Genomic DNA, 143,915 nt, shown 5'->3' on the forward strand with positions numbered 1-143,915 from the left:
GGTCAGGACTGGAAACTGAATATAACAGGTTATAAGGTCTATAGGAAGGAGAGGGAAACTGGTAGAGGGGGAGGAGTAGCCTTAGTGATTAAGGATGAAATTACTTCAATGATAAGAGAGGATATAACGAGAGGTAAGCAGGCAGTGGACACACTCAAGAAATTCGCTACCTTTCTGACATGAGCTCGTCTGCTTAGCCCAATCTATATGAAAGTTAAAATCCCCCATTAAAACCACTCTGCCTTTGCTACATGCTTGTCTGATCTCTGCAGGCAGTGGAGACTTTATGGGTATAATTAAGAAATAGAAAAGGATTTAAGGCTATAGTGAGATTGTGTATAGGCCCAAGCAGCTTTGAAGTGGCAGAATGTATAAATGCAGAGATTAGACAAGCATGTAGCAAAGGCAGAGTGGTTTTAATGGGGGATTTTAACTTTCATATAGATTGGGCTAAGCAGATGAGCTCATGTCAGAAAGGTAGCGAATTTCTTGAGTGTGTTCAGGTCAGCTTTCTGCAACAATAGGTCCTGGAACCAACAAGGGGGCAGGCCATATTAGATTTAATAATGAGTAATGAGCCAGATTTAGTTAACAGCCTAGCGGTGTGTGAACATTTATCTAATAGCGATCATAATATGATCGAGTTCAATGTTGTGTTTGAAAGGGAGAAACCCATAACAGCTACTATGATTCTAAATTTAGACAAGGCCGACTTCAACGGGATGAGACAGAGACTGTCCACAGTAACCTGGGCAAATCTGTTAATGAGTAAAAAGACAGGTCAGTGGGAGGTGTTCAAAGAAGAATTTAACGTGATACAGAATCAGTTTCTACGTCTAAGGGGCAAGCACTCTACTTGCCAAAAAAACAGCCATGGTTGATAAAAGAGGTAAGGGAAAACAAAAAACTAAAAGAAAAAGCGTACAAAAATGCAAAAAATAGCACAGATCCTGGTGACTGGGACAGATACAAAGAACAGCAAAGGGTGACAAAACAGACAGTAAGAGCTACAAAAAGGGAGTATGAAAAGAAACGTGCAAGGCATATCAAAATCAACACTTTTTTTTTACAATTATATTAGGAAAAAGAGGGCAATGTGGGCCCCTTAAAAACTGATAATTGTGATATTGTAAATGAAAATAAGGAAATGGCGGACATGTTAAATAATTACTTTGCATCAGTATTTACAGTAGAGGAAGAGGATAGCATGCCGGACACCCCAAGGAAACATAATTTTGAATCAGGGATGGGGACTCACCATAATTAACCTAAGCAAATTAACAGTAATGAAGAAAATAATGGCACTAAAGAGTGATAAATCCCCAGGACCAGATGGGCTTTAAAGGATGTAGGTGAGAACATTGCAAATGCCCTAACTATAATCTTCCAAAGTTCTCTCGATTCAGGAACCATTCCTTTAAATTGGAAAATTGCACATGTTACTCCGCTATTTAAGAAAGCTAAGAGAGGGAAACCAGAGAATTATAGACCAGTTAGCCTAACGTCTGTTGTCAGGAAATTACTAGAGTCTTTAATTAAGGATAGAGTGACTGAACACCCTGAAAATTTCCAGCTGATCAGAGAGCCAGCATGGATTTGTAAAGGGTAGGTCATGCCTGACGAATCTGATTGAATTTTTTTGAAGAGATGACTGAAGTAGTGGACAGGGGAATGTCTATGGATATTGTTTATATGGACTGCCAAAAGACATTTGATAAAGTCCCTCATAAGAGACTGTTAGCTAAAGTTGAAGCTCATGGAATTGAGGGCAAATTGTTGACCTGGTTAGGAAATTGGCTGAATGGCAGGAGACAGAATAGGGAGAATGGGCATGTACTCAAATTGGCAGGATGTGATTAGTGGTATCCCACAAGGATCTGTGTTGGAGCCTCAACTATTCACTGTATTTATTAATGACTTAGATGATAGGATAGAGAGCCACATATCCAAATTTGCTGATGACACAAAGCATTGTAAGCAGTGTAGATGGAAGCATAAAATTACAGAGAGCTATAAATAGATAAAGTGAATGGGCAAAACTGTGGCAAATAGATTTCAATGTAGGCAAGTATGAGGTCATCCACCTTGGACCTAAAAAAGGATAGATCAGAGTACTTTCTAAATGGTGAAAAGCTCGAAACAGTGGAGGTCCAAAGTGACTTATGGATCCATGCACATAAATCATTAAAATGTCAAGGACAGGTGCAAAAAATAATCAAAAAGGCTAATGGAATGCTGGCCTTTATATCTAGAGGACTAGAATACAAGAGGGTAGAAGTTATGCTACAGCTATACAAAGCCCAGGTTAGACTACACCTGGAGTAGTGTGTTCAGTTATGGGCACTGCACCTTAGGAAGGAGATATTGGCCTTGGAGGGAAGGCAGTGTAGATTTACTAGGATGATACCTTACAAGGAGAGATTACACAAACTAGGGTTGTATTCCCTGGAATTTAGAAGATTAAGGGATGATTTGATCGAAGGTTTCAAGGTATTAAGGGGAACTGATAGGGTAGATAGAAACTATTTCCGCTGGTTGGGGAGTCTAGGGCTAGGGGACATAGTCTAAAAGTTAGAACCAGGACTTTCAGGATTGAAGTTAGGAAACACTTCTATATGCAAAGGGTGGTAGAAGTTTGGAACTCTCTTCCGCAAACAGCAGTTGATGCTAGCTCAATTGTTAATTTTCAATCTGAGATTGATAGATTTTTGTTAACCAAAGGTATTAAGGGATATGGGGCTAGGTCACAGATCAGCCATGATCTCATTGAATGGCAGAACAGGCTCGAGGAGCTAAACGGCCTACTCCTGTTCCTATGTTCTTGGGCCAATTCCCACCAACATAACGGTCAGCCTTTTGTGTCCCTCTAACTAAGGATATTGGTACTGCTAAGTCTGCAACAAAGTCTCTTTCTCTCTCTCCCCTGCTTTCACTTTCTTTCAACTCTAGCTTTACGTTTTCATGTCTTAGTGGATCAGGAAGATGATAAACAGTTAGGCAAGCCAGGGAGCAGTTGGGTTGAGTGGGCATGTGGGCCAAGAAACATTCAGGCAGAGTGGGCAGGTGAACCCAGGGAAGCCTGAGAGTGGATGGCCCAGGAAGTGCTTGGGCTAGATGAGTGAGCAAGTGGATCAGTAATACTTGGGACAGGGAAGAGAACAGCAGGCGAAGGACCATTCATGCATTCATGGTGGATAGGCAAGCGAGCCAGCTAGTGCTTGAAGCAGGGAACAGAAGACCTTCATAGCCTGGTTAAATCCGATCGAATCTGAGTCGTTTGTGATCCTCTCCTCGGTTGTATCAGGACTATGTAGCCTCATAGTTCTTTTCTCCAGTAAAATGGTATAGGGGATGGGAACAAAGTGACAATCTGTTCAATTCATGATCAGGTTTAGTAAAAATGCAGGGCAGCACAGGCCTGCACCTAAACCCAGACTTGCACATTGAGTAAAAACCAAACATGTTACATTCCTGGACGAGAATAAGGAGAGGGACTAGGTGAGTGGGAGGAATTGGTCTTGAACAGTAAATACATTGGCTGTTATAATAAACATAAATTGTACAAATTAACACAAACCCTTTTATATAACAGTTTACATCAATTTTCTCAGGTGAAGTCCAAAATTTGATGGCTTATGTTCCATCAATGTTTTTATACAAAATAAATTGCAGTTACCTCACTGGAATCCATCACTGGACAGGGGAGGGAACGAGGGGGTAGAGCTTATAAACAAGCCCAGGCATATGTTAATGACAAGACTATCCAATCATAAGAAAAACAATCCTAGTCTGTGACATAATGCCACCCTACTCCTCCAATATTTGGTGTTCATTAGACTCAGAATGGTGGTAACCGTAATATGCATTCAAGGGTCAAAATGAAGAGGGAAGAATCTTGCCACGATTACAATGGACTTCGGACAACTAAGAGTAACCATGGTATTTGCAGCGGAAAAAAATGGTTAGAAAAACTCAATACAATAATCCAACCTCCAGTTAAGAACTGCAAGTTGAGCCTCAGGTTGCCCACACAGTAGGTTTCTCTGAGAAAAACCATTATTTACAAGAACATACAGGGAACTCTGAGCAATAAGTATTTTATTCAGAATTGGATTTTTTTTTATGGGCTTAAAAGTGTTACTTTTACTAGTAAATTATCAGAGCCAAAAATATTCCAGATGGAATGTAGGAACACGAGTAGACCATTCAACCCCTCGAGCCTGTTCCGCCATTCAACTAGATCATGGCTGATCTGTACCTCAACTCCACTTACCTGCTTTTGTTCCATATCACTTGATACCCTTACCCAACAAAAATCTATCGCTCTTAGTCTTGAAAATCTCAATTGACCTAGCATCCACAGCCTTTTGGAGGAGTTTTCCAGATTTCCACTACCCTTTGTGTGAGAAAATGCTGCTTGATTTCATTCCTAAATGACCTAGCTCTAATTTTAAGATTATGCCCTCTTGTTCTGGAATCCCCCACCAGAGGAAATAGTTTCCCTGTATCTACCCTCTCAAATCCCTTTAGTATTTGATGGAAGCTCAAACCAGCTTCACAAAATTTACAAAGTGACGTAATCTGCTGGTCTCTAGGAACTTTTTTTAAAAAAGTGAACAATTTTCTGTTCCTTACTTGTTCCTCATTGGTATTTTTGCTGCTCATTTTTCTTGCTTTTGATTTGTACATTTCCTAGTTCTGATTTGTTGATGCATTATGATTATGAAATTTGATCCAGGCACCCGAAAGAAATTGGTGTACACAAAGGGATAATGGCAAAGTGTGATTGAACAAACTATGTGCTAGACACAGCATATATACATATTAAAAACACATGTAAACACATATGAATAACACATTAGATTACAAAGTTTAAAGTTTTGAGAGCATGTCACACTTCGTATAAAACATCAATAAATCACAACTGAATAATCTTAAAGTACAAAAAGAAAGTTATTTCCTGTTGTATTTTTGTGACTTTGAGATAACCAGGAGGGGATACAGTTGCCAATCTAGAGAAACTTCCAACAATAATCAGCCTCCAATTGATCTCAGGATCTACTTAGAAAGCTTCTCTGTAGAGAGTACCCGAACAGCAGCCTTAAACGAACAAGGCTAAATATTAAAACTGTGTTCTAAACCCAAAACTATCCCTGAACAGTGGGTAACTGTAATAAATAGACTTCCATTATACTGACTTTACTGCACTATTATAGATTAAGGCCTGGTTAAAATGTGACCTAACTCAGCTAGAGTATACTACATAACAATATGCAGTGCAACTAAGGTAATCTAATCTGCTACTCCCCTTCCCCATTCCCACAAAAAGTATTGCCTCAACTATTACATTTACACCACTGGCATAAAAGACTAACTAACCAAATCAGACTTTGCAAACAGCTGTAAATACTACCCAAACATAACCTAATGACTGGGATGAACTTCACCACTGAAAATTACCTCCAGGTGGAAATTCACCCTATCAAGCTTCACCAGAATATTATTTTGGTAGCTCCACCAAGAATACTGGATGATTTACACTTCATTTTCCTGTTATCATGCTTGGATGGAATGAATTGATTGGGCGTAATGCATAGATGAAAATCAGGAGTTGGGGGGGGGGGGGCGCGGGGAGGGTGGAATTGCACACCTGTAATGCAATCTGCCCACATTTTCATCTATTAATGATCGTGATCCTTGTTGTCAGATCTTCCTCTGTGAACTGCATCCAAGCAATGTAATACACCCAGGCATAACAGCAGGAACATCTGCCCCATAGTTTGACAACATTAAATAGGTTTATTTGTAACATTTTTTTTTAAAAACTTCTTTCTGGACTCCTGGCCCATCCCCTTCAAATTCATTTACTTCCTGTTTGGCATGTACGTCATCCCCTTTAAGGCAACTCAGATGTTCTTTTACATGAGGAGTGCTATATACGAGTGCAAATTGTTAGTCAGATTATAATAATTTAGGAATGGATTATTAATAACAGCTACACATTAAGCTAAGAGCCATTAATAAACCACTTATTTGGGAATTAAATAATCAAGCATTAAAGAGTCAAGAGTTAAATATTGTCAGATAAAATTAATAGCTGGTACATATTGTTCATGGATAGCAATTTGAAGTTTAGGTTGAAAAATTAGGCTTAGAGACAGATTCTCTTATGAAATAGAACCTGTGCCCTTCTATTTGCCATGAGTAGGATAGCGAACCACGGGACTAAAAATTACCCCTTTAACTACTGTGTATTGCATCAATAACCACATAGAATGCTCACCATGTTCTCCTTCTACTCTGAAAAGTGGTAAATATTACAGTCAGACCACTATATTTAGGCTAAAACTAAGATTTATTTATAAGATGATACACAGAAGCAATAATACACAAGTTACCGATGGCACAAATGTTTAGGAAACAACAAAGATAAAATCAGTCCATAAAAGATTAATATTCCTTTACTAGAATGTATTTTTTACACAATTTTATGGGTGAAACAAAGACCTTCATGATGTGATAAAAACTTCTGCCAACACAGAGCCCTGCAGTCCATAGACCAAATTAACACCAGTAACAAGAGAAATCTCCAGCATTTATTCCAGTTCAGAAGCTTCTGAATAAAGAATTTCCAATCAATTAAATTCAAAAACAAAATGCCTAGAATTATTGACAGGCAGATATTCACACCTTGAACAGGTCTCACATATCTATTAATGTTTTGACCATGTATAATTTGATTAGCATGGAAGTCACGTTTCTGATTTGCCAAATAGCCAGGATGCAATCAACCTGGCTTGTTGAAAAAACCATAGCAAATTCATCTCCATACATGGAAGTCCGGAAAGGGATGTCAGTTTAGTTTTCTGCATTTTCTATTCCCGTGGCAGAGAAAAAGGGACTCTGTTTCAGCCCAGGCTAGCTAGAAACAATTTTAACTCACATTTATCTAGTTTATATAAAATCATTAATAACAGAAATTTTCTTTATGTGTTATAAGGAAAGTGCTACCAACTGATCAAAGTGTCAGTTTGGTTCAGGTGATAGCACTCTCGCCTCTGAGTTAGAAGGTTGTGGGCTCAACCCAAGCTCCAACAGTTAGACATATGATCTAGGCCGACACCTCAGTGCAGTATTGAGTAAGTACTGCATTATCGAAGAGTGCTGCCTTTCGGATGAGATGTTAAACCTGTCTGTGTGTTTCGATAGATGTTTAAAATAAGTTCCCACAGCAGTATTCAAAGAGCAGAGAGGGTTTCCTGACCAACATTTTCCCCTCAACCAACATTACCAAAGACAGATTAATTTAATTTGATGTTTGAGATCTTGCTACGTGCAACTTGGCTGTGGCATTTGCCTACATTGCAACAGTGACTTTACTTCAAAAATAATTAATTGAAGGACTTTAGGATATCCTGAGGATGTAATAAGCTGCTAAATAAATGCAAGTTCTTTCTTATTTGACAAGACCAATGCTCTGCTTTCATCACAATGGGAATTCCCCATTATTTGCCCACATTAACATCCAAAGTCATTAACTCAAAATTAATAAAATTGTTTTTTTTTTTAAAAAAGATCAATTTGATTATACTGCTCCATGTCATCAAATGTTTTGAGTAACTATGTTCTTCTCAAGAGGTTTGGTGGATGTCATTGATATAATATATGCATATAATGACTTTTTAAATGAAGAATTTGTTTATTATAGTCTTGTAAAACACAATATTTTGCAAAAATCCAGACTGACCAAATTGCTAGTCATTTTGTAAGTTTTCATAATTTCCATGCTTTGAAACATTAAAAGTATAATCCAGTAATTACCCATATGTATTAACATTACAATTCTAAATTTCTTTTTTTAAAAGATGAAGAACTGTAAAGTGAAACAAACTATTTCAAATGTACATTTGTTTCTCCAGTTTCCGTAATCCTGTCCTCCTCCTTTCGATGTGGTACTTGTTTCCATGCAATTTCCTTAGGTCACGAAAGTGAAATGGTTGAGGCTACCAATAGATCTGGTTTCCAGAGGTAAGATTCAAAGAGAGCAGGTCATATAATAAAATTTGCTGATACGAAGTAGAGCAAGTCATTGTCTGGCATTTCAGACTGGTCATTGTGTGATACATCACTATCACATGGCATTCCATTCAACAGCCTAAATGAGAACACACAACACTCAATTTGATTTAAACACAAGCATCTGTGTAGCATGTTGCCCTCACTTTTAAACTTACCAACTTCTGGTTGATAGTCATGTACTTGACTACTTGAGCTACCCAATTGTTCTGCAAAATCGTTTTGCAATGCTACATTTTTTTGCTTTGTTCCAGATGTGTCTGCACAAGTTACATCACAAAGCTTATGACTCAAGGGGTTTTGCCAGAATTTAAGATTAAAATCAACAATAATGATAAATGGTCTCAACAGATAAAAAAGAAAACCATACAATTAGCTGGGACTATATTTTTTCTTAAGGTGAACATAAAGTTTTTTTTATTTAAACAAGCAATTAAGTTTTACATCAGTTCTTGCTTCAGTGTAAGACTGGTAATACAGGTCCTGCAGTTTCTTATGAATGCCCATTTATTTTAATTCCATAAAATGTCTTTATGCCTTTAAGGTCTTTGCTATTCAAAAATTAGGTTAGACCCCAGTCAGGTCAACTTTATCAAATAATTTGAGAAATTATTTTAATTTATTAAATATTGCATGCAATTAAACAGACCAGAGACAAAAAAAATGAAATATGAATCCCATAAGCACAGGATCTACAAATTAACAACACTGGCAGTCAAAACTAACAATTCCAAGTATCAAGAGCAAAACAAACAGGTAACTAGGTAGGATTGGGTCTTTTTAATCAATATCACAAAAGGTCTTCTAACTGGCTTCTGTGAGCCACTGAAGATCTATTCCACAGTATTGAAACCCAGGACTCCCTATGTCATCCCTTTAAAAAGAGAAAAATAAAATTACAATTTTAATACAAGTCAGTGAACTCGTTCATTTATTTTTTTACAATTTTTCTAGCATCTGGATACCAAAGTTTTATTCAAAGTAGAATAACTGCAATCTTACTGATAAACAATTGGTTTATTAAGCAATTAAGATTGAGTAGTCAATGAAGCATGTTATCTTGTGCATGTGCACTTTCAGCTGAAAATCAGAGACTCTATACACCCATTAGTCAGAACTTGCAGTTTTTAAAACTTCATGTAATCTCTGAATCTCCAATGAAATATGGTAACTGTTCTCTTACGCTAATTGAACCACACATCCCTTGATTGTATGGGAGAGTAAGCCAGTAATGACAATCAGCTCACTATGATGCACAATGAAAGTTGTCAGGGGAAGGGATGTAACTATTAATTAAAATAGATTACGGGGATGAACTACAGACTAGTATTAAAATCCTCATTAGGTTGAGGCTTGCATGTGTATTTTTAGCTTCACCAAATATGCTCACAGTGGTCCACAGCCAACTTGGATTGAGTTTATTTGGAAATTGATATGAAATAGAGCAAAGTATGAATTCATTATTACTTTACTCATTTCTTTTATTAATTCATGAATATTTGTTGCCTGAAGAACAAGTACAAATTTGTACCAACGTACTTTTACCAAACCAATAGGCATGTACCACTGTATATGTACAAAAGAAATTGTACTTCTTTGCTCTCATCATAGCGAAGCTTGCAGGTACTGGTTCTGTATTACTACAGTTAAAGTTTGTTCATAAACAAGATCCTCTTTCAAATGTTCTGAATCACGCACTCACTTTTTGTGGAAATTCAGCAGTATAATATTGCATTTATTTACCACAGAAAGGATATAATAGAATTGCACTTATATGAAGTATTGTAGCCTTGTAGATGTTATTCAAGAAAGAGAACAAAGATAGAAAAATAGGCGACCTTGAGCATCTTGGATCCACCAAAAACTCTAATGGTAATGTTGAGTTTCCACTCCAAAGGGTTATGAGATTAATCCCAACCTCAAATTATCTTAGTTCACAAGATAGATGAAGTTGGCTCTTCAGCCCATTTGATCGCATCCTTTCAAAGTACCAACCCAATTGTTTTCCCATTACAGAATCTAGCCACTTAAATTCATCCAGTGTCCTGGCCTCAAGCACTCTTCCCAGCAAGTTGTTGCAGCTGTTGATCAGCCTCTGTGTAAATACTTCCTGGCGCTTGTCATAAACGTGTACTTCGTAACCCTGAACCTATCCTCTCTCAGGCTGCTGCCATGGCATATTTTAAACTATTCTGACACATGGATTAAGGCATCATTCCTTAAAAGTTTCAGATCAAATTTCTCAAAGACAATTTTTTCTACAAAAATTGGAATGATTTTAAGCAAACTTCTGTACCTTGAATCTAAATATCATTTAAGGACTTCATCACTCCAACTTCAGCAGCTCTACATCAAAGATAAGGGTAGCATTGCCTGGGATGACTCCGGGATGGCCTGTTGCACCGTATGCCATGTCAGGGGTACAAGTCAGTTTTGCCCTTTGCCCCAAACTCATCTGTTATTGAAAAACAATTCATATTATTGATTATAGTTTTGCTTGGTAGTATTGTATTCATTAGTTTCCATTCATTTAAGAAGTGTTTTCCTTCTACTCATTATATTAATGAGAAAACATAGTAACATATTGCTGACACACAAATTGAAAAACTGATTCTGCCATTTCACCGTACTGTTCGACTCACAAAGTTAGTCATATACACATTTAATTTCTCAGTTGGTTATTCCCTGCTGTCCACACTCCATTGCCCCACAGCAAACTGCATCAATCATTTCATCGTGCTTTCATCATCCTCTTTGAAAATATTAAATCAGACTGCACTTTTAACTGTGTTGGCCTCTCACAGAAAGGCCCTTTGATTAGTGAGCTTTCTGCCCACACAGTCATTGTAACCAACCAAACCTTTTATCCAAACTTTGCACTTGGTCCTACTGTTCCTTTAAATTGGAAACTGGGTGTCAATGTTTAAGGCTATTGTTTAATGTGCTAGAAATATACATCATAGCTGATAGCATCTAAGTTGGATTCTTAGCATACACATCCCATAAAAAACATATTTTTATTACTGTGCAGCTAATGGAGAGGTATATTAAAGTTATAAGCTGTAACTACCATAACACAGCATAATGTGTATTTTTTTTCAAATAAAAGTTATATTTGGTGGAATATAAATCTTTAAATACAGAACCAAGCAATAAATACCTGTGCCACACCTTCTTCCCAGCCTTTAATTACTTCCTGTCTGCCAATCTTGAACTTGAAAGGCTTGTTCCTGTCTCTGGAAGAATCAAACTTCTTTCCATTCTGCAGCATTCCTGCAAATACCACAAAATCCTCCTTGAAGCAATGATGGACTGATCAAAAAAAAAATAGTTCAAGACTGCTTTTTCTAAAAAGATTACAGACCTAGATGTCATAAAAGGCTCTACAATTGCTGATGCCAAAATACTTTTGGAAAAAAGGTATTTCCTTATATCAGCTTGCTTTACACAAACAAGTTGATACCCCAAACCACCGATATGGAGTGATAGTATAAAATTTAAAAAAATACCCATAAACAAACTATCACATAACCTTAGGGTCACATGATTTTCTTTTTCAATTAATCTTTGCTGAAAACTATTATTCTATACTTCTGGTTCAAAGCTTTCGTCCAAGAAAATAATAATTTTGAAACAGTATATGTATGAGAGTTTGAAGAGAATCAAGCTTTTGTACAAGGGTGGCCTTTTATTTGCGATAATGTGTATACAAATTATTAAGTGGTGCAGATAAGGTGGACCCAAAATATTGTTTTAAGGTAAGTTAGCGGAGTAGGACAAGATGACATAAATTTAATTAATGAAAAGTAAAACAAATATTAGAAAAAAAATGTTTACTCAAATGTCATAAATGTTTGGAACAATTTATCGGTAAGGTAAGAGAGTCAAAGACACTGAGGACATTTAAAATACAGTTGGATGCTAGGCTGGGTGACTTGGGAGTAAGAGAGAGACCAGATTAGATAGGTTGAATTGCTATTCTCATCTTTGACTTAATTTTCCTTTTTAAAAAAAAATCTAATTGAGGTTACGTCAAAATAAGTCTGTTACTCTCAATGGTCCTAACATTATGCTGTGAGTTACTAGTGTATGAATGCTTAATACATTTGTTTGAAATTCCTTGCTCCACTACTTTAGCGAAAACATTAACCCAATTAATTTAAACAGGTTAATTGCCTCACCAGAATAGCAGAAAGAGTAGCTTCAGACAAACGGTTAAGCATTCACTTAGAATACCATTGCATAATACCAGTCCCAATTGTTGTCTTTTACAAATATGAGTCAAATTATAACATTTCTACATTTTGATGACATAAGCACAGAACTATTGTTACAATTTGATAGCAATTTACAGTATGGAAAAGGCTCATTCCTATACGACATATATTTAGAATGACAACACTGTTGAAATAAAATTCAGCATGAAGCATTCACATTTTTAAAAGTGTAATCATACAAAAATGTAGCTTTGCCGTTAGTCATTATGTTAATAAAATTCAAATATTTTCAAAGCTCATTTTATTGAAATGTGATTTATTCCCCCCCCACCCCACTCACAGATAAGGTACTTTTCATCAGCTCTATGTACACAGAATGTAATTACAGAACATTGAAACTTCACCAGAACAGAGCACCGACTACAGTCACAAACAAATCTCAACTGCCAGAACATTCTGGCAGCAAGTTGTTTTTGTATCGTTCAGTACTCCCATCATCATTTATGTGCCAAAAAGAATCTTTAAAATATTAATTTAATCAGATTATATGACTACCCAAATTACAGTAACAGAATTTGTGCACAAGTAATAGATTTAGCATGCTATTCAACACATTTCTCAGATATCGTACAAAAATAGCACAGTGTCAAGGAGTTGCAAAATGCTGACCTATTTCTGCAGAGCTGGCTATAAAATCTAGGTCATAGTTTTGCCTTTGGTTGTCTGACAGTCTGCATTAGACACCATTCACAAGCAATACAGTGGCTCCATAAATTCACAGAAAATAAACGTCACCGTGAATCCTGTATTAAAAAAAAACCCTATGGCAGTGTAGTCTGCATATCCTATAGGAACAATATCTTTCAAGTGTTTTCTATAAATATCCATTTTACATTGCAAGTCATTTAGATCAAATGAGGGAAAGCAAAAAAGTTTGCACAGATTACATGAATGGAAACAACAAAATGCATTATTTTACCAATAGAAATACATTCACTTAGTAACTGGCACTGCCATTTAATTTTATAGACTTAATTTTTTGGCAATGATATTAAATTAGCTTGTTCTTAACACATTTCACTGAACTATTAACACTCAGGGGAAAAAATGTCAAAATATCTTCTGCAATGCAAAATATTTACAACCTGAAATTAATTAGCTTACAGTATATCATTTGAGCAGTAAGAAACTAGTTAATGAATCAGTTAGATGTGTGTAACTAGAGAAGTATGTTGATAAATATTGGATTATGTGCATAAAAGATTCCTTCCCAACTCTCGATTAGACTAAAACTTTATCCAAATATTCCGAAAAATCCCTAGAAAATTTATACATCATTTTTTAAAAAAATGAATTTTCTTTTTTAAAAAAATTCTGCCTCATCATATACAACTTCCCTGGGATATATTGCTTTGTAACTGGCTCCTAAGAGCTGGGTAAGAGCTCACGAACCACCTTTTTTTCAAATCTTCATCTCTCCTCCTCATGAGAACTAATGTTGCCACCACAATCTGGCCAAAACTGAGAACCCGTCATGTGGTGAATTTCCAGCACAGACCTTCATATGCTGGTACTCTGTGGCACGACATTTGCCACTTCAAATTGTGTGTGACTACATCACAATTAATGAATCTGCCATTTTGTGAATTTATTTCCACAGATACAAAATAGACAAGGAAAATCGGGTAAAACAATTGTTATGGCATGATTACTTGCAGCAAGCTAACACTGCTGCAATGACATTAGTATTGCTGACACAATAATAAACATTTAGAGTCATAGAGTCATAGAGTTATACAGCACGGATAGAGGCCCTTCGGCCCATCGTGTCCGCGCCGGCCATCAAGCCCTGTCTACTCTAATCCCATATTCCAGCATTTGGTCCGTAGCCTTGTATGCTATGGCATTTCAAGTGCTCATCCAAATGCTTCTTGAATGTTGTGAGGGTTCCTGCCTCCACAACCCTTTCAGGCAGTGAGTTCCAGACTCCAACCACCCTCTGGGTGAAAAAGTTCTTTCTCAAATCCCCTCTAAACCTCCAGCCTTTTACCTTGAATCTATGTCCCCTTGTTATAGAACCATCAACGAAGGGAAAAAGCTCCTTAGTATCCATCCTATCTGTGCCCCTCATAATTTTGTACACCTCAATCATGTCCCCCCTCAGCCTCCTCTGCTCCAAGGAAAACAAACCCAATCTTCCCAGTCTCTCTTCATAGCTGAAGCGCTCCAGCCCTGTTAACATCCTGGTGAATCTCCTCTGCACCGTCTCCAAAGCGATCACATCCTTCCTGTAGTTTGGAAACCAGAACTGCACACAGTACTCCAGCTGTGGCCTAACCAGTGTTCTATACAGCTCCATCATAACCCCCTTGCTCTTATATTCTATGCCTCGGCTAATAAAGGCAAGTATCCCATATGCCTTCTTTACCACCTTATCTCCCTGTTCCGCCGCCTTCAGGGATCTGTGAACTTGCACACCAAGATCCCTCTGACCCTCTGTCTTGCCTAGGGTCCTCCCATTCATTGTGTATTCCCTTGCCTTGTTAGTCCCTCCAAAGTGCATCACCTCGCACTTTTCCGGGTTAAATTACATTTGCCACTGTTCCGCCCATCTGACCAACCCATCTATATCGTCCTGCAGACGGAGGCTATCCTCCTCGCTATTTACCACCCTACCAATTTTTGTATCATCAGCGAACTTACTGATCATACCTTTTACATTCATATCCAAGTCATTAATGTAGACCACAAACAGCAAGGGACCCAGCACCGATCCCTGTGGTACCCCACTGGCCACAGGCTTCCAGTCACAAAAACAACCTTCGACCATCACCCTCTGCCTTCTGCCACTAAGCCAGTTTTGTATCCAAAGTGCCAAGGCACCCTGGATTCCATGGGCTCGTACCTTCTTGACCAGTCTCCTGTGGGGGCAAATATTTTACTAAAAATGTATTAATTTCACTTTAAGCATGCCACTGCTGAATAACGTTCTATATTTCTTTCCAAACTACTAATAGCAATCTTCGCCTCTGTTTTTCCCTTATTTAGCAAAGAGTCAGGTGCAAACAACCTGGTCAATCTATCAGCAATAATGCACTTTTCAATTTGCGCATTTCAGAAACAAAGATGAATAAATTGCATGGTTATGGCCAAGAGAATGGGAAGAACAATTCCTGTAGTTCCATTGCAGGGCAGTTACTATTCCTCACATTTATAAATGTTTTTTTATTTCAAACACACCAGCCCAACTTTTCTAGGATTTTATACTGATGTGGACAGGAGTCACTTCTTTGAAAAATAATATAAATACCTACATTTGCCTAGAGGATGTTTGTGCCTGGTACCCATAAACAGAAATGGTTCTGTAAACAGTCTGTTTTCAGCTCAAACTGCCATGAGCAGTTTTTATTTAAGTAGAAATTCTGTATACAGTAAGTACTAAGAGAAAAGTGAAAGTGTGTTTATACAAGAAATATTGTTTAAACATTATCCTGGGTGTGCATGAAGAACTTCCTTCTTTTCACTGTGGAAAAAATGGTGTCACTTGGGATTAAAATTATTCTTGGGAAATGTTTCTACAGGAAACTCGTGTACTGATGGATGGAAAGAACAAAATCCCATGCGTCTGTGTGAGAGGCAAACTGATGTCAGCAACTCAAAATGACCTCAACAAGATCAGTGCAAATTAACTAAATCAAATCCCGTTTCTTCTGTTATGGTATCATCTCTTCAAGATGAAATCTCCAATCCAATCATTGGCTTAATGGGGAGAAGGGTATTCATTACTTATACATTACACAAACTAGAGAGAGCTGGATATGGAATAGACGGTGTTTGACCAGTGAATAACATGGGCAGGTGTCCTGACCTGAAGTTGCTGTCTATTCCAGAAAGGAAATTAAAATGCAATGAAAATATCTTGTAAAATTTCTGTACTCAAATCAAAAGTATATAGAGAACATTTTAGTTACTTTTACATCTGTAATTTGAACTGCAAATTAAAATTGCAGCCTTAAAATTACTCCACCCCAGATCTCTCATGGTGTTGTTCATGGTCAAAGGGTATCATGACAGGGTTGTTACGCCTGGTAATGTAAAATGTTTTTATGAGTGGCAGTGACTTTGATTGACTAAGTCAAATTGCATTTTTATTAAATGGTATGGGATTTTTAATTGATGTAAAATTTAAATTTGACCTCCAAAACATGAAAATTTAAATCAGTAGCTTTGATTATTATATGTTGTTTTAGTTATTTACATTTTTAAAAAAAATCACATACCTTTTTGAATAATAAAAAGGAAGATGATAGGGAAATGTACCAAGTTGCAGATAGGTACGTGGCATAAAGTAGCACTGGAGGGGTGGAGGGTGGTGCAGTGGGGTTTAGCAGCACTGGGATAAGAGGAAAGTCCTAGGTTTAGGTAGCACTAATGGGTGCATGTGGGCTTGTTAAAATTGAGGCAGGGTGCTGGAACTTGAAAATACTTGGAGATTTTTGCAGACTGGGGAGTCAGAGTCGAGGTTCCTGCAGCGTGGTAGTCATAGGATCTGGAAAGATCAGGGGGTGGGGGCGGGCAGGGGGAAAGGGTAAGAGCTTCCTGCATGTGGAAGAACTGAGAGGGAGTTCCCAGCATCAGAGCACTGGAGAAGAGGGTTCTACATTTCGTGAGCAGCTGCACTTTTTGGATCTGAGAGTACTGGGGTGGTAGGGCAGATGGGAAGGCATTTCTGGTCTATGGGAACATTGATGGAGGTGAGGGATCTCAGTATCATGTTGTGATCTTTGAAATTCTCTACCCCAGAGGGTAGAACCTTTGGAATTCTCTACCCCAGAGGGCTGTGGTTGTTGAGTCGTTGAACATATTCAAGGCTGAGATAGACAGATTTCTGGACTCTAGGGGAATCAAGGGATATGGGGATTGGGCAGGAAAGTGGAGTTGAGGTCAAAGATCAGCCATGATCTGAGTGAATGGCGGAGCAGGCTCGAGGGGCCATGTGGCCTACTCCTGCTCCTGTTTTTTATGTTCTTAAATTGGCAATTCAGATCTCATAACCTAATCTGTTCCACATAAATAGCAGTAATAGATAAAAAATAAAAACAGAAAATGCTAGAAAACACTCAGGTCAGGCAGTATTTGTGGAAAGAGAAACAGAGTTAACATTTCAGGTCTATGACCTTTCATTTTAGCCTGATGAATCAAGATTGCTTTCTTCAGTGGCTGCTCTGCATCTGTCAACTCATCATTCTCCTCAGCGTAATAAGCCACATCTCCAAGCGTCAATATGTCATCACCCTGGAGTAAGGAGGGAACCCATGATTCTCTTTGGATATAATTACCATGGGCATTCCCTGGAAATTTTTCATTGACACACAGAATTATTTGGCAGTGACTGCAGATTATTTGAACATATAATCGAGAGGTGTGCTTTGCTTTTGATGAATGCCATGGAGTTTGCACAGGTGTTTGAATTGATGGTGTCATGTACTCTGTGAGGTTGAGGTAGCTCTGCCGGCTTCAGTATAGGCATGCCAACTTGAGTAATAGTGGATCCTGGTTGTCCTCCTACTATGGCCTTGGACTTTCCTGAGCTTCCTCTAGGGCTGCATCTATTCTCTCCTTGCCCAACAGGTCTACCATAGCGAGACTTACTGATAGACCCATACTGTTGTGTGGACTGAAACAGTCAAGTTTCTCCTCTCAATATCTCTGGTGCTGCTCCATACTGCACCTGTGCTAACTCGCTCATCTAACTAAACACCTTTACAGCAGGTGTTATTAAATTGATGTGAGCTGGAAAGCAAGCATGAGCAGATTTGCAGGTGTACTTTTAATTGGTGCTCAACAAGCCAAAAAGAGTGAACACTGGGCCTGTTTGTTAAGGTGCATCAAACCAGATTACTCCCCAGAGGAATTTTAAGAACATGAACAAAAAGCCATTAATGTTAACTCACCAAATTACTACAATAACACACATTTAATGTCCACTAGCTCGAACACAGAAGAATTTCACCCTCCAGAAGTTATGTCTGCATCCAAAACTTCAGAATTTAGAGTTCTGCTTATTTTTGTCCAACCATACTCCGAAACTTGCCTAGGAGCCTTAGTTATGGCCGATGCTAAATGATCCTTATCTGTATGCGACAGTTTAAACCTGATAAATGTATTTAGTTTGCCAAGAAATGAATATTTGTGACCAGAATTCTATATACTCGTTTATAATTCTAATTTGTAATATTGCACTTATGCCACAACCCGGTTAATCAAGTTATGATCCAATAAAATTTAAATTCAAAAGAGCTTGTTCAAAAACCTATATAAAATATTCCAAGCAGGCAAAAAATAACTAATATCCTCAATTACCCAACACACTTAGCACTGGGGAAAAAAGATTAACTTCAATATCATTCCTAATCAGGTACTTATCCTGTTGTAAGTCACCTGAAGTTAGTGTCCCAGGACCAGAAAAGCACAGTTTTACGTTCTAATTAACAGATGCCAATAAGACATCTATCGAGCACAATTTTTTTGCTGAAAAGATGAGTCTAGCTGATTCAACTGACAAATGTTTAGAAACTTTTAGTCTGTCTCTACAAAGATATTTCTGTGGCGTTGAGTAGAAGCCAAGATAAAGGGAAAAGAACCAACGGCTTTAAGTGCCCAAGGGCGTGAATTATATACAATGCATGGAGGACGGGGTGGTCATATGTCATCGATCATACCATGAAAATCTCTTAAAAGGAAAAGTCCCTATGATTTTCTCCTGCTTTAGCTTTTCTCTGGTACGTGTGCAAAGGATAAGAACGAATTAGAACACGTCGTACCTTTACACTCTTTAGCCCATATCGATTTTCTGTTTCTTTATTGTCCAGAGATAGGCAATGTTATTAAAATAAGACACTTTTACCATGATAAATATACTTTGTTTGCCAATAAATTGAATGCTTGTATCATAAATTTTATAAGCTCACTTACGTAAAAAATACTAATTTGCAATATAGTATTTGTACCTCAACCCAGTTATTCAGCAATAATAAAATTTAAATTCAATACAGACTAGAAAAAAAATATTTTAAGCATGTAAAACACACTAATGCAGGTTCCTCCATTATCCAGTGCACTTAGTAATAAAAAATAGAAATACTTTTTAATCAGGAATTATATATACATGCACACATACATAAAACATGACACAATCTCCATATTGGGAGCCAATGGGAAACATTTTCACTTTAGAATTCTATTTGGATCAGACATGCATTTAACCGGTTAGGGATACACAGTCACAAATGAGATATTACCAAGCATTTCTAGTCAGGATATTACAGATTGTAGATGTTAAAACATAGTAACAGTAATGATTTGGCAGGTAAAGTCCATTTAGTCTACTCTTCCAAACTTTCTTTCAGTTTCGTTACTATAATTCTGGAACTAATATCCCTAATTTTGTTTGACTCCCTTAACTTTGAACAGTGCGCTGTCTAGTCCTTGAATCCTGGCCCCCAACAGAACAATAATTTTGGATCCAAATAATCAGTACCTTTAACAATCTTAAAGACCTCTACAAAGTTGCCACCAATCTTCCTCTTCTCCATGGAGTAAAGTCCCAAGATAGACAAACTTTCCTCATGACTTAACCTTCCAAGTTCAGGGATCAGCTTCTTGGACTTCCTTTGATCTCTTTACAATAATTCTACATCCATCGTGTAATAAAGAGACCAAAACTAAACAAAAAAAATTCCAGATGCAGTCTCACCAAGGCCAGATACAACTTCCAACATTATCTCTTTAGACATAAAAGTTACCATCAGCTACGCATCCCAACATTTTATTTACTTTCTTCATTGCCTATAAACTGAATTGACGGTTTTAACAACCTACCCACCAAAACCACCAGATCGCTTTCCTGCTCTGTTACCTCAAGCACATCATAACTTAATATATATTCCACATTCTCACTTTTTCTACCTAATCTCATTACTTTATGCTTGTCTTCATATGCAAACATGAGGGGGAATTTCAACTCCCAAGAACAGGTGGGTTGGGGGTGGGTGTGAGGTCAAAATGATAAAAGTTTGAAGTGGGACCTCATCCCGGGTTCAACGTGCCGACTTCCGGGTTTAACCTAGGAGCGTTTGGATGCGCGCGCAACCGAAACCCGGAAGTCCCGTCCCCAATTAAAGCCGGCGGGGCAATGTAGGTGATTGAAACACTTGAGGTAATTAATTTTTTGTGGATACTGCAGCTGAAACGGATGTAACTTCTCTTGCACGTGCTTCCCATGGCTTCTGAAAGACTTCATTGAAATGGAGGCAGCAGACCTTTTAAACCTGTGATTGAGACATCTCAATAAAAGATCAGGTATTGCAGCTGGTCACTCAGTTCTCTAAAGTAATTCTTTGGCTGAGACTTCTTTGTGTTTAGACTGAGATTTCGTGTGTTCAGACATATTTACCAACATTTTGGAGTCTCTCAAACTGACAAGATCAGGTTGGGGGTTGGGGGCGGTGGAAATGGATCTATTCTACAGTACATCTGAGGAGCAGGAACAGCACCATCCAGGGCAGGCACCTCGTGGAGTTCTGGGATTCACAAGTGCACAAGACAGAGGTGCGCAACAAGGATCTGAAGAACAGCAGAGAGGGGACCAACGGAGGAGCCGACGTCACAGAAGGCACTACACGCACGTGAGCAGGTCTAAAGGCAGAAGCTGAAATTCCTGGATCTCTCTGAGGAGCCGTGCCTACACAGGCTCAGGTTGAGTCGGCAGGTGGTCGCAGACATCTGCAGCCTCCTTCAGGAAGAGTTGTTCCCAGCTGGATCTGCATTGCTCGTTGCACTGGAAGTAACCACAGCCCCGAATTTCTTTGCCTCTGGTTCCTTCCAGGGTTCCAACGGTGACATTTGTAGGGTCCAAGTGTATAAGGCAGGTGACTGATGGATTGTTTGCCAGGGTATCCGATTATGTGAAGCTCCCCTGCGACGACAACAGCCAGAATGAGCGGGCACTGTGTTTTTCCTCGCTGGCTGGCTTCCCACAGGTGTAGGGCGCAATCGATTGCGCACACACAATAATCTGAGGACCATCACATGAACCAGCAGTATTCATTAAACGAAAGAGCCATCACTCCATCAATGCGCAGCTGGTATGTGACCACAACAGGAGATTTCTGCAGGTGTGTGCCAGATTCCCTTATGATCCGTTCATTTTGCAGCAGTCAAACATTTCAGAGCTCTTCCAGGATAGAGACAGACTTAAGGTGGCTAATTGGGGTCAAGGGCTACCCCCTACAAACATGGATCATAACACCTGTGAGGAACCCCACCAACACGGCACAAGAGCGATAAAACCAGAGCCACATGACCACCAGGTCCATCAATGAACAAGCCATAGGAATGTTGAAGATGCACTTCAGGTGCTTGGATAGATCTGGGGGAGCCCTTCAGTATTCACCAGCGAGGGTGCGGATTTAATCATCGTTTGCTGCGTCCTGCACAACACTGCGCTGCTGAGGGGTTTAGAGGTGGTCGAGGACGAAGGCACTCCTCAATCGTCCTCTGTCGGCGGTAACATTGAGGAAGAAGATGAGGACGACGATTAGGAGCATGAAGAGGACAAGGAGGCGGAATATGGCAATGGTGCACGCATCGCTAGACCAGCTGCGCACATTGCTGCCCGGGATGCCGTCGTCTCTGAGGTTTTCATTATGACATTCCAAAAATTAAGATCTTTGACATACTCATGCCACCTGGCAAAATCATCACCACAACCACCAAAACCCCCCCTCCTCCTTTTGCACAAAACAGTCCTTCAGCCACGAATATACCCATTGCACAGCTGCCCAATGGTCTTGCTTTGTATTGGCATTGATCGTGAAACAAACAAAAGGTCCACTTGAAAGTCTGGAAACAATAATGTAGAAGACTTGGAAGTGGTGATAATTAAAAATTTTTATGTGCCAACATAAAAAGAAATATAAATTACAACATAACATTTCTTCAAACATCCTTGTGCATGCCCTTGGTGAACTACAATTGCTTAAACTTACGCTTCCTACCACTTCGACGTGGTGCATCCCCTGTGGCTTCAGCAGAGGTAGAGGCAGGCTGCCCAGATCCCTGCCCTGACTGCTGAGATGCTTTTGGCTTACGACCTCTGGGTTTTGGAGCCTGTCAAAAACTCAACCATTGGGAGAGGAGGTAACATTTATGGTACTGGTTGGGGGCAGTGGTGGGGGGGGGCAATGTGGGAGCGCTTTGAGTGGAGTTCCCACTTCCATGTCCCCTTTCGCTATCATCCCTCTCCTAGGACTGCGCCACATCACTCCCACCACTCTGCTGAAGAGCAGCTTGGTACAGATCAGTGACGCATTGTAAGGCCACAGATAGGGTATCTGATATCCAATTTAAGGCGGCAGACATGTTGGCATCCAAAGTCTGCACCGCCATGGTCATGGCCTGCATAGACTCATTTGAGAGTTCTGCTTGAAACTCAATGGAGGCGGCCACTCTCTCCACGGTAGACATTCCCACACTTAACTGTGACAGCACTCCACTAATGCTGGAATTGGAATCCTCCATCCTCTCTGCTATTGTGGAGAATGTGCATGGCACATTTTCCAGTACCTCGCAAAGTTGCAGCTGTATCTCAATCATTCTCCTTCTCATCAATGGCCCCTGGGATTCAGCACCTGTGTCCAGCTGAGCAGAGCTTGGAGAGGAATGGGCCCTTCGATGCAGACTCTCCACAGCTGTCCCTGCCAACAGTGTCTGCTCGTGCTCACTTGTGACTTGTGATTCACCAAGTGACAACCCAATTGTCTGTCTTACAGGACCCACCGAAGTGCGAGTATCTGCGCTGGTGCATGGATGTATGTCCTATGATGGTGCACCCTCAGAAGGAATGATGTCTTCAGAGGAATTGACATCATCCAGATTAGTAGAATCCTTTTGTAGGTGTGAAGGGCCTGGATGACAAAAGAAAGCGAAACGACTTAGTCTTGGACACATTAACAATCTTGCCAATCTCCATACTCGGACTTCTCAAACTTCAGGCATCGATTAAATAAAGTCAGCACCTTTGTGAAATACGTGTTATATTCTGTCACCAACCATACGTGAGCTACTAGTCTCTCCATCTCCGATTGAGAGGACCACAGATGTACCACTTATCTCCATTGACTCCTCCTCTGCTTCAGTTAATTCCACAATCTGTGGAGGTCCACCGCCAGTACTCGGCCTCTCTTGCGTTTTTGCGCTCTCTTCTCCTACAAAGGGCAACAGGACATAGCTGGGACTGAGGGTGACGTATTCACTCGATGGATGCAGTACATTGGATGAGGATGACTATCATACTAGATGCATCAGAGGGTAACTGTCACACAGATGCATCACATTGCATAAGGATTAGGGTGAGTGACAGTGTTGGGTTCATAAATGTGGAGGTGAACAAATGCATAGAAAGTGACACTTAAGTGGGTGTGAGGAGTCTTGTGATGGAGTAGGCTTGCAAAAACAGAGCAATGAAAGGGGGGTGGTGTTGTACACAACAGGATGTGGGTCAATGTGCAAATGTACTCACTTTTCCAGACCTGCTCAGGTCATTGAATTGCTTCCTGCAGCCAAGACTTGGGCACCATGCTCCTGCTCGTTACCTCTTGTGCTACCTCCAGTCAAGTCTTTTTGGTGACAGAGCCAGGTTTCTTCCTGCCATTCCGTGGAAAAATAACCTCCCTCCTGGCTCTCACTGCAGCCAATAGCACATCTAGAGAGGCATCACTAAATCTGGGCGCTGCCTTTGTTTTCCTCAACTCCATTTCTCCTTCAAAATCCATTGTTGAACTGGCCCTTTAAATAACATAGTTCAGATCATGTCATCCAGGTGTGCAGTACCTTCGCTGCGCAGCTTGGAGACACGAAACCCGGGAGCAATGATAATTGACTGCAATCAAGATACGATCGCAGATCTAAACACGTTCGCTTTGCTTCCGGGTTCCCCACGCGCATATCCACCGTCTCGATGCTAAAATCCAGGCCATGGTCTCCAGTGCATGCATGTGTCCTGCATCAAACACCTAGGAATTTCAGTAACACTGAGGTCTCAAAATGAACAATGTGCCCTAATTTAATGAAGACTTCTGCACTTCCTATTTTAGGCAGGGCATTTGTAACTTGTGTTACATTTTGAATTTGCCCACTGCATTTGATTTAACCTATTGACTATATTTTCCTCATTTTAGGTTCAATGCTTTTGGTTTCTGAGCAGGACCGGTCTATCAAACTGTCGGGTGCATCCGGGTTTCCCAACCAATCAGCACGTCCCTCCATTGATGCTCATTTTATAGTGTACTTCTCAAACAGTTAATGTGCTGTTTAATCACCAGAACTTTTGAATAGACTATTAATAAGATGTATAGTGAGGAAAACAGAATGCACAGACAATGCTGCTCACGACATCTGGAAACCCTGGTTTTCAGGCCAAGATCTATCCTTCTTTACTACATGCATGACAGTTAAGAATATCTTTTCAGTAAGGTGGCTTGCTAGCCAAGTTCAAATCAAGGCTACCTTGATTGCTGAACGTATCACTATCAGCTCAGAAACCCATAGAGCATGGAAGGAGAAGACCACAACGTAAGGATAGCTCCAAATTCATGCAGAAATGGAACCACAAATGTGGTGGCATTTCCTGGTACAAAGCCTCACTAGAAGGAAGTGCTAGTAGCTCAGATTTCCATGCTCCTGTTTCAGTGAGGCCTCAAGCCAGCAGGGTATCTCGCTGAATTTGCCCTTATATTCACATTTTAAAATTTGATTGCTTAAAATATTGCAATGATAGTCTTCCGAAGTTATACCTAGCCCTGCCCTGACATTACAATGAAACATGTTTTTCTTTGAAAAGGGGTAGCCTCCTATTTGCAATGTTCACCATCTGTTCTCCACTATGTCATAGTCTACAATTAATCGTACACTGATTCTGCTGCTGATGAATATGTGCAGGAAACAGAAATGTCAGAATATGATGCACAAAATCCTCAACTTCAACTGATAAAGTATTGTTCTTGATGATCAAAAGAAGTGAACCAAGTTGCTCCATGAGGTAAATGTGGCTATGGTGCCCAAATGAGGGAGAGAGCAACTGTAACTTACAAAGAACTTGAGTATGAAGCAAATAGCCACAGATTAAAGCTTCAGTTATTTAAATGTGCAATTACTTGATTTACAAATGTGGTCTTCATAGTTCAACTATCCGCTCTTCATTTGAGCAGCAAACGTATTTCACAAATAAAGCCTTGGAAGGAGTAAAGCACAGATTCACTAGAATGATACCTGGACTCCAAGGGTTAAATTACGAGGCGAGATTACACAAACTAGGGTTGTATTCCCTGGAATTTAGAAGATTAAGGGGTGATTCGATTGGAGTTTTCAAGATATTAAGGGGAACTGATAGGGTAGATAGAGAGAAACTATTTCCGCTGATTGGGGAGTCTAGGACGAGGGGACATAGCCTAAAAATTAGAGCCAAGACTTTCAGGAGTGAAGTTAGGAAACACTTCTACACGCAAAGGGTGGTGGAAGTTTGGAACTCTTCCGCAAACGGCAGTTGATGCTAGCTCAATTGCTAATTTTAAATTTGAGATTGATAGATTTTTGTTAACCAAAGGTATTAAGGGATATGGGGCTAAGGGATATGGAGTTAGGTTACAGATCAGCCATGATCTCATGGAACAGGCTCGAGGGGCTAAAAAGCCTACTCCTGTTCCTATGTTCCTGAGCAACTTGGTGCATTTCTTTTTGCAGAAAAGCTAATCATTCAGCAGAAATGGGATGCAAGTAACAACACAGTTGAGGCTTGAAGTGCGATTACATGACATTACTTGTTAAAGTGTACAAGTATGAGTCAGTGCCTTTGTACAACATATTGCAGAAAAGATCAATGACTATTTATGTATTCAGTGGGGCAATATATATGTGCACTCCTAGAAGTTTGCATTACTGTACGGAGAATACAAGTTTGTACAGCAAAGAAAATACACTGGCATTTTGTATTTCATATAGAGCTGCAGTTCCACGCAGCAGGTTTGATCCTAGAGGCTATGGCCTAGAAATTGGTGGCCGCGCCCGTATTACAGGCATAAAATGCATACCAAAGCATCCAACATTCCACGGTGTCCTACCCGCCATGTTGGTAAAGGCAGAAAAGAGGTGTGCATGGCCCACGCATGAAACAGACATTCAGAGTCCGCACCTGAAGCAGGTGTTAGGTTGTTTACATATGCAAATAAGGAACCTAGTGCTCGCTTGAGCCTCCCTTTGCAAAACTGATCTTCCCTGAACGCAGCTGGCACTGGGCCAGCTGAAGGCAGCCACCAAAAAGATAAGTTTGTTAAATATTTACCTAAGGAATCTTACAACACCAGTTTATAGTCCAACAAATTTATTTTAAAATCACAAGCTTTCGGAGATTATCCCCTTCGTCAGATGAATAAATTTGTTGGACTATAACCTGGTGTTGTAAGATTCCTTACATTTGTCCACCCCAGTCCATCACCGGCATCTCCGCATCATAAATATTTACCTGACTGTGGAGTAGAGGGTCCCGGCTCCACTGCAGTGCCAAAGACTGTTGCCGACTCTTTCTCGGCCCCTTCCCGATCGCTCTTCTCCCCACTCCTCCTGATCACTCCCCTCTCTCATAGGAACCACCGGAGGACCGCTGCAGCTGGCGAGCTGCCTGGGGGATATGCAGTGTGCATCCGCATTAAATGAGCCTCCAAGGCCCAATATCGGGTGTAACTTGGGCCTACCTGTTCTGGCACAGAGATCAATCCCTGTGTCCAATTTCTAGTCCTATGACTGTCAGCAGGGACAATGTATGAATATTGAGATTGGGTGGGAAATGGCAGCATGATGGTCATCCACTTCTCTCTGAAAGCATGCACCCTGTTTTCCAGATAGCGTTATCCAAAGAAACTGGGGAATTTGGGGGGAGGGGTGGTTGAGGGGGGAGAGGAGAAAATGGTTTTTTTTTCCCCCCGCGGGTGTATTTTTGAAGATAAGTTGTTCAACTAAATGCTCATTGAAAAGAAAAAAAAATGTTTTTTAAAACTATTAGTGGTTGATAAAGATGCTTCAGCAAATTGATTTTTTTTCTCAGCCTTACTCAGAGGGGGAAAATACCTCTGATAGATGAACCTCTTTGAAAATTGGTGTCGGGTCTGACAAGACTTGAATTATTTGCAAGACTCATTTGTGAAAAATACTATGCAAAATAGTTCAATACATTCTGACATTAACAAACTCTTCACAATCTTTTTTTTTGCTTCTGCTTCTATATCTATTACTTATCATCAGCATTTAATGACTAGGAAGAAATCACTTTCAGATGATCCCACAGGTATAAGGGAACTTATGAAAGTAAATAGATTTAGTTTACACAGTGAGGAAAATATGGGCCTATGTTAGTCCAGGTTAAAACGCAACATATGGTACAGTATTTGGTTCTCACATTGCACCAAATGTACAATTAGTGATACAGTAAGACTTTAATTTTGTCTAGCTTCTGTAGGCAAACTGGCTTGCCTCACCTCACAATAGCGGAGCTGAATAATCCGATATATATCAAAAACTTGCAATGCAGTACACATCTTGAAGGCCACCTCCACACAAGCATTCCATGTCTACAATTAATCCCTAATTATTCAAATACAAGATAAATGGTACTCTTACTTACAGTAAACTGAGAAATCACTGTCTTCATAATTCAGTAAATGTATTTAGGAAGAATTAAAAAAAACTATACATGTAAGAAATACCAAGAACAATCCTTGTATTGTGAATTGAAAAACTAAGATAAAATGCTTCACTGTACAGCAGTATTAACATACCTTTACAGTATAATTCCTTGAATGTTCTCAATGAACTGCCATAACAGTAATTGGTTTTACTTTGCTTGGAATAAATCTATATGCCTTGTAGTAAAACAGTGGGTGAGCTGCAAAAAAAAAATGCAAATCCAGGTGGCCCAATGAGAGTAATTTTCTTCTACCGGCTAAGAGTCTTAGGGTTAATAGCGTGCAGTTCCCCTTTAACATCATTTTCAAAAGGCAACTCAGGATGAATGAGCCGAAGTCACTAAATCTGATAATGGGTTCATTTTTAACCCAATGATGTGACTGTTGGATTTAGTTCTTTTGGTAGCTGACTGTAACATGTTCTCATAATATTCCTCTGGGCATGATTTTAGCCATTTATTTTATATGGGTTAATGACTTCATTTAAATAGTGCACAAGGGAATATTTTATAAACGCATTAACCAGTATGCTATCAAAGGACGACATTTACAAACAAGTTTCCATTCTACCCATTTTTGAAATAAGCTCAAGATCAGCTTGTGCAATACTGTGAAAAACTGCTACTATTGAAAATTAGGGGTAGGTCTCTATTGCTTGTAGATGAAGGGATTAATTCAAGAGTTTCTATTATAGCCATTTTTGCTGGCAACTGAAAGCCTTACAAAACAATATAATTAAGTGTGTTAACTACCATAAGAACAGGAATAGGCCATTCAGCCCCCCTAAGCCTGTTCCACCATTCAATTAGATCATGGCTGATCGATATCTTAATTCCATCTATCCTCCTTGGTTCCATAACCCTTAATACCCTCGCCTAACAAAAATCTATCAATCTCAGTTTTGAAATTTTCAAACTGACCTAGCCTCAACAACTTTTTGGTGGAGAGAGTTGCAGATTTCCACAACCCTTTGTGTGAAGAACTGCTTTCTGACATCATGCCTGAACGGCCTAGCTCTAATTTTAAGGTTATTTTCAAAAGGCATTTGATAAGGTGTACACGAAAGGTTGTTACACAAGATTAGGGCTCATGGGATTGGGGGTAATATATTAGCATGGATAGAGGATTGGTTAACGGACAGAAAACAGCAAGTAGGAATAAACAGGTCATTTTCAGGTTGGTAGGTTGTAACTAGTGGAGTGCCTCAAGGATCAGTGCTGGGGCCTCACTAGATTGATTCCTGGGATGAGAGGGTTGCCCTATGAGGAGAGATTGAGTAGAATGGGCCTATACTCTCTGGAGTTTAGAAGAATGAGAGGTGATCTCATTGAAACATATAAGATTTGGAGAGGGCTTGACAGGGTAGATGCTGAAAGGCTGTTTCCCTTGACTGGAGAGTCTAGAACTAGGGGCCAGTCTCAGGATAAGGGGTTGGCCATTTAGGACTGAGATCAGGAGGAATTTCTTCACTCAGAGGGTTGTTAATCTTTGGAATTCTCTACCCCAGTGAATGTTCAGTGGTTGAGTATATTCGATAGATTTTTGGACACTAAAGGAATCAAGGGATATGGGGATCGGGCGGGAGAGTAGAGTTGAGGTTGAAGATCAGCCATGATCTTATTGAATGGCAGAGCAGGCTCGAGGGGCCGTATGACCTACTTCTATTTCTTAGGTTCTTATGTTATGCCCCCTTGTTCCAGACTCCCCCACCAGAGGAAATAGTTACTCCCAATCAAATCCTTTAATCATCTTAAACACCTCAATATATCACCCCTTAATCTTCTGTATTCAAGGGAATACAAGCCTAGTCTATTCAATCTGTCCTCATAATTTAACCCTTAGCCCAGATATCATTCTGATGAATCTGAACTGCATCCACTCCAAGGCAAATACATCCTTCCTGAGGAGTGGTGCCCAGAACTGAATGCAGGGGTCTAACCAGAGCTCAGTACAGCTGTAACATAACTTCCAAGCCCTTGTATTCCAGCCCCCTTGAGATAAAGGCCAACATTCCATTAGCCTTTTTAATTATTTTTTGTACTGGTCTGCTAGCTTTATGATTTCTGTACTTGGACCACTAAATCTCTCTGTTCCTCCACAGTTCTCAGGTTATCACTACTTAGAAAATACTGATCTATCTTTCTTAGGTCCAAAGTGGATAACCTCACACTTTCTCACATTGAACTCCATCTGCCACAGTTTTGCCCACTCACTTAATCTATCAATGTCCCTTTGCAACTTTCTGCTCCCATCTACACTATTTACTGTGCCACCTAACTTAGTGTCATCAGCAAACTTAGATACACGGCTCCTATTCCTTCATCGAAGTCATTTATAAATATAGTGAAAAGCTGATACCCCAGTGCAGATCCCTGGGGGACACCACTAGTCACATCCTGCCAATTTAAGCATATACCATTATCCCTACTCTCTGTCTCCTACCTCCTAACCAATTCCCTACACAAGCCAATAGGTTTCCTCCAAAGCCACGCACTCTCATTTTTGTTAACAGTCTCTTATCCAATAAAGTGTTACTAAGTCACACAGTAAGAATCATTATTTATGGAGATGAGATAACAACTGAAAGCAAGTTACCAAATCAGATGACTAACTGTTTAAGTTATTGGTTAGAAACGTTACTGATCATTGACCAAGGCATGAGTAGGTACATATAGAGTTTCCAACATCACAGTTTCAAAAGGAAGTCAGAGTCTGATGACAGAAAGTCAATGATCAAGCTTGGTGAAAATTCAATAAGTGATTGACATCACAGCTAGGAAACAAACAGAGGTCAGGCGCATATTTAAATAATTTCCACAGCTATAAAACAGAGGTCAGATGTATATTTGAATGACTATCAGAGATTATATTTTATGAATTGCATACTGCATGACAAAGCCTGATAGGTATTAAAATATCTCAGTAGGGAAAGATTAGTCTTTACTATTTTTGATATATAGAGTCAGGCTGAGAACAAAAGCAAATATTTGAATCCAGCAAAGGAAGAAAACAAAAATTTATGTTGAAAATAGAGAAGCATATTAAAATGTACATTAAGTAGCTCCCCTGATGGCCTTGTGGGTAAAGGCACTGTCCAATGTAGCATTAGGTCACGCAGAGTAGAAAGTCCCAAGTTTGATCCCAAGTCTGTCATGAGTAAGCTATCTTGACCAGAGCAGTAGTTAGGATGCTACAATAGGCCCCAAGAGAGAGGGGGGGGGGGCGGAATCATTAGATTTCCCAATCCTGATTGCTATCCAATGAATCCTGCTGAAAGTCACTCATCCAAAAGCCTTCTGAGGCTCACACATGAAGAATATCCATTTTGATGAGGCACCAGAGTGCAACTAACAATTTTGGTACCAGAATCAGAGCCTCCAAGATGGGAAAGAAAGTTGGACAAAAGTACATTAAAAATATAGTGAACAGTGATAGTTACAAAAATGTGCATATGTGCTTTTGATTCTTTGCCAATAGTTTCATGGAAATTCAATAGAAACTGTCTTACAAGTTGAAATTACACTAAAGTAGCAAATAACTATCTTATAAATAGTCCAATAGTTACAAGTATTCTTCATGTTAAATCCATTTTTGTTCAAAGCGAGCCATTACTTATAAAGCTCCGAGTAAGATTAGAAAATGCCTAGTAACATTATTTCCCACAACAGACGTCTCAGAATGTTACTGTATATGGGCAAGAGATTAAGGATGGGGTTATTGCTTCTGCTACTTTCTTTACTGCAGTGTATCTACAGTGCTATATATGACTCCCGAATGTGAGTAAGTATGAAGGATAAAGGGTTAGGGGGTAGCATTAAATAATTGTGTAAATATCCTGTATTTGATTCAAGGTCATTGCTATTTGAATCTGAACAGGTTCTGGAGCCCCATGCATTGTGTTGTGCTATATAGTGTTGATTCAGATTCTCCATAAAATTCAACACATGATGAGTTTCTAGTCTCAGATGGACTTCTGGAACGAGGGAGCAGGGCAGGAGGAGGAAATGTTTCCTTAAAAAGGATGGGAAAATTTAAGACTACATCTGCTTGATCTCATTGCTGCTCCTAGTTTATTAGTGCTTGGGAAAATTTTGACCATTACTTCAAAATCAAACTAATGTTATTAAAAAAAACCCTGAATAAGTAAATGAATATAGAGTGCCCTAAAATATGCACGACATAAAGCTTGGAATTCACAATAGAGATTCATCGGTGGATATTTTTCAATATTAATGTCTGACCCCAATAATCGCCTGCTATCTGAGTGAATGAATTAAACTAAAAAATGCAAGAGAAAAAGAGCATTAGGCATCAGAGACAAAACATAGCTTTAGGAAAAAAACGAGAGCACCTAAATTAAAGACAACAGAAAAAAATGAAGCACAAATGGCAGGAAGTACATAAAAAAGGGAGTAGAAAACAAATGAAGAAGAAAAGTTTAAAAAAACACCATGGACTTGGCATAAAATAAACTCATATGAAAAACATACGGTAAACATAGGAATGAGAATAAAATAAAAATGAAACAAAAAAGAGAATAGGTATTGAAAAATGTAGAAAGGGCAGAATAATTAAAAGGTCATTTTTAATTTAGGACAACATTTTGGACTACCTTTTGGCCCATGCTAACTTTCAAAAATCCTAATTCAAAACAAAGCATGTTCTAAATTTTGCTCTTGCACCTCCCCCAATGGTGAGTGCAGCTCAGGCAATTCCCTTTACAGACAAGACTTGGACCCTTCATGGCAAGTGGCTCAGGAATAGCATTGGCAAAAGTCTGAGAGCAGGTCACCCGTCTATCCTCTTGATTAAATATATATTAGCATTAGGCCTTCATGACTTAAAAGATCAAAACAATTATTCATATAATGCTGTTGTTGGAATGGTCCACGAACTTCTGTTACATTTACACCAAGGTATTCAAGCTAACTCAACCCCGAGTCAAGTGTTACTGGGTAATGTTTAAGCATGCCACAATTTTCAAGTGAAGATTTCTGGTCAATGTGAAGTTGTTTTTTCCTCACCTCCTGAAGGGGTGATTCATGATAGGATACCATTCCACAATTATCAACAGCCCTTCACAAGCTCACCAAAATGACCATTCCACATGAGTAATCCTTGATATGCTATTCAACTGTGGCGAAAAATCACAGCCGAGCATCATCCTATGTACAATGCCCATGTACACACACTTTCTAGCAGGTGTCAATAAACAGACAAAAAGAATGGAAACCCTGGTTGAACTTTCCTCTCCCTCCCAGGGCACTGAGGCTAAAAAAACTTATATGTTAAAAACCTGGTTTTCAGAGCGCAATGCCAAATAATCCTCTATGTACTGCACTGCTGGCATGTGCCTCTGTAGGCTGGGTGTACACTGATTTACGAAGCAGGTCCAGTCTTCCGTGTATGACAAAAGACCAGGTTTCCGTTTTCTGAATTCTCCAACGGCACAGGACAATACAAGATTTTTTAGAATTGGATCCTGATGGGCCTATGTGCAAAATTTGGATTCAGGAAGCCTGAAAATTCATGCTGAGCCCATCCTGTGCATCAGGATGGCCTGGTTATGATGCTATTTTGTATCCTAATGCAAGTAAGGTTACATACTGCACTGGCTCAGTGCATTTAGCACGCTGGAGGAGGAGGAGGTGGTGGTGGTTGTTCTGATGAAAAATTAGGAGATCCAAGAAAGTGGGTCTTTGCTGCCGTTGTCTCAGCAGAATTTTGTCAGTTTACTTTGCGGAGCGCAATCAACTGCAGGAGAACTGCGTCAGTAGTGGACAATGTTCCAATCAATTAAAAACAGCTATAGTGCTTCCACTGCTGTTCTGGCCAAGACCCACTACCTCAACAGAGCCCAGGATTAAAATATGGGAACCTTCTAATCTTTTTTACAGGTCACTACTACACCATTTTTCCACTGAACTATCAAGATAGCCAAGGAATATGAAGTTTCGAAGGACTGATTGACAATGGCATCTGGAACCACTGAGTAGAGTGTAAGAGTACAAGAGCAGCAGCAGCAGATGAAATTGTTTAATGTTTAAAAAACAGAAAAAAAGATCCAGGAGAGAATTGACACACGTATGGCACAGGGAACTTGCCAGAGATGTAAGGAAGTGTGGCACACATGACAAACAGAAGAATTGCTTTGAGCTATAAAACATAGGAGACAATGGCAGAGATTTAGGCCCAGGTTAGCAACAGTTGGGGCTAAGACACTCCAAAAGCGCACAGGGGTACTACTGGAATTTAACCAGCTAAAACAGTACAACTTACTTGGACCTATTAGAGTGTTGGCTTGCGGGATTATACAAGTTGAATGGGAAGAATTCTAATACCTAGTAACAGATTTCCCCATCCATGTCCCATTAATGAGCCAGGTTACTACTTAGGACCTATCTGGTTCAGGTAAGGAATTACTGAGACTATTTCAGAGGATCGACCTAGTTGAAATCACCCATCGTCAGGTATATCATCTTGGAGCCAAGTTGATTTGAGATTATTATACAAAGTGAGATGCTGGGAAATGCTTTTGACATTTTACAGAAGGTCTAGATATATTGTTCTTATATTTATCTTCTACAGAAGATCGAGAGTTACATTGTCCTTTTATTTATCATCTAATTTTCAATTCTATAAAAAAGTCAGGAATGGAATTTGACGCAAGGGGGCGAGACATTTGATCAAAGTCTTCTAAGATTTAAGACCAGGTGACAAAATGGCATACAGAAAGAGAAGTGAGCCAGGCTAGACATCAGTTTTACAGCTTATAAAAAAGCAGTAGCTTACCTGATAAGACCATCTTTCTAAAACGAGTGAAGAAGCCCTTCCAAGGTTATTAATACCTTACATCTGAAAATAGGAATGCTAAAAATATGCTGGAAAGATCCCATTTGTCAACATATCTAAGCAGATGTAGAAGAACTTTGTAGAACACCAAGAAACATATACATGCAAAAAGTCCACACACCCTACAGGTGCATGAAACAATTGTACATAGTAACCCATTATGCCCCTGTTGTGAAAGTACCGCAAAGTAAATGCTTCAGCGCTGAATTTGCTGTAACTGTTGAAATTACTGTATGGTGGATTAATAATAGGAAAACAATTATTTGAATTTTACATATATTGTATATTTATTTGTTCAATCAGCTAACCCATTTAGTTAGATATTTTGGCTATCAATTACAAAGTTATTTTACACATACAGGAAGCAGCACTGTAGCAGTCAGTGCTCACTAATTGTGATTTTTAAAAATCACACAGATCTGCAGCCTTAGTTCACCTTTAAAGACATCAAGCTCTGATTAGAACCACAACTGCATTATTGGGACCCACAAAAAAGATTATTTAGAGTTTGAATTATACACAACTCTGTTTCACAGTTATTTGGAAAAATACAATACTTGTGGCATCAATAGTTTGCTAAGTAATACATCAGTTGCTTGTATATATTTAACAAGACTCCCTTTCTCTTAAGGCATTTTCTCCTTTGTTGCATCGCCTCATGCCATGCACTATCTCTGGTTGGATGAGTGAACTGCTCCTGGGACTCTGCCAGTCATTCTGAAATCAGCAGCCAAGAGGTACACAAGAGCAGCTGAGAGCAACTCTTCCTACAATTTTCCCTTCCTCCCTGAGGGAAAGCGCCTGGCCGCCTCTCAGCATTTCCCCGCGGTGACATGGTCAAAGTCAAGAACTCTCTGTGTGAGAGACTGCAAATTCAAGACCAGGTCCTACCATTCTATGCTGAAATAGGATGGGGCTCCAAAAACACCATCATAGATACTATCTTCAGAAAGCTGCAATGACCATTGCCTCCCACTGGTGACATTCTTTGTATATCAAACTGAAATGTATGATTCACAGTATACATTACCTATATAGTGAACAACACATGTCTGTCCCTTTTTTGGAAATGTCCTGCCTAAAAAAAAGACATTATGAAATTAGTGTATTTTATATTTAGTGTTTATTATGAGTAAGGGATGTCACAAATTTTTGTAATAGATTGCACAACTATATTAAGTACAGGTGTACCAGTGCAACTGTACGATATTCCAATTAATTTAATTTTTATAATGGGTTTAGAGGATAGCATGAAGGCACGTTAACTTTCAGAATAAATGGGGTGCCAAATTAGTTGCTAAAATGTAGCCTCCGTTTTACATTAGATATAGGATTTTGCATTTTACGACCGTTTCACAATGAGTTGTTAGCTTTAGGCTTTAAGCCTTTCAAGGATTTGATTTCTGCTGCTACAATTAAACTTTAAATACCCTTTCAGGCACACGTTTTGCAGAATCAGTAACATATGAACACGCCTAATCATTTTCCTTTACCACGGATACTAACAGAAGAAATACTACTAATGAAAATCTAAGTAGAGTGAAATCCCGCAGTCGCCCCGTTATCTCTCCTTTACAGTACAGTACTAGCCTTTACGCAGCTGTCAGCAAATGCCATTTAAAAATCCACACACACTGCATTGCTACCAAATTTGTCTAGACTGCTAAGACAAGGCTGCTGCAATGTAAACCCAGCAACACAATAAGTATCCTTTGGGAAGAAGAATTACCGTCTCCTGGAGATATTGTCTCGATTTCAACACCCATTCTTATTTAATAATAATGTTAAAAAATGTATCTTTCGGCAAGGAAAATTGTCACAATCTCAACTACAGGCTGCAGCAGCGTCTCCTCTCCCCTCACACCCAGCGTGGCTTGAACCACGCACCAGCCGAACCCAGCCTGTCAATGGGCGGCGTGACGTCATCGACAAACGTCAATCATCCCGACCCCGCCCCTCCCCAGATGGAATTGGAACGTCAGTGGCGCCTCAACGCCAATCAGCATCGAGGAAGTAGAGACTATGTCGCTCGCTCTCTCTCTCTCTAGCAAGTTTAGGTTGCTCGTAGCTGAGTTTAGGTTAGGTTGTAGTTGCAGTCTGGTTTTTCTGGCACTTCATTACTGGAGAGAGGGGCCTATTTTAAACTTATGGAGCATTGCCACCCTGAGAACTTTGCAGGGGGTACTGAATACCGTACCTGACAATAGAATGCAATGATATATATCCAAACAGTTCGGTTTACCCCAGTGAATGCTTGAATGCTACTTTTTCCCCCCTCAAAAATCGTGAGGTATTGATCGTTCCGGTTATTGCAGAGGTATATTTTGGATCTGTATTACAAGCAAAGAATTCCAATCGAATCTGTAATAATATCTGCTTTTTACAATATACTTAGTAGCTTTTCTTCCCAGTGCCACCTTTATTTTTGCTTTACAAAAGCACACAACTTCCATCGCTGTGTCTGAAAATTAGTTCAATCCCGTTCTGTACCTAGCTAATTACTCATGGGTCGCCACGGTATTACAGTGAGTTGAAGGATCTGCTATTTTATTAGGACAGGAGCATTATACCATGTAAAACACAATGCCTGTATATATTTTAGTAGAAAATGCCTTACACACAATACAGGTAAATGTATTTCATGTGTGTATATTTACTTAGCAAACAACTACCACCTTTCAGTAACTACGGAAGTAAGGCACTAACAATCATCAAAAAACACACACTCTGCATTTTGTCTTAGTATTTTACCAACAAAGCACAAAAGGTTAAAGTACACATGCATATCCCGTGCAAATACGAGTATTGAGATCACATGCCCAAGGACTGTCTTTTACTCATTTTTTAATTTATGGATCAGAAATGCAATTAGTTACATTTGGATTCTTAATTAGCCACATGCCTGGTGGCTAATGTATTGACCAGCACCGTCATACTCTCACCTGAGTCAGAAGGTCATTGAGTTCAAGCCCCACTCCAGGATTTGAGTGTAAATATTTAGCCTGACTCTTCAGTACAGTACTGAGGGAACACACTGCATTGTCGGAGGTAGCATCTTATGGATGAAACATTAAACTACCTCGCTTGTTGCCATTGCAATGGGCCCTTCGTACATGCACAATGTGTTTTATGTTCTTATTGACAGTGATCTTTTATTACAAGAAGAATGCAAGGTCAAAGAAAAGAGTAAGAGGGGAACTGGTGAACAGATGGGAGGAGAGGATGCCAATAACCATTTTAGCAAAGCCAGCTCCTTTTTTTGAACTAGTTTTTCCCAATAATACTCTTTTAAAAAATGTGGCCGCTATAAACGCACTCAAGGAGCAAGACGACATCAGTAATGTAACGCATCAGGAGATCTTCCAACATAAATGCTTACCAAAATTTACCAGGTAAACAGAAAATATTCTGGCAAGCACACCTTGGTTAAATCAATAAAAAACTCGTACACAATCTCCACTGTATGTCTGGCGGTGAGGCAGTGCCTCAGTTGCCTCACCTGTTCAGCTACCTCTGATACAAATACATCCAGGTCCAAATATTCATGCTGCAGGTTTATAGTTCTGAGGTAGAGGAGGGCACACTGGATGAAAATGTTTAATCCAATAACACAAGGCATAGAAAGAATGGGAGCCTCATGAAAGTGTTGCAGCACATAGAGAATTGTAGTGATGTCTAACTGCATCTTATATTTCATATCATTTATATCCAACAAAAGAGAGTCTAACTACCTCCCCTTGACATTCAACAGCATTACCCACCATCAACATCCTGGGGGTCACCATTGACCAGAAACTTAAACTGGACCAGCCATATAAATATTGTGGTTACAAGAGCAGGTTAGAGGCTGGGTATTCTGTGGTGAGTGACTCACCTCCTGACTCCCCAAAGCCTTTCCACCATCTACAAGGCACAAGTCAGGAGTGTGATGGAATACTCTCCATTTGCCCGGATGAGTGCAACTCCAACAACACTCAAGAAGCTCGACACCATCCAGGACAAAGCAGTCCGCTTGATTGGCACCCCAGCCACCACCCTAAACATTCACTCCCTTCACCATTGGCGCACCGTAGCTGCAGTGTGTACCATCCATAGGATGCACTGCTGCAACTCACCAAGGCTTCTTCGACAGCACCTCCCAAACCCACGATCTCTATCACCTAGAAGGACAAGGGCAGCAGGCACATGGGAACACCACCACCTCCACGTTCCCCTCCAAGTCACACACCATCCCGACTTGGAAATATATTGCCGTTCCTTCATCGTTGCTGGGTCAAAATCCTGGAATCCCTTCCTAACAGCACTGTGGGAGAACCTTCACTGCACAGACTGCAGCGGTTCAAGAAGGCGGCTCATCACCACCTTCTCAAGGGCAATTAGGGATGCGTAATAAATACTGGCCTTGCCAGCGACGCCCACATCCCATGAACAAATAAACAAAAGTAGTTCCTTTTTATGTTTGCTTTATCGTCTTACTTAAAGCTAGTTACACATTGCTAGAACAAATGCAAATGAGAATAAAGGAACTGTAAAAACAAATGCTTGTGCCCTGTGCTGATCATTTGTAAAAGGATGACTTAAAAATATATAAATAAAGCCTTTTGAACTAGAAATACGAATAAGCCATTCAGCCCCTCGAGCCTGTTCAGGCATTCAATTAGATCATGGCTGATCTGTATCTCAACTCCATTTATCCGCCTTGGTTCTGTAACCCTTAATACCCTTACCTAACAAAAATCTATCAATCTCAGTTTTGAAATTTTCAATTGACCTAGCTTTTTTTTGGGGGGGGGGGCAGGCGAAGAAGCGTTCCAGATTCCCACTACCTTTTGCATGAAGAAGTACTTCCTGACACCAGGTCTGAATGGCCGAGCTCTAATTTTAAGGTTATTCCTCCTTGTTCTACACTCCCCCACCAAGGGAAATAGTTTCTCTCTATCTACCCTATCAAATCCTTTAATCATCTTAAGCACCTTCTAGTTCACCCCTTAATCTTCTATGCTCAAGGGAATACAAGACTAGTCTATGCAACCTGTCCTCATAATTTAACCCTTTTAGCCCTAGACTATTAGGGAAGGACAATTGATAATCCTAACTAGAAAGTTCTTCTCAAGCAACCCGGGAGGAAAAGAACCAATTAACACTAAAACACTACAAATTTAATTAAAGAAACCTCGAAGCAGATAACGAATGAATCTCCTGAAACTTTGAGTTGACTTATACCCCATTGTTGAAAAGTGTGAAAATTGGAATATAGGCATCTATCCCAAAAAAGAGCAGTTAAAGCCTATCTAAATGAGTGGATTGTTGTTATCAATGAATGGGACATGAGAGGGCAGTCAAGCCTGCAGGTGTTTGTGAAGCTAACTGAAATCAAAGGAAGACTGACATAAAATGCGTGACTTTTTGGACTGAAGGGAGATTCGTGTCCTACCCAGATAGGGAGTCCCTCAATGCCATTCACAGCTTGACCACCAAAGGGAACTTGCATCCTAAGTGTGTACCATCCACAGGATGCACTGCAGCAACTCGCCAAGGCTTCTTCGACAGCACCTCCCAAACCCGCGACCTCTACCACCTAGAAGGACAAGGGCAGCAGGCACATGGGAACAACACCACCTGCATGTTCCCCTCCAAGTCACACACCATCCCGACTTCAAAATATTTCGTTGTTCCTTCATCGTCGCTGGGTCAAAATCCTGGAACTCCCTTCCTAACAGCACTGTGGGAGAACTTTCACCTCATGGACTGCAACGGTTCAAGAAGGCGGCTCACCACCACCTTCTCAAGGGCAATTAGGGATGGGCAATAAATGCTGGCCTCCCCAGCAACGCCCACATCCCATGAACTAATAAAAAAAAATCGATGGAGTTCCCCAACACTGCTGGCAAAAGGATTACTGACCAAAGATATTAGAACCGTAGAACAATATTGTCCCGGTTCAAAATAGGTGACTTAGTTCTGATTAAATAACATTGTGATAATCTTGCTAATCTCATGGCATCAGGTCAAACATGGGCAAGGAAACATCCTACTGATTATCACCTACCGTCTTCCCTCAGCTGATGAATCAGTCCTCCTCCGTGTTGAATACCACTTGGAGTGTAGAAGAGCATGCCAGGAACAGCACCAGGCATACCTAAAAATGAAGCACTGTGGGTAGCAAGGGCACAAAATCTACTCTGGGTGGGGGACTTCAATGTCCATCACCAAGAGTGGCTCGGGAGCACCACTACTGACCGAGCTGGCCGAGTCCTGAAGGACATAGCTGCCAGACTGGGCCTGCGGCAGGTGGTGAGCGAACCAACACGAGGGAAAAACGTACTTGACCTCATCCTCACCAATTTACCTGTCGCAAATGCATCTGTCCATGACAGTATTGGTAGGAGTGACCACCGCACAGTCCTCGTGGAGACGAAGTCCCGTCTTCACACTGAGGACACCATCCAACGTGTTGTGTGGCACTACCACCGTGCTAAATGGGATAGATTCGGAACAGATCTAGCAGCTCAAAACTGGGCATCCATGAGGTGCTGTGGGCCATCAGCAGCAGCAGAATTGTATTCCAGCACAATCTATAACCTCATGGGCTGGCATATTCCTCACTCCACCATTACCAACAAGCCAGGGGATCAACCCTGGTTCAATGAGGAGTGTAGAAGAGCATGCCAGGAACAGCACCAGGCATACCTAAAAATGAGGTGCCAACCTGGTGAAGCTACAACTCAGGACTACATGCATGCTAAACAGCGGAAGCAACATGCTATAGACAGAGCTAAGTGATTCCACAACCAACGGATCAGATCAAAGCTCTGCAGTCCTGCCACAGTCATGAATGGTGGTGGACAATTAAACAACTAACGGGAGGAGGAGGCTCTGCAAACATCCCCATCCTCAATGATGGCGGAGTCCAGCACGTGAGTGCAAAAGACAAGGCTGAAGCGTTTGCAACCATCTTCAGCCAGAAGTGTCGAGTGGATGATCCATCTCAGCCTCCTTCCGATATCCCCACCATCACAGAAGCCAGTCTTCGGCCAATTCGATTCACTCCACGTGATATCAAGAAACGGCTGAGTGCACTGGATACAGCAAAGGCTATGGGCCCCGACAACATCCCGGCTGTAGTGCTGAAGACTTGTGCTCCAGAACCAGCTGCGCCTCTAGCCAAGCTGTTCCAGTACAGCTACAACACTGGCATCTACCCGACAATGTGGAAAATTGCCCAGGTATGTCCTGTCCACAAAAAGCTGGACAAATCCAATCCGGCCAATTACCGCCCCATCAGTCTACTCTCAATCATCAGCAAAGTGATGGAAGGTGTCGTCGACAGTGCTATCAAGCGGCACTTACTCACCAATAACCTGCTCACCGATGCACAGTTTGGGTTCCACCAGGACCAGTCGGCTCCAGACCTCATTACAGCCTTGGTCCAAACATGGACAAAAGAGCTGAATTCCAGAGGTGAGGTGAGAGTGACTGCCCTTGACATCAAGGCAGCATTTGACCGAGTGTGGCACCAAGGAGCCCTAGTAAAATTGAAGTCAATGGGAATCAGGGGGAAAACTCTCCAGTGGCTGGAGTCATACCTAGCATAAAGGAAGATGATAGTGGTTGTTGGAGGCCAATCATCTCAGCCCCAGGGCATTGCAGCAGGATTTCTTCAGGGCAGTGTCCTAGGCCCAACCATCTTCAGCTGCTTCATCAATGACCTTCCCTCCATCATCAGGTCAGAAATGGGGATGTTCGCTGATGATTGCACAGTGTTCAGTTCCATTCGCAACCCCTCAAATAATGAAGCAGTCCGTGCCCGCATGCAGCAAGACCTGGACAACATCCAGGCTTGGGCTCATAAGTGGCAAGTAACATTCGCGCCAGACAAGTGCCAGGCAATGACCATCTCCAACAAGAGAGAGTCTAACCACCTCCCCTTGACATTCAACAACATTACCATCGCCAAATCCTCACCATCAACATCCTGGGGGTCACCATTGACCAGAAACTTAATTGGAGTGACTCACCTCCTGACTCCCCAAGCCTTTCTACCATCTACAAGGCACAAGTCAGGAGTGTGATGGAATACTCTCCACTTGCCTGGATGAGTGCAACTCCAACAACACTCAAGAATCTCGACACCATCCAGGACAAAGCAGCCCGCTTGATTGGGACCTCATCCACCACCTTAAACATTCACTCCCTTCACCACCAGTGCACTGTGGCTGCAGTGTGTACCATCCACAGGATGCACTGCAGCAACTTGCCAAGGCTTCTTCGACAGCACCTCCCAAACTCGCGACCTCTACCACCTAGAAGGACGCAAGCAGCAGGCACATAGGAACAACACCACCTGCACGTTCCCCTCCAAGTCACACACCATCCCGACTTTGAAATATATCGCCGTTCCTTCATTGTCGCTGGGTCAAAATCCTGGAATTCCTTCCTAACAGCAGTGTGGGAGAACCGTCACCACACGGACTGCAGCGGTTCAAGAAGGCGGCTCACCACCACCTTCTCAAGGGCAATTAGGGATGGGCAATAAATGCCGGCCTCGCCAGCGACGCCCACATCCCATGAACGAATAAAAAAAAAAAGAACTTTGATTGATAACGTTGTTCAAAGAAAATAAATAAATGTCACTTTAAATTGTGCTCTGGTGTGGTTGTCTCTGGGTCTGAACTAGGATCACAGCTGGCAGCTGGACTCTTAGGATCTATTATAAATGTAACTATTTCATACCCTTGGTATGTTGGTGTTTATGTGCAGTAAGCATGTACTCCCTTTACATCGAGAGGCATTAAATTATTTATCACTATGTTCCTTTCACAACAAATGGATGGAAGAAATCATGTATTAGGAATGCCAAGACTTCAAATGTCTTTACTTACATGGAACAGTGGATGTCTTGAGGACTTGGTCTTGATCAGTAACGTGTATCCAGTATCACAGGGAACAAGCCAATTCTAATCCTGTGCCATCACACGTCTCCACACAAGTGACAGTGGACATCCTCCCCATCCCCTTGAATACATCCAGGTCCAACTATTTAGAACTACACAACAGGACTGTCTGGTTCATTGTCATATGGAGATCACAAGCTCACCACAATCCCAAAGGACTCCCTTGGAAACATCACAGCTAGCCAGCTGACATTCCTTCCATCAGAGATACATTGAGGAGTAGGTCACAAGATAAGTCATACCATACAAATTTATGAAGCAGCAGACTGCACCACGGTACATCATGCAAACTATTGCATGCATTATTACAACAATAAAAACATCCCACTGCAACTCTCCTGCTTCATGCTCAACTTTTTTCTGGGTAAATGTGTGCAGTGTGCAGCTTACTACTACAATTAACTATTTGGCCCATACTGGAATAACCCCTCATATGGGTACTAATCAGTGAGTGCCTCCCTGCTCAGGCACAGCTTCCTGAGGCACTACTGCTCGGTGAGGTCCAGGTAGGTGCAACTGGGATTATATATACCTGCAGGAATACCACCTGGTCCCTATATCTCCACTTCCTATGCTCTCAGACCTCCCAGGGTACCTTCCAGAGCCCTTCTCCTCCAAATAATTCAATAGTGAGGTACTACATACAGAATCCATGCTGCTGCAAAGTCAAAAAATTAGTCTCCTCCAAAGCTCCAATGTACCTCTGATTCATTGTGGAATTCTGCTGGTTCTCTCTTTTGATGTCGCTCCTGATTCAAATATGGGCTGGGACCACATCAAATATGTGAGAACTTGAAAGCACAGGGGTTTTGTGCGAGGTAAGTTTAATTACATTTCACAGGCATTTGACAATTACAATTATTCCAGACAATAGGGAGGAATGTTGGGGAATACACAAACTGTGGATAAATGATGAGCACACCAGAATTTCTTCCACTTTTACTCTCACTTTGCCCATGGGATAAAATTAGCCCACTGAGGAATTTCCAGATGATTATAAAGCCAGATGTCTGTCAACTCCAATCTGTGCATTATGCAAATTTAATTGCATCATCCTCCTCCACTCCTCACTCCCTTCCCACAAATATACTTAAAGTGCATTTGTACAGAACAGCTGTCATTGTTCCAATAGCTTTCTGAAGCCTCCAGCATAGCAAGTCCTCCTCCAGTTTCTCCAGCATTGAAAAACAATTCAAAGACCATTTTTAATTATCTGCCAAAAAATGAAGGAAAAGATTTGCCCACATTTAATCTTCCAGTATTTTGATCAGATTCCCAGTGGTTCCAATTAGGATAGTTGCCAACACTTAGTTCTGTATTCCTACGGCACTCTAAAGGAAGATGACTACCGTATACACTCGTGTATAAAGCAAGAAATTTCTACCCGGGTTTGAGGCTCAAAGTAGGGGTGGCAAGGATATTCTTAAATTAATTTAAAGTAGAGCAGGAGACCAGTGCTGGATAAAGTAGGGCGAGAGACTGGCATTGGATAAAGTGAAGCTGAGATCAGTGTGGGATAAAGTTTGGCAGAAAATTGCCACTGAAGAAAGTGGAAGCTGAGTACTGTACTTGCTGACAGTATTTGCAGTTCTGTAGCCAGTCTCCCACTGGATAAAGTAGAGCAGGTGACTGGCCACAGCACCAAAGTATATTCGACAAGAAAAGTAAAAAATGTTTAAAGGCTTACCTCTTTGGGCCCCTCCTGTCCCTGACTCTTCTTCCCGCTAGCCTCTTCTGGTTGGAAAGCCACAATGGCTTCCTTACCCAGTCGGGCCCCGATGATGTCAGAAAAGTAGGTTAATATTGAAGACTGCAAAAAGGGAGCGGGACATGAGTGGGTAAGTCTCCCGGCCGATTTTAACGGCAGGCAGTTAAAATTGCTCCAATAGTAACAATTTTAGGCATAAGATTTTTGGTCCATCTTGCCCATCTATCCACAGTATTTCCTTGATGCATTTCTAATAACTTTGAATCCCATTTGTTGACAAGAATTTGTCTAGTTCCTTCTTGAAACCCATTAAGGTTTCTTGTTCCACCATCCGTGTTGGTAATTTGCTCCACATACTTAGTAAAACATTCTTCCTGCGTTTCCTATTTTCTTTTGTTGTCCTTAATTTGTAAATATGACCCCTTATGCTTAAATTTTGTACATGGCAGAAAAGGTTACTTGGATCCAATTTGGCCAAACCTTTAATAATTGTATCATAACCTCTCACCACTCTCAATCTCTCTTCTGAAGAGAGAAAAGACCCAGATTGGTCAATCTTTCCTCATATATCATTCCCTTAAGTTTTGGGATCAACCTGTAGCCCTTCTGTGTACCCTAGGTAGTTGCTTGAAAAAGAGGAATATTAAAGGATATGGAGCGTGAGATTAGACTAGGTGACTTGTTTGGAGACAACTATGCCACAGATTTGATGGGCTAAATGGCCTGTTTCTTTGTATATGTAAATGTGGTAGTGTATTCTGATAAAATAGTGTCTTGACATGTTTCCAAGATCCTGTCAAAAAGATGGATCTTTATTTAGTTGAAACCGGGGAGTTGGGAATATCAGGGAGATAAGACCAGAAACAGCATTTTTATCTTTTTCAAACAATCAGAGGGACAGTAAGACAGATTTGGCAGAAATCTGATAGAAATAGCCAAGAGGAAAAGATTTTGGGACATAGAATACAAAGTTGTAGAAAATGGCTTTCCTTTGCATTTAATGCACTGGTAACATTTACATTTTACTGCTTATATAAGTGTAAATTATATTTCCGTGGTGGCAAAATGCAAATTTAATGTGGGAATTAGCGTCGTATAAATATCCTGGTGCAGAACACGGAAACCACTAACGACTTAATGTACTATTTCCTATTTATCATCCAATTATTAATCATTTTTTTCTACCTACCCAGTTCATGCCCACCAATCACTCTTTATCATTAATACCTTCCAAAGATTTCTCTCCATAATATTTGCTGTCACAAATTTGTCTTTAGGAACTGCCAGATTTTTCTACTCTTGGCTCAGATTCAAGGGCTGTCAAGTGAAATAGCTGCCTAGACAGGATAAGTTCCAGCTAGAGAAATGTTGCAAAACTGTATTGTCAGAACCAGGTCTACCTAAGTTTACATTTATAAAAGGTTAAATTTTACAAACTTGCACTGCTGATGCGAAGTTTAATCCAGCAAGAGCATGTATTGAGAATGCAAGTATAGAGGTCATTGGACACTGCAGAATTTTCCATCTGCTAATACTAATGGATGGAAAATCCTGCAGGGCTTGCTGACGACCATGCCCAAATATTTCAATATGTGTTCCTGCCGGGTGAAGCTCCGATTCGTAAAATTTATTCTATAAGCAGGGTCCACTTACTGCAGAACTCAGCTCTTATTGTATACCTGACTGTATATCTATGGTGTCAGCCTTGGCTCAGTGGTAGCACTCCCACTGCTGAGTCAGAAAGTTGTAGGTTCAAGCCCCAGTCCAGAGACTTGGGAAAATATCTAGGCAGGCACTTCAATGCAGTGCTGAGGGAGTGGTGCCCTGTCGGAGGTGCTGTCTTTTTGATGAGATGTTCAACCGAGGTCCTGTGTGCTTGCTCATGATGTAAAAGATCTAATGGCACTATTTGAAGAAGAGCGGGTGAGTTTTCCCCGTGTCCTGGCCAACATTTATCTCCCTCAACCAACATCACTCAAAAAATAGATTATCTGGTCATTTATCTCATAAATGTTTGTGGGACCTTGCTGTGCAGAAATTGGCTGCTGCATTTGCCTACATTACAACAGTGATTGCACTTCAAAAGTAATTAATTGGCTGTGAAGCACTTTGGGACGTCCTGAGGACATGAAAGGCGCTATATAATTTCTTCTCTTATGCCTTTTCGTATCTAGGGTGGTGCTGTGAGGAAAGATGTGCAGTTTTGTGGTTCTGCATCACTGATACCATCCTGAGTGCTGCTATTCTAAACAAAAGTACTGAGGTAAAAAATGACAAGACAAAGACTATATTTGTAAAACTATCAGTACATGTAGCTAAACTCCAAAAGGGTATATTTTCCAATGTGGCAAAGTACCTGGTCCGCTGCAAGCATGGGTAAGAAAAACCATGGACAGCACACCCACAGTTTTCTGATCCGTGCTTACAGTGGGCCAAGTCCCTTATCATGGGCAAGAATTTTGAAAATGTACCCTAAAAGGTTATGATAGAATAAAATACACAGGATAAAAAACTTATCCTAGCAGGGTGTAAAAAGACATAATGATAGGGTTTTAAGACATATAGGTGAAGATCACCACGTCTCAGTACAGTAAAAATCTTTATCATTCACCAATTGGCAGAAAGCAATTCAGGGGGGTCTTGCTTTACCCAAAGGAACTTAAATAGGAAACAGAATTAAATAGAAAATAGATGAGGAACACACCCATAGGATAGGATCTATATTCCAAAAGGGGGTAACTTGATAATTCCTGAGTGATTAAGTCAGGGGAGAGTCATAACAAAGGTAAGGTTATGTCAAAAGAAACAACCCTTATGCTCTTGAAAGCAGGAGTGAAGAATGTTAGAAGCATAGGGAAGCATTCTTAAAGTGCATTTTTATCTATTTCCAAACAGTCTGAAGGACAACCAGAATGATGGGGCAGAAGTATTATGGAGACAACCACAAGCAAAGAGAATTAGGGTGGAAGTCAAAAAACAGCCTTCAGGAAGAAGTATTGCAGGGAGGGAAATATGGAGATAGCCAGGAGAAATATTCAGTTGGAAAAGTGTGACGATTCTAAGAATTGGTGGACAAAGTTTGAAGCACAAATCAGCAGGAAATAACTTTCTTTTATCATTTTATGGACTGGGAGCATTTAAGTTTCACATATGAAGCTAATTTTCTTTGAGTTAGCACTCAAATACCATCTGAGAAACGGGTGCAATTCACAGGAAAAATGGGCACCAATCCTTTTTTTCAATTTATGTCTGAATAGTATGGAACCTGAATTTCCTCTATGACTGTTTTGGTGGCTACACCTGAAGAAGGTGCAGCAATCTAACTTACATGCAAATGACTGTCAGAGGTTCTGTACACAGATTTCCTGCAATAGCACTGGGTACAGATCAGGGGCAGACTGTATCCATAAAAACCTGGTGTTACTGCTTCCTGAGTTGCTGTTTAGATGCTATCTGTCTTAAAGGGGCAGTCTGATATTGTCAAGAAGGGACTTTACTTTTGGCTTCTGGCATTCAAAATGACATTGCAGCTTCAGTACTTGTTGCGAAATGCTGTTAGTCTTTTACACTCAGTGATGGAGGCCATGTCCAGTAATATGTAACCCCTCGTTTTTGCTATATGATTTTCTTTAGAGGCAGACGGGAAGCAACAGCCGCAAGCCTTCTTGACAGCTGCTGAAGAAATTCGACTGGCCCTTTCCTAAGCTACTAACAACTGTTTCCCTACAACAGGGCAAGAATCCTTTTAACCCCTTACCATACAGTTACTTCATCCCACCTTGAATCAAAAGAGATGTCACATGGTTAAACCAACATCCTCCATCACATTTCATACTCATTCTTGTTTTCCCTGTACATGTTACATACATTCCTAGCACTTTTTTTATTCGTTCATGGGATGTGGGCGTCGCTGGCAAAGCCAGCATTTATTGCCCATCCCTAATTGCCCTTGAGAAGGTGGTGGTGAGCCGCCTTCTTGAACCACTGCAGTCCGTGTGGTGAAGGTTCTCCCACAGTGCTGTTAGGTAGGGAGTTCCAGGATTTTGACCCAGCGATGATAAAGGAAAGGCGATATATTTCCAAGTCGGGATGGTGTGTGACTTGGAGGGGAACATGCAGGTGGTATTGTTCCCATGTGCCTGCTGCCCTTGTCCTTCTAGGTGGTAGAGGTTGCGGGTTTGGGAGGTGCTGTCGAAGAAGCCTTGCCGAGTTGCTGCAGTGCATCCTGTGGATGGTATATTTTGCAGCCACGGTGCGCCGGTGGTGAAGGAAGTGAATGTTTATGGTGGTGGATGGGGTACCAATCAAGCGAGCTGCTTTGTCCTGGATGGTGTCGAGCTTCTTGAGTGTTGTTGGAGCTGCACTCATCCAGGCAAGCATGAGTGCAGGAGAGTATTCCATCACACTCCTGACTCGTGCCTTGTAGATGATGGAAAAGCTTTGGGGAGTCAAGAGGTGAGTCACTCGCTGCAGAATACCCAGTCTCTGACCTGCTCTTGTAGCTACAGTATTTATGTGGCTGGTCCAGTTAAGTTTCTGGTCAATGGTGACCCCCAGGATGTTGATGGTGGGGGATTCGGCGATGGTAATGTCGTTGAACGTCAAGGGGAGGTGGTTAGACTCTCTCTTGATGGAAATGGTCATTGCCTAGCACTTGTCTGGCGTGAATGTTACTTGCCACTTATCTGCCCAAGCCTGGATGTTGTCCAGGTCTTGCTGCATGCGGGCACGGACTGCTTCATTATCTGAGGGGTTGCGAATGGAACTGAACACTGTGCAATCATCAGCAAAAATCCCCATTTCTGACCTTATGATGGAGGGAAGGTCATTGATGAAGCAGCTGAAGATGGTTGGGCCCAGGACACTGCCCTGAGGGACTCCTGCAGCAATGTCCTAAGGCTGAGATGATTGGCCTCCAACAACCACTACCATCTTCCTTTGTGCTAGGTAAGACTCCAGCCACTGGAGAGTTTTCCCCCTGATTCCCATTGACTTCAATTTTACTAGGGCTCCTTGGTGCCACACTCGGTCAAAAGCTGCCTTGATGTCAAGGGCAATCACTCTCACCTCACCTCTGAAATTCAGCTCTTTTGTCCATGTTTGGACCAAGGCTGTAATGAGGTCTGGAGCTGAGTAGTCCTGGCGGAACCCAAACTGAGCATCGGTGAGCAGGTTATTGGTGAGTAAGTGCCGCTTGATAGCACTGTCGACGACACCTTCCATCACTTTGCTGATAATTGAGAGTAGAATGATGGGGCGGTAATTGGCCAGATTGGTTTTGTCCTGATTTTTGTGGACAGGACACATCCGGGCAATTTTCCACATTGTCGGGTAGATGCCAGCGTTGTAGCTGTACTGAAACAGTTTGGCTAGAGGCGCGGCTAGTTCTGGAGCACAAGTCTTCAGCACTACAGCCAGGATGTTGTCAGGGCACATAGTCTTTGTTGTATCCAGTGCACTCAGCCGTTTCTTGATATCACGTGGAGTGAATCGAATTGGCTGAAGACTGGCTTCTGTGATGGTGGGAATATCGGGAGGATCATCCACTCGGCACTTCTGGCTGAAGGTGGTTGCAAACATTTCAGCCTTGTCTTTTGCACTCACGTGCTGGACTCTGCCATCATTGAGGATGGGAATGTTCACAGAGCCTCCTCCTCCCATAATTGTTTAATTGTCCACCACCATTCATGACTGGATGTGGCAGGACTGCAGAGCTTTGATCTGATCCGTTGGTTGTGGGATCGCTTAGCTTTGTCTATAGCATGTTGCTTCCGCTGTTTAGCATGCATGTAGTCCTGTGTTGTAGTTTCACCAGGTTGGCACCTCATTTTTGGGTATGCCTGGTGCTGCTCCTGGCATGCTCTTCTACACTCCTCATTGAACCAGGGTTGATCCCCTGGCTTGTTGGTAATGGTAGAGTGAGGGATATTCCAGGCCATAAGGCTACAGATTGTGCTGGAGTACAATTCTGCTGCTACTGATGGCCCACAGTGCCTCATGGATGTCCAGTTTTGAGCTGCTAGATCTGTTCTGAATCTATCCCATTTAGCACAATGGTAGTGCCACACAACACCTTGGCTGGTGTCCTCAATGTGAAGATGGGACTTTGTCTCCACATAGACTGCGCGGTGTTTACTCCTACCAATACTGTTATGGACAGATGCATCTGCGACAGGTAGATTGGTGAGGACGAGGTCAAGTAGGTTTTTCCCTCATGTTGGTTTGCTCACCACCTGCTGCAGGCCCAGTCTGGAAGCTATGTCCTTCAGGATTCGGCCAGCTGAGTCAGTAGTGGTGCTACCGAGCCACTCTTGGTGATGGACATTGAAGTCCCCCACCCAGAGTACATTCTGTGCCCTTGCTACCCTCAGTGCTTCCTCCAAGTGGTGCTCAACATGGAGGAGGACTGATTCATCAGCTGAGGGAGGATGGTAGGTGGTAATCAGCAGGAGGTTTCCTTGCCCATGTTTGACCTGATGCCATGAGATTTCATGGGATCCAGGGCCACTCCCTCCTGACTGTATATCACTGTACCGCCATCTCTGGTGGGTCTGTCCTGCCTGTGGGACAGGACATACCCAGGGATGGAGATGGAAGTGTCTGGGACGATGGCTGAAAGGTATGATTCCGTGAGTTTGGCTGTTGCTTGACTAGTCTGAGGGACAGCTCTCCCAATTTTGGTACAAGTCGTCTGATGTTAGTGAGGAGGACTTTGCAGGGTTGAATGGGCTTGGTTTGCCTTTGTCGCATCCAGTGCCTAGCGATCTCGGGTGGTCCATCCGGTTTTATTCTTATTATGACTTTTCGTAGCGAGATTGTACAACCGAGTGACTTACGAGGCCATTTCAGAGGGCGATTAAGAATCAACCACATTGCAGTGGGTCTGGAGTCACATATAGGCCAGACTGGGTAAGGACAGCAGGTTTCCTTCCCTAAAGGACATTAGTGGAGTACTACAGTGCTTTCCTTTTACCAACACCCTCCAAGCATACTCCAGGGGCACCCAGTCTCCTGCTTGGAGTACCGCTGCTATCTGAGCCTGGTATAGTAGCATAAGCATGTTGACAGTGAAGGCATATTAAAACAAATAAAAGAAACAGAGATGTCCAAGTTTTAGCTTCTGGCTGGCATAAATGGATTTCTGCACTTTTAAAGTGTCAGGAACAGCTTTACATGTTAACATTCCTGGTTCCTTAAACAATCAACTGCACAGAAATGGATCAATCTCTCATGGGGTTTCCACTGTACAGTGTACAAGCCTGATTACATGAGAATCTGAGTACAACACTTAGGAATCACTCTCTAGAGGCTTCAAACAGAGCTTTCCTCCTTTTTCCCCTTTCTCATTCTCAAACTACCTATTTACCAATCTAAAGAGTTTTTCCATAAAACTGTGACTGATCAATGAATCCATTGTTGTATTACTTCACTTCATCATTTTGAAAGGTGGAAAGATCAGTGCATCCTTTTCCCATACAAGTGGGAAATAAAAATGCTGGGACAAAGATAGCTCAACATATTGGTGGCAGCTGTATATTTTCAGTCACCTCACAAAAGATTACATAGCTCTTGAAACGGCCAAATTTATTCTAATTAAAAGTTGAAAAGTTAAATTAAGTAGACAGGAAAGTCCACACTATAATTGTGTAAATTATATTTCCATGGTGGCAAAATGATAATATAATGTGGGAATTAAGTATTGTGTTATGTTTAAGGACTGTATTAACATCTATTATTTCCTATTTATCATTGAATTATTCCTCTTTTTCTGCTCATAATTGCATCCTCAATAACAAGATTTTCTAGCTAAAGGCTCAGATTCAGGGGTTCTCTAGTGAAAGTGCTGCCTAGGCAGGATAAGTTCCAGCTGAAGGAGTCTTGCATTCAGTTTTGGTAATCGAACCTCAGGAAAGATGGCCTGGAGGGGGTACAGTGTAAATTCACCACCATGATGCAAGTGGATAAAAGGCTAGGAGGACACACTGCATAAAGTTGGTTTGTATGCCCTTAAGTTTCGATGGTTCAGGGATGATCGAATCAAGGTGTTTAAAATGATAAAGGGATTCAAGAGGGTAGATTCAGATAAACTATTTCCTCTGGTGGAGGAATCCAGAACAAGAGGGCATAATCTTAAAATTACAGCTAGGCCATTTAGGAGTGAAGTCAGGAAGCATTTTTTAATGCAACTCTCCCCCAAAAGGCTGTGGATGCTGGGTCAATTGAAATTTTCAAGACTGAAATAGATAGATTTTTGTTCGGTAAGAGTATCAAGACATATAGAACAAAGGCAGGTAAATGGAATTGAGGTACAGATCAGCCATGATCTAATTAAATGGCAGAACAGGCTTGAATGGCCCACTCCTGTTCCTATGTTGCAAAACGACTTTGTCAGAACTAGGTATCCCTATGTATGCATTTATAATGTCATTACTTATCTTCCTGTATTTTAGATGGGTGCTGTGGTGAAAGGTTTGCTATTTTGTGGTTCTGCTTCACTGACGTCATCTTGAGTGTTTCTATTCCAAACAAGAAGTCAGAAATAAATAATGATCATTTTTGTAAAGCCTTGCTTTTTATTGTAGTTTCAGTTGTACAAGTAGAAAAGCCCAAAGCATAATAAAGAAATACATTCATAAGACAAAACAGAAAGAGAGGGAATACAATCTATAACCATCTATAAGGCTGTACAACCTTAAACAAAAGACAATAGATTATTGTAGTTAAAAAGGTAAACGAAGTACACCATGGAGTAAATTTTCAATTTGCCGCCCGGACATTTGTGGAACAGTCATTCAATAGAAATGAAAATTGATCGTTCTCTATAATGGGCGGCAATCCACAACTCCAGTTTTATGCTCGGGCAGCAAGTTGGATATTTCCCCTATGCCCCAATATGCAGGTGATAATATATTCTTTTTATTAAATATGTTGAAAATTAATTATACAGTGCAGCTTAAAAAAATGGTTTTAATGGTGAATTTGATTATGGGGTAATAGAATTCCATTTCTGTTTATCACAAGATTGTAAAACCGTCAATATAAATAAAATATGCATATTCAGAGCAAGTTAGAATTATTTCCCCCACATGCTGTTGTAATTTGTGGGGTTAGAATTTGTTCTTTGCACTCATCATGTGAGGTGCCAGTGCTGGGAATGCAACACTTTTCCAGTTTAAGCATCCAGTGTCAGCAACTGCATCAGAGCTCACAGGACAATGCAAAATAAAATTCTCTCTACTTTGCCACAATGGTATGCCTTAGCCCTAATCTCAGATAATGACCTTAATGCATCAGTGCAAATTCTTCCACTTTTCACATCAGCTATCCTTATGGCTTGTCTGAGTGAGACTGCAAATTTAGTGGCAATTAGTGCCAAATTGTGGGCAGTTTTATGTATGGGCTGCTATTAGGATTTGGATTGAGACTGCACATTTTATGTAGGACTCTGATAGCTCGCACAGTGAGTAGACTTTCATCTCATGACTTAGCTGATTTTGAATTCAGTCCCATAGGTAAAAGGATAATTTGCTTCCAACTGCACCACACAGTGCCTCATTTCAATGTTTCCACTTTGTACAATTTTTTATTCAAAGTTTCAAAGGAAAACTGCCCAATGTGATTTGATGTCTTCTCCACAAAATAAAATATTTCATGGAATTTATTTTACGACAAATCGTGCTTACTGGGAATAAGATACATGATGGGGAGCTCATTCCAATGGGCAACTTAGATGAAGTGACAGAGGTTATGTTGTGTACATTCTTTGTATATTGGATCCCCAGTATGTTTGTCAGGCTTATCAGGGGAATGCAGCAAGAGGCAAGACCGTGGCACCACGAGTGACTCAGCTGCACAGGAGGGGAGGAAAAAGAATGGGAGAGCAAAAGTGATAGGGGATTCCATCATAAGGGGAACAGATAGGTGTTTCTGCGGCCGCAGACGTGACTTCAGGATGGTATGTTGCCTCCCTGGTGCTAGGGTCAAGGATGTCATGGAGCGGCTGCAAGACATTCTGAAGGGGGAGGGTGAACAGCCAGAGGTCGTGGTCCATATCGGTACCAACAACACTGGTTAAAAAAAGGGATGAAGTCCTGCAAGCAGAATATAGGGAGTTAGGAAATAAATTAAAAAGCAGGACCTCTAAGGTAGTAATCTCAGGATTACTCCCAGTGCCACGTGCTAGTGAGAGCAGAAATAGGAACATAGACCAGATGAATGCGAGGCTTGAGAGATGGTGTAGGAGGGAGGGGTTTAAATTCCTGAGGCATTGGGACCGATTCTGGGAAAGGCGGGACCTGTAAAAGCTGGACGGGTTGCACCCAAGCAGAACCGGGATAAATATCCTCGCGGGGGCATTTGCTAGTTCTGTTGGAGAGGATTTAAACTAGTATGGCAGGGGGATGGGAACCAAAGGGCAGGTACAGATAGGACAAATTCAGACCAGGAAACGGGAAGTAGAAAAGCAGTTAGTGAAGTAGTTAGCGACTCAGAAAGGCAAAAGAAGCAAAGGTTAAATAGTGTTCAGCGCAGGAATTTGATGGGGTTAAAGGGTATATACTTCAGTGCAAGGAGTATTACAAACAAAGCAGATGAGCTAAGGGCACAGATAGACACATAGTAGCATGATATCATTGCTATAACGGAAACCTGGCTTAAAGAGGGGGATAATTGGCAGCTCAGTATCCCTGGATATAGAGTTTTCAGGCAGGATAGAATGGGTGATAAAAAAGGAGGGGGGGTAGCATTATTGGTTAAAGAATCAATTACAGTTGTGAGAAGGGATGATATGCTAAATGGATCATCAATCAAGGCCATAAATGGGTTGAGCTAAGAAATAAAAAAAGGGGCAGTCACACTACTAGGAGTGTACTATAGACCCCCAAATAGCGAAAGGGAGATAGAAGAACAAATATGTAGGCAAATTTCCGAGTGCAAAAATAAGAGGGCAATAATAGTAGGGGACTTCAACTACCCTAACATCAACTGGGATTCAAACAGTGTGAGGGGCACAGAAGGTGCAAAATTCGAGATCGGTGTCCAGGAGAACTTTTTTAGCCAGTACGTGACAAACCCAACAAGAGGGGATGCAATTCTAGATTTAGTTCTGGGAAATGAAGATGGGCAAATGGGTGAAGTGACAGTGGGTGACCATATTGGGGATAGTGACCACAATTCAGTTAGTTTTAGCATTATTATGGAAAAGGACAGAGTTAAATCAGGAGTAAACGTATTAAATTGGGGGAAGGCAAATTTTACAGAACTAAGAGGTGATTTGGCAGAAGTGGACTGGACACAACTACTTGAGGAGAAATCAGAGGCAAGCCCGTGGAAAGCACTAAAATGTGAAATTCTACGGGTACAATGAAGACTTGTCCCCTCAAAGAAAAAGGGTGGCACTGCCAAATTTAGAGCCCCCTGGTTGTCTAGAAGTATACGGGGCAAGATAAAGCAGAAAAAGAAAGCTTATGACTGTCACAGCAAACTAAATACTGCAGAAAGCCTAGAGGAATAGAGAAAGTACAGGGATGACATAAAAAAGGAAATAAGGAAAGCAAAGAGATTAGCTAGTAAGATTAAAGAAAACCCAAAGATGTTTTATCAGTACATTAAGAACAAAAGGATAGCTAAGGAAAAGGTGGGACCTATCAGGGATGATAAGGGTAACTTGCGTGTAGAAGCAGAGGATGTGGGTAGGGTTTTAAATGAATATTTTGTCTCCATATTCACAAAGGAAAGGGATGATCCGGACATCGTAGTTAAAGAGGAGATGTGTGAAATATTGGATAAGGTAAACATAACGAGAGAGGAAGTACTAGAGGGGCTGGAATCCTTGAAAGTTGATAAGTCACCAGGGCCGGATGGATTGTTTCCTCGGCTATTGAAGGAAGCCAAGGAGGAGAAAGCAGATGCTCTGAGGATCATTTTCCAATCCTCACTAGATACAGGGGAGGTACCGGAGGACCAGAAGACTGCAAACGTAGTACCATTGTTTAAAAAGAGTATGAGGGAAAGGCCGAACAATTATAGGCCGGTCAGTCTTACCTCGGTGGTGGGCAAACTATTGGAATCAATACTGAGAGATAGGATAAACTGTCACTTGGAAAGCCATGGTTTAATCAGGGATAGTCAGCATGGATTTGTTCAGGGAAGGTCGTGCCTTACAAATCTGATTAAATTCTTTGAGGAAGTGACAAGGAGGATTGATGAGGGTAGTGCAGTGGATGTTGCCTACATGGATTTTAATAAGGCATTTGACAAGGTCCCACATGGTATTCTGGTCAGAAAGGTAAAATCCCATGGGATACAGGAAATGTGGCGAATTGGATCCAAAATTGGCTCAGTAACAGGAAACAAAGGGTAAAAGTCGATGGATGTCTTTGCGAATGGAAATCCGTTTCCAGTGGTGTGCCACAGGGCTCAGTGTTGGGTCCCTTGCTGTTTGTGGTATATATTAATGATTTGGACTTGAATGTAGGGGGCATGATTGGAAAATTTGCAGACGAAACAAAAATTGGCCGTGTAGTCGATAGTGAAGAGGATATCTGTAGAATCCAAGAAGATATCAATGGGTTGGTGGAGTGGGCAAAAAAGTGGCAAATGGAGTTCAACCCGGAGAAGTGTGAGGTAATGCACTTAGGGAGGGCAAACAGTAAAAGGGAATACCAGTAAACGGGAATATATTGAGAGGGGTAGAGGAAGTGAGCGACCTTGGAGTGCATGTGCACAGGTCCCTTAAGATGGCAGTACAGGTAGATAAGGTTGTGAAGAAGGCATACGGAATGCTCTCCGTTATTAGCCGAGGTATAGAATACAAAAGCAGGGATGTAATGATAGAACTGTATAAAACGCTGGTAAGGCCACAGTTGGAGTATTGTGCACAGTCCTGGTCACCACATTATAGGAAGGACGTAATTGCTCTGGAGAGTGTGCAGAGAAGATTTACAAGAATGTTGCCAGGGCTTGAAAATTGCAGCTACGAGAAGAGATTGGATAGAATGGGGTTGTTTTCCTTGGAGCAGAGGAGGCTGAGGGGTGACTTGATTGAGGTGTACAAAATTATGAGGGGCCCAGATAGAGTAGACAGGAAGTACCTGTTTCCCCTAGTGGAGAGTGCAAGAACTAGAGGACATAGATTTAAGCTGATTGGTGGAAGGATTAAAGGGGACATGAGGATAAACTTTTTTACCCAGAGGGTGGTGGGTGTATGGAATTCGCTACCCAAATTGGTGGTAGAGGCAGGGACCCTCAACTCTTTTAAAAAGTACCTGGACCTGCACCTAAAGTGCTGTAAGCTGCAGGGTTACAGACTGGGTGCTGGAAGGTGGGATTAGAATGGGCACCCGATTGTTCTTCGAGACGGCGCGGACACGATGGGCCAAAAGGCCTACTTCTGTGCTGTATCTTTTCTATGGTGCGCTGTTGTACCATGAAGATAATTTTAAGAATTTGCATTCCTGGCACACAGCTTTACCCACTGGCAATGCATATTGGGAATTTTTAATATGTTACCCAAATTTTTAACTCGCGCTTCCTGTGGGTGCATATCAATGTCAAGAGTGCAAATTCATAAATTTACCCCATACATGAATATAAAATGTATAGAAATCACGAACTGTTAGCTTAGAATGTCAGAAAACAGGAACAAAATCTAACTGCAGTGTTGTTGAACATAAGAGCTGATTGTATAATCCAGTATTCCCAAGATGGAGCTACGCCCACGAGACATTTCCTACTGGGAGCAATGGATTGTGGAATCACCCCATAAATGATATCTTAAAGCAACAACAAAAAAAAATGGTTCCGATATTGCAGTGACTGTAACAGTCTTTTTAATGGATGCGTTTGGAGGGGTAATTTTACAACTTCATGCCTCTGGCTAGGAGTGCATTTTGGAAATTTGGGTGCATGCTGCATATGATTTTCTGACCATTTAAATTAGGAAATGTTTGTTCATTGTCCTTTCTTTTTTGCTAGCCCATGGGTAAAGGTTAAAAAGGGAATGGTGGCTGTGTTCTGGTATACTGAAATATGGAGTGAAATTATAGTTCTGTGATTGTTATGTCATGAGCTGAATCATGAATCCATAGTTTAAGTAGGAGTTACAATGCCTATTTCTCAGTGAGTGGGTATTGCATGACATTTTAAGGTTTAGATAAAGGTTACAAATGACTCATTCTGAGTGCGCTATAATTAGGCCATACTCGACTCACATGTTTTTAACAGGGATGCTCACATTTTTCCAACAAATACAAATCTATACAAGTAAGAAGTATTCTATCAATCTCCCTCAGCAGAATCTGATGATATATCAATTGGTGCATTGCCAGAATGATGGGATATTAACTTTAGTGGGAGACCTGGGAGAGAGGGAGTTTCCAGGTATTCTCTGTTATGGCCCTTAATAGAGTAATGTTTTGTGTAAGCCACACAATTGATGAACAGTTTCCAGTCAGCAGCAGTGTCATACCTGCCTCATCGGAAGCTAAGCCAGCCAATTAGAGCTCAGCCATGATAATTGTAATTTAATACCTAAACAAGCAGTCTCTTGCCCCCTATAATACACAATTTGCCGAGTAATTCAGATTGCTGATTGGAAACTTGTGGACGTGAAATGAAAGGCAAGCTTTTTGGACACGCGACTATCTTTCCTGTTCAGGAGAAACTGACCAGGTAGTCTTGAGCACAGGAGTGGAGCCCCCAATCCACCTGGCACGGTGCACTGCCATTATGAAAATAACAGCTAGTTCAATATCATCTCCAATACCCAAACAATTTAGTTGAGGTAAGAAAATGGCTCTACACTATTATGACCAAAGAAAATCTTTATTTTCAAGTGCCAGGCCCACGAGTACCATCAGTGGGCATTTACAGGAACTTAAATTGCAAACAGAGCCACAGGCAGTAGTGAAGGATCTCAAAGGGTTGTTAGAAGTCTAAAGTGGTGATTGAGGCCAAAGCATTTGCAAAGCAGAAATGATGAGAAAAGGTAGGGAGAGACTAAGAAAAAGAAAAGTGGTTTTGTAATCAGGATGGTGATTTGCTAGTCCAAGCTGCATAGAAACTTGCTGCTGGTTTAACTTTACTTCAGATTAAAAAGTCAGAAAATAATTCAAGAAAGGCAGGTGGATAATAGGGGATACATTTTCTGATTCTGAACTGGCAGTGAGGTACCTTGCATGCCACTAGCACGAATCAGAAAATTGGAGGCAACCTCAAGCTAGGACAAGGGGGCAAAAGTTCAAACCATTAGAAAGGTAAATTTAGGATTGATGGAAGGAAGTTCATTTTACAAAAGAGTGATTGACACATGGAATCACTGAAGAAACAGATTCATCCTAAGATAAGGGAGACTAAGGTCTTTCTACATGGATAAGCTTACATAGGCCTCATCTGTATCAATCTTTGAGTCTAGCTAAGGCTGTGATACTGTAAACCTAAACTAGATGGTATTAAGTTGAGTAATGTTATGTTTGTTACTGTACTCTAGAGTAGGCAATATAGGATACTATGATTTTCAACATCACAAACAGAAAAATGTCTTTGTTTTGGAGTTGCAGTGATACATCTCAAATTTACTGTAATTCCAAAACCAAGACATTTTTCTGTTTATGGTAAATATGTTGAAAATCATAGTATCCTATATTGCCTACTCCAGAGTATGGTAACAAATATAACAGTAAGGGATATAGCATGTTCAAAAAAAAGGGTATAGCAGCATTTAATTTCAGGATACCAGAGATGAAGTTGATGCTGTGGGAGGTGAAAAGTTACTCAAGAAAGATGTCTAACTAGAGTAGTTCAATGTGAAAAAGACAAAGCTAACATTAGGGATATGCTGGAGATCACCAGGTCAGCATAAGAAGGAAGATGGTTTCCCCTATGAAGAGTATGTGAGAACGGAAAAGTTGTTTTAACGGACAACTCAATGAAGCAAATATAAATTGGGAATTACCAAGTGGCTTAGAGTCAGAGCTGATAAATATAATGCATGACTATCATGACAGTGCATGCAGGAAGTCATGAGAAGGTACACATCTTGACTAGGTATTCATAAGAGACACATACAACTGTCAGAGTCCTATCGTCCCGTCACCTTCTTCATACGACAAACGATAGTTCTGACTAATTTGTACCATGTTTTTTTTTTAATTCACTCCACACAAAGTCACACTACGGTACCTTTGGCAACACCTAGTATGCTTTCCTGGTCCCAGGCTCTTTCAGCTGTCTGCAGCTCATCAGCTTCTTTAGGAGGTGTCAGAGCCTAGGCCAGCCCCAGCTGAATTCCAGCTTCCTCTTTGGGCTGTGGTCAAGGGGCTCTGTCTCAGCAACAGCCCTGTTTTTGTTGTGCCTCACTCTTAACTCTCACCTGACTGGGAAGGTCTCCACTCAATCCAGCCTTAATTACTTCTTAAAAGGTGAAGTCTCAAGGACCATAACTGTCCTCTTAAAAGGGGCGGTTTCTTAAAAAGGGCCACATCCTTACTCAGGGATCAGGGGCCTCAGTTACTCTGCTACACATTTTCCTCTCCCCGCCCCCCGGCTCTAGGGGCCTGCGCCTCGAGGAAGTATGCTCTGGAGAGGGCATACAGTATTCCCGAGCTGACCCGGCTCCATGCCCAATAATTGCCTTCGCAATCATTTCACCAAGTTCTTGTCGCCTATGTTCAAATGTCCCATGGACAGTCCCTTCAGCTATTTCAAAGGCCAAAGGCCATTGACAGCGTCCGAGTTTTCAGCTTTTCCTTTACATGCAGACTCTGGCATCTCCCTGTCACAGGAGGCCTCACACCAAAATTTTCCCCATGGAAATTTCCCGCTCTTGCCAGTCACCTTGCATTTCTGGTGTAACCACCTTTTTGTTCAAAGGAGCCGATCGGACCTGCTAATGACTTCACCTGTTTGGCTTCTTCTCAGTAAAAGAACTCTTCATTCTGGCTCTTTCCAAGCTCAGTCCATTTGAGCTTTTCCCAATGCACTTTTGAAAGATTGCTGGCAGCCATATCCCCTCAGAGTATAGTCCTCCCAGCCCGTTCATCCAAAAACCATGGTTTGCAGTCTTATCATCTATTTCAACACCTATTCCCAAAGACTCGAATTTCCATTCACCAATTTCTTTGATTTTGCATTCAGCCAACCTGCCTTCAAGCTCTTGGACATCAAGAATAGAGCAGTTTTCACAGAATGCTTGTCAGACGTTCACAAAATGAATGTCTGACAAGCAGGCAGCCATTGGTTCTATTGCAGCCTCTAATGGCAGCTGTGGTTTCTCTCACCGGGTCTTGTAAAACCCCTGCTTCATGCTCAGCAGATGATAGAACCTGATCTATAGCACTTAACTCTAGAACTTGTGTCTCCAGAGGCTACAGTCTCTGCAATAACTTGATCGTCTACAGCCACTGCAGTCACAAGGAATCCCAGTTCATGGGATTCTGAACTGTCAACTTCAGAAAGATCCACCAACAGGGTCACTATCCCCTTTTGTACAGCTTGAAATTTGTCAACAGTAGCTGAGTGTAATTTTACTTCGTGGTCACTTTTCAAAGTTAGACCCTTTGATTCAGGAACTATTTAGTCACTCCCACTCCTTCAACTCATCGTTGGTCCATTCCCTCTGAACCTTAAACTTTTCCTTCCAAAATGCATCCTCCTGATGAAGCCTCTTCATCTCATCCCTCGTTTTCCAGCCTTCCAATAGTCCCCTGCCGGGAAGGAAGTTGCTCCTGGAGGGTCTCATTATTCCAAGGACGCTCCTAGAGGCCAGCTAACTTGTTCCTGTACTCTTCCAAATTGCCTCTAATCGTCTTGACCAGTCAGAAAGATCACTGCCATTTTGCAGATCTTTCCACCTGTTAATGAATGGATTGCCTCCTTTAACCTTCAGTCACCTCTTGCTTCCTTTGAAGAGCTACAACCTCTTCAACTTGGGTTTCATAGGCGGGCTGGAGGCTCTAGTTTTGAGAGGGCAACTCTGCAACCTCAGTGTTCAACTCTTGCACCTTCTGCGCCAACTCATTCCTCTCTAGGTCTTGAAGACCCATCTGATTACTTTCCAAAGTCTGAATCTGTTGAGTGAGCATCTGCAGTTCAGTTTCCTTCTCAACTTTCAAATGTCTTGTACTGCACAACAGAAGCCCTCTCATTGCACATCTTTTCCACCTCTTCCTTCAGCACAGCCACTTTTTGTAACTTACCCTCTCTTTCAGCTTCCATCTCCCTCAAAACTGAGCATCACTTTCTCTTTGGCCCTCAGGACTTCCAGTGGGAGATAGAGGGCAACTTGCTGGGCCGCCCGCTCTTTACTTTGCGAGTCTTCTGCCAGCTGGTGCCTCCGTTTCTACTCTTCCTCCAGCTCCTTGTCCTTTTGCATCAAGGAGTTGTGCAGCTTCACGATCTCCACGTTGAGCAGTCCGGTCAGCCTTTCCTCCTGAATCCATACAGCTTGTCAACCGCTCCTTCTGATCAACCATCTTGTTGACTGACTGCAGGAAGCTGGCGATGGTCGCAGTTAACTGGCTTTGCTCTTCCTTGGGAAGTATCTTGGTGGCCTGCAGGTTGATCTCCAGGCGGAGCTCAGCATCCGCGATGCCCTGCAGCTCGTCGACCTGCTCCTCCAGTGCTCTCTTCGCCTTCTCCTGCACGCTCTTGCTCACACTGTCCGTGGCACTCATCGGGTCCTTCCTCTCAGCCTGGTGCTGCTTGTTGAGGTGTTCTAGCTCCTCATGTAGTTAACAGACCTGTTTAACCAGTGCCCGTCTCTTCTCGCTATTTGCCAACTGAGCCTGCAGGGAGACCACTTACCGTCCCAGCTTCAGCCTCTTTTCTTCCTGGAGCAGTTCCTGGGTGTCCTTTCGGTCCGACTCCAAACTTGACACCTCCTTGGCCTGTTTGATGGCTTTGGACTTCGGTCCCCCCCCCACCGAACGCTTCGGCAGTGTCTTCCAGCTCGGCCTGCAATTTGATGACCTGACCTGTGCCACTTTCCTCCTGACTGTTAACACAGGTCACGGATCTCTCCCTCATCCTGAAGAAAGTCTTCTAAAGGACTGTTTTGGTTACATGCAGACTTCCTAGGCCTTCTTCCGGTGTCCATTTCTGGACTTCCGTATCTCCTCAGAATGGGCAGAGGTTTCCGGAAAAAGTCCCGTACACGCCTTCCTCAGCTCACTCCTAGAGGCCTCGGCTACGATACCCTCCGTGCATGTGTAATTGTACTTATCCTCAAACTCTTTAACGTCAGCCACCATCATTTCTTTAGAGTTTCCAGAACTTATCCCCATCACGATCCTGGTTTAGAGCATCAGCTCTTTATCCACAACCGCCCGCTTATCGTACACAGCACGTTGCTTCCTGTCACTCAGCAATGCATACCCTTTACCCCAGGACTCTTGCTGGCCGTTCTGGATCAGGAATCGATTAGTCCGTTCTGGAGCGTGCAACAATTCAAGCACTTCCTCTATATTCCGTCGGTCTCTTTCTTAGAGAAACAATCCCATTTCTGACACCATATGTCAGAGTCCTACTATCCCATAACCTTCTTCACACGAAAAATGATAGTCCTTGACCAATTCGTACTTCGTACCACGTTTCTTTTAGTTCACTCCACACGAAGTCACACTACAGTACCTTTGGCAATGCCTAGTACACTTTTCCAATACACAGCACCTTTGGCAACATCTAGTACGTTTTCCCAGTCCCAGTCCCAGTCCCAGTCCCAGTCCCAGTCCCAGGCTCCTTCAGCTGTCCGCAGCTGCCTTTTAACTCATCAGCTTCTTTACAGGTCTCAGAGCCTAGGCCAGCCCCAGCCGCTTTCCAGCTTCCTCTTTGGGCTGTGGTCAGAAGGCTTTATCCTAGTAACAGCCCTGTTTCTCTTGTGCCCCGCCCTTTTAACTCTCACCTGACTGGGGAGGTCTCCACCCACTCCAGCCTTAATTACTTCTTAAAGGTGAGGTCTCTTAAAAGGGCCATACCCCTCCTCTTAAAGGGGAGGTTTCTTAAAAGTGCCACACCCTTGCTTGGGGATCAGGGCCCTCGGTTATTCTGCTACACAACATACAACATGGAAGTTGTGGCACCTTTTTGAGGGACTGCAAGCACAAAATGATCAGATCTGGAATTCAGAAATACCAGGAACCCGATATATAACCTGAAAAGGGTTAACTTAAAAAAAATGAAGGAATATCATAAGCAAATTGATTTGGAGAGGAAGTCGAACATTACTTAAGTAGCAGACAGATGGAACACCTGGGACACATGGGCCCCGATATTAGAGTGGAGGCGGGATGGCAGTGGGGGGGGTGATTGCTCCTGTGGGTAACCCGCCCAATAAAAATGTCCGTTTTGCATGCGATCGTGATTCAATTGGTGCCATTTAACGTGGCTTCTGGGTTTGCCGTCCGAACGCTGCGCAGCTGGCGGACCGCACACCCGCATCACAGGCTGTCAGCTGGAGGAGCTCTATTTAAAGGGGCAGTCCTCCAATGGCTTTTCCTGGAGCAAACAGCCACGCACCATAATGGAGCAGCACAGGGGCAAGGCTGCTCCAAGATTCAACGATGCCTCACTCCAGGTGCTAGTGGGTGGGGTGAGGAGGAGGAGGGATGTGTTTTACCTGGCGGACGGGAGGAAGTGGCCTGCCTCTGCCACCAAGAAGGCCTGGCTCGAGGTGGGAGAGGAGGTCATGAGCAGTAGCAATATCTCCCGCACCTGGATCCAGTGCAGGAAACGGTTCAATGATCTAACTAGGTGAGTACACGTATTGATTCTCCGACATTCCGTCTTCCACATCACCGCCCCCACCTCCCAACTCATTCTGCACTGCCAAGACTACTCTATCACATCATTCCTCACACCCACTTAGGGCTCATCCTCAACTTACCTGCACTTCCTCATCTCCTCATTAGTCATCCCACCACTAACACTCAACCTAATCCTCATACAATGTCATTGCTCTGTCTCATACTCACCCTCTGATGCACCTCTTTCACGGTCAGTCGCACCCAAACCAATGCATTCATCGGTTGGCCACTTCACCATCACTCATTCATGTGTCTGTACTTTCTCCCCTTACAGAAGAGAGCTCAGAATGCACGGGAGAGGGCGAGGACCAGAGGGGGGCCGCAACAAATCGTCGTCCTCACAGAGGCGGAGCAGGAGGCACTGGAGCTCAGCCGAACCCTCGAGTGCCTGTCTGTCGGGGACGCTGAGACTGGCACCCGACAAACGTCTGGTGACACAACTTTAACATTCAGCACACACAATATGATTTGATGTTAACATGCCTTGCCATCTTCAGCACCTCAGTATGCCCATCGCAACATGGCACATCTGTGATGATGCTTAATATTGTCTTCTGTTCTCTTACTAGACCTTCAGCGATTCCTCAGAGGACATACCGGCCTCTGAGGGTGCACCGTCATATCTTAGCGAGCCATCCACCAGCGCAGATACTCACACCTTGGTGGGTCCTAGTTCTCAGTTAGTTGGATTGGCACCTGGTGAGTTACCACACACGTGAGCACGAGCAGACATTGGTGGCAGGGGCAGCTGCGGACAGTCCGTGTCGGTGGGAGCACTTCTCTCCAGGCTCTGCTCAGCTGGACGCAGATGCTGAATCCTGGGAGCCATCCTTTAAAAGGAGAATGATCGAGGGACAGCAGCACATTTGCGAGGTACTGGAACAGGTGCCACGCGCACTCTCCACAATAGCGCAGAGGGTGGAGGAGTCCAACTCCTGGCTGAGTGGAGTGAGGGCACAGGTATGGAAGGGAATCTCTGAGATAGTGTCACAGGGACGTGAGCAACTCTCTGAGATAGTGTCACAGGGACGTGAGCAACTCTCTGAGATACTGTCACGGATAAGTGTGGGAATGTCTGTGATGGAGAGAAGGCTAGCCTCCATTGAGCTTCAAGCATGGCTCACAAATGAGTCCATTCAGGTCCTGAAAATGGCCGTTCAGACTCAGAGTGAACAACATTCTGCCGCCTTAAACAGGCAGGCAGTTCCACTAGCACTGGCCTTACAAGGCACCACACATGTCCTCCAAACTGTTGTCCAGCAGAGTGGTAGGAATGATGTGGGCCTGGCCCAGGGTAGGGATGATGGCGAAAAGAGACATGGAAGTGGGGATGCCGCTCAAAGTGCCCCCACGTCTCACCCGTTGCCCCTCTCTCAACCAGTACCCGCAATGCTGCCTCCTCTCCAGGTGGTCGAGTCTGCCCCTGCACAGGCACAGGTGGAGCAGTCTTTGGAGGGACCCTCAAGGGCTCCAAAACCCAGAAGGCATAGGCCCAAAGCAGCTAAGCAATCCAGGCGTGGACATGAGCAACCTGGCACTACCTCTGCTGCAGCCACAGGGGAACGTAGAAGTAGTCGGAAGAGAAAGGTTTTGTGAGCACGAAGGGGATGCACGAGAATTTTGACAGTTGGTCATGTTTTATTTTTATATTTGCTTTTTGCTAAACTCACATTAAATATTATTATTGTCACCACTACTGCCACGTCTTGGCCATTCTTGACTGGCTTCTGTAATAGGGCCCTTTCATAAGGTTCACCATGAATGGCGACACTTGATGCCACCCATTGGGTCACTTGTATGTGTAGTTGCAGGACTGTTTTGTGCAGGAAGGGGTGAGGCGCTGCTCTTTCCAGGTGGTGTGAGGACTGGACTCTTCACACTGTCTGATGTTAGGAGAACCATTCACATATCAGTGACTCTCTGGCCTCACGAGCAGCCAGGTGAGCCGTTGCTTTGCTCACAGGTTGCTCCTCCTCTACATTGTGGTTGGCCGATGTGGATAGGGCCTCCGCAAGCGAAATCCCTTTCCTGTCATATTGTGCAGGGCACAACACACTACTATAATGCGTCCCACTCTGTCTGGTGCATAGTGAAGCACTCCGCCAGAACAATCAAGGTACCTAAAGCACATCTTGAGCAGCCCTATAGCATCTCTTTGTAACTTCCTGCTCCCATCTGCACTACTTACTGTCCCTCGCAATTCAGTGTCATCTGCAAATTTGGATATACAATTCTTCATCCAAGTTATTGATAAATATGGAGAAGGCCCCAGTAAAGATCCCTGGGGAACACTACTTGCCACAACCTACCAATCAGAGTACATTAACATGGTGCCTATTTTCAAAAAAGGCAACCAAACAAATGCTGACAACTTCACGAGTCTTAATTCAGTATCATGTAAATTAATTGAGTCGATGATCTAGAGTAAACTTGAGGATTATCTGTCCAATTGTCAACAACAACAACTTGCATTTATATAGCGCCTTTAACGTAATAAAACATCCCAAGGCACTTCACAGGAGTGTTATCAAACAAAATTTAACACCGAGCCATGTAAGGAGATATTAGGACAGGTGATCAAAAGCTTGGTCAAAGAGGTAGGTTTTAAGGAGCTTCTTAAGTGGGGGGGGGGGGGGGGGGGGGGAAGAGAGGTAGAGAGGTTTAGGGAGGGAATTCCAGAGCTTCGAGCCTAGGCAGCTGAATGCACGGCCGCCAATGGTGGAGCGATTAAAATCGGGGATGCGAAGAGGATGCACAAGTGGCAAGTCAACATAGATTTAAAGGGGAAGATCCTACCCGACCAACCTTTTGCCTTTTATGAAGCGGTATCCCAAGTGGACTGTGGAAAACTCTACGATGTGGTATACCTTACTTCTAAAAGGCATTTGACAAAGTTCCACAAAAGAGGTTATTAGTTAAATTCCCGCTGTAGAGATTCACCAATAATTGGATTCAATAACCCAGTACAAACTAGTAAATTTGCAGATGATACCAAACTAGGAGTGGCAGTGGATTTGGAGGCAGCTAAGAAATTACAAAATGACTTGGACAAAATATGTATGCAGGCAGAATAATGGCAAATGAGATTTAATGTGGACAAATGTACTACTCATAAGGAAGGAAAATGGGCCAAATGTACCCTAAATTATGCTGATATAGTTAAGGGTGAAGTTGAGAAATCTAGGAGTCAGTAATCTGTACCTTTCTACCTTTCACATTCTCAAGACATCACAAATGCTTTACAACCAATGAATTATTTTTTGACATGTAGTCAGTTATTTTTGTTGGCAAATAAACTGCCCACAAACAGCAGTGAGACAAATGACCAGTTAATCTGTTTTGGTGGTGCTTTCTGCAGGATGAATGTTGAGCAGGATACCATGAGAATTCCCTGCTCTTGTTTGAAAATTGCTATGGAATATTTTACATCCACCTGAACAGGCAGGTGGGCCCTCAGTTTAAGAGCTCATCCAAAATACAGCACCTCCCTCACTATTGCACTTAAGTATTATGCTAGATTATTTGCTCAAGTCCGGAACCGACTAATCCCTTGATTTAGAAATTAGAGTACGATCAATGGTCCAAACTGATACTCAACATTCAACATCTTCAACCACTGCACAGCAGATATCAACAAAGCTTTGGAATACTAAATAATATAGTCAAAATAGTAGAACATAAGTCAAAAGATGGAAAACTCAAGGTGAATATTGTTCCACTCAGACCCCATCTTGAGTATTTTATCCGGTTCTGGTCACCAAGTTACAGGTGAGACATTCAAGCATTTTAGTCAGTACAGAGAATTACCACAAGTCTGGTCCCCAGCATGAGATGTCTGAGGTATGAAAGAATGATCTGCATTTATATAAACTGCGGTTTTGGGATCCACTCCATATGATGTTGACAGGATACAGCATTGATTAGCTAGGTCCTGCCTGGTACGAGAGTCCACGCACTCCCTGCTATCTAATTCCCGTTCCCCCGTCTATAGGTTTAGGACGGACGCGGCCTGGGCTGGGGGAGGGTGGGGGATCACTCTGGCTGCCTGCCTCTCTTCTGTGGTCTTGTCCGCGCCCGGGTGGCCCTGGAGGGGGAACACACGGTGCCCGCCGGCACGCTTGAGTTCTTCCGCGACAGGTGGGCGCGGCAGGCAGGGACTGGGGTGTATAGCGGACACTAGCAGCAATATTATTATTTCGTTTTATAAGTTTCCTTTGTTCCTTTTTCACAGTTAAGTTCTTTAATTAGTTGTGCCCCTTACAAGACAAAGAGAACACATCTAAAAGAAATGGTCTCCAGTTGATGACACTGGGACAACCCAGTGTCTCTGTTTCACCCGACGAAGGAGCAAAGCTCAGAAAGCTTGTGATTTCAAATAAAGCTGTTGGACTATAACCTGGTGTTGTAGCACTCCTCACATTTGTCCACCCCAGTCCATCACTGGCATCTCCACATCTGTTTTTGGTGAATCAGAGAAGACATTTCACCCCATCCATCCCTCCCTCCCTCACTCACTCACTCACTCCCCCCCTCACTCACTCACTCCCCCCCTCACTCACTCACTCCCCCTCACTTCCGGGTTCCGCTTCCACAATGCCGCGCGTGCGCGTTGTTGACGATGGCGGCGAGCGGAAGCGCGGCGGTTGCCGGGGCAGTGCTTCCGGTTGTGTGAAGTCGGTTGGCGGCTCCGAGTTGAAGTTGTCGTCATCCAGACCGTCCGTGAGTGGAGGAGCGGGGGAGGGGGAACAGGCCGCAAAGGGCCGCGCTCCGGGCAGAGGGAGAGTGCCGCCCGGTGCTCCCATCTCTGCGTGTGGTCGGAGCTGGGGTTCAGCGGATCGCGTTAAAACCGCCGCCTTCACCCGGGGGGATTGTACAAACCGCACCAATAGATTGACACCCCCCCCCCTCACCACCATCTAAAGATAAACGACCCCCTCCGCCTCGATCACCCCGCTGCTTCAGTTTAATAATCGAGCTTCACCCTCACTCTGCCACGTGTTGATGACAACGAGTGTGTGAAGGTGACACGAGCTGCAGGAACACTGGCGACCTGACCCTCCTCTGTGGATCCCAACTGATTTGTGGGTCTGATGCCCCGCATCAGGACCTGAGTGTGGGGGCGGTGGGGGCACAGTCTAAAAATTAGAGCCAGACCTTTCAGGAGCGAGATTAGAAAACATTTCTACACACAAAGGGTGGTAGAAGTTTGGAACTCTCTTCCGCAAACGGCAATTGATACTAGCTCAATTGCTAAATTTAAATCTGAGATAGATAGATTTTTGGCAACCAAAGGTATTAAGGGATATGGGCCAAAGGCGGGTATGTGGAGTTAGATCACAGATCAGCCATGATCTTATCAAATGGCGGAACAGCCACGAGGGGCCGAATGGCCTACTCCTGTTCCTATGTTCCTAATCTCACCCCTGATTCAGAAAGTCTCATTCCAGAGACTTGAGCATATGATCCAGGCTGACACTCCAGTGCTATACTATCTGAGGGTGCCATCTTTCTGACGAGACTCTAAACTGAGATCCTGTCTGCCCTCTGGGGTGGAGGTAGAAGATCCCAAGGCACTATTTGAAGAGGAGTTTATCCGATCAATATTTATACCTCAATCAAAATCAATAAAATATTATCTGGTCATTTATCTCATTGCTGTTTGTGGGACCTTGCTGCACACATTCCCTGCCATGTTTCCCTAAGTTACAACAGTGACTATACTTGAAAAGTAATTCATTGGCTATGAAGCACTTTGGGACTTCTTGAAGTCATGAAAGGTGCTATATAAATGCAAGTTTTTTTCTTAAGTCTTGGGAGGAATCATAAAACAGTTGTTAGGCCTCTATTTGCATATGCAAATATAAAACTGGTGCAGTGCCAATGCATTTCTCAGCCAAATACCTCTGAACTTAGAGGGGAGGTTGCCTTTGTGAATTGTAAAACAGTTGAAGGGGGAAATTACCTCTAAAGGGGGAGAGTGGCTGTAGAGGTGGCTTTTGGGGAAGTGATGGTCTGGTTGGTATGTTCAATATGAATAAACTCAAATTTTGCTTTAATTTGAAATATCTCTTAGATTAAAAATCTATCAAAACAACTATCTTAACCAGAATCCACCATTTTCATGTAGAAATGCATTTTCTGTGGAAGCATGCCCCTAGACTCCTTTAAAAATGTGCTACCAGTGAAGGCAGAGGAAGGTAGCACTTGGAAAGAGTATACAATTCTAAATTTACTATTTATTGCATTGATCCTATGCTACAAAGAAGAGCGGGCTTGTTGTCCTGACCAGCATTTCTTCCTCAACCAGTACTGTCAAAATCAGATTAATTAGTTGTTGCTGTTCTTGAGGCATTGCTGGTGCAGAATGGCTACCACATTTGCCTGTATGAAAATCATATTAACAATTACTTGAAGTGCTTTGAGATGTTTCAAGTGATGAGGTACAGTGTAAATTAATGTATTATATACAATATATATTGTAACAGTTCTATATCTTTGCATCGTCTAGCACTAGAATTCTGTTTCTACTAACATTCCTCCTCCTGAGTTTAAACTTGCCCTAAACTATTTAGTTATATTAATTCTATTAGAATAAACTGTGATTGACTTTAACATCTTTTTATTTTATTCAGTTGATTTGTTTTTTAAATGTTGTTTAAGCAGTGAGTGCTGATGCCTCACAATGTGAGAAGCAACATAAGATGCACTATTGAATAGTAAGATTGCTAAAGCACCACAAATGAAAGATTGTAGCTACTGAAGTTTCCTACAGTTTAAAGAAAAATATTTTTACTATTAGAATAAAGTGAAATAGCATCAAAGTTACTCAGTTTAATTATTGAAATCAGTGCTGTGGTTATGGTACTGGGCTAACAACCTACAGGTTGTGAATTAAAATCCCACCATGGCAAGTCGTGAAATTAAATTTTAAAAAATTGGTGTTTGTGGGCTAGTACCAGAAAATGATCATGAAAGCTGCTGGATTGTCTTTTAAAAAAACAAACTGGTTCATTAATGCCCTTTAAGGAGTGGAACTTGCCATCACCTGACGAAGGAGCAAAGCTCCGAAAGCTTGTGATTTCAAATAAAGCTGTTGGACTATAACCTGGTGTTGTACGACTCCTTATTTTATGATTGACAGGTGATCCAGTTCCACCCTACATGGTTAACTTTTAATGTCCTCAAGGAGCCTAAGGATGGGCAATAAATACCACCTTGCCATCCTAAGATTTTTTTTAAAGTGAATTAGTACTGTAAGTGTTACCATCTAAAGGAAGTGTCAGCTTGACTCAGTTGGCAGTACTTTCACCTCTGAGTCAGTAGGCTGTGAGTTCAAGCCACATTTTCCGCCTTCTGATGAGGTCTTTAGTTAAGGGCCCTGATCCATCTCTTCAGCTGTTCATAAAGGATCCTATAGTACTATTTGGCGAAGAGCAGGAAGTTCTCCTGGTGATCTAGCCCCATCCTTCCCTCAACCAATACCAGATTAACTTGTCGTTCATCTCTTTGGTGTTTGTGGGAGGATGCTCTGTACAAATTCCAGGCATGTTTGCCTACATAAAAACAGTTACTGAACTTCAAAAGTAAGGCATCAACTGTGAGGTGTTTTGGGCTATTCCATGAATGTGATAAATCTCTTAATAAATGCAAGCTTGTTCTTTATTTCATAACCTCTCCTTAAAGTTGCCTGTTACTGAATTTTGGAAGGATGATGTGTTGCTGGCAGGCCATTTTGTTGATGTGCCACTGGCAATCCTACTTTCAAAGAGCAAGAAAATGTGTACATTATATTCTGCACATTTTGCTTTCTCGAATTACACACGTTTTAAAACATCGCTTTTTTTGTGCAGTAATTAAACAAACTGCAACTTTAATGGCAGTGTTGTTTTTCCACTTTCTTTCCCCCCTTCCCCCCGCAGAAATAAGCTGACATTTATTATTACGGCAGTCTGGTGCAGCTGTTTGCAGCAGAGGTTTTCTTGCACAAAATCTTATGCTAAGCATCTAAAATATTTTGGATATACTGAAGGAAAGGAGAAGTTTAGTAACATCAGATTTTTAACAGTTTGCAGATTAGCTGTTTATGCTACTGTTCGAGAAAAGAACAAAAACCACTAAATTTAATGCAGCAGATATAGACTTAATAGCAAGTATATAAGGGGCAATTCTAAACCAGGTCATTTTCTGGGTGCTTGTAGCACATCAAAGCTTTAATAGTTAATTACAATTTAACGCCAGTGACTGCTCTCAGCACTGCCCGCTGTTCAACCACTCTACTCACCAGTATTCTGTTCAAAGTGCTGGCTTTTGGTTTGGTGGCTGTCGCGCACGGTATTGTTGGATTGCCACCTTCAGATTTAATAATCGCCTGGTTATTGCAATGATTTGGGATTCTACTGTATGACTAAATTTGAGATCTGCTCCACGTTGATACATGATTTCTACCACTAGAGCTGCGAGCAAGCCAAAAATACCATCACTGGCAGCAGTTGATAAATGTGGGATTACAAAATACGATGGGGTAAATTTTCACCTTTAACAATTCCAGTGCAAGACACTCTAACCCACAAACACTGAAGACAAAAATTTACCCCCAATGTCTTTTCTATCAGTCACTTTCAATTGGTCTTTTTTCTACTCTTCAAAAAAAAACTGAAATATTTAATCCCTGATGTACTTCATGTAACAGGAAAGCAAAGCTCTTGTTGCTCCTTTATTTTGCATATGATTCAATTGTGCTACTTCCACTGTGAGAGTTTAAAGTATCTGTTATTTTTAACTTGGAAATGGCAGTCATGCCTGGATTACTAATGCGAGTAATCAGCTCAGGTCTCATTATGGATTAAATGCTGTATCTTTCCTCTTTGGGACAGCTATATTGAAGAAGCCATAGGTAAGCGACAGAGGAGGTTACATCTATCATCTCAGTGAGATGAGCCTCCATCTGCACTGCAGGCAGTAACAGATGAAATTGCTTTGACTCAATCAGATGTATAGAACGTTAAGATTGTTTGGCAAAAACATGCTGCTAGTTCAGGTAGGATTCTAAACTTCATTTTTATTACTTCCAGGTTTCTTCAGATGATCATTATGGAGCTTGGAAAAGCAAAATTACTGCGAACTGGAATTAATCTATTGCATCAAGCTCTTCATCCAATTCATGGGATTGCCTGGACAGATGGAAAGCAAGTTGCCCTCACTGCCATTTACCTAGTCAATGGTGAGGTAAAGTTTGGAGACAGCAGTGTCATTGGAAGTTTTGAACATGTCAGTGGCCTTCATTGGGGTCCTGTTTGTTATACAGGGGCTGTCGCATTGCTTGCTGTTCAGCATAAAAAACATATAACTGTATGGCAGCTACAAAACAGTACATCAGAACACAACAAACTTTTGGTTTCCGAAACTTGTGAACTGGGAGAGATTTTTCCAATATTGCAACAAGGCTGTGTGTGGCATCCAAATCATGATGCCTTAGTGGTACTAACAAAGAGAGATGCCTCAGTGTTGTTTGCGGTGCAAATTGACAATCGTAGAGTTAAAGCAGATATTAAAGGTAGTGGTTTGATTCACTGTGCCTGTTGGACTACAAATGGGAATCGTTTAGTGATTGCTATAGGCAGTGCCCTTCATTCTTACATTTGGAATAATGCTCAAAAGACTCTTCATGCATGCAATTTCTGCCCTATTTTTGATGTTGGAGGATATATCTGTGCAATAGAGGCTTGTTTGGATTTGCAAGTGGTTGTGACAACTGAATTACCCCTTGATAAAATCTGTGGTCTCAATGCTGGTATTACCTTTGATGTTACACCTACGTCAGAAACAGGATCTTTGATCTCGCGATCCACAATGCTGGCTGTTGATGAAAACCGTTCCATGGATATAAGAAGAAAATCAATAGATTCCGCAAGACCTTTGGTAGAAGACCCAACACTTTCATCATCTGGTCCTTTAAACCTGACCCATCTTCTGGCAAATCATCGAAAATCTGATCCCAGCCCTCTTATTCACCTGAAGCGCAGGGATTGCCTTACTGGAAGTGGTCGCGACTCTTCACATCTGATTCTAGTAACTTTCGAGAGAAAGGTGACAACAACTAGAAAAGTAAGCATCCCTGGGATTCTGGTCCCTGATATCATAAGTTTTGACCCTTGTCGATGTACGATCGCTGTATCATCCAACAGTTGTAACATGATATTAGTGTATTCAGTGACCCCTTCAAGTATGCCCAACATTCAGCAAATTCAGTTGCAAAAAAATGAACGGCCAAAGGGCTTGTGTTTTCTGACTGAAAAACTATTGTTGCTTTTAGTTGGGAGGCAAAAATCAAATGATCTTGCTTTTCTACCATCTTCAAATTCAGATCGTTATTTAATCAGGCTTCTGACTAAAAAGCTATTGTTAGATGATGCGTCTGTATTATCAGAGACTCTTCAAATTGAGCAACCTGGTATTAACATCTCTGGAATGAAGAAGTATTTTGAAAATCTGTCCAAGGAAGAGCCAATTACAGGAAAAGAACTATTATTGCCAGGGGATACCACAATTCAATTTCCAAATGGTAGAAGGGGATTTATAGAAGAAGTAAAGAACAACAGTAGTGAGCAGAGCTCGGAAGCAAGCACTCCAAAACTAACAGAAGGAGCCTCACCCATTGCGTCTGCAGTGATTTTAAGGAGCTATGATGCAGAACCTGTAAATAGCTCCATAACTATGCATGGACTTAGGACACCAAATAAGGATTTGATTAGCCCAATCTTGCTTAAGGGAGACCAAACTACACAGTCACATGCTGGCACTTTACTATACAATAGTGACAATGCAAATGACAAAATTGAACAATTGTCTAGAAAAATGGAAAGATTATTTGATAGCTTCACAGAAATGAAGCAGTGCCATTCTCAAATGTCAGATTATATGAGAAATGGAAAGAAGTCTTCAATGGCTTATCCAGCTGATCCTTCCTTTCTTTATGTCATCTGTCAGGTAATTTTTTTAATTAGAATGTTATCAATGCTGTCAAAAGATAGGTGTTTAACTCATACTCTTGGGTATAGAAGTCAAAATTATGCGTTATTTGATTTTGAACATAATCATTGCTACATGAAGACTTCAAAATTTTAATAGTCATACAGTATTTTAAAGAAGAAGCTAAACTTAATCCGGGAACAGTTAAGACTGCACAAGGTTACTATCATGTGATCAGCTATAAAACAGTGCTTATTGTTAACAATTGAAACTGGTTCTTTTAAAACACTTGTTTCATTGTTCTAATTATTTAGTTGGATACCAATTCATTATTTACAGTTGGATATGTATAATTAAAACTGGGAAACATACCATTTTTGTTTCATGATAGGACTAATCAAATTAACTCTAAATTATTTTCATTTTAAGCATGAAACATCCAAAACATTTTATTTGCAAGTTGTTTCATTACATTTATTCTTTCAAAATTCAAAGAAACCAAACTTTGCATCGGAACTCGCATCTTTGGTAATAATGAGGACACAAAAGAGCAGATATTCAAATTGTCAGGTGTAAACTCCTTTAGTCAGAGGTGTCCAACCTGCTACCCTAGGACCTCAGACAGCCCCCATGCCCCTGGCAATCATGCCCTTGAAGTCCAGGCTTATATTTCTCATTTTCTGGTTTGTCCTGTTTGTATTTTGTGGGCTTGTTGGTCTGGAAAGGCCAGTTTTTAGCACTGTTGCCTCATTGGTGGATAAATCCTAAATCAGAACATCAACATTTATTAGTATCAGCAACTTCAGACATATACAAATTAATGTGAACACAGATTAAACTTCGCATATAGCCCCGGAGGCTCTGTCATGTACACTTATATGGCCCATGAAGACAAAAGCTTGGACATCCCTGCTTTAGACTTTTGCTAATTTCATAGAAGTAAGTGCACGTGTTGACCATCCATTTGTTAATGCTGCATAATTAATCTGCTATTGCATCTGAATTTACCATTACCATCAATTACCATTGATTAAGGAATTCAATCAGATATAATTTAAATAATTTCCACTAATCAGTAAAAATAAGGCAAACAACATTGATGGCAGCAAAGTGCAGAAAATGGCAACAAAACAGCATGCAGAAGACCACATTTTCGTGAACTTGCTTTTAGAAGTATATCAACTTAATTTTTTTGAGAGAAGGGTTAACAAAAGTATCATTCCACAAAAAAAAACTGCTAAATGGCCGGCATCCTCCTTATACAAAAAATTGTTTCCAACATAACACGTGCAGAGGACCACAGAAAACATAATAATTTGAAGCACATCCAAAAGAAAAGTAGCACAAATAAAAAGGAAAGCAAGAATGATCAAGAGGGGAACAGTTTGCATTCCAGGCACCACCAATGAAAAGGTGATAATGATAAAATATAATATAAAATATACCCTTGCACATGTTTTCCCATCATTGAACAGAACTATTGCAGCACTGCAAAGAAACAGTGTACAAGTCTTTCTATTTAAGAATACTATATAATGTCACCCTTTATTTCATACTCTTCTTTCCTGAAGGTGTTAACACATGCTGGGGTATGGTTCCTCTGGACTCCCAATCACACTACGCATGTTGGGTTTACTCACTAAGTTGTCTGGGAAGCCCACTATGTAAAGTAGCAGTGAAAATAATTACACTGATATGTACATATATTTGTAATTTTTTTATTTTGTCACTTCTGTATCCAATGTGATTTTTGTTTTCTTCCACCGTACCAGTTTCCTAATCTCATTTCAGGTACAGAATACAGAACATGTTATGCTATAATTACACCCTCCTGCCCAGTTCATATTATAAATGTGGACATAAGAATTCATATTTAGTAAAGCTGACAGGAAGTATGTGCAGGTGTGAGATTTTTAATATATCAATTGATTTCCTGTGGCACACAATAAGTTTGAGAATATGGCCACACTTATCTTTCTCTGCCTTCATGTTTCCCACCAGTCTTTCCGCTTCTGCTTTTCTTTCTCTTTTCCCTCTGTCCTCTTCTACTTCGACCTCTCTTTTTCTTTTTTCGGGTGAGTGGTGTGGAGGGAAAAGGAGCCATCAATAGCTGCAGGCTGCATTTGGGGTGGAATTTGTGGGGGAAATGTGGCCCTCAGCTGCTCCCTTCTCATTCCCTCCCCTATTTACTCACATTTCCCCCACCCCTATGGTCCCATTCTGTTCCCTACTTCACCTTGCCATTACTCATTCCCATTCCTACCACCCCTTCACTCCCATCACTACCCTGCCCCTTCCTCATTGAACTATTTGTTCAATCCCTGCATCTTCCCCTCCACTTGCTTCACTGTTATTCTCCTCACCCTGAACCCTCTATCCACCCCTCTTCTCCCCTCCCTCTTCTCCCCTCCCCATTTTACACTCTCCCTGCAGTGGCAGGTGGCGAGAGGCCCCATTGCCCTCAACAAGTTTCCATCCAGCATCCCTTCGCTTTCCACCCCCAGTGTATTTTTAAATTGAAGTAACAACAAATGAAGAAAGAAACACTCTCTGTCCTAGCCTCTCTCTCACAGGTGTAAGCAATAATTAGTAACTACCTTTTCTATCAGCAAAACAAAATCAGTTAAATAGCTGGCTTCAAAATTGGGGTTAATGTGAAATCTCGGTCTCTGGCCTCTGTCTGTCTTGGCTGTCTTTTTGTCTCCTCCTCAATTTACACTCTAAAGTTTATAGAATACAAAACAAAAGCTACAACAGATGTGTAGTCAGATCATTCTCTGTCTCACATACACATAAGCTTTTTTTTTAGTAAAGTACTTAAAAAATATTTTGCCTCAGAAAAGCTTTTGAAAATTGGCTTGTTTTTCAAAATTAGTTGAGAAAAGCTACTGAGTAGACAGCGTTGGAAGCTTAAGAAAATGTTCAATCAGTACAGCTGACTGAACAGTACTGACACAGTCTGGGAAGTTAGGCACGCTACTTATTTTCAGACTGCAGAACCAAAATTCAATTCATGGAGCTCTGGCCAAAAGTTTCAAGCCCAAGCCCAGACATTAAAAGACAATTCAGTGGATATATTTAATCATCTAATTTTATGCATTTTTTATTTTGTTTAGACCCTTATTTTGGACTTTGACATTTAAATCACTGATTTAAAAAAATGCATGATAGTATTGTAATTTGTGGGACTCTGGTAGCCAGATTGCGCAATCATAGTGGCAGGTTTATATAGGGAATCCCATTATAAATGTGGACATAGGAACTTTTCAATGGGGAAAAGTTAACACAAAAATGTAACAACATGTGTAGACAGGAAATGCAAACATCTGTATATTATAAACAGATAATGCAACGTGAATACATTTGTTGAAGACAATTCAATATTAATGCATGATGCCTCCACATTGATCAATATGCTAATCACAAGCATGTCAAGTATTGAAAAAATTGACCTAAAGCTTATTATATAGGCCTTTTGGCAGTAATAAAACTTCTGATTTTAAATGTGACTCATAGCGATGTACATTATTTTAAAAATCATATCATGCAGCATTTTAGAAATTTAATTGGATCCTGCTGGTTATTGATACAATTTGTATTTTTAGTTCACTGGCATTAAACATTTACAATTATATTAAACCATTGTTCAATACGCAAACTTGCATCAGTGATACCAAGTACCTATAACACTTGGGGACTGCCAGTTCTGCACGGTGTTGTCGACATAAATATTGCTGAAGCTTGGATATCTTCTCTGAAGTGTTTTATGTTTAAGAATGAATTCTGTTATCAATGATCTAAATGTAACATTGGACTTTTCAAACCTCGCTTCAGTGGTGCTGTGCATTGACTTGTCTCTATGGTTTCCAGCATGATCAGTCCTGCTGTCACTTGAGTATATGAGGAAGTGCTCAGCACACATTTTTGTCCAGACTGATGGAAACCACCAAAAAACAGTCAATCTATAATATAGCCACTCTTGTTCCAGTAACAAGTCCAGGAAGGCAGGGGCAGAAGCTTAGACGGTCCATTTGCCTGTTCTTTCATTCAGGGATTGATGGTTGGTGTGAGAAAACCCCAAATTAATTTACAAAATAGAATTTTTTTTTCCATTTAGCTAGAATGGCTATGAATTAATCCATCTATCAATAAAATGCCCTCACAATACCTTACTTTCAAATCTTATACCTTCAGTGTTAAAACTATCTCCTCTTTAGGGATATATTTAATTTATTTAACTTTTTCGTGTATTTATGTGCACCTTAAAATGATACGCAGTGCCAGAAAATGGAATACCCTTTTACTTTGGGACCCAGTATCAGCATCTCACACACCCCAGTTATATACAGCATAGATCTGATGGAGGATAAAGACCCCTTTACTTTATAATTACAATATATCTTAAATCCAGCCTAAAGACTTCCTCTGCATGATATTTCTATTGACCACACCAACCATCTTTCTGGCCTAGCTGCGTGAGATTGCTATTTAGCTAAGATTATGAGCAGCTGTATTTATAGATGTTCACCCACCAGGAACTGGATTGAAATGGTTGAAAATAATTTTGCTTAGGACCCCTACAGGCATTGGAGAACAAAAACTTTCCTGGGCTGGGCTAGATTCAACCTCAGGACCCTGTGGTCCAAGAACAATATTCCAACCTGTTGTATCATCCAATTCCCTATGGCAAATATACACATTTTAATGAATACCATAAAACATGTGTAAATTGTAACGTCACCAAGAGAGTTTTTAAATTGCTATTAAATAAATTTGTTTAAATTGTTTGGTTTTAAAGAATTACATCTGTAATACATAACATTTCTTTGAATCTAAATTCTTTTTGAAGAAAAAGCTGCAAGAAAATACAGTTGTGGATGAAAAACGAGCTTTTATCCTTTGTGAAGGCAAGCTTCGTCTGAGTACAGTCCAAGACGTTTTTAATCTCTTTGTTGTTGAAATGTTTCATGGTAAGTGGTTTCTGTTTGTGAATAGGAAAGGTATTATGCCTTTTTCTGTAGTTGAGGCATTGGAAACATTTGGCAAATCCTGGGTATGAGATTTTCAGTCCTGAATCAGGCGCATACCTGAGATGTTATCTCATGCCAAAAATATAATTGTGGTTCAAAGCAATAAGCTTCATCTGTTGCCCAGGTTGTGCTGGACAGAATGCTTGTGCTTTAATCTGAGTTTGATATCCTGTTACCACTGAAATGACTGCAATCACTTATTTCCTCAATTGGAAAGACTGAGTCACATCTCTTGCTAATGGTAGAAAGAAGAGCATTGTCAGTGTGGTGCCAGTGAGTAGCATTTTTTGTTTTTTTAACCTCATCTTGTAGTAACTTGTTAATGCGGGTCAAAAATTCTCAGCTTCAGGAAGAAAAATCACGTGCAGTTTAAAATTTGAAGGCTTATGTCACTCTGTGATGGCCCATATTGCACCTGCTATCTCCAGAAGGTTTATCTATGCACATGTGCAAAACAAAGTTTTTTTTTCAGTGCAGAGTGTGACAAAGTCTCTTTTTTGTGCCACTATGCATTTGGGAATTGGGCCTTTCGTAGACATAACATCATGATCTTCAGGTAGGGAAGTAGGAGAACTGGTAGGCATATTAAAAATTAAAATTGTTAATCACACTTGTGCCTTGCTAGTGCACTTGATGTGCTATGCCATAGAATATTAAGCTTTTAAAGAAAAAAGACCCAAGTGGTCTATATCCAACTAAAAAACTCCTAACTAACCACTCCCTAAGCCCAATCCCAAACTCATTCAAGCATCTTTAGCCATTTTTTAATTCATGTAATCTCCATTTTCACATAGCTTGTTTTCAAAGCTCTAGTTAGTTATTTTGTTCAATTTGTATAGTCCTCCGCTGTATTATTTAGATAATTATACTGTTTTGAGTTTGAAAAGTGTACAACTAGAATAGTACAGATTTTTGCGTTGTGTTCAGAGTTCTCCCCCGTTTTATACTGAAAAAATATACCGACTAAAATCTTATTTGATTTTATTTAAAAGCTGCTTTTTCCCAGGAAACCATGCTACAGGCTGGATAGCCTGCATAAATCAAATTAGACCACTCTGTTCATTTGTATCCCTTGTGACTGATAATTTAGCTAAAAATTGGTTCTATTTGTAATGGTTCAGTATCCTAAAACTTTATAAAGTAAATTGCAAGCCAGGTTTTTATATTAAAATTGTAAGATTTTCAGTACCAGACAGGATCCAGGTCATTACAATTACTTTCGAGTAAACCATTAATAGAAGTATATAAGAGATGATTTGTACAGCAATCTCTTTAATTTTAAAAAATACAGTTTGATGTAATACTACATAATTCACGCAATATATGGCCAGCCTAAACAGAAGTAGAAAATTCTTGAGATTATCACTGGGGATTACTGTGCTAAGGCTTACTACTGAAATCTGATTATGTCTTAATGTGTGACGTTCGTATGCAGCACTATAAACTCAACAAGTGGACAGATGGTTGATCTTATTTATTTGCCAATTAGTACCTTTCTTGCATATAAAGGTCTCTGCCTATTCTAGCAGTGATGTGGAGATGCCGGTGATGGACTGGGGTTGACAATTGTAAACAATTTTACAACACCAAGTTATAGTCCAGCAATTTTATTTTAAATTCACAAGCTTTCGGAGATTTTCTCCTTCCTCAGGCAAATGTTTCAAGATCTCCTTGAAGCCTACGCATTTATACATATTGAACAATAATAAATGGTGTTTACAGACTGCCCCTGCAACTGCCCGTTGCCAAGGCAATCACCGTGTTCAGACAGAGAGGTGTTACCTGCAGAACCTCCGAATACACATTCAATAAAAAAACAAACAGGGAAAAAAAACAGAGAAAAAAAAACACAGAGAGAGGCAGAAACATCCGGAAGGCAGAGAGAGCCAGCAAATGACCCATTATATTAAAAACAGATAACATTTGTTCGCTGGTGGGGTAACGTGTAGCGTGACATGAACCCAAGATCCCGGTTGAGGCCGTCCTCATGGGTGCGGAACTTGGCTATCAATTTCTGCTCGACGATTTTGCGTTGTCGTGTGTCTCGAAGGCCGCCTTGGAGTACGCTTACCCGAAGGTCGGTGGATGAATGTCCATGACTGCTGAAGTGTTCCCCGACTGGGAGGGAACCCTCCTGTTTGGCGATTGTTGCGCGGTGTCCGTTCATCCGTTGTCGCAGCGTCTGCATGGTCTCGCCAATGTACCGGAACAGCAGACAGAGGGATCCGCGGTACAGCGACCGAAGAGGAAAGAGTCAAACTGGACTCCTCCGGAGGGTCGCTGCCCTCAGCTGGACATGTATGCTCAAGCTGTCAGGAAATGCGTCAATGCCAGATTCATCAGCCGCACTCAGAAGACAGTCCAGAATGTCACCCGAGCACAACGCAACGCCATCAACGCTCTCAAGACCAACCGCAACATCGTCATCAAACCAGCGGACAAAGGAGGAGCCATAGTCATACAGAACAGAACAGACTATTGCAAAGAAGCATACCGACAACTGGACAACCAGGAACACTACAGACGGTTACCCGCAGATCCGACCAAAGAACACACCCACCAGCTCAACAAACTGATCAAGACCTTCGATCCAGACCTTCAAAGCATCCTACGCATTCTCATCCCACGTAATCCCCGCGTGGGAGACTTCTACTGCCTCCCAAAGATACACAAAGCCAACACACCCGGACGTCCCATCGTATCAGGCAACGGAACCCTGTGTGAGAACCTCTCTGGATACATCGAGGGCATCCTGAAACCCATCGTACAGGGAACCCCCAGCTTCTGTCGTGACACTACAGACTTCCTACAAAAACTCAGTACCCACGGACCAGTTGAACCAGGAACACTTCTCACCACGATGGACGTCTCGGCACTATACACCAGTATCCCCCACGATGACGGCATCGCTGCGACAGCATCAATACTCAACACCAACAACAGCCAATCTCCGGAAGCCATCCTACAACTCATCCGCTTCATCCTGGATCACAATGTCTTCACCTTCGATAACCAGTTCTTTACCCAAACACACGGAACAGCCATGGGGACCAAATTCGCACCCCAATACGCCAACATTTTCATGCACAAGTTCGAGCAGGACTTCTTCACTGCACAAGACCTCCAACCAACACTATACACCAGATACATCGACGACATTTTCTTTCTATGGACCCACGGCAAGGAATCACTAAAGAGACTACACGATAACATCAACAAGTTCCATCCCACCATCAAGCTCACCATGGACTACTCCTCAGAATCAGTTTCTTTCTTGGACACACGAATCTCCATCAAAGACGGGCACCTCAGCACCTCACTCTACCGCAAGCCCACGGACAACCTCACGATGCTCCACTTTTCCAGCTTCCACCCTAACCACGTCAAAGAGGCCATCCCCTATGGACAGGCCCTGCGAATACACAGGGTCTGCTCAGACGAGGAGGAACGCGATGGACACCTACAGACGCTGAAAGACGCCCTAGTAAGAACGGGATATGACGCTCGACTCATCGATCGACAGTTCCGACGGGCCACAGCAAAAAATCGCATAGACCTCCTCAGGAGACTAACACGGGACGCAACCAACAGAGTACCCTTTGTCGTCCAGTACTTCCCCGGAGCGGAGAAACTACGCCATGTTCTCCGCAGCCTTCAACATGTCATCAATGAGGACAAACACCTCGCTATGGCCATCCCCACACCTCCACTACTCGCCTTTAAACAGCCACCCAACCTCAAACAGACCATCGTTCGCAGCAAACTACCTAGCTTTCAAGAGAACAGCGTCCACGACGCCACACAACCCTGCCACGGTAACCTCTGCAAGACATGCCAGATCATCGACACAGATACCACCATCACACGAGATGACACCACCCACCAGGTGCATGGTTCATACTCCTGTGACTCAGCCAACGTTGTCTACCTCATACGTTGCAGGAAAGGATGCCCCAGAGCATGGTACATTGGCGAGACCATGCAGACGCTGCGACAACGGATGAACGGACACCGCGCAACAATCGCCAAACAGGAGGGTTCCCTCCCAGTCGGGGAACACTTCAGCAGTCATGGACATTCATCCACCGACCTTCGGGTAAGCGTACTCCAAGGCGGCCTTCGAGACACACGACAACGCAAAATCGTCGAGCAGAAATTGATAGCCAAGTTCCGCACCCATGAGGACGGCCTCAACCGGGATCTTGGGTTCATGTCACGCTACACGTTACCCCACCAGCGAACAAATGTTATCTGTTTTTAATATAATGGGTCATTTGCTGGCTCTCTCTGCCTTCCGGATGTTTCTGCCTCTCTCTGTGTTTTTTTTTCTCTGTTTTTTTTCCCTGTTTGTTTTTTTATTGAATGTGTATTCGGAGGTTCTGCAGGTAACACCTCTCTGTCTGAACACGGTGATTGCCTTGGCAACGGGCAGTTGCAGGGGCAGTCTGTAAACACCATTTATTATTGTTCAATATGTATAAATGCGTAGGCTTCAAGGAGATCTTGAAACATTTGCCTGAGGAAGGAGAAAATCTCCGAAAGCTTGTGAATTTAAAATAAAATTGCTGGACTATAACTTGGTGTTGTAAAATTGTTTACAATTATTCTAGCAGTATAAAGGTCTCTGCCTGTTCTTTCTTCATGTCAGTGACCACTACTCATCATCCAATCCTATTCACACTCTTTTGCTGATGATTTGTCAATTTCTCCATGTTGCACGCTCTCAGTGCTCAAAACCCTAAGCTTCCTGAGGTGTAATGGCTGAAACATTGCATCTAGATCTACATGTCCTTTAATGGAGGAGTGAAAATCTTGTTTCTTTCATTTTCAAAGATGCCATTTCTTTGTCTTTTGCAAATCTAATCAACAGCTACCACCTCCTGCCTTTGACACCATTCTTGGTCCTTCTTTATTTATCGATATTCTTGGCCTCACTATTTCCTCTGACCTAGACTGGATCTCTCGTATTTTCTCAATTACTAAAGTTGCCCCCAAGAAGTTCAGTTTTCTCTTTCATGCTAAACAGCTCTTTTCCCATTGTAAGGCTTTGGATTTTTCCACAGAAGCGATTTCCACATGAGTTTCTTTAAGTGGTGTATTTTAAATTAAAGTTCATTCATACAGGTTTAGAATTCTCTATATGCTTCAGCCACTGGGAAAAGAGGAGTTTATATATTAATGATCCAGGCAGTGAAGATGTATTTCCACAATGAATGGGGCAATAGTTAATTTGCCATGTTGTCCCATCCTTTTTCTGAGCCTCCATACCTACTATTGTTGGGATGAACTATTCATTTGAGCCTAACATGGGGTATCTGCCACAAATCCAATCTTGGGGTTAGGGGGGAGGTAGCCGGTTTTAATGACAAGCCACTGATGAATCAATGAGCAGGGAAGAAATAAAGTGAGTGTTGGTCCTCTAGAAAGTCAGTCTGGGGAATTAATAATGGAGAACAAGGAAATGTCGGATGAATTGAATGGATATTTTGCGTCCGTCTTCACTGTAGAGGATACAAATAACATGCCAGAAATAATTGTGAATCACGAGGTGAAAGGGAGGGAGGAACTTAAAACATTTACAATCACCAGGGAAAGGGTTCTGAAAAAATTACTGGAACTAAAAGCTGACAAGTCCCAAGGTCCTGACAGACTTCATCGTAGGGTCTTAAAAGAAGTGGCTGCAGAGATAGTAGATGCATTGGTATTAATTTTCCAAAATTCCTTAGATTCTGGAAGGGCCCCATCAGATTGGAAAATAGCGAATGTAACTCCTCTCCAAGAAAGGAGGGAGACAGAAAGCAGGAAACTAAGGGCCAGTTAGCTTAACATCTGTCATGAGAAAATGCTAGAATCTATTATTAAGGAGGTTATAGCAGGGCACTTAGAAAATCTCAATGCAATCAGGCAGAGCCAATACAGCTTTGTGAAAGGGAAATCATGTTTGGCTAATTTATTAGAGTTCCATGAGGAAGTAACAAGCAACATGGATAAAGGGGATCCTGTGGATGTGGTGTACTTGGATTTCCAGAAGGCTTTTGACAAGGTGCCACATCAAAGGCTACTACACAAAATAAGAGTTCATGGTGTAGGGGGTAACATATTAGCATGGTTAAAGGATTGGTTAGCTAACAGGAAACAGAGAGTAGGCATAAATGGGTCACTTTCAGGTTGGCAAGATGTAATGAGTGGCTTGCCCCAGGGATCAGTGCTTGGGCCTCAACTATTTACAATCTATATCAATGGTTTGGATGAAGGGACCGAATGTATGGTTGCTAAATTTGCTGATGACACAAAGGTAGGTAGGAAAGTAAGTTGTGAAGAGGACATAAGGAGTCTGCAAAGGGATATAGATACATTAAGTGAGTGGGCAAAAATTTGGCAGATGGAGTATAATGTGGGAAAATGTGAACTTGTCCACTTTGGCAGGAGGAATAGAAAAGCAGTATATTATTTAAATGGAGAGAGATTGCAGAATTCTGAGGTACAGAAGGATCTGGGTGTCCTGGTCCATGAATCACAAAAAGTTAGAATGCAGGTTCAGCAAGTGATTAGGAAGGCAAATGGAATGCTGTCATTTATTGCAAGGGGAATGGAATATAAAAGTAGAGATGTTTTACTACAGTTGTACAGGGCATTGGTAAGACCACATCTGGAATCCTGTGTGCAGTTTTGTTCTCCTTATTTAAGAAAGGACATAACTGCTTTGGAGGCAGTTCAGAGAAGGTTCACTCGACTGATTTCTGGGATGAGGGGGTTATCTTATGAAGAAAGGTTGGACAAGTTGGGCCTGTATACATTAGAGTTTAGAAGAATGAGAGGTGATCTTTTTGAAACATATAAGATCCTGAGGGGACTTGATGGGGTAGATGCTGAGAGGATATTTCCCCTTGTGGGAGAGACTAAAACTAGAGGACACAGTTTAAAAATAAGGGGTCTCCCATTTAAGACAGAGATGAGGAGAAATTTTTTCTCTGAGTGTCGTGAGTCTGTGGAACTCCATTCCCCAGAGAGCGGTGGAGGCAGGGTCATTGAATATTTTTAAGGCTGAATTAGATAGATTCCTGATTAACAAGGGAGTCAAAGGTTATAGTAGGTAGATGGGAAAGTAGGGTTGAGGTCACAATCAGATCAGCCATGATCTTATCAAATGGCAGAGCAGGCTCGAGGGGCCGATTGGCCTACTCCTGCTCTTAATTCGTATGTTCGTATGTGTTTATGTTCGGAGGGACAGCCAACCCCTTCCTTTTTTTTTATTTGTTCATGGGATGTGGGCGTCGCTGGCGAGGCCAGCATTTATTGCCCATCCCTAATTACCCTTGAGAAGGTGGTGGTGAGCCGCTGCAGTCTGTGTGGTGAAGGTTCTCCCACAGTGCTGTTAGGAAGGGAGTTCCAGGATTTTGACCCAGCGACGATGAAGGAACGGCGATATATTTTCAAGTTGGAATGGTGTGTGACTTGGAGGGGAACATGCAGGTGGTGTTGTTCCCATGTGCCTGCTGCCCTTGTCCTTCTAGGTGGTAGAGGTCATGGGTTTGGGAGGTGCTGTCGAAGAAGCCTTGGCGAGTTGCTGCAGTGCATCCTGTGGATGGTACACACTGTAGCCACAGAGCACCGGTGGTGAAGGGAGTGAATGTTTAGGGTGGTGGATGGGGTGCCAATCAAGCAGGCTGCTTTGTCCTGGATGGTGTCGAGCTTCTTGAGTGTTGTTGGAGCTGCACTCATCCAGGCAAGTGGAGAGTATTCCATCACACTTCTGACTTGTGCCTTGTGATGGTGGAAAGGCTTTGGGGAGTCAGGAGGTGAGTCACTCGCCACAGAATACCCAGCCTCTGACCTGCTCTTGTAGCCACAGTATTTATATGGCTGGTCCAGTTAGGTTTCTGGTCAATGGTGATCCCCAGGATGTTGATGGTGGGGGATTCAGCAGTGGTAATGCTGTTGAATGTCAAGGGGAGGTGGTTAGACTCTCCCTTGTTGGAGATGGTCATTACCTGGCACTTGTCTGGCGTGAATGTTACTTGCCAGTTATCAGCCCAAGCCTGGATGTTGTCCAGGTCTTGCTGCATGCGGGCACGGACTGCTTCATTATCTGAGGGGTTGCGAATGGAACTGAACACTGTGCAATCATCAGCGAACATCCCCATTTCTGACCTTATGATGGAGGGAAGGTCATTGATAAAGCAGCTGAAGATGGTTGGGCCAAGGACACTGTCCTGAGGAACTCCTGCAGCAGTGTCCTGGGGCTGAGATGATTGGCCTCCAACAACCTCTACCATCTTCCTTTGTGCTAGGTATGACTCCAGCCACTAGAGAGTTTTCCCCCTGATTCCCATTGACTTCAATTTTACTAGGGCTCCTTGGTGCCACACTCAGTCAAATGCTGCCTTGATGTCAAGGGCAGTCACTCTCACCTCACCTCTGGAATTCAGCTCTTTTGTCCATGTTTGGACCAAGGCTGTAATGAGGTCTGGAGCTGAGTGGTCCTGGCGGAACCCAAACTGAGCATCGGTGAGCAGGTTATTGGTGAGTAAGTGCCGCTTGATAGCACTGTCGATGACACCTTCCATCACTTTGCTGATGATTGAGAGTAGACTGATGGGGCGGTAATTGGCCGGATTGGATTTGTCCTGCTTTTTGTGGACAGGACATACCTGGGCAATTTTCCACATTGTCGGGTAGATGCCAGTGTTGTAGCTGTACTGGAACAGTTTGGCTAGAGGCGCAGCTAGTTCTGGAGCACAAGTCTTCAGCACTACAGCCATTATGTTGTTGGGGCCCATAGCCTTTGTTGTATCCAGTGCACTCAGCCGTTTCTTGATATCACGTGGAGTGAATTGAATTGGCTGAAGACTGGCTTCTATGATGATGGGGATATTGGGAGGAAGCCGAGATGGATCATCCACTCGGCACTTCTGGCTGAAGATGGTTGCAAACACTCGCTCATGTGCTGGACTCCGCCATCATTGAGGATGGGGATGTTCACAGAGCCTCCTCCTCCCGTTAGTTGTTTAATTGTCCACCACCATTCACGACTGGATGTAGGATGTACTCCTGTGGTCAGGAGTAACAAAAAGAAGAGAAAAGTCCATGTTCAATGTCAGTCAGTTTGTAAAAAGGCAAGAAAGCCCTAGGGAGTTTACTGAAGGTCTGGTGCTGACCCAGTCTGTGTAAGCCTTGATCTGTTTCAGTGCTGGACTGACCAAAAGCAAGTATTAGTCAGCCCACTAATCCTGGGCAAGGCAGTGTGGTTTATACTTTTTTATTCATGAGGATGGTTTTGAAGTTAAGTGAGGTGAGTTTTTGCATTCACTTGCTGTCTGTGTAATAAAGCAGCTTAACAATTCTTATCTAACCTCGTTTCACCTAATTGTTTTCAGTCTGGTACTGAAAGGTTTGGAAGTGCACATGAGGACACAATATCCATTTCAGATCACAAGGGGGTATTGTTATGCCCCCGGATTATTCTATCACATGATTAGATATTGCGCATTATGGCACACTCCTGAATGTGAGACACGGGAACTGTTTATAGGAGTGACCTGAAGAACACTCCTCAATGACTCTTGACTCTCTCTAAAATTCAAGATTTGTAACTGCTCATATAGCTGGGGAGTATCTTTTAGTACCTGTTTTACACTCCTAGACATGGGAATGAAAGTCAGTAGCACATGTACTGCATGAATAGTGCTGAAATATCTAAGAATGAAGTTGACAGAGACCTAGTCGTCTTGTTAGACGTGATACATAACATGTCCAATCAATGCAAAGCAACAATCAATAAAGCCAATAGAATGTTGAACTACATAGCCAAAACAGAAAATAAGTCAGAAGAAGTTGTGATCAAACTATAAAGTGCTCTTGTAGCACTGCACCCTGTGTACTAGGCTCGTCCCAAGTGTCAAAGGTCTGAGTTATGAGGAAAGACCGGAAAAACTTGGGCTTTTCAGCCTGGAAAGCAGACATCAGAGAGATGATCTTATGGAGGTATATAAGGGCAGTTAAGGGAATGGAAAACATAAGTCTGGAATATCCTTTCAAATTAAATTGCAAGAGTAGCTCAAGGGGACACGGAATGAAATTAGTAAAAGGTAACTTTAGGGCTAATATCAGGAAATTCTTTTTCACACTAAGAGTGATCAACATATGGAATAGACTTCAAGTAGAGTAATGGAGGCAAAAATCTTGAAGCATTGAAAAAGCAATTGGATGCTACAATGGAGGGGACTTTCTGGGAAGGACAAATTTAAATGGGCCAAAGGTCCTTTATCATCCGTAACTGTGTGATCTCATGCTAAGACTTTGTTCTCCCACGTCTAACTTCCATCGCAACCTGCCTATCTGTTTTATTGATTCTGCTGTGGTCAGTACTTCTCTAAAAACTCTCATTTCTAAGCTCCAAATATCCTGTCGTACTTGCTCTTCCTCCTCCCACAAGCCAATTGTGTTGGATCAATTCTCACTGCACAGTCTTGTATCACTATTCACCTTGTGATCCTTGTACCTTCACGTTGTTTCTCAATGATCACAAAAAGGAAGACCAACTGGCTGAAATTGAATCGATTTTTTGTTTTCATATTTCTTCTCATATCTAGTATTTGTGGATGAAAGCACTGTACTATGGCAATGTGAAGTCAAAATATCAGCATCAGCCACCTGGGGTACTGTGCCTGAATGAATTTATCATCTGGGACATGTGTAAGTTGATGTATTGTCTAGTTTAGAGATTTCAAAATGAATTAATTGCACCAGGCAGTGTCGCAATACATTTTATGATATATACGACACTATCAATAATGGGAATGTTACCTTTTTCCTATAGTGATATTCGTCACACACACTAATTATTATCAATCTGATAGGTCAGTATTGAGCATACAAAAGCCTCCTAAAGAAATTTTATAGAAAATATATGAACATACTGTAAAATTCCTTGATAAACTTGTCAAAATAATACTGCAGGTACTGTACTGCCTTGTAGCTGCCAAAGTCACCTTGAAGTATGTTGCACTGTTCCAATATGTTGCATTTTGAGTTGACCTGAGCATGGTTGCCAGGACTGAATACAGCTATTGCATGTTTATGTTTTTTTAAATATATACAGAACTAGATAGCCAGATATTTTCTTTAGGAGTAATATTGATGAGTGTGACCACTGGCATATTTCAGTTGGGTCATATATCCTTTTAAGCAATTGCTCCGGTTTAAATTTTCATAGTAAGAAACGGAGAACTTTCTGTTAATGGTGCAAAGCCTGGGTTATTACTAGATACAATCATGTTTCAAGTTAATTGTAATTTCTGGAACACTTGGAATTCAGATTCAGCATCATTGAAAAGCTCAGTAAAATAGCCCGATAGGTGCTGAAATTGGATACATCTATGGACTGAGAAAGCTTAATCATATTGAAGCTGAGAAATACCTTGTTTAGATGCTTTACCATTTTTCCTCCAGTTTTTTTTTCTTTCCTAACTCCTGTCTTCCTGAAAGCAGTGAGATATGCTGGGATATGAGAGCTGAAACCCCAATCAGGTGCTTGAGATGAGGAGCAGTGCTTGATGATTTTCCATCCATTTTAATGGCCTATTTGACCATAGAGACCATCAGTGCCCAATTGTGCCCTTACCAAAGATCTATATATGCCATTTCCAGCAGGGGGTCACTGGATAGAAATTGTGTTCAGTTCCTCCTCGTCCCCCTACAATTCTCATACTAAAGACCCTCAGGCTAAAATAACAAATGTCCTTCCTGCCCCCTCCCTACTGTTGGTCCAACGAAGTAGCGTAGACGTAGGAACAGGAGAAGGCCATTAATATATAAGGTGAAAAGTTGAGTGTCCATGGTTGCTTAACTATACGAATTGAGCTTTTGCCTTTTAAGGGGTATGTACTGGTTTTGTATACCTTGAATACTTCCCACTGTTTGTGAGAAGACAAGACATGGAATTGGCCTCTATAGCTCAGTACCACACTCTGTTGCATTTACCCACTGAGTCAATCCACTACTTTGACCCACTACATCAGCTTTTCTAACCTCAGTTATGTGAAGTTAAAACAACTTTTATTTCACTGAAAATTGCTGCTTTCTCTCAATGTATGTTTCCTTCTTATCCCTTTCCCACTGTCAATAAATTATTACAGCTTCCTTAATTAATATAATTGTTACTTTTAAAGGGGATTTGTTACCATTTTAGAGAGGAAAAGTACATTTTCTCAGTTCTGAAAGAGCCAAGAATGACTTACATTGCTGTACATCACAATCATGTGGCATTTTGCAATGTGAATTCACAACATGATTTTTTTATTATTCGTTCATGGGATGTGGGTGTCGCTGGCAAGACCAGCATTTATTGCCCATCCCTAATTGCCCTTGAGAAGGTGGTGGTGGCTGCCTTCTTGAATAATATGGGTTCATCAGGAAACCTCCAAAGCTGTAATAATTCTACCATGTTGACAGTGTCCCTTTAAATACAAGGCGTGCATTGGAATTCTCTATAGATTTGATTTTCCCTCTTGATTATGTTTCATCTATTTAAACTTGAATTTCCATTGTAATTGGGCGTTAGAATACAAACAAAATGGCTGAAAAAAATTAATTAAAAAGCTGTACATGGGAAATTATCTTACTTCATCTTGTCCTGAGATTTATTAGAGGGGGAGTCACTCCTAGGGTGCATTTGCACATGTCCTAGCAGTCAGTTTCAGAGAAGCATTGGCAGAGGCACGGGAGAAGTCACTTGCCTGACATCTTGGTAGCAGTTGTAGTATAGAACAGGGAGACCAAGAAAAGAAAAGATAACACTTTTTAAAAAAAAAAGTAGTCTTACCCTAAAAAAATAATTTAAATCACTACTTCCTAATTTTTCTTATCTTCTCCAACTGTGGTGGTGTTTTGCACTATGGCCTTTGACTTTTACCTCAGTTTGCAAATTAAAACAAAAACTGGATTGGAGGATTCAAAAATTAGAATGCGAGAACATTAGAGATTTCACCCCATTATTGTGGTACAATGATTATTATGGAATCTTTTAGAAAAGGGACTTGATAAGTTAAAAGGACTGAAATCTAACAAATCTAACAAATCCCCTGTGCCAGATGGCATATATCTCAAGGTGCTGAAGGAGACTAGGAAGAACTTTGCAGAGTATTGACTACAGCAATGAAAGATTGATTGGGTACTGGAGGAGTTCTCCAGGACTGAAGGTTAGCAAACCAAAAAGAATGAAAGAAATAACTTGCATTTATATAGCACCGTACAATGTTCCCAGGACATGCCAAAGTGCTTCACAACCAATGTAGCCATTGTTATGCAGGCAAACATGGCAGCTAATTTGTGCACAGTAAGGTGCCTCAAATAACAAATGAATGAAGGACAAGACTATCAATTTTTGATAGTATTGCTTGAGGGAGGAATGTTGGCCAGGACTCCAGGAAAACTCCCAACTCTCCTTCAGATAGCGCCATGGTATTTTTTATGTTCACTTGAGAGCCTTTTTAGAAAATAAGTAAATTAAGTAATTTAACTATTTTCCCTTCATCGTCAATTATTCCAACACTTTAATCTTTTAAAGATTTAACTTTCTCCCTGGCTACTTCTGCTATTGATACTAAAAACTAATTTTGCTGATGTGCTTAATCCTCTCAGTTCCTTTCTTCAGTATCCTTTATGCACCTAATCATTTTTTAATCAGCTTGAATCATTTTAATACATTCCTGTCAAAGTTCTTCCCTTCCTTGTAGGCTTTATGTAGCGTGTTTTTCTTTCTTATCTCTGTTTTAATTTCTCTGCTCAACAATTTTAGTGTTTCTTTAGTTTATACTTATTTCTCTTTGATATGTATTTGTCTTGTATATCTAATATGGTTTTCCATTTTTCTTCACTAATCCCTCTTTCAACAGCATATATTAATTTATTTAATTTGCTCCTCATTCCATTGAAGTTTGCTTTCTTCAAATCAAATACTTCTGTCCTAGTCCTTGATGGTGCCAATAGCTAGATCTGAAATTTGATCATATTATGGTCACTTAAGGTTCCATTACTTCTAACTTGCAAGCTATTAGCTACAAGAACTAGCCTGAATTTGAGTTTCCTCTAGTCTGATTCTTTACACGAGTCTGAAAATTGCCGTTGGCAGTATTAATGGACAAACACAACGCATCTGTATGATATTCCTCTGTCTGCTCTTTTGACAAAAGCATTAATCCATTTGTTTTATTTTCATTTGGACATTCCTAGTTAATAGTCTCCCATTATTACAACATTATGAACACTGCACAAAACCATCTAATCATAGAAAATAGTGTCATCTCCTTTACCTCCCCGGAGAGTCGAGTAGCAGAACCAATTTGTCAATGCAGTCCTTTTAGTTTTTTTGGGTCCAGCCAACTTTCACTTTCTCCTTTCCCCTGAGATAATGTTTCAATTTCCTTGACATCCTTATTATCCTGTACATGTAAAGTTAACCTCCAAATCATTACTGTCTTGCCAGAACCAGATCTCTGAATATTGAATTCACTCCCATCTTTTGGGGTGAACCATGCCTGCACAATCCATAAAATACCAATTTTTCTTTCTGCTACTGTTACTTCAAGTTCTAGTATTTTATTCCTAATGCTTCCAGCATTTAGGTAAAAGCTCTTTTGGGTTCCTTATGTTTGTCTTAAGATTTTTTAACCTGTTTTTTTTTTAAAATTGTGCCTAAATTTATTTCCTGGTTTACTTATCTTCCCAGTCTCCCCCCACCCCCCCAATATGTTCAAATTCTGCTTTTTCTGTCTCTCTCCTCCTTCCAAATCTGGTTTAGAATGTAACCTGTTAAAAAAGACAAATCGATTGTTTTGCTTAGTCTAATTATATTAGTAATCGAGATCTTAACCATATCCTAGCAACCCCACAGCAATTCAGAGAGGTGCTCTTTCACCTTATTGATGCAGCAGCAAAAAGCAATCTCACTAATTGTGATATGATGGTCATGGTAACCTTGGAGGTGAAATAGAATAGGGTTTTGTTAAAGCTATTTTGAGTTTCTAAGAATTGAATTTTTTGTCAAGTAACACCTGCACATTTGACATACTTGATCCATTGTACCTAGTAAGGGGATTGAACAGATAAAAATCACATCTGTATTTAATGTGGAGATGGTTAGTTATTGGAAAATTGTTGCACAATATGACTAAAGTTTGGTGGAATTAATTTTCCCCCCAAGCCTGACATTGTGTGGCACAGAAGATACTTCAGAGGTTTGTATGAAATTAATTTTATTTCCACAAGCAAAACAAATGATTTAAAATCTAAACAAAATCATAAAGTCTTATTTTGAGAATATTCATTAAAGAAAATTATTGGTCAGATCTTAATTCTGTGTACTTCACCAAAAAACAAGTATTTGGTTGGGTCATAGTATGTGATAAGGTTGACTCAATGACTTGAGAGCCAATTGCCTACTTGCCATCTTGGCTGCTGTTTGTACAGACTAGGGAAGGTCAATCCCCAGTTTGTGCTGAGTTGGCTGATCTCAGCTGGACTATCAAAAGGGACGCTATATTTGGCCACGGTTCACGTTCCACACACATCCCCCACCCCCTCCCCATGCTCAATCATCGGTGACAGAGACTTCATCTCTATAACCTCCTCTCTCTCCCCATCTTTAAAAGTCCTTTCAAAACTTATCTTTTTAAAGTTTCTTTGTTATCTTTCCTAACTTGCCTACTAATATTTGATGTTCATTTCACCTTTGTGAAGTGCCTTGAGATGTTTTCGATGTTAAAGGTGCTATATAAATGAAAGTAGTTGAGATTTGCTTAATTTTTGGTTTAAATTATTAAATTATTACAACAAACAGAGGGATGGCATGAGCTTTCACACTGTGCTGGATCTCTGAAATCTACAGTATCTTATTTTTGCTCCTCCTCCAGCTCTGCTAATTCATTCACAGACTTGTAATGTGACAGTGGTGCTTTCTTTTCTAGGTGGGCATGCTAGAAATGTAACTGAGGTTGGGTGGGAAGTGGACAGAACAAATTAATAGACTAGGACTTGAGAGGTTATAATCGCTGATCATGATCTATATTTATCCTGATAACCCAAGGTTATTAGCCCTAGCTACGTTTCTGTGCTAATGCTCGTAATGTATTTAATTTATGTTATGAGTATCATCAGACTATTGCAGTTGAATGTTTCGATTGGCTAAGTGTGCAGGCTTCAACATGTGATAAAGTCTTTCATTCTTTGAGTTTCCCTGATTGTTACATTTCGAGCGCTTTCCAGATACTTCTTTCTTATGCCCAACACAAAGGTGTGCTTTCATAGGCTAGTGAACATAAACGTGTGTGAAATAACTGGGAATGTAACAAGTCCCGGGTGAACACTGAACCCATTTACCCATATGCACCTTTGAAGAAGTATGCAATATTACCATAAATTCTTGATCTCTCAGTGATGGACAGATAACATTCTAACAGATTGTATAGCAGACTAAAAAAGATGGATCAATTTTATTAAAAAGCAATATTAAAGAAAATGGCAGGTTGTAGCTATACTATAATACGTAGTATCTTTTTCAAAATGTTAAAAGTCAAGAATTCATTAGCAGTTCTCTGCAGTATAAGCTTGGACCACATGTCGTTGAAAAGGTTTGAGCTGAGAAATTAACTTACTGGTATCGTTCATTAGTCTTCATCCTTATAATGATCCCAGTGTGGGAAGGTAGAGTTGTGTCAAGAATGGGAAGCCACAACTCCACTTTCCTGCAGCCCAGCCCTCCTTGGTCATTAAGGGGCAAATCAAGAAGGAAACTGAAAACATGTGTTAATAGCCTGGTTTATATACATATCAGTTTCTCGGCCACTGTGACAGCTGCAGGTGTACTACACTAACGTCACACCATCTACTTAGGTGATTATTGCTGGAGGCAGCTTAAATGCACCAATTTTGGATTGAGCATTGTTCTACCACAGATATGTCACTGAATCGATGGCAATTACAACATGAATTCATTATGAAATTGGTAATGTTAGAACACTGAGTCAACCCTATTTAATGTTGGGTTTGCAGTAGTTTTTTTTATTATTCGTTCATGGGATGTGGGCATCGCTGGCAAGGCCAGCATTTACTACTCATCCCTAATTGCCCTTGAGAAGGTGGTGGTGAGCCGCCTTCTTGAACCGCTGCAGTCCGTGTGGTGAAGGTTCTCCCACAGTGCTGTTAGGTAGGGAGTTCCAGGATTTTGACCCAGCGACGATGAAGGAACGGCTATATATTTCCAAGTCGGGATGGTGTGTGACTTGGAGGGGAACGTGCAGGTGGTGTTGTTCCCATGTGCCTGCTGCCTTTCTAGGTGGTAGAGGTCGCGGGTTTGGGAGGTGCTGTCGAAGAAGCCTTGGTGAATTGTTGCAGTGCATCCTGTGGATGGTATGCACTGCAGCCACGGTGCGCCGGTGGTGAAGGGAGTGAATGTTTAGGGTGGTGGATGGTGTGCCAATCAAGCAGGCTGTTTTGTCCTGGATGGTGTCGAGCTTCTTGAGTGTTGTTGGAGCTGCACTCATCCAGGCAAGTGGAGAGTATCCCATCACACTCCTGCACCAGAATATCTAGAAAACATCTGAGATTGGTTAGTAAGTTTGCAGATGACACCAAGATTGGTGGCATTGTGGACAGTGAAGAAGGTTATCTAGGATTGCAACGGGATTTTGATAAATTGGGCCAGTGGGCCGATGAATGGCAGATGGAGTTTAATTTAGATAAATGTGAGGTGATGCATTTTGGTAGATCGAATCGGGCCAGGACCTACTCCGTTAATGGTAGGGCGTTGGGGAGAGTTATAGAACAAAGAGATCTAGGAGTACAGGTTCATAGCTCCTTGAAAGTGGAGTCACAGGTGGATAGGGTGGTGAAGAAGGCATTCAGCATGCTTGGTTTCATTGGTCAGAACATTGAATACAGGAGTTGGGATGTCTTGTTGAAGTTGTACAAGACATTAGTAAGGCCACACTTGGAATACTGTGTACAGTTCTGGTCACCCTATTATAGAAAGGATATTATTAAACTAGAAAGAGTGCAGAAAAGATTTACTAGGATGCTACCGGGACTTGATGGTTTGACTTATAGGGAGAGGTTGGATAGACTGAGACTTTTTTCCCTGGAGAGTAGGAGGTTAAGGGGTGATCTTATAGAAGTCTATAAAATAATGAGGGGCATAGATAAGGTAGATAGTCAAAATCTTTTCCCAAAGGTAGGGGAGTCTATAACGAGGGGGCATAGATTTACGGTGAGAGGGGAGAGATACAAAAGGGTCCAGAGGGGCAATTTTTTCACTCAAAGGGTGGTGAGTGTCTGGAACGAGCTGCCAGAGGCAGTAGTAGAGGCGGGTACAATTTTGTCTTTTAAAAAGCATTTGGACAGTTACATGGGTAAGATGGGTATAGAGGGATATGGGCCAAGTGCAGGCAATTGGGACTAGCTTAGTGGTATAAACTGGGCGACATGGACATGTTGGGCCGAAGGGCCTGTTTCCATGTTGTAAACTTCTATGATTCTATTGAAGTTTCTGAAAAAAATGAATAAAACTGTTGTGCAGGAACTTGGATCATAAGGAAATGGGTATTTCTGATATTCATTTTTTGTTGTAAACATGACTGGCTTAATAAACTACTACCTTGGAGCATTTAATGTTTATTTGGTAGATTTGTTTCATTTGTGTTTTGAATATCATCTTGTAGTAACCTTTTTATTTTCACTTATAGGTTCTAACTGGATAGTTCTATCGGCAGATAACGATGGGTTTGTTCCATTAACATTCAAACCAAAACAGGAAATTATGATTCGTGATGGGACGCAAACTACAGGACATTTAGAATTCCCACCACCTCCATCTCCAACCGACAGTATTAATTTGGAAAATGAGAAGAGTACAACATAACCTGCACTTACACACAATGTTGTGAAATACAGGCTTCTTTTTTTAACCCAATTATTAATTGTGGTGTTCACATATAAGCAGTGGATTAATTATGTAGTTTGAGTTCATATCAATTATATGAGCAGGTGGATGTGCATGTAGAGTGTCAGATAATTTTCTTTCTTCTGGGGACTGCATTGTCCAGAGGAAGACTGTGGGAGAAATTTTCCTGGATCTGGAGGTAGGTGCACTGGACTGCCGGGTCATTCGAATATCGGAAAATCAGATAGGTTGGAGCACACCTCTTTAAAGGAAGCTACCAATAGTCCTCCGTTAATTTGGAAGGAAATCAGATTGGTTCTTTTACAGGCAGTGCTCTGACCTGTCTGATATTTCTGATACTCACTGCACCCAATCTATCAGTGAGATTGGATGCCGACCCAGCAAAATTTCCCCTTGTGTGTTAGCCGTGGCTCAGTTGGTGGCACTCTCACCTCTGAGTCAGAAGATCGTGGGTTCAAATCTCACTCCAGATACTTGAGCACAAATCCAGGCTGACATTCCAGTGCAGTACTGAGGGAGTGCTGCATTGTTGGAGGTGCCGTCTTTGAGATGAGACATTAAACCTAGACCCCGTCTGCCTTCTCAGGTGGACGTAAAAGATCCCACGGCACTATTTCGAAGAGCAGGGGAGTTATCCCTAGTGTCCCGGCCAATATTTATCCCTCAACCAACACCACTATAAACATATTATCTGGTCATTATCACATTGCTGTTTGTGGAAGCCTGTTGTGTGCAAATTGACTACCGTGTTTCCTACGTTACAACAGTGACTACACTTCAAAAATACTTCATTGGCTGTAAAGTGCTTTGGGACGTCCTGAGGTTGTGAAAAGCACTATATAAATGCAAGTCTTTTTTTTCTTAACATCTTTGGGTAGTTCATTGGTGCCTAAATGGCTAATCCTCACTTCCCTGCTGTTAGAAGTTTGAGTTGGGGAGCATGAAGGTAGTTCCCTAATTGTAGGACTCAAATTGGAAAATCACTACAGCAAAATTGAAATTCCAAGACTGCCTATTTAGATCGAGCATGGGACTAAAAATCCACGGCCTTTCTGATGAACCCTTGCCATATGTCTTGCAGGAGTGTACCAGAAGGGACAAGGGACAGAAGATAAACCAGGGCACGGATATGCTGGGTCCCAGCCTAATCTCAGGATTTTTAAGGGCTTTGCAAGGGTAAGAGCTTCTGTCCTCCCCTTACAAGATCAGTGGTGTAAGAGGGGGCAGTTGCTAGGGACAGAGACTACCTATGCTAGGGGTTCCCGAGCCCCTGCCCTAGTAGCAGATTGGGATTGACAGCAAGTACGCCCAGTGAAAGCAGCTATAGCTGTCACTAGAGTAGTGGAAGTGGATCCCACCTGGACATCCAGGCCAAAGATTGTATCTTTTTAGCAACTGTTTATTAAGGGAGACTGATTGGGCAGTCTCCCCCAAACCCTGCCCCCCCTCCCCCCTCCCCACCTGTCCAAACTCCCTGGAACTGGCACCACTTGTCACAATTTACCCCTTCCAGAGGAAGGTGGGTATCCAAGATGGGCTCCTAGTGGTGTAGGCTCCTAGTGGTGTAGGCACCTACCTGGGCCACGTAAATCAAGGAACCACCCCTGACTGTGTTCCCCCTGAAGGGGGTCAGCAGAGGAGGTCGTGGGTGGGTGTATCCTGGCATTTACCCAGGGATGTGCCCCCCCCACTGCCCACAGATTATCAGTTCCCATTTGTCTAGTTACTATATAATAGTTTGAAAAATAAGTTGTCCTGACTCAAATTTTGAGCCCAAAAATATTCCTTATCCAAGTTTAGAATGTTCCAGCAAAAATAAATAATAGCACTTTGAAGGATCCTGAACAGTAAGTGTTTGAAACAAGTATAAAGAGACTGGAAAGATTTTTTATCTTGGCACTGCTATTACAGGAAATGAAAACAGAAGGGGACAATGTCTGCTGAATTGTAAAAATCAAATCTGAAATGTTTAAAGCTGAGTATAGATTATAGAAATTCTATGAAAATAAAAAGGACAGATTTTCTTGGTGTCATTTCTAGAGTGCTAAAATGCCACACATTTAGCAAACTTTCATGGTTTTAAGAAATCCACAATCTCATTTGCTTCATTTTTGGTGGCCATCTTGCATTGCAAAATAAGATCTCCCTTTCCATCTTTGAAAATAGCATAGAATTTAATTGTTCAGATTAATTTGTTCAAATTTGTAATTTAAATTTAAGCAATTTAAAACGTTACATTGGTTAGATTTCTCCTATGAAACTGTCAGGTTTTCAAACTATAAATGCCTTTGTAGTAAATGCTGCTCAATTGTTATCAACATCGTAATTTTCTGAATTGCTCCAATTTTAGTTTAAAGCAGCTCTCTGCCACCCCTCTCCAAACTCAAGGCAACCATGCCAGTATTTAAATTGAAAAACCTAAAGATCACAGCGACAAGTGCAGAAGCAGAAGATCCTACCCACCTGTCGGACATCTAATCAGTGTGGTATTTTTGTAATAACTGGAAGATTGAGGTACCATTGGAGATTAAGAAACAAATTATCAGCATCGGACCACAGTAGTTTGGATTACTATCCTTCCTTGTCTGTATTGCTGTAGAAGCTGGTCGCGATGCCTGCAACAAAAGTTTTGTTTGTGAGAGCACCTATAACTAGGATAAGTAACATAAATCTTGGAAGCCTAATATTTTGGTATGTGTAATAACCTGGAAGATGGAGGTCATGGTTATAGCAGATTGGTTTTATCATTAAGTGAGATGAAGTCCGAAATGATTTTAAGATTCGTGTAGTTTTATACCTACTTTCATTTTTGTAAAATCAGTTGTATTTCTTGGAATTGGAATGAGCAAAAATATGAAAATAATAGCAAAATATGGGAAATTTTTCTGGCGAGTTTTTAAAAAATTGACATTGTTCACATTACAACCCATAAAATCACTGAAGCAATTAGTAACCTCAGGCCAATATCATCATATTGCCAAGAATGTATTATTTTTCAAATCTAAAGTCATCAGGCTAGATATTCTGCTACTGCGATCTTCGCATGGCAGGACTTCAGCCCACCACAAAGATGCCATGGTCAATTTTCCAGCTTTGGGTCATTTAAATAATTTTGCAGGCTTCCCAACTTCTGCCTAGGAGTCTGTTTGGATGGGGCGCAATGATTGACTGTGGCAGGCCTTGGGTCCTTCTGCAGCATAGCATAGCTGGTGGCTTCTGAGCTGCCGGTTAAAGTTATTTAAAAAATATCAAAAAACTTTCATTGCCATGGATGCCTTTTTCCCTTTATAAATTTTAAATGCCCCATCCGCTGCCCAAAGCAATATTGGACGCCAAGGATGAACAAGCATTACTGATGGCCAGTGTTGCTATGGTGCAAATGTCAAATACATCAGATGATGTATTTCCCATCATTTGCGTAGTGTCTAAATATGCCCATGGGTATTTGGGTGGGCGGTATTCTATGCAGCCCATTATTTTCAGCAGAAAATCCAAAAAGTTCTGTGGAGTGCTGGCAGAATGATTCAGGAGCAATGTCCTGCCCATGTCCGCTGGAGTTACACCGGCTGCCTGGTGCAATTCCAGTGGAAATTCTACCCCACTGCATTTGCAGTTTGTGTTTTTTATATAATAGTGGCTAATGATGAAAAGCAGATTCTTGTACCCAAAGCTTTCAGTTTCTTTTTGTCATGAAGTATTTTCTGTGATCATTCAAGCTACCTGTTTAAAATCAACTAATTTAGTATGCACTTTTGATGACAAATTGTAGTTTTGAACGAAAAAGAGAAATCCAGAATATTATTGTTCAAAACTCGATTTCGTTCAGCTGGTTATATCTATTATTGCGGCAAAGATATTGTAATAATTGCAAAGAAAATCTTCTGGGATCTGTCATCTTGTCTATTGTTTCATGCACTCTTGTCCTCGAAAATTGTATGCTATATTTGGAATACGTTGTACTCCAAAGAAAACCTCAAGCATTGAACAACTCAGGGTGAACTGAAAGATCCCTTAATATTGCATTTGATGGCTTTTTTTTTTGCTTTGCTATCTAACTTAGTGATGCAGCTGGAAACTGCACATAATGACATTGGTTTATTTCTCAGGCTAGGCTGTAGTCATTAGGGGTCATTTTCTGAATACATGCTAGCAGCAGGGAGCCTTGCCCACTATTAGCTTATATCGAGAAATTATCCCTATTGTGCTTTCTTCTGAATAGATCGTCATGGTATTAGTGGACAAAATGTGCTGTTACTGAAGTATTTTTGGGATAGTCATCCAAAACAGGAAGGTTGTATTTAGGCTTTAGATAACATCAGTCCAAGATCTTCTAGGTCTCGGTCAGAATCCATACTGGTGAACTATCTTTGTTTCTTCCTTCATATTTGTACATTTATTTAAAAATGTAGTTCTTGTATCTTACATTTCTTAGATTATATTTTATATCATTCATATGTAATTAAATATCCATTATTAGACTACCTGTAAAAAGCTGTTTTGGAATGTATTGGTGTTTGTTTAGTCTTGGGAAATAAATAATGTTCTGTCTATACAAATAACATTTATTTGATTAAAAATAGGTTTTTGACCTGAATTCTTTTGTACCACATCAGTTGCTTGCACAGGATATTACAGAATTGCATACCGAAAAATCTGTAATTTGGTTCAAGCTTTAGTACTAGTTTGGGCAACATGAATCAGGATAATTTTAAATTGCTTGTTTAGTCTAGGCTACTTTCCTTTAACTGAGGAAACTCCCTGCCTATAAAGGAAGGTTGTAAATGCCCACATTTTCAGAACTTACTGTAATCTCATAATTAATTGACCTTTCTCATTTAGGACCATTTCTCTCAGATACCTTAATTCATCTGATGTCCAAGTTCAAGAGCAATGTTCATTAGAGGCTTTGTTTTATGCCACTTTCTTTTTAAACCTAAGTTGGCTCCACGACCATTTGTTTAACAAATTTGATAGCAGCAAAATCATACCAAAACCATAAGAAATTGTTTACATATTAACTAATATTTTGTTTCCTTTCATTTACTCTGATATCACATACCATCTTTGATCATCTTATTAAAGCTTCAATTGATTCCATAGCTGTTATAAATAAGAGGAAAAAGATCCTTGATTTTGTACCTCAATATAATTTAGAGGGGTTATTTCATGACAGATATCCATGGGTTGCCATTTACTTCCACCACACTACAGCCAGTCTGATCTATGTTCTATGCTGTCATGTAATACCATGCTTCAGTTATGTGGAGAGACTTGAGAATCTGTGGTTGTTCTCCTTAGAGGGGAGATTTCATAGAGGTGTTCAAAATCATGAAGAGATTTGATAGAATAAATAAAGAGGAACTGTTTCCAGTGGTAGAAAGGTCAGTAGCCAGAGGACACAGATTTAAGGTAATTGGGGAGATGAGGAAAAAAAAATTTACGCTGCAAGTTGTTATGCTCTGGAATGCACTGCCTGAAAGGGTGGTGGAAGCCGATTCAATAGTAACTTTCAAAAGGGAATTGGATAAATACTTGAAGTGGAAAAATTTGCAGGGGAATGGGGCTAATTGGATAGCTCTTTCAAAGAGCAGGCATGATGGGCCGAATGGCCTCCTTCAGTGCTGTATCATGCTATGATCCTATGCTGAGCTGGAAAAAAATACACTGAAAGATGCAAGTAACCCTTCATGTGAAGAAAAACATCTATCATTAGAAATTATTTTGAGCGACCAAATTGCAGCAGGCATGGGTAATAAAATTCGTCCTTTTGTGTTTTATGCTGTCAAAATGAAGGACTGGAGGAATCGGAGCAGTCGATCCTGACTTAACCACCTTGACAATTCTTGGACCAGTGTCTATTGCACTCTTTCTTAAGGGATACAGCCGTCGCTGTGCTCAGATCACCAGCTGATGTGGATTGAGCTTGCTCTGCTTCGTGGGTGGGGTCCACATACTGGCATTTTAACAATGTACTGCTGGGGCATCCCTTCTTCTTTTCCAATTAGTCCAGAATTGACTAAATGACTCCTGTCAGTTTTAATAATCTGACTGATCCTTGTCTACCAATGTGTATACTTCTTTTTTTTCTTGCTGAGCATTCATAGTTAACATGGAAATGCCTCTTCTAGGGTTAATGATCTGTGGGTAGACTGTTTAAAAAAAAAGTTCTGTACTGTGTCCAGCTTGACCAAGGCACTTTCAAATTCCCGACTGTCTCGTCTTTGGCCCTCCATTCACCATGACATTTCTGCAGCTACCAATCTGTTCAATCACATCCTCACCTCCACCTTTGATGCCCTTGTCCCTATTAAAACCATTACTCTCTCTCACCCTGGTCATTCCCCCTAGCACAGCCCTCATCTCCGCTCCCTTAAGTCCAAGGGACACAGACTTGAATGTTTATGGTGGACAACTGGTTTAGCCCTTCATCGCCTGGTCTGGCTGGACCACTATTGGATCCTGCACTCCCCTGTCAAAACTGCTCACTAGTCCAGGATCATCCTGGAATGAAAAGATAACCTCCGGCTTCTCTTCACTATAAACCGTATTCTTAAATCCCTCTCTCCCGCCCCTTCCACTCTCACCTCCAACAACAAGTGCGAGGAGCTCATGGACTCCTTTGTCATTAATATTGAGACCATCTGGTCAGCTGCCTCTGCTCACCAAGCCAAACTTCCCCCAAGGATCCCCCCTGCCCTAACCCTGAATTTACATCTTTCTCTAGTTTCTCTCCTATCTCCCTTCATGCCTTCTCCAAGCTCACCTTGACCATGAGACCCACCTCCTGCTCCCTTGACTCTATTCCCACCAAACTGCTGACTACCCAACTTCCCTTCCTGGCCCCCAGGTATTGTTAATGGTTCCCTCTCCTCAGGTACTGTCCCCTCCCTTTCAAATCTGCCGTCATCATCCCCTTCCTCAAAAAACCCACCCTTGACCCCTCCTTGAAAACTACCGCCCCATCTCCAACCTTCCATTCCTCTTCTTGAACGTGTTGTCGCCTCCCAAATCCCTACCCACTTTTCCCTTAGCCAGAGAATCGCCCGCAATGGCTTCTCTTCCCACTCCCACATCGTTACCTCTGGAGTCCCCCAAGGATATATCCTTGGCCCCCTCCTATTTCTTATCTACATGCTGCCCCTCATCGACATCATCTGAAAACACTATGTCAGGTTCAACATATACACTGACGACACTCAGTTCTACCTCACCACCACCTCCCTTGATCCCTTCACTGTCTCTGATTTGTCACGCTGCTTGTCCAATATCCAGTATTGGATGAGCAGAAATTTCCTCCAACTAAATATTGGGAAGACCAAAGCCATTGTCTTCAGTCCCTGCCACAAACTCCATTCCCTAGCCGCCGACTCCATCCTTCTCCACGGCCATTGTCTGAAGTTGAACCAGACTGGTCGTAACCTTGGCATCCTATTTGACCCTGAGATGAGCTTCTGACCCCATATGCGCTCCATCAAACTCCATTTCATTGCCCGTCTCCACCTCAATTCATCTGCTGCTGAAACCCTCATCCATGCCTTTGTCACCTCTAGACTTGACTATTCCAATGCTCTCCTGGTCGGCCTCCCATCTTCCAACCTCCAACTCTGCTGCCTGTATCCTAACTCTCACCAAGTCCCGTTCACCCATTAGCCCTGTGCTCACTGATCTACATTGGCTCCTGCTCCGACAACGCCTCGATGTTAAAATTATCATCCTTCCATGGCCTTGCCCCTCTCTATCTCTATAACCTCCTCCAGCCCTACAACCCTCCGAGATCTCTGCACGTCTCCAATTTTGGCCTCTTGCGCAGCCCCAATTTTAACCACTCCTCCATTGACAGCCGTGCCTTCAGCTACCTAGGCCCTAAGCTCTGGAATTCCCTCCCTAAACCTCTCCACCTCTCTACCTCTCTCCTCCTTTAAGACGCACTTTAAAACCTATCTCTTTGACCAAGCTTTTGATCACGTCTTAATAATTCCTTGTATGGCTCGGAGTCAAATTTTGTTTGACAATGCTCCTGTGAAGTGCCTTGGGACATTTTACTACGTTAAAGGCGCTATATAAATGCAAGTTGCTGTTGTTAGCTTTGGTACTTTATCTTGTCAAAGAACTCTGATGCCCTTTTCTCCCAAAAGTGTGTTTCAAATGTATATAATACTCATGCAATAATATTTTGCAGATTTATCTTCCTTTATTTCCTCTAGTTCTGGCCATTTTCAACTTGTATTTTGTTTATTAGACAATATATTGCTTTTATTCATCTTAAAATTTGCTTTCTATGTTATAAAAACAAAGTCTCAGACCCACTATCTATCCACTTATTAAAATATTTAAATATATTTATTAATTATTGGTGTATATTCAGAGTATGAACAATGTATTTAGTCTCCATCTATATAATTTAGTTGGTATATCTTTCAAAATAACATGGAATGTAATAGGCAAATAGATAAGGATGAAATCAATTTTGCAATCTGCGCAAATACTAAGATCAGTCTGGAATATCAATTTTGTGTTGGTAAAATAAAGAATGATCTGTATCTCCAGAGTACTGGACTTCCCCAGAGCGGAGAAACTACGCCATGTTCTCCGCAGCCTTCAACATGTCATCAATAACGACGAACACCTCGCTATGGCCATCCCCACACCTCCACTACTCACCATTAAACAGCCACCCAACCTCAAACAGACCATCGTTCGCAGCAAATTACCCAGCTTTCAGGAGAACAGCGTCCCCGACACCACACAACCCTGCCACGGTAACCTCTGCAAGACATGCCAGATCATCGACACAGATACCACCATCACACGAGAGGACACCACCCACCAGGTGCATGGTTCATACTCCTGTGACTCGGCCAACGTTGTCTACCTCATACGTTGCAGGAAAGGATGCCCCAGAGCATGGTACATTGGCGAGACCATGCAGACACTGCGACAACGGATGAACAGACACCGCGCAACAATCGCCAGACAGGAGGGTTCCCTCCCAGTCAGGGAACACTTCAGCAGTCAGGGACATTCAGCCACCGACCTTCGGGTAAGCGTACTCCAAGGCGGCCTTCGAGACACACGACAACGCAAAATCGTCGAGCAGAAATTGATAGCCAAGTTCTGCACCCATGAGGACGGCCTCAACCGGGATCTTGGGTTCATGTCACGCTACACGTAAGCCCACCAGCGAACAAAAGCTATCTGTTTTTAATATAACGGGTCATTTGCTGGCTTTCTCTGCCTTCCGGATGTTTCTGCCTCTCTCTGTTTTTTTTTCTGTTTGTTTTTTTTTGACTGTATATTCGGGGGCTCTGTCGGTAACACCTCTCTGTCTGAACACGGTGATTGCCTTGGCAATGGGCAGTTGCAAAGACTATCTGTAATCACCATGTATTGTTCTATGATTTATAAATGCGTAGGCTTCGAGGAGTTCCTGACATTTACCTGAGGAAGGAGGAAGCCTCCGAAAGCTTGTAAATTTCAAATAAAATCGTTGGACTATAACTTGGTGTTGTAAAATTGTTTACAATTGTCAACCCCAGTCCATCACCGGCATCTCCACATCATCAACAATAACACTAGTAAGCAGTATAAACAGTACAACTCTGGCTTGTCCAATAAGCCCCACCGTACTAAATTACTATGGCCTAATAAGAGAACCCTCTTGTGAAATAAACTAACACGGGACCCCCCAGTACTAAAACCCTCTAAGGTTTGGTTGGGACTTACAATCACCACCTCACACAGCTAAATGGTCTTGTAGATGTGTAGGCGCAGGCAAAATGCTCACCCCGATTGCCCGTTGTCTTGCTTGCAGTTTCTTCCTCCACGTTTCGCTCCTGGTTCCGTACTACCAACGCAGTATCCAATTTTCAGTTTGAGTCGAGTTCCGTTGATGAGGGATGAAGAGCAGCACTCAGCTTCTGGCAGCGTTCCGTTGAATCGAGCCGAGCCCCACTCAGGAGCCTCGCTGTAGATGGATACCGAGGAGAAGAGAGAAGCGAGCAGAGCGCAGAACAGAGAGCAGAGCCGAGCCAGGAACTGTTGCCAAATGGCTCCTTATATCCCCAAAACCCATCACCTTTTCTCCCGCCGATACTGATCGATGTATTGACTCAGGTGATCTGTCTGAACCCCCACCCCGTTGCCTGGGGTGATTCATAACCTTTGAAATCTTTGTGAAAAATGCTATTTCATTATCCCACTCCCAGGCCTTGCACCTGGAGAGACAATGGGTGCTGATTACTGGGTATCTGTCGTTTCCTGAGTTGATGGCCCCCATTAGCAGGTAATGGGTTTCGATCTTGCTTAACTGGCTTCTCTCCTGGAAGACAATCGCCCGGCCATGTCCTGCCTTCCACCAGTTTCGGTTGGGACTGAGTGGGCCCGATATTAGCACCTGCTATCGGGTGCGTTCCTGGCAGGGGGGGGGCTCCGAAAATTGGGGAATCCCGGAGTGGGTCGGGAGCCCGGCTCCAACCCGCCCACTTCCGGGTTCCCCACAGACGGGCCAACGTCCGCGCGCAGCCCCCGCATGTGGGACTCCCGCAGGCAATTGAAGCCGGCGGGGTGCCACTTAACAGTATTTATTCTGGTATTTCAGGTCGTTTACAGACCTGATTGACCTGTTATATTAGGAGGGGTGGGATTTTACAAACAACTGGGACTGTTTCCTGTACTGGGGGAAACACTCCCAGTTGAAATGGACGTGTTGCAGTTATCAGCCTGTGGCAGCTGCAAAGGTCCATTTGACAGTTGGGTGGGGGAGACCCTCACTCATTGCAGGAGGCCACTCTGTCACTTGGGACAAAGTTTAGCCTCCACCATCCTCCTCCTGACAAGAAAATTCACCAACTTGCACACTTACCCCAGGGTCCAAAGACATGTACCTACCTTGCGGACCCCCTCAGATGTACATCTTCCAGATGGGGGCCGCCGTAGCTGCAGTCATGACCTCCTCGGAGGGCGAACAGCATCACCAGCCTCGCCGGCCACACCGTTCACCTCTGACACGTGAAGCTCCACAACACAGTGCTGTGACACATCCATCTGCACAGCAGGAGGGAGGGCAAAGACAGAGAGATATGCATCGCAGAGGGCACTACCCTCGCCACAGGGTCCACAGACTGAGGCTCAGCTTCCTGGACCTCTCTGAGCAGCAGTGCACACGGAGGCTCAGAGTCACTCGACATGTAGTCGTGGACATCTGCAGCCTCCTTCATGCCGAGCTGCTCCCGGCTGGCCCGAGCACCATCTTCTTACCTGTCGCTGTCAAAGTCACCACTGCCCTCAACAACTTCTCCTCCGCATCCTTCCAGGGTGCCACCGGGGACATCGTCGACGTCTCTCAGTCGTCTGCACAAAAGAGCCCTACAAATACACCTACACCCACTCTGCAGTGACACAATGGGTGTCATCAGTTGTGGGTCTTCATTGTGATCCTCAGGAAAGGGCATTATTGCACAAACCAGACAAGATTCGCAAAGACATGGCAGTAGTGGTGCCAATATAATATGTAATGTGAGTTGGTCAGAAATTAAATGTAAGTAAAAACCATGACAAACCCTCAAACACCCTTGTGCATCCCCTTCATGCTCACAACACGTTTGCCTTGTGCTTCCTGCTGCACATATGTGATGCATGCCCTGTGGCTGCAGCACAGGTAGTGGCAGGTTGAGTGAGGCTGACCGTGAAAGAGATGCATGAGAGGGTGAGTATGAGATAGAGCCATGAGATTGTATGAGGATTGGGTTGAGTGGTAGTGGCGGGATGAGTACTGGTGAGGTGAGTAAGTGCAGGTAAGATGAGGATGAGGTTTGAGTGGGTGTGAGGGGTGATGTGACAGAGTAGTGTTGGCAGTGCAGAAGGAGGTGTGTGGGGTGGGAGCGGTGATGTGGCAGACGGAGTGTAGGGGAATGAGTAAGTGTACTCACTTTGGCTGACCTACTTAGGTCATTGCAGCGCCTCCTGCACTGTATGCAGGTGGGCGATATGTTGGTGGTGCAGGTGACCTCCTCTGCCACTTTGAGCCAGGCCTTCTTGGTGGCAGAGGCAGGCGGCTTCCTCCCGCCCGCTGGAGGGAAGATCTGTGTCCTCCCCCTCTTCTTCACCCCATCCAATAAGAGCTGGAGTGAGGCATCATTAAACCTGGGAGCAGCCTTCCCTCTGGGCTGCTCCATGCTGTAATTTTTCCTATTTCTTGCAGCATCAGTCAGTGGAGGACTGCCCCTTTAAATAGAGCTCCTCCAGCTTTTTTTTTATTCGTTCATGGGATGTGGGCGTCGCTGGCGAGGCCAGCATTTATTGCCCATCCCTATTTGCCCTTGAGAAGGTGGTGGTGAGCCGCCTTCTTGAACCGCTGCAGTCCGTGTGGTGACAGTTCTCCCACAGTGCTGTTAGGAAGGGAGTTCCAGGATTTTGACCCAGCGACGATGAAGGAACGGCGATATATTTCCAAGTCGGGATGGTGTGTGACTTGGAGGGGAACGTGCAGGTGGTGTTGTTCCCATGTGCCTGCTGCTCTTGTCCTTCTAGGTGGTAGAGGTCATCTAGATGACAGACCTTACTGCGCATGCGCAGTCCACCCAACGCGCAGCTCAGCAGCGGGGAACCCGGAAGACCAGGTAAGTGGATCCAATTAGGCTGCGATCGCGCGCGGGGCAGTCTGATTTCACCGGGCGTTACCCACGTGCCCAATCACCCCCCCAACCGCGAACCCGCAGCCCTCCTAATATCGAGCCCAGTGTCTCTGAGTTACCTCTCGGGATATTGTTCCCAGTAATTATGTTAAATGGTGATGGCGTCAATCGGCCTGGGTTCCCTTCCATCCAGCCTGTCAGTGTGAAATGTCTGTTTGCATATGAATTCATCTTAGTCAGGTTAGCTTGGCTCAAAACTCCTGCCAGTCAATCCTATTCCCTACGCCACTCCCACAAGCTTGCCAAACAGTACAGTTCTTTCTTGGGGGTATTGGATTTAAAATATGATTCATAAAAATGGCCAGAACGCTGGTACTACACACTGGTCGGAGAAGAAGAGGAAACATCTGTACAGCCCTTGCTGTTTGATAGCAAGGGATTGGTATTCTATTGGACCAGCCTTCAGAAGGGAGTTAATGCAGGAGCAGAAGGTTTTTAGAACATCCTTTCATTGTGTCATCAGCAGAAGTAACAGTAACATCACTACAGACCTGTGGAAAGGGCTTATTGAAACGTAGAGTACACTGGTGCAAATGGCATTTGCAGGGAAGCCCCAAAGCAGCAAGGGAGCAAGAATGATGAAGAGCTCTCTCACACACCTGTCTCTGTTGTGATTGAGACCTTGAGCACTCAGATAGAGTCTGTCACTGCCAGATTTGATGGAGTATGTGATTGTTTGGAAAGGCAGTGGTAGTGGACTTCATTGGCATCAGGAACCCTTATGAACTGCTCTCATGAAGATTGTGGGGTGTCTGATCCTCAGGGCATAGCAGAGGAAGGGTCTCATGAGGTGACCTCCTCTGGAGGATACCACACAAGTTCTTCCTCCAGTCAGGCCCCTCAAAGAATTGAGGAATTGTTGAAGATCAGGTGGATGCCGGTGGCCACAGTACTGATGGCTGCAGCTGTTGGAGGGACACTATATGCTCCTGCAAGCATCAGATCTAACAGGGCCAGAGCTCCTCATACCATACTGCCACCACAATTGCCTTCCCATTCAGGGACCACTTTGTCACAGTCTTATGTTAAGGGGTGGCTCCAGCCCACATATGGGGACACCAAGGGAAAGCATAGGCATAGGGCTTAGCATATGCTGGGGTATGTGATGAGCACTCAATAAATTTTTGTATTTTTCTTTCCTGTTTGTATAATGATGTCCTTTTTGGGTAGAGGAATTGAAAGGCCCTAAGTGATAGCATGAGGAAGAAGCAAGAAATTCAGGTTAAGTAGATAGAATGCTTTCCATCCTAATGGGGGTTACAATTTGTGTGCTTTCATTGATGACCCACACCTGCACAGTGGCCAAAGTTGTCCTTTACTGAAAGTAATTGGCAATCAGGGAATTTCATTCCAACCTGTCTCTCTGCCTGCCATATCAATTCCCATTAAATAGATTTCCTCCCCTTTCACCTCCTCTTTCTGGGGAGATTGCATATCTCTGCTCCTCTTCAGCCTGATGCATACTCACACTTCGACTGATGGCTAAATTGTGAAGCATGCAGCACATGGTGAGTTCGTGCTTGCCTTGTTCGCACTGTACAGTTGTACCTCTCTTGACTAGTCCAATCAGCAGAGGTGTTGTTTAAGCATGCCAATGGTGTGCTCGACAGTAACTCTGGTGATGCAGTGCACAGGCCTCATTTTATCACTGCTGTATTGTGTGGGTTCCTGATGGCGTCGTCAGCCGTGGCTACAAAAGATAGCCCTGGTTTCCCAAAAGGCATCCATTCATTCTATGGGGCCTCTGAAATGGTTGCAGCGAAGTAGACTGCTCCCCAGGGAATGGTCATTGATATGCAGAACTGTATTTTTGAGGTCACTAATCCACTGAACATTTACGGAGTGGAGCCCCTTCCTGTACATTGAAGCACTGGGGTTTTCACATGGGCCGCCAATGGCCAAACGGACACCATCAATGACTCCCTGCACTCATGGAAACTATGATAGTCAATAAAAGTTTTATGCTGACTCAAGCTGCCCTCTGTGGTGGCCTAGTGGGACCTATGGCACAAAAAGTGACGGCCATTGCAAACTTCACAGCTATCGGTTGTGCTATTGCATTCCTGGAGGTTGCCTGAAGATTAACCTGCAGCAGGTGGCATAGCACGGTCACTGCCTCTCTGCTGAAGCAAAGGTGCCAAAGACAAATCTTCTCGAACATCCCCAGGTACGACTGGTATAAGCTGTGTACTCGGGTCCTGAGGTACCAGTGAGAATGTACATAGTCCCTGAGGTGCCACTTGTGCCTGAATTGGTGTTCCATCCTGAAGTCAACCTCCTCACCCAGATCATGCACTCGGATTGGAATCCCCAGAGGGAATTGCATCCTCCCACTTTGCTTAGCTGAACTTGAAAAAGCAGCAACAATGCTCAGGACTTTGGGCAAGTGAAGAAATTCCTACTTCAGCAAAACTGGTCAAAAGTGGATCCTTCATACAATGCTCAAGATATCCAATGCAGCCACACAAAAAAATCCATCTGAAATTGCTATAGAGAAAACAGCATCTAGCCAGTTTCAAGAGAAGCTCTAAAGAAGGCTGGGCTAGTTTCAACAAAAGTGACCATTTTACATAGGCAAGGAGTTCATAGTGGGTGGAGCCTCACCCAAAGCACAAAATCCAGCATGGAACCTTATTGGCATCATTTCAATTTTTTGCAGGACAGTTTAGGTAGGTCTATAGCAAAACCTACTTCTTGGCAGGGAAAACTGGTAGGGACAGCAGCAATGCACAAGATTGTAAGCTCAATTTTCTGACTGCACGAGGAGCCTGGAAAATTTACTCTAAACTCTATTCCTAATCCTTGTCTTAAATTATGTTTTTTTTGATGCAACCGCCTATACTGACCCTGCGGGCAAAAAATAGTGGTGTAGCTGTGTGTTGTGATGTCCCAGTCCACCAGTCACGATCCTGATCAACAAACAGGAACATCACAATGCATTGTCATAGAAAGAAGAAGAAAGAACTTGCATTTATATAGCCTTTCACAATCTCAGGATGTCCCAAAGTGCAGCCTATTTATGCACAGCAAGATCCCACAAACAGCAATGAAATAAATGACCAGATAACCTGTTTTTTTTAGTGATGTTGGTTGAGGGATAAATTTTGGCTAGGACACCGCAGAGAACGTCCCCTGCTCTTCTTCTAAATCGACCTGAGGGGACAGACGGGGCCCCTGTTTAACGTCTTATCCTCAGTACTGCTCTGTAGTGTCAACTAGATTATGTGCTCAAGTCTCTCGAATGGGACTTGAACCCCCTGCCTTCTGACTCAAACGCGAGAGTGCTACCACTGAGTCAAGGCATTTCTCAAAGCCAGCTTTTTCCCTCAGAATCAGTAATCTACTGATCACACCCAGCTCCACCTCCGTGCCCCCCCCCCACCATGGAAAAACATACACAATTGCATAGCTTGAGTATGCCTGCCAAGTCCATGGTTACAGATAAATATTCTCTTTGCTGGGCCTCATCCTGAGCTTCTGTTAATGCAGCATGTATCTAGTTCCAAGGTAGAAAAAGTTAACATATCTAGCAGCATCTTGTCACAGGGTAGATCTTGCACAAGAAAGACGATGCTCAGTTAAAAAGACACATAAGGTCTGAGGTGCAGGCTGCTGCATTTCAAGCTTCGCTCACCATCTGAGAGAGAAGGCGAAACAAAACCATACCTCCAATTTATGTATTCCCTTTAGAATTTAAACTCTAATTAATCGAATTATACACCCAATGCATTTGCAGATCATGGCAGCACGTATGCATATATAAATAGTCTTCTCTTACGATGCTTCTACTCCCCAGAGCTATACCGTACTTAACCCTGATATGTCATTCCATGCAGATCATCTCTTTAGTTCATGCTTCAGGCTTTTCAGTCATTTTACTAACTTCTTATTAAGCCGAATCACTTCCTCTGAAGATTTAAATCTTTGACATTTTTTGTCACAATCAGTCAAACAAGCTATATTTCAATCAATCCTGTTGTAATTTTTTTCTATTTTATTTTGTTGAAATTCATTGGCAAATTCAGGCAAAGGAAAATCCTTTTATTTTCAAGTGACAGATGGTTTCCCTGTAGTTCCCAAGCTACTTATTGTAATTTTGTTATAATTTATGTAATGCAGGAATCAGTATAAGAGATATTGTTATTTTTTCTCAGTATTGACTTAGAAGTGTATATCTGTACTCACTCTATTTCAATCAACATAACTGGTTCAGAAAGCTTTAGCAGCTCATAAAGTAACATCTTTACAAAGCTAATTTGATCCTGTGTTCCTTCAGGGTCCAATAATTCTGATATGTGTAATGTTCTCCATTTACTTGCTTCACCTGTTTCATCTTCAGATGTTCTTTCTTTCTGATGCTCCCAGCTGAGTCCAGTCCCTTAGTAAAAATTAATAATTTCATGTTAAGACGATAAGTGCATTGTCAGGTCTGTAAATGAAAGGATTGTTTACACTACTTCGCAACTTCCTTATTCACTTCCATTATTGGACTAAACGGAGCCTGTCTAAGAATGGTTGCTGGTGTCATGTGTACAAGTCACTGGAGCAGCTCAAACCACACAGACAATTACTGAAAGAGACAGGCAGTGACTTATAATGGCGCTGTCCATCTGCAAATATTGAACAGTTTTCTGCATGTAAGGATAATCCGTTTAAAGTTAGTTCAGGAATGGAACATTTGCTTCTTCTTAAATTTAATTCATATAAGGGATTTGCTCCAATTCAGTTGAAACAGTTTTAGAGGCTCTCTGTAGACTAAGCAGTTGACTATCTGTGGGGTTTCACCTCATTGTTCACCGTAACCGGCAGAAAATCCACAGAAATCCCCGAGAAGCGGCTTAAACGCCATTAGGCTGGTTCTTTGGGGTTTCTGCAGACCTTCCAGTGAAGTTATGGCAGACAATTGGGAAATCCCTGTGGAAATTCAACCCCTAGATACATTGATACAGTCCATTATAGAATAGATCACAAGATAATTAATTCAACCATCCAGAGGGATTCTAACAATCCCCCCCCCCCCGCCCAACTGTAGGCCGATCGGAGGGAAGCAGGGAGCGATCATGGGCTGGAGATAAGATCGGAGGGTGGGGGGGGGGGGCGCCGAGGAATAGATCGGAGTGGCCGAGGAACAAATTGGAGGGCTGAGGAAAAGATCGGGGGCTGAGCAATAGATCGGGGTGAGGGGGGGCCGAGGAACAGATCGCGGGGGGGCCGAGGAACAGATCGCGGGGGGGCCGAGGAACAGATCGCGGGGGGGCCGAGGAACAGATCGCGGGGGGGCCGAGGAACAGATCGCGGGGGGGCCGAGGAACCGATCGCGGGGGGGCCGAGGAACCGATCGCGGGGGGGCCGAGGAACAGATCGCGGGGGGGCCGAGGAACAGATCGCGGGGGGGCCGAGGAAGAAGATCGGGGGGGGCCGAGGAAGAAGATCGCGGGGGGGGCCGAGGAAGAAGATCGAGGGGCCGAGGAACAGATCGCGGGGAGGCCGAGAAACAGATCGCGGGGGGGCCGAGGAAGAAGATCGGTGGGGGGCCGAAGAAGAAGATCGGGGGGTGCCGAGGAAGAAGATGGGGGTGTTGAGGAAGAAGATCGGGGGAGGGGGTGATGAAGAAGATCAGGGGGGCTGAGGAAGAAGATCAGAGGGACTGAGGAACGGATCGAGGGGCCGAGGAACAGATCGAGGGGGGGGCGAGGAACAGATCGAGGGGGGGCGAGGAAGAAGATCGGAGGGACTGAGGAACAGATTGAGGGGGGCCGAGGAACAAATCTGGGGGCCCCGAGGAAGAAGATCGGAGGGCCCCGAGGAAGAAGATGGAGGGAATGCTTGGAAGGGGGGGTGAGGAAGAATATCGGGGGGCCAAGAAACAGATCGGGGGGATGCTGAGGAAGAAGATCGGGGTGGGGGTGAGGAAGAATATCGGGGGGACTGAGGAACAGATCGGGGGGGGGGGGGGGGCCAAGGAAGAAGATCGTGGGGAGTAAGGAAGAAGATCGGGAGGCATGAGGAAGAAGATGGGGGGCAGGCTGAGGAAGAAGATGGGGGGCGGGCTGAGGAAGAAGATGGGGGGCGGGCTGAGGATGAAGATGGGGGATGCTGAGGAAGAAGATGGGGGATGCTGAGGAAGAAGATGGGGGATGCTGAGGAAGAAGATCGGGGAGGTGAGGAACAGATCGGGGGGCTGAGGAACAGATCGGGGGGGGCTGAGGATGAAGATAGGCGGGGTGAGGAAGACGATCTGGGAGCTGAGGAACAGATCGGAGGTCGCAGTGGGATGAAGAGACGGAGGTAGGTGGGGGTCCACCTTTGGGGCGGGTGGGGTCGTCCAATCGCGGGGTTCCTGTTGGTCAGGTGAGCTTGTTGGGCCTGGATGAAGCACTCCTGCTCGTCCGGACCCTCAAGCAGTGCAATAAAGGCGCTCACCTCATGGATCCAGCCCTTCCCGCCTGCTTTCACCTGACGTGAATGGGAAGCGATAGGAAACCTGATCAGGTGAGGTTGAATTTGTTTTATTATTCCAATACACAAACTATTAACTACCTCACGTATCTCAGTGAGGTACATTGTCCTTTTAAGTATGGGCCTGCCGGCTTTAAGTGGGGGCGGGACTTCCCGGTGTCTGCTCTCCACAAACAGACAGACCTACTTAGGTTAAATCCAGAATTAGGCGTGTTGGAACCAGGATGCGGTCCGCTCTGAAAACAGGGGATTTTTACTCCCCACCCACTCCTAACCCACCCGTTCTTGGGGGTTAAAATTTACCCCTAGGCATCAGCCTCATGGCTCTTCATGCAATTCTTCCAATGCTTGTTTCTTGGCAACCAAAATTAGATGCAGTATTCTAGGTGTGGTCTGACCAGCCCACTATAACATTTGATCACTGCCTCCTCTGACTTATGTACTATTGATTTAGCTACATATTTGAACATCCTATGGTCCTGTTGATCAGTGCTTTGTGTTGGTTGGACATGTTTAGTGTCAGTTCTACTAAGATTTCCTAGGTCTCTTTCAGCTCCACCCTGAGCTATTTCAACACCATTCATGGAGTAAGTGTGTCATCTATTTCGCCTTCTCATGTGCAGCTCTTTACACTTGCTTGCATTAAATTTCATTTGCCACTGTTCTGCTCACTTACATATTTTCTCCAACTCGTGCTGTCATGTCTGAGCTGCCTCTTCTGATTCCATGGCCCCTTTTAGTTTTGGTATCATCTGCAAACTTGACAGGATTGTACATGTTCTGTGGAAGCAATAAGCTTGCTAAGCCAAAAACCTTCCTTCTGTTAACACAAAAGGATGATTGTGATTAAACTGTAAGTTCATTTGCTTCCAGGAAGAAAATAAGATAATATATTTTCTAGTCGCGGTGCTGAAGCACAGCGAGTTTTGCACTTGCTAAAATTGCACACAGCTGACCTTGCACAATTTCACAATATCGGCCTAATTACATATTCATAGGGAACTCAGATCGAGCCAGTTGGCTTTAGCTCGCTGCCTACAGGGGTCAGAAAAAGGTTGCAACTTCAGTTCTTAAAGGTCTGCGGCAGATATTTAAAGGGGTTGTATTTCTTATTGGCAAGTGAGGAAATAGCTAGCCAGAATGTATTGCTGCAGGAAAGGACGCTGAGATGGTTGGAAAATGCTGCAGGATATCTCCCTTTACAAATGCTGAATTAGAGGTGGTTTTGCAGGAAGTGCAGGAAATGAGGGTTGCCATCTTTGAGACTCCAGGGCACCCTCTCCAGAGAGGTGTGCATTTAGCTTGGGAGGAGGTGGCCCAACAAGTTAATGCTGTGTCCAACACACAGTTGGCAAGGAAGCAGATGAACAAAATGTTTAATAGGAAATCTGCCATGGTAAAGCTAGTCAATTTTTCTCTGTGCCAAGTAAATGGACAAATTATGCACGCCATGAAGAGTTTCCCTCATCCTGTTACACAACGATTGGAACTAGTGTCACATTTTTGATTTTGAAAGATGAGCCTACAAAACAAATTTACATCATAATCCAGCTGCACAATGCATGTTCATTTAATCGAGCACAAAATTGGGATACTTGGGTGTCACTATATGTGCTCTTCGAAGCTTACAACATTCCAACACTACTTCTCAGCTTTCAGTCTGGATTATGTGCCCAAGTCCTGGAGTGGGACTTGAACTCACGGCCCTCTGACTCAGGAAAGAGTGAAAGAAGAAAGAAGGAACTTGCATTATAGGAACAGGAGTAGGCCATTCAGCCCCTCGGGCCTGCTCCGCCATTTGATAAGATCATGGCTGATCTGTGATCTAACTCCACATACCCGCCTTTGGCCCATATCCCTTAATACCTTTGGTTGCCAAAAAGCTATCTATCTCACATTTAAATTTAGCAATTGAGCTAGTATCAATTGCCGTTTGCGGAAGAGAGTTCCAAACTTCTACCACCCTTTGTGTGTAGAAATGTTTTCTAATCTCACTCCTGAAAGGTCTGGCTCTAGTTTTTAGACTGTGCCCCCTACTCCTAGAATTCCCAACCAGCGGAGATAGTTTCTCTCTATCCACCCTATCCGTTCCCCTTAACATCTTATAAACTTCGATCAGATCACCCCTTAACCTTCGAAACTCCAGAGAATACAACCCCAATTTGTGTAATCTCGCCTCGTAATTTAACCCTTGAAGTCCGGGTATCATTCCAGTAAACCTACACTGCACTCCCTCCAAGGCCAATATGTCCTTCCGAATGTGCGGTGCCCAGAACTGCTCACAGTACTCCAGGTGTGGTCTAACCAGGGTTTTGTATCACTGCAGCATTACTTCTGCCCCCTTGTACTCTGGTCCTCCAGATATAAAGGCCAGCATTCCATTAGCCTTCTTGATTATTTTCTGCACCTGTTCATGACACTTCAATGATCTATGTACCTGAACCCCTAAGTCCCTTTGGACATCCACAGTTTTTAACTTTTTACCATTTAGAAAGTACCCTGTTCTATCCTTTTTTGATCCAAAGTGGATGACCTCACATTTGTCTGCATTGAATTCCATTTGCCACAGTTTTGCCCATTTACCTAATCTATCAATATCCCTTTGTAATTTTATGTTTTCATCTACACTGCTTACAATGCCACCAATCTTTGTGTCATTGGCAAACTTAGATATGAGACTTCCTATGCCTTCATCTAAGTCGTTAATAAATATTGTGAATAATTGAGGCCCCAAGACAGATCCCTGCAGGACTCCACTAGTCACATCCTGCCAATGTGAATACTTACCCATTATCCCTACTCTCTGTCGCCTTTCGCTCAGCCAATTTCCTAACCAAGTCCGTACTTTTCCCTCGATTCCATGGGCTTCTAGCTTAGCTAACAGTCTCTTATGTGGGACCTTATCAAATGCCTTCTGGAAGTCCATATAAATAACATCCATTGACATTCCCCTGTCCACTACTTTAGTCACCACTTCAAAAAATTCAATCAGGTTTGTCAGGCACGACCTACCTTTCACAAATCCATGCTGGCTCTCCCTGATTAACTGAAAATTCTCGAGGTGTTCAGTCACCCTATCCTTAATTATAGACTCCAGCAATTTCCCCACAACAGATGCTAGGCTAACTGGTCTATAATTCCCCGGTTTCCCTCTCTCTCCTTTCTTAAAAAGCGGAGTGATGTGCATTTATGTAGCAATTTTCAAAACCTGACTGAGCCTTAATTTTCTTTGAATAGGTGATGCTGGACATCCTGGAGCTGGAGAACATTGTGGGAGTTGGCCAACCTTGAGGCCTTCCTGAAGCTGATCTTTCTCCAACTATTCTTCCTACACTCACACACTCGTTCACTCACTTGTATGAATGTACACCGGCACACCACCATATACACACTATGTAACAATGTTTGAAGGGGTGTCTTGCAGCCAGAATTCTAATGCATCTACCTCTTCTGTTTCTATAGATGACCCTTAGTAGCCAGCCTGACTTGGCCCAAATGGTCAGCAACACTTTACCTCCCAGCCAACCTACGTCAAGCAGTCCACCCTCACAAAACACCAGCATGGGTGCATCCACCCCAGGGAATTTAGATAGTGAATTTGAGGGGAATGCACTGGATGAATCATAAATACCAAATGAGCAAGAGATATGGCTTAGGTTTTGACAGGACTGGGAACTTAATATTCCTGGTTGCAAAATTTTTCAGAAGAATTAGAGAGAGACAAAAGGATGTGACGTCATGTGGCAGTATTAATAATGTGTTAGAACATAAGAATGTTAAAAACAGGAAGGGAAATGTTACAACACTTTTGGTGTAATTTTCACCTTCACGTGGGCGGTAAACTGGCAGAGCAGCTCACCCGCCCGTTAGAAAACCCGCCCGATCTTCGTTTCCATTGAACCCTGAGACACAGTCCTCATCTGTCCATCATGTTTTTACAGCTCACCTTGTAAAATACCGGCCTTGAAATTCAGTGGGGGTTCTCTCAGTCTCCTTCCGCAACTGTGGTGGAGACCAGCAGAATCCTAAGGAATATGATAGAGACCTCCTGAGTTACCACTGGCAGACAGGATGGAAAATTTAGTGAGGACCCATACTGCCAGATCCCTGCTCATTTCTGCACCGATAATGAATTTCCAGCTTCACTCCTGCTGGATGCTGGAAGTGCCCACCCAAAAATGGACAGGAAAATTCAAATAAAACGGTAATGGCTGAATGATCTCATGCCTTATATTTTCCATCATTACTGCTTTAGCAATGCTGGACACTCATCAAGCCAGCATTTTATTGGTGTCCAACAAGAACAATAACAACGACCTGCATTTATATAGCGCCTTTAACGTAGTAAAATGAGCTAAGGCGCTTCACAGGAGGGTAATCAAACAAAATTTGACACCGAGCCAAAGAAGGAGACATTAGGACAGGTGACCAAAAGCTTGGTCAAAGAAGTAGGTTTTAAGGAGGGTCTTAAAGGAGAAGAGAGAGGTGGAGAGGTGGAAAGGTTACAGGAGGGAATTCCAGAGCTTAGGACTTAGGCAGTATTGCTAGGGCTGGCAGCGGGGATTTACAAATTAAATAGCCCACCCCAGCAAGTGAAATCATTCATGAGGCAATCAATGCCCTCCCCCCACTGGCAGATTTTGTGCACAGGCCTCATACTCTTTTCTGCCCGGGGGACAACTGAACCCGTTAACCACTGTAGACTCCCAGGGTCCTACAGCAGCTGTCATTTTCCACTCCACAGCAGGTGGAAGTGCTGCCAGGAAAATGCCAACAAAATTAGCATAAGGCTGGCCCCAAGAAATTTGCCAGGGTTGATGGTGAGGTGCAAAGCTCACTGTGCCAATGTTATATTGGCTATACTGGCAAAGAGGAAAATCCCGGCAATGCATGCTGGTAAATTGTGACTGTATCAACACCTTTCGTTTCAATTCCAACCCAATACTCTTAATTAGGTAATTAGTGTAGCTTATTGGGATCTGCTGTAGCCTCAGCCATTGTGGCTTTCCATCAGATAGTGCTCAATGTTGTAGATTGGAAGTAAACAGCATTTTAACTGGAATGTGGAGATTCTGACAATTACTGTGATGGCGAGTATAGATGCTCACAAGAAGTAATGTAATAACATTCATCGTCGCTGGGTCAAAATCCTGGAACTCCCTTCCTAACAGCACTGTGGGAGAACCTTCACCACACGGACTGCAGCAGTTCAAGAAGGCGGCTCACCATCACTTTCTCAAGGGCAATTAGGGATGGGCACTAAATGCTGGCCTCACCAGCGACGCCCACATCCCATGAACGAATAAAAAAAAACTACACTATAATACTTCCTTTGTAAAGAGCTGTTCCTCTCTGCTAAGGTCAGTGACAGTGCAAGATATTAATCTAATATTACAATCTATGATATTCAGCCCTCACTTGCTGCATTATTGATCATTCACTGAAAGTTTCCAGTCAATGGGAAGCTGTTATCAAAGCTAATCAAATATGAGGATCCATCTCATGGACATTTGACTGTAAATTTAATCTCATTTTGTACAGATCAATATAGTGAGGTGCATTTGGAGTTTTGTGAGCAATTTAGGCACCCTACAGAAAGCGTTGAGAGAGTGACCAGGATGATTTCAGAATTTAGGGCTCTACTTTATGAGCGAGACTTCCAGAGTTGAAATTGTTTTAATTGCAGAAACGAAGATTGAGGAATGGTGACGGGGCATGAAAGATCTTTAAAATGTTGAGAGTCATGGATAATTTAGATGTAGGCAGGCTAGTTGACTTACACTGGGAGCACAGAACTAGGGTATATTGTACGCAAGGGTGGATAATGTGATGACGGCCATCCAATGTATCAAAATGCATTGGCTGCCTGCTCCCTGTAAAATCAGATGTGGAGGCCTGAGGCCTGCACTGTACACCAGGCACTCAGCGCACCACAATGTGGACAGCAAATGCAAAGGAGGCACAGTAGTCAGCCAGCAGCCCTTCATTGACCACTGTCGCCAGATAATGCTTCCAGTGCTTCATGAGAGGTACACTGGGAGCAGCAGTAAATTATGCAAATGAGCTGAGCTCGCATTGTCCAGTGAAATCAGTCTGTTTGTGCACAGATACACATGGTTCATGCACACTACTAGCACTAATGGTGTAGAATTCAAGCCCATGATCTGTGGAAGGAGTGAGCTTGATAGGTTGAATGGCTTTCTTTCATCCCATGTTTTTCTTGTTCTTCCACAGATGATGATCTCAATGGTCCCAGCAAGACCAGAGCTACATGGATAGATCTTCCTTTGAATACTACCCAGTTTTCGAGCCTCGCTTCTGCTGGAAAGGTGCATCCAAATATTTTTTGTTATTACCGGCTCATTTACGCTGGATGTTAATCAATCCCATATGAAGGTGGCAGGACAAGTTGAGAAGGCTGTTAAAAAAGCATATGGATTCCTGATCTTTATAAATAGAGGCATGGAGTATAAAAGCAAAGAAGTTATGCTAAACCTTTATAAAACATTGGTTAGGCCTCAGCTGGAGTATTGTGTTCAATTCTGGGCATCACACTTTAGGAAGGATGTCAAGGCCTTAGAGACGGTGCAGAAGAGATTTATTAGAATGGTACCAGGGAAGAGGGACTTCAGTTATGTGGAGAGACTGGAGAAGCTGGGGTTGTTCTCCTTAGAACAAAGAAGGCTAAGGGGAGATTTGATAGAGGTGTTCAAAATTATGAACGGTTTTGACAGAGTAAATAAGGAGAAACTGTTTCCAGTGGCTGAAGGGTCGATAACCAGAGGACACAGATTTAAGGTAATCGGCAAAAGAGCGAGAGGCGACATGAAGAAACATTTTTTTAACACAGTGAGTTGTAATGATTTGGAGTGCACTGCCTGAAAGGGTGGTGGAAGCAGATTCAATAGTAATTTTCAAAAGGGAATTGGATAAATACTTGAAGGGAAACAATTAATAGGACTATGGGGAAAGAGCAGGGGAATGGGAGTAATTGGATAGCTTTCAAAGAGCCGACACAGGCACGATGGGCCAAATAGCCTCTTCCTGTGCTGTACCTATATGATACTATGATGCTCTAATGAAACAGGTATCCAGCATTGCTAAGTTAAAAGGCAGATTTTATGAACTTGCACTCCTGATGGACGAGGCTCCCTTGCCGCATTCATATAATGATCAATATCACTTCCTCAATGGAAAGTAAGTCTCATTTGAATAAATTGAGTATTTTTTGAATCTTTGCTGGGGCTGAAGGCTGCTCCCCTATGAATTGTTTCAAAAAGAAATGTTCGATTTTCTGCAGATTGCAGCCACCTACCTCTGGCCCCTAAACTGACCGATCTGGAGCAGCCTCAGTTTAGGATCCACTGCCAACAGTTGAAATCTCTGGAGAACATTTTCTAGCAAAGTCTTCATGAGTGAGGTTGTTGCCTGGCAGGGCAGGGCACCTTTTGATTCAGAGATTTATCTCCAGAGATCCTAATACACAAGAGCATTTCCAATCCCTAAAGCAACAATTTCTTCCCTTGCTGCTAAAGATATGATGAGAAAAGTACAAGACCATTTGCTATCCTCCACTTGCAAAGCCTGATCCTCGGTAGAGGTTGGTAATTTTTTTATTCGTTCATGGGATGTAGGCGTCACTGACAAAGCCAGCATTTGTTGCCCATCCCTAAATGCCCTTGAGAAGGTGGCGGTGAGCCGCCTTCTTGAACTGCTGCAGTCCGTGTGCTGAAGGTTCTCTCACAGTGCTGTTAAGTAGGGAGTTCCAGGAAAAAGCCTTGGCAAGTTGCCGCAATGCATCCTGTAGATAGTACGCACTGAAGCCACAGTACGCTAGTTGTGGAGTGAATGGATGTTTAAGGTGGTGGATGAGCTGCTGATCAAGTGGACTGTTTTGTCCTGAATAGTGCCGAGCTTCTTCAGTGTTGCACCCATCCAGGCAAGTGGAGAGTATTCTATCACACTCCTGATAAGTGGCTTGTGCCTTGTAGGTGGTGGAGAGGCTTTGGGGAATCAGGAGGTGAGTCATTCACCGCAGAATACTCAGCCTCTGACCTGCTCTAATAGCCAAGGCATTTATGCAGCTGGTACAGTTGAGTTTCTAGTCAATGGCGACCTAGTCAATGGCGACCTAGTCAAGGTTGAGTAATGCTGATGTGACACCCAACCTAAAAAATAGCTGATTCCATCTAAATTGTGTTCACAAGGTCACTGAAACCCATTGAAACTTTTTTTTTAGAAACACAAAGTTAACAATGGAGGAATTTTTAAAAAGAGATTGCAGTCAACTCCGACTAATTTATTTTAGACATATTCCCTTAAGATACTACCACTTGATAAGGCAGACACTTAGACTGAAATGAATTATCAGTACGTGCAAAAGTAAGGACAGAAGCCATGAAACCAAATTGATTTGTGATTTCCTAGACAGTTTGAGTAAAATTTATTTTTAGTTAAATCCTATATGCTGTTTCCTCATGCTACCATATCCTGTGCCTCACACCGTGAATTACAATCAGGTTTCATGCTGGGCATTTTTAGCTTTCACCAATTCAGCGTCAGCTTGCACAACTAAATAGGTTACGTAAGCTGTCCCAAAATTCTCAACATCTACAGCCCCCAGCTGTCAAACTGACAATTTGACAGGCAGTAAAAGTGACTGCCTTCCATTTCAGTCTTTACAGGACGTATGTGTAGCAAGAATGGGTGGCAGTGGGAGATGCTGTGAATACTATAATTTGCTTTCATGGCTTAAAAAAAAAGGATAAAAGTGACACACACATCTATAATTTTTCTCATCTTACAGGCTGGCAAGCAATTGTACAAACCCCAGTTTTGATAGGTTGTGACAATAAAGCTTGAATTCCTATCAAATAATGGCTGCCGTACCATCTAAAATGTAGAAATTATCAGATAAATTATTCTAGGCTTGATGTTTTATTCTGTTAGTGTCACACCAAATGTAAATTTCTTCAAAGCTAGGTTGGAGGAACCGGAGAGAAAAAAAACAATCTGTCCAGCATAGGAGTGACAACTGGAGTTCTAATTAAAAGGGTACTAGATATCTTTGGAAGATGTATAACTGCAGATTTAAGCATGAAATAAAAGGCTTGTTCTCTTCCAATATTCTGCTTTAAATATGTTCACTAAAATGAAAATTATGAAGAAAGAAAAGGTCTTTCATTTCACCATTTAGGAAGAAAAGTATAATCCATAAATCAACACTTTAATAGATATTTTCTCCATGTTCATGCTCGTGACCATGTGACTCACATGTGAATGTGAACATTGCATTGGTGCACTTATATGACTCACATTATAAAGAGAGAGCAGTATTCTTTGTCTTGGATTGATTTATTAAATAAAAAAAGTGCTATTGAGATATATTTTTGAATATTGTATTGAAACTATATAAAAAGAAGAGACAGGAAAGAAGATTTTTGACCCTTCTACTTTTCGCAATGAGATGTTATAACAATGTGAGAGGGAAGTACAGTTATGTGTGATACAAACAACTTCAAGGGGAAGAAAAGTCTTGGGGGAGTATCTTCATGCAAAGTACTGTCCTGTTGTGTGGATGATGTCATGGAGGGGCAGCATGTAAATGAGGAAAATGTGGGGACAGAGGATAGATCTTTAGGGGACCCTGGAGTGACTGTGCAGGAGAGCAAAGAGGCACCATTGCTGGAGATGTGTTGGCCACATTTGGTTTGACAAGAATGGAACCAAGTTAGGGTGGTCCCATGGAGCAAGACAAAGGAGGAGTGGTAGAATCATAGAAACTACGGCACAGAATGAGGTCATTCAGCCCATCATGTCCATGCCGGCCGGAAAAGAGCTATCCAGCTTAATCCCACTTTCCAGCACTTGCTCCATAGCCCTGTAGGTTACGGCACTTCAAGTGCACATCCAAGTATTTTTTAAATGAGTTGAAGGTTTCTGCCTCTACCACCCTCTCAGGCAGTGAGTTCCAGACCCCCAACACCCTCTGGGTGAAAAAAATTATCCTCAGTTCCCGGCTAATCCTTCTACCAATTACTTTAAATTTATGCCTTTTGGTCACTGACCCCTCTGCGAAGGGAAATGGGTCCTCCCTACCCACCCTATCTAGTCCAGTCATAATTTTATATACCTCAATTAAATCTTCCCTCAGCCTCCTTTGTTCCAAAGAAAACAACCCCAGCCTATCCAATCTTTTCTCCTAGCTAAAATGCTCCAGCCCTGGCAACATCCTCGTAAATCTCCTCTGTACCTTCTCTAGTGCAATCACATCTTTCCTGTAATGTGGTGACCAGAACTGTATGCAGAACTCAAGCTGTGGCCTAACCAATGTTTTATACAGTTCTGGCATAACCTCCCTGCTCTTATGTTCTATGCCTCAGCTAATAAAGGAAAGTATCCCGTATGCCTTTTTAATCACCTTATCCACTGTCCTACTACCTTCAGGGATCTGTGGACATGCACTCCAGGGTCCCTTTCTTCCTCTACACCTCTCAGTATCCTCCCATTTATTGTGTACTCCCTTGCCTTGTTTGCCTTCCCAAATGCATTAACTCATACTTCTCTGGATTAAATTCCATTTGCCACTTTTCTGCCCACCTGAGCAGTCCTTTTTTTTTATTCGTTCACGGGATGTGGGCATCGCTGGCAAGGCCGGCATTTATTGCCCATCCCTAATTGCCCTCGAGAAGGTGGTGGTGAGCCGCCTTCTTGAACCGCTGCAGTCCGTGTGGTGACGGTTCTCCCACAGTGCTGTTAGGAAGGGAGTTCCAGGATTTTGACCCAGCGACAATGAAGGAACGGTGATATATTTCCAAGTCGGGATGGTGTGTGACTTGGAGGGGAACGTGCAGGTGGTGTTGTTCCCATGCGCCTGCTGCCCTTGTCCTTCTAGGTGGTAGAGGTCGCGGGTTTGGGAGGTGCTGTCGAAGAAGCCTTGGCGAGTTGCTGCAGTGCATCCTGTGGATGGTGCACACTGCAGCCACGGTGCGCCGGTGGTGAAGGGAGTGAATGTTTAGGGTGATGGATGGGGTGCCAATCAAGCGGGCTGCTTTATCTTGGATGGTGTCGAGCTTCTTGAGTGTTGTTGGAGCTGCACTCATCCAGGCAAGTGGAGAGTATTCCATCACACTCCTGACTTGTGCCTTGTAGATGGTGGAAAGGCTTTGGGGAGTCAGGAGGTGAGTCACTCGCCGCAGAATACCCAGCCTCTGACCTGCTCTCGTGGCCACGGTATTTATATGGCTGGTCCAGTTAAGTTTCTGGTCAATGGTGACCCCCACGATGTTGATGGTGGGGGATTCGGCGATGGTAATGCCGTTGAATGTCAAGGGGAGGTGGTTAGAATCTCTCTTGTTGGAGATGGTCATTGCCTGGCACTTGTCTGGCGCGAATGTTACTTGCCACTTATCAGCCCAAGCCTGGATGTTGTCCAGGTCTTGCTGCATGCAGGCTCGGACTGCTTCATTATCTGAGGGGTTGCGAATGGAACTGAACACTGTGCAGTCATCAGCGAACATCCCCATTTCTGACCTTATGATGGAGGGAAGGTCATTGATGAAGCAGCTGAAGATGGTTGGGCCTAGGACACTGCCCTGAGGAACTCCTGCAGCAATGCCATTGATATCTTCCTGCAGTCTACAGCTTTCCTCCTCACTATCAACCACACGGCCAATTTTTGTATCATCTGCAAACCTCTTGATCAAGCACCCCACATTCAAGTCCAAAACATTAATATATACCACAAAAAGCAAGGGACCCCACTGGAAACAGCCTTCCAGTCGCAAAAACACCCATCAACCATTCCCCTTTGCTTCCTGCCACTGGGCGAATTTTGGATCCAACTTGCCACTTTCCCTTTGATCCCATGGGCTTTTACGTTTTTGACCAGTCTGCCATGTGGGGCCTTGTCAAAAGCCTTGCTAAAATCTATGTACACTACATCAAACGTGTTACCCTCATCGATCCTCCTTGTTACCTGCTCAAAAAATTCAATCAAGTTAGTCAGACACGACCTTCCCTTAACAAATCCATGATGACAGTCCTTGATTAATCCGTGCCTTTCTAAATGACGATTTATGCTGTCCCTCAGGATCGATTCCAATAATTTACCCACCACCGAGGTTAGACTGACTGGCCTATAATTACTCGGTCTATCTCTTTCTCCCCTTTTAAACAACGGTACAACATTAGCAGTCCTCTAATCCTTCGGCACCATGCCTGTAGCTGGGGAGGATTGGAAAATGATGGTCAGAGCCTCCCTTATTTCCTCCCTTGCTTCTCTTAGCAGCTTGGGATACATTTTATCCGGGCCTGGCGATTTATCTACTTTCAAAGATGCTAAACCCCTTAATGCTTCCTCTCTCACTATGTTTATCCCATGAAGTATTTCACACTCCTCCTCTTTAACTACAATCCCTGCATCGTCCCCCTCTTTTGTGAAGACAGACGCAAAGTATTTATTAAGAACCGTACCCACATCTTCCGCCTCCACACATAGGTTACCTTTTTGGTCTCAAATAGGCCCTATTCTTTCCTTAGTTATCCTTTTGCTCTTTATGTATTTATAAAACATTTTTGGATTTTCCTTAATTTTACTTGCCAGTATTTTTTCATGCCCTCTCTTTGCATTCCTAATTTCCTTTTTAATTTCACCCCTGCATTTTTTATACTCCTCTAGGCTTTCTGCAGTATTGAGCTCTTGGTGTCTTTAGGTGTTGGAGGGAGTTGGTATGGCCAACCAGAAAGGTCGAGGAGGGATAATGCAATATGATCGCGGTCATAGAAGAGGTCATTCATGAATTTGGCTATCATCTCTAGTGAGAGCTGGAGGGAGGGGTACAGATCTGGGAAGCAAATTTGAAGACCTTGGAAGGCAAAGGGTTGGAGATGGGGCAATAGTTGGAGAGGATGGAGGGGGTCCAGGGTGGCTACTTTATTTGTAGCTTAGAAGGCTTGTAAAATAGTATTCCATTTGAAATACTGGGGTTTCAATCAAAGGGTAATTTTTTTTAAAAAAACAATGGTGAGTAGAATCCGAGGGTGAATCGTATGCCCACATTTTCAGCATGGGTATCTGGAAAAAAATAAAAAGTAACTCACTCTGCTTTCTCAAATATTTTCCTTTAATCATTAATATATCTGCAGGCAAACAGTAAATAATTTGTCAGAAAGCAGTATCTAAAAAAGTATCCTCTGAAGAGAACATTCTTGTCTTAATCTTAAATACCTCAGTATCAAAATTTTCTGGACCAGGTTTAACCCTCCCCTGCCCCCTCACCCACCATGATTAAATATGACTATTACAGTTGAAATAAAGTGTGCCAAGTTGTAAAATGCAGGGTCCCTTTAACAAGCACAGTTCATTAGCTGAATGAAAATGCCCTCTTTCAGTCTGCTTCAACTCTCAAGTGTGAACATTCATCCAATTGCAAACTACGCAAAATGGTTCAAGGTCATCAACTATTTTTAAAAGTGAACACAATTTCAATAATGACTTCTAAAAATAGATGAGTTCTGATCCATAAATGAAGATGTACTCTGGAAAAAGGCTTTAAGAACCCAAAATATTCCACAGTGTGGCTGCATTTGCAGATTTAATTTAAACAGCATTGCAAAATTTAGCATTTTTAGCAAATCAGAATTCTTGCATGTGAAGTAATGTTGTTGCATATTGCCCACTTATCTATAGATCAACATAGTGCTAATGTAGGACTTAACAATAATTACTATTGCTGTATACTTTCCATTTCCTTTTAAATCTGGTTATAATACTGAAGATTTGGGAATTGGGTAGTGCAGTGGATTTGAATGCTGGTGAGCCCGAAGAGATGAAAATCTCCTTTGTCTGCTTACTGTCATCAGGGTTGAATGTGAAATGAGTTTGGGTAGTTCCTGGTGGACATGGACTCACAGCACAAAACTGCTCCTTTATGTAAAGGGTGTTGCAGCGTGGATTCCTTTGCCTCCAGGAGTGGCTGAGGCAAGAGACCAATGCAACTTTTAAGGGAAAAGTGAATAAATATTTAAAATGGAGGAACATACAGGGCTATGGAGGGAGAGCAGGACTGTGGGGTTAGTTTTGGATTGCTCCAGCAAAGCCCCAGCAGAGATACAATGAGCTGTAAATTTCTATGGTTCTAAATTTGCAATCCCATTCTTGTCACTAGAAAAATGACACACTGAGACAAGGGCCCCAATTTTCAAATCAAGTTGCGGGTGCTTTGGGGGGCGGGGGGGGCTGTGAGAATCGGGGAAATCCCGAGCGGGTGAGGAAGGCGGCACCAACCCGCCGACTTCCGGATTTCCCACAGACGGCCTGTGTGCACGCGCGCTTCCCAAACGCGGAAGTCGATGATTGTTAAAGAACCAAATGTACCTCATTGAGGTACTTAAGGTACTTTATTTCTAATGTAGTAGATAGTTAAAACGATTTTAAACTTATCTGGGCAGCTTTCCCACGGCTTTCGATTCACACCTGGTGAAACCAGGCATGAAGGGGCGGAACAGGCAAAAATAAACAAAATAAATTAAATAAAAAACCATTATAAAAATCAAAATAAACCTACCATTCCACCGATGTCACCTGCACCCCGCTGCTCCAATGTTTGATGTCCCCCTCTCTGATGTCCCCCTCTCCCCCCGATATCCCCCTCTCTGATGTCCCTCTCTCAGCCCCCGATGTCCCCCTCTCCCCCCGATGTCTCGCTCTCTGATGGCCCCCTCTCCCCCCGATGTCCCCCTCTCCCCCCGATGTTCCCCTCTCGGCCACCGATGTCTCCCCCTCCAATCTCCACCCCCCACACCGATCTCCCCCTCTCCCCACGATCGTCCCCTCTCCCCATCCTTGATCTTTCCCTCTCCCCCCCCCCCCCCCCCCCACCCCCGCCAGCCCCGATCTTCAGCACCCTCCACTCTCTGTTCCAGCGCTGGATGTCGTGTCTCTCTCTCTCTCTCTTTCTCTCCCCACCGCCCCCCCCCCCCCCCCCACCGACCCTCGGCGTTGCAGCTCCTGTCGACAGCCAGCCTATCAATCAGACTGGCTGCCGGGCGCGAAACCCGGAAACAACTTTAATCACCATCAATTACATCGTGATCGTGTCGGAAAAGGTAATTTTTTAAAATTCGGGTTTGCCACACGCACCTTCACCCCCCGCCACCATTTCAAAACTGAGCCCAAGGTAGTCTAAAACTTTTAACTTAATGGGCTATAAAGATGCTTAGAATCTCGAGGGCCACGTATCAAGTCGGGATGGTGTGTGATTATGTGGCTGGTCCAGTTAAGTTTCTGGTCAATGGTGACCCCCAGGATGTTGGTGAGGGATTTGGCGATGGTAATGCTGTTGAATGTCAAGGGGAGGTGGCTAGACTCTCTCTTGTTGGAGATGGTCATTGGCTGGCAATTGTCTGGCGTGAATGTTACTTGCCACTTATCAGCCCAAGCCTGGATGTTGTCCAGGTCTTGCTACATCCGGGCACAGACTGATTCAATATCTGAGGGGTTGCGAAAGGAACCGAAAACTCTGCAATCATCAGCGAACATCCCCATTTCTGACCTTATGGTGGAGGGAAGGTCATTGATGAAGCAGCTGAAGAAGGTTGGGCCTAGGACACTGTCCTGAGGGACTCCTGCAGCAATGTCCTGGGACTGAGATGATTGGCCTCCAACAACCACTACCATCTTCCTTTGTGCTAGGTATAACTCCAGCCACTGAAGAGTTTCCCCCCTGATTCCCATTGACTTCAATTTTACTAGGGCTCCTTGGTGCCACACTCGGTCAAATGCTGTCTTGATGTCAAGGGCAGTCACTCTCACCTCATGTCTGGAATTCAGCTATTTTGTCCATGTTCGGACCAAGGCTGTAATGAGGTCTGGAGGTCCTGGCGGAACCCAAACTAAGCATCAGGTGAGCAGGTTATTGGTGAGTAAGTGCCGCTTGATAGCACTGTCGACGACACCTTCCATCACTTTACTGATGATTGAGGATAGACTGATGGGCCAGTAATTGGCCGGATTGTATTTGTCCTGCTTTTTATGGACCGGACATACCTGGGCAATTTTCCACATGGTTGGGTAGATGCCAGTGTTGTAGCTGTACTGGAACAGTTTGGCTAGAGGCGCAGCTAGTTCTGGAGCACAAGTCTTCAGCACTACAGCCGGGATGTTGTCGGGGCCCATAGCCTTTGCTGTATCCAGTGCACTCGGCCATTTCTTGATATCACGTCGAGTGAATTGAATTGGCTGAAGACTGGCTTCTGTGATGGTGGGGATATCAGGAGGAAGCCGTGATGGATCATCTACTCGGCATTTCTAGCTGAAGATGGTTACAAACGCTTCAATCTTGTCTTTTGCACTCACGTGCTGGACTCTGCCATCATTGAGGACGGGGATGTTTGCAGAGCCTCCTCCTACCGTTAGTTGTTTAATTGTCCACCACCATTCACAATTGGATGTGGCAGGACTGCAGAGCTTTGATCTGATCCGTTGGTTGTGGAATCGCTTAGCTCTGTCTATAGCATGTTGCTTCCGCTGTTTAGCATGCATGTAGTCCTGAGTTGTAGCTTCACCAGGTTGGCACCTCTTTTTTAGGTACGCCTGGTGCTGCTCCTGGCATGCTCTTCTACATACCTCAATGAAACAGGGTTGATCCCCTGGCTTGTTGGTAATGGTAGAGTGAGGAATATACCAGGACATGAGGTTACAGATTGTGCTGGAATACAATTCTGCTGCAGATGGCCCACGATGCCTTATGGATGCCCAGTTTTGAGCTGCTAGATCTGTTCTTGAATCTATCCCATTTAGCACAGTGGTAGTGCCACACAACACGTTGGACGGTGTCCTCAGTGTGAAGACGGGACTTCGTCTCCACAAGGACTGTGTGGTGGTCACTCCTACCAATACTGTCACGGACAGATACATCTGCGACAGGTCTATTGGTGAGGACGAGGCCAAGTAGGTTTTTTCCTCGTGTTGATTTGCTCACCACCTGCCGCAGGTCCAGTCTGGCAGCTATGTCCTTCAAGACTCGGCCAGCAGTGGTGCTACTGAGCCACCCAGAGTACATTCTGTGCCCTTGCTACCCTCAGTGCTTCCTCCAAGCGGTGCTGAACATGGAGGAGGACTGATTCATCAGCTGAGGGAAGGCGGTAGGTGGTAATCAGCAGGAGGTTTCCTTTTCCATGTTTGACCTGATGCCATGAGATCTCATGGGGTCCGGAGTCAATGTTAAGGACTTCCAGGGTCACTCCCTGTTTTATTCTTATTATGACTTTTTGCAACAAGATTGTACAACTGAGTGGCTTGCTAGGCCATTTCAGAGGACGATTAAGAATTAACCACATTGCTGTGGGTCTGGAATCACATATCGGCCAGACCGGGTAAGGACGGCAGGTTTCCTTCCTTAAAGGACATTAGTGAACCAGATAGGTTTTTATGACAATCTGGTAGTTTCATGGCTACCATTACTGATACTAGTTTTTTTCTCCAAATTTTATTTAATTAATTGAATTTAAAGTCCCCGGCTGCCATGGCAGTATTTGAACTCATGACTCCGGATTATTAGTCCAGGCCTCTGGAGTATTAGTCCAGTAACATAACCACTATGTTACCGTACCCTTTTTTGGGAAAGCCAGCACGGATTTGTTAAAGGCAAATCGTGTTTCACTAACTTGATTGAGTTTTTTGATGAGGTAAGAGAGAGGGTCGATGATGGCAATGCGGTTGATGTGGTGTATATGGACTTTCAAAAGGTGTTTGATAAAGTGCCGCATAATAGGCTTGTCATCAAGTTGAAGTCCATGGGATAAAGCAGGCAGTAGCAGCATGGATACAAAATTGGCTAAGTAACAGGAAGCAGAGAGTCGTGGTGAATGGTTGTTTCTCGGACTGGAGGGAGGTGTACAGTGGTGTTCCCCAGGGGTCGGTACTAGGACCACTGCTTTTCTTGATATATATTAATGACTTGGACTTGGGTGTACAGGCCACAATTTCCAGAACAGAGAAGGTTGAGAGGAGATTTGATAGAGGTATTCAAAATCATGAAGGGTCTCGACAGAATAGATAGAGAGAAACTGTTCCCATTGGCAGAAGGGTCAAGAACCAGAGGACATAGGTTTAAGGTGATTGGCAAAAGAACCAAAGGTGACATGAGGAAAACCTTTTTTACACAGCGAGTGGTGAGGATCTGGAATGCACTGCCAGGGAGGTAGTGGAGACAGATTCAATCCTGGCTTTCAAAAGAGAACTGGATAAGTACTTGAAAGGAAAAAAATTGTTGGGCTATGGGGATAGGGCGGGGGAATGGGACGAGCCGGCATGGATTCAATGGGCTGAATGGCCTCCTTCCATGCTGTTACCTTTCTATGATTCTACAGTCTATGAATCACACATCATTCAGCCCTGCCCAATTATATTCCACAGAAGATATTTCCATGCTCACCAACAGGACAAGAACCTTTCTGTTCCATACAGTATTTGGTCATCTATATCTGCACTTATCCTTTTAACCTTCAATCCCATTCCTTTATTCCCCATTTTGCTCTCTTCCAGTCCTAAAGATATTGCTGATGCTGTGGTACAGTCCCATGTTCAGTAATAGCTGTACAAGCTCACGCATGTGGCCATTTTTCACGTTAGAGATTAAAGAGTGAATGTTGACAGACATTGGACCTTGGGAGGAAAGGAACAAATTGTGCTCCAGTGGATATAATCCCAGCATTTTTTTTTTATTCGTTCATGGGATGTGGGCATCGCTGGCAAGGCCGGCATTTATTGCCCATCCCTAATTGCCCTTGAGAAGGTGGTGGTGAGCCGCCTTCTTGAACCGCTGCAGTCCGTGTGGTGACGGTTCTCCCACAGTGCTGGTCGGAAGGGAGTTCCAGGATTTTGACCCAGCGACGATGAAGGAACGGTGATATATTTCCAAGTCGGGATGGTGTGTGACTTGGAGGAGAACGTGCAGGTGGTGTTGTTCCCATGTGTCTGCTGCTCTTGTCCTTCTAGGTGGTAGAGGTCGCGGGTTTGGGAGGTGCTGTCGAAGAAGCCTTGGCGAGTTGCTGCAGTGCATCCTGTGGATGGTACACACTGCAGCCACTGTGCGCCAGTGGTGAAGGGAGTGAATGTTTAGGGTGGTGGATGGGGTGCCAATCAAGCGGGCTGCTTTATCTTGGATGGTGTCGAGCTTCTTGAGTGTTGTTGGAGCTGCACTCATCCAGGCAAGTGGAGAGTATTCCATCACACTCCTGACTTGTGCCTTGTAGATGGTGGAAAGGCTTTGGGGAGTCAGGAGGTGAGTCACTTGCTGCAGAATACCCAGCCTCTGACCTGCTCTCATAGCCACAGTATTTATATGGCTGGTCCAGTTAAGTTTCTGGTCAATGGTGACCCCCAGGATGTTGATGGTGGGGGATTCGGCAATGGTAATGCCGTTGAATGTCAAGGTGAGGTGGTTAGACTCTCTCTTGTTGGAGATGGTCATTGCCTGGCACTTATCTGGTGCGAATGTTACTTGCCACTTATGAGCCCAAGCCTGGATGTTGTCCAGGTCTTGCTGCATGCGGGCTCGGACTGCTTCATTATCTGAGGGGTTGCGAATGGAACTGAACACTGTGCAATCATCAGCGAACATCCCCATTTCTGACCTTATGATGGAGGGAAGGTCATTGATGAAGCAGCTGAAGATGGTTGGGCCCAGGACACTGCCCTGAGGAACTTCTGCAGCAATGTCCTGGGGCTGAGATGATTGGCCTCCAACAACCACTACCATTTTCCTTTGTGCAAGGTATGACTCCAGCCACTGGAGAGTTTTCCCCCTGATTCCCATTGACTTCAATTTTACTCGGGCTCCTTGGTGCCACACAAAGTCAAATGCTGCCTTGATGTCAAGGGCAGTCACTCTTACCTCACCTCTGGAATTCAGCTCTTTTGTCCATGTTTGGACCAAGGCTGTAATGAGGTCTGGAGCCAAGTGGTCCTGGCGGAATCCAAACTGAGCATCGGTAAGCAGGTTATTGGTAAGTGCCGCTTGATAGCACTGTCGACGACACCTTCCATCACTTTGCTGATGATTGAGAGTAGTCTGATGGGGCGATAATTGGCCGGATTGGATTTGTCCTGCTTTTTGTGGACAGGACATACCTGGGCAATTTTCCACGTTGTCGGGTAGATGCCAGTGTTGTAGCTGTACTGGAACAGCTTGGCTAGAGGCGCAGCTAGTTCTGGAGCACAAGACTTCAGCACTACAGCTGGGATGTTGTTGGGGCCCATAACCGTTGCTGTATCTCAAGTCTTTCCTCATAAGTATTGTTTCTGGTATCATCCTGGTGAATCTCTGCTGCATGCTTTCTATGGCTTTAACATCCTTTCTATAATGAATTGTGCAAAACTGTGCACTGTACTCTGTGACATAGCCATTAATTTGGACAAGGTGATCATTACCTCTTTACTCTTGTACTCTAGACCCCACTTATAAACCCCAAAATACTGTTGTCCTTTTTATGGCTTTATCTACCTGCACATGCAGGTATAGAGGGATATGGGCCAAGTGCAGGCAATTGGGACTAGCTTAATGGTATAAACTGGGCGACATGAACATGTTGGGCCGAAGGGCCTGTTTCCATGTTGTAAACTTCTATGATTCTATGATTCTATGCACATTCAACTAATTATGCATTTGAACTGTAAAGGGGGGGATTTTAACCCTACCTACCTGGTGGAATCCAGGCAGGCGGGCAGTGCATATCATCCGTGGGACTTACCCACCTAGGTCCCACTCTCTTCCCGCAGGTTCCAATTTTAACCTGCTCTTCTGCGCAGGCAAGAGGGACACCCGCCGGAAATTAGCAGGATCCTTCTTTGAATATGCAGATCAGGCTCTGATGATGTCATCGGAGGCCTGACTGCTATTTTAATCAGAGGGCTGTGCAGGGAAGCGGTTGTTGTTTTCCTGCCAGGCCAACCTAGTGGGAAGAGTCATCGAGATCAGAAAATGCCCAAAAAGGTGTTTTAATTTTTTGACTTTCATTGTGGGACCAGGAGTAGCAGGAGTACTAGGCCATCTCAAACCCCCACCCAGCCACTTACCTGAGTGCTGGGGCCTGTTCCTTCAGTCCCCGACATCGGCCTCCTGCTGTTTGACATTCTGGTCCCGCCTGCTCTCCAGCTGCTTCTTCCCGTTGGTTTTGGGCGGGAGACTGAAGGGGCCTATGCAGATGTGGCCGGGCAGTTATACTCTCCTGGGCCTCCTGCTGCTGAGTTCAGGATGGTTTTTCTGCCCACTTTGGTCGCTGCCTGCCTGCATGACTGCCACTCCAAGTTAAAATCGGGGCTTAGCTTTCTGTTCACCACATCCTTCTGTTTCTATCCCAAAAGCTTTATTAATCCTGCTCTTCCTCTCTTGCCCCACCCACTAACATGCATTTGTAAAGATTCTGGTGCTGAAGTAAGACTTGAAGCAACCAGCTCCCTGTATTGTTAGCCTGTCAAAGCATAAAAATTTTCTGAAAGACTATGTGGAAGTATACAGCCTTCAGGCCTAAAGCTATAAACCAGTCCCTTGGACATAATACCTGTATAATAAAAATTTGAAAGTTTTATTTTTCAAGAGTTTGCTCTAATTCCTGATAAATCTCAGCCCAGCTGTTGTCTTGGGAACTGTAAAGCAAGAATAAAATAAGTGCCTCTGTTTTGCTATTAAGCCACCTTCTTGATTATGCTTGGAGCATAAAACACACAATCATCAGAAGCTGTTCCCTGAGATAAATTCCTCAGACACAGCACCTTAGAACGGGAGATATATCACTATGTAATACAGGATATAGCTGGTTGACACTTTCTCCCTTATCTAAACATCAGCTGTTGGTTTCTTCCACTGTGAGGAGAAATTGATAAATCTGTCTCGGTCCAAGAGTATTGGAGCGGGGAGGCTCCAAGCATGGATGTCAGTGGGAGGAGGTGACTGTATCTGGGCCTTTCTCAGAGCGTTCATCTGGACATGGCCACTGAAGAGAGTTTGAAAGCACTTTTACTTTGCACTGAAGCATTGTATCCTCTTATGGGGAACAACAATCTCTGCGCTCCTCTCCCACTTTTACAATTGGAGTTGGGAGTCAGTCTGTAGGCACACAAGGCTCCGCTGTTAATAGGGAGACCAGGAGAGCAAATCCAATGCATCGCTTCCTGGAGCCTAGGCTTGTTTACACTATGGAGTGTAGCTGATAGAGGGAAACCCAAATGCACAGTAAAGGCACCTTAAGTTGCAGTAACCTCACTTACCACTAAACCTTTCCGCCTCTCTACCTCTCTCTCCTCCTTTAAGACGCTCCTTAAAACCTACCTCTTCGATCAAGCTTTTTGTCATCTATCCTAATATCTCCTTATGTGGCTCGGTGTCAAATTTTATTTGATAATCGCTCCTGTGAAGCGCCTTGAGATATCTTACTGTGTTAAAGACTCTATATAAATGCAAGTTGTTGTTGTTGTAGTCATTTATGAGTTATGGTCAGCATCTTAAGTGCGATCTAGATTTTATCCAATGGCTTCTCATCCATTATTAGATATATAAAGGCTGATTTTAACTTTCGGCAGTGGCAGAGAACGGGCGGTAGTGGATCGGCCGCTCGTTATACTCCCTAACCGATTTTCCTTTCCACTGACTTCGATCCTCTACTGTCCGTGTTCCACCACTGCTGAAAATTAAAATCAGCCCTATTAGGCCAGTAATTCAAATTCGAATGAGAAAAGTTAAACATTCTAAATTGGCGCATGGTTTCATTGATGACATAGTGAAGCCTTTGCTCCAGCAATGCAATCTGATCTCAATTGACACACATCCCCATGAAACATGAGGAATAATTGGATCCAATAGCCGTCTTGCTCTGTGATTTTCTTTTTATGGTTGATTCTGGTCATTCTTTTTTAAAAAAATGTTTTGGTAAGTTTTATAATCAAGGTGATAGATTAGTGTTGGGAAATGGAATGCTTTGTCATTTTGGATATGAAATACCAGTATCAAGCACTGCAGGTCAGCCACAGAATGGTTAAAGCTCCCTCCACTCAGCCCTAATAATGTGCCTAACCCTGATCTCAGAAAAGCACCCCCTACTATTCTTGTGTCTCACCTTTTTCTCACACTAGCCATCCTTTGGCCTCTCTAAATCTGATTGCAAATTTTGTGTTAATTAGTGCCAAATTAGTGTTTTGAGTCCATGCCCACCAGGTAGTGGGCTGAAATAAAAACAGAAAATGCTGTAAATACTCAGCAAGTCAGGCAGCACCTGTGGAGAAAGAAACAGAGTTAACATTTCAGGTCAATAACCTTTTATCAGAACTGGAAGAAGTTAAAGATTTAACAGTTTTGAAGCAAGTACCAGAGGGGGAGAGGGGAGAGGAAGGAGGGGGGGGGGGGGGAGAAAAGG

General features: G+C 42.7%; 2 protein-coding genes across 8 annotated transcripts; one reads left to right on the top strand and one right to left on the bottom strand.

Annotated features, from left to right (window-relative positions):
• Nucleotides 1–6,357: 6,357 nt before the first annotated feature.
• On the bottom strand, nucleotides 6,358–70,842 carry LOC137321366 (peptidyl-prolyl cis-trans isomerase FKBP1B). 4 transcript variants are annotated; one of them, XM_067983749.1, is made up of 5 exons: nucleotides 36,669–36,833; nucleotides 35,970–36,017; nucleotides 11,237–11,349; nucleotides 10,373–10,531; nucleotides 6,358–8,155 (listed from the first exon to the last, which is right to left on the bottom strand). In XM_067983749.1, the coding sequence occupies exons 1-4, from the start codon at nucleotides 36,703–36,705 to the stop codon at nucleotides 10,403–10,405; spliced, it is 327 nt and encodes a 108-aa protein (XP_067839850.1). In that variant the 5' UTR covers nucleotides 36,706–36,833; the 3' UTR covers nucleotides 6,358–8,155; nucleotides 10,373–10,402. The 4 variants fall into 4 exon arrangements, with proteins under 4 accessions (XP_067839850.1, XP_067839849.1, XP_067839852.1 ...); XM_067983748.1 differs by lacking the exon at nucleotides 6,358–8,155 and adding an exon at nucleotides 8,464–8,950; XM_067983751.1 differs by lacking the exons at nucleotides 6,358–8,155; nucleotides 35,970–36,017; nucleotides 36,669–36,833 and adding exons at nucleotides 8,464–8,950; nucleotides 70,796–70,842.
• A 205-nt stretch (nucleotides 70,843–71,047) lies between these two features.
• On the top strand, nucleotides 71,048–110,837 carry wdcp (WD repeat and coiled coil containing). 4 transcript variants are annotated; one of them, XR_010962895.1, is made up of 5 exons: nucleotides 71,078–72,839; nucleotides 75,471–77,385; nucleotides 82,217–82,337; nucleotides 101,135–102,528; nucleotides 103,703–105,897. XR_010962895.1 is itself a non-coding variant. In XM_067984312.1 (4 exons), exons 2-4 carry the CDS (start codon nucleotides 75,481–75,483, stop codon nucleotides 110,298–110,300), a joined length of 2,427 nt encoding a protein of 808 aa, XP_067840413.1. In that variant the 5' UTR covers nucleotides 71,048–71,118; nucleotides 75,471–75,480; the 3' UTR covers nucleotides 110,301–110,837. The 4 variants fall into 4 exon arrangements, 3 of the variants coding, with proteins under 3 accessions (XP_067840413.1, XP_067840412.1, XP_067840414.1); XM_067984312.1 differs by lacking the exons at nucleotides 101,135–102,528; nucleotides 103,703–105,897 and adding an exon at nucleotides 109,900–110,837 and having other exon boundaries at nucleotides 71,048–71,118; XM_067984311.1 differs by lacking the exons at nucleotides 101,135–102,528; nucleotides 103,703–105,897 and adding an exon at nucleotides 109,900–110,837.
• Nucleotides 110,838–143,915: the final 33,078 nt, after the last annotated feature.

The sequence above is a fragment of the Heptranchias perlo genome, chromosome 5 (genome assembly GCF_035084215.1).
Source record: "Heptranchias perlo isolate sHepPer1 chromosome 5, sHepPer1.hap1, whole genome shotgun sequence".
NCBI classification, from domain to species: domain Eukaryota; kingdom Metazoa; phylum Chordata; class Chondrichthyes; order Hexanchiformes; family Hexanchidae; genus Heptranchias; species Heptranchias perlo.

Coding starts and splice junctions, on each gene's coding strand:
- wdcp (XM_067984311.1), top strand. Junction 77,386..82,216: donor TTCTTTATGTCATCTGTCAG/GTAATTTTTTTA, acceptor TTCTTTTTGAAG/AAAAAGCTGCAAGAAAATAC. Junction 82,338..109,899: donor TGTTGTTGAAATGTTTCATG/GTAAGTGGTTTC, acceptor CTGTATCTCCAG/AGTACTGGACTTCCCCAGAG.
- LOC137321366 (XM_067983749.1), bottom strand. CDS start 36,705: ATGGGTGTTGAAATCGAGACAATATCTCCAGGAGACG. Junction 36,018..36,668: donor GACAATATCTCCAGGAGACG/GTAATTCTTCTT, acceptor TCTTTTTTTTAG/GCAGGACATTTCCAAAAAAG. Junction 10,532..11,236: donor GGGAAGAAGGTGTGGCACAG/GTATTTATTGCT, acceptor TTTCAATAACAG/ATGAGTTTGGGGCAAAGGGC.